The following is a 144,179-nucleotide window of genomic DNA, read 5'->3' as shown; positions in this document are numbered from 1 at the left end:
ACAACATTGTCCAGAAACCAAAAATTTTGGAAAGGGTTGGTTTTAGACTATCTGGTTTTACACATAGCTCATGACTGAGCTGCTTTGATGCAAATTTGTGTTATCTTTGTCAACACAATATGTTTACAGCCTAAACACATTTACCAAACATTTGATTCAGCCGTAAAAGTAAATTTCTGAAAGCACAGTCACAATGCAAGTGGATGCAAAATTGGTGACTTCAAAGGATGTGTGCCTTCCTACAGCAGAGGATTATAGATTGCCCTAGTAGGTCTCATTCTTGTTTATATGAGACCTTTTTACCCTGCTTCAGCAATATATAGGGGCTTTAAGCAGAAATCAGTTATTTTTGCATCCATTGCGAGGCCCATTCACAGTATTTTCTTGGACAAAACAGATAAACCCCAGATATTTTGCATATAAAACCCAGTCCACCTTTTAATCACTATCTGGATCTTTTGCCAAACTGTTTCTGTGGGTTACCTTCTGAAGCTTGAGGGGTTGTAAGTGTGGGAAGGGGGCACAATGGAGATATTTTGGAAGGTCTCCTTGCCACAGCTGTTGAAACTTCAGTGTTAGAACTCAATGACTCAGGTGCTGATTTCTGTTGGCCAGGGCTGCACAGAATTTCATCAGAACTTGCAGACGAAATGCAATGGAAACACAGCAAATGGATTTTGGTTTGTGGTTGAAAGTAAAAAGAACAGATACGTTATTCATTCCAGGCAAACAGATGTAGAATGAGCCATATGAAATCAAAGCCTCTCACAAAACAACACCAAATCAGACCTTGCATCTAAATTCACCAATTTTATTTGCGTGGTAGCAAGAGTGTTTGGCAAAGGCACGGAATTTGTAAGGATGTGCTCACGCCTACCCCCCCGAGACCATTCCCTACCATGAAAAGGGCAGTATTGCAAAGATTTCCAGAAACTTGAAACTATTGCAAAGATTTCCAGCAACTGGAAACTACTGTGGTGGCCTGGCCGGGGGATGGCCCAGTGTTATTCAGTTCATCTCAGTTTGCTCAAGGCAGTTGAACAACTGAAGAATTTATACCACTATTAGGATCACTGATTTACAGGGAAAATCTAGCTCTCTAGAATTCTCTGATGGAAGACAAGGATTTACCTCTCTTTTCAAATGTGACCTTAAAATTATTATTTTTCTTAGTTTACATCTGAATGTCTTTCTCTGAAGCATTTGAGATATCATGAGTGAAGGGCACTTTGGAACATATAAATGACTGTAATACATTATATTTTATGTCCGGTTTACAGGTTTTTCAATGCAAATTTAAAAAAATCCAGTTGCCCTGGCTCACTGTCAACAGCTAGTGTTATATAAGGTGACTTTGTCCTTATACAGGAGACTCTGCAGTTTATGGGGTTTGGGTTTTTTTGGTATTGTTGACGTGTGCAATAGCTCCCCAAAATCTTGCAGTACAGTATCAAAAAAGGAGGGGGGCAAATAAGGCCTGTACAGGATCCATAGGGCTTAGTGGCTTTTCGCTGCTCCCAGTTTGGAAATTCCCTTCCATGTTCCAGGCCACTAGTATTGATGTGTCCTAACCTGAAAAACATTTGGAAAAATCACCCTCCGGCTTTCCACCTGCCACTTTGGCCTTCAGTGTAGTGAGAAAGTAACAGCCGTGTGGCAGCTCTAGTTGCCTACAGCAAAGATGAGAGACAAGTTGTTTTCTCTTATGGTCAAACTCACCATTGTAAAAGATGTATAAACTGATTTTGTTCCAGGTGGAAAACAGTATCTTATTAGATGTTAACATTTTTCACTATACATCCACTGCTCTTTCCGCTTAGACTAAATGAGTGTTTGGCTGCAAGCCCCCTGACCCATTATTTCTCCTTTCTCTTCTGGCATTTTGAGCCAAACCAGCATCAGTATAATTCAGTGTCGCCTGAGGTGATTTCCCTAACTTATTCCTCTTTTGACCCCAAGCTGGAAGTCAAATTTCACAGAAAACCAGAAAATTATTAACCTGTTCCCTCTGCTGTGTTAGCTAGTGATTTGCTAGCGTGTACTGGTTCATGGCTGAGGTGTCCCTAGGGACTGTAAAGGAGTTACAAGAAATAACCATACAAATGACATTTAACTGTAGTAAGCTCCAGGGAAAAAGAAGAGTAGATTTCTCCTCTATTTTTTTACTATTTTTAGAAAGTTTCTACATTAGCATGAAGACATGGTAGAAATAACTATGAAAACCTCTTAGGGCGTTGTAGTTTTGCCTTTCTAAGAATAGCCCAGTGAGTGGTGCATATTTGCCCTCTACTGCAGTCAGCTGAACAATTCATCTGCAGAGAAAAACAGGTGGAGTGGATAGTTGAAAATTATCACTATTCTGCTCAAGCAATGAAAATATATTATTACAGTGGGGAGATATTAACAGGTTAAAAGGTGCCTATCTCATGGCAGAGTAACCTTCTCAATAAAGTCTCTGAAAATAAAATAAATCGTTTCACCCATTAAAAGGAATAATCCAGTCTCAGTTTATTGATACACTGTAGAAAGAAATATCACCCATTTTTAAACAAAGTGACATCGAGATGTGAAAATAATTACAGGAACTAGTATTTTTGCTGTAGGTAAGCACTAAACTTTCATATTGCCTCATTTATTTGAATCAAGTTTCATGTTTATTTGGATTCAATGCAATTTTGCTGTTAACTAGCAAAGTAATCTGCAAGACAAGTTTTGGGAATAATATTTGAGAGAAGAATTTAGCATTACTGCAGGAAAAATCAAAGATTCACCAAAAACTTCAGAAAAAGGTAAAACCGGAATGAAGGGACAAGGAAAAGCTGATATGTATGCTTCTTTGGAGGCACTTTCCAGATTTAATAATTCTGCTTGACACAAAATGTGAATTGAAACTCTCACCAAGGATGGTATAAGGATATGACCATATACTGAATGGAAAAAGGGCTCAGAAAACAAGATGAGAAGGGCACAAAAAGCAAGAAAGCAATCAGCGGTGAGCTGTGCTGCACCATGGTGAGAAGTACTTCTCTGTAGCACATTTGTTCTAAGGAGTCAAGTTTCCCCATAGCTCCTCTATTGAAATCCTGTCATGCCGAAACTATTACTGTGATCCTGTGTAGCATTTTCTATCATGTTACGGAAGTCTCATCGGTCCACAGTGAAAAATGGAGAGGACTCCAGTGTCATCAGTTAAGGTCAAGCAGGGGATCACTTCCATAGGGTTTTAGGTTACCTCATTTTTCTTCTCAGTTACATCTGACATATAAGTTGGTTTGTTCGTTTGTTTTGGTTTGGTTTTTGTTTTTTGGGGTTTTTTTTGGCAAGCATACATGCTACTTAAAGAGCAGAGCAGGCATCCACCACAAAAACTGTCAGAAATATCTCTCTTTTCAAAAGAAATTAACTTCCTCTCTGGTTCTGTGTCACTTGGCATTTTTACTTGACTGACAGGAAAATAAAGGGTTGTCCTTCCTTTCCAGAAGCTTAGTGTGGCATTTGACCTCAGTGCGAGCATTACTCTTGTACCAGGAGAGCATAGCAAGGAAGGGATGTCATGCAGCTATTACAGGAGAGTACTGTCACCTTCAGCAAAAGCAGATTCTCACTGTTCAGTTGGCCTTATTAAAGTTTTTATCTATGTTATATCCAAGGATGAGGGAACAGGTTCAGATAAAATAAGTAATAACTTGTGGGATGATGTCTCAGGACCACAGATAACAATGTATCTCCTCTGGATCTGGCTGTCATCCAGATATTATTTGAGAATATCTGGCCTGTCCTGGCTATGCAAGATATAAAATTACATTGGAGAACTGCCTTCATCTAACCATGATTCTCATCAAATCTCTTACTCTAATTTATAAAATTTGTTTTTATAGGCAAAAAACTATGCTACAGGCAGGTATCAATTTTTATTTAAAATAATTAAAAAAAAAAAAAATAGAAGTTTCCTAGTAAAATTCACATCAGCATTTTACCCTCTGATGTATTTGATTTTCTAGACCGGAATGTTAGAACTGCCACCACAGAGAAGGCATTTGTACTATTGGAACTGTTAAGAAATGATCTCATACATCTCCACATTGTCCCCATATTCTAGAAAAATAAGATCTCATTGCTTTAGGAGTCAGTACCTTCACTTGCTCCCCTGCTGAAGTAAAAAAAAAGACTGGCAAATTTAAGTATGATTAGAATGCTATGACAGCTATTACAGCTGTTTCCCTCAAGAACAAGACAAAAAGTTCTCAAAGTCTCAAAGCTATACAAAACCTTCTCCTGTAGCACAGCCTGCCCATGTACCTTCATGCATACCTAAGTTTATTTGCACTTGTGCAATGAAGAGCAAAGGAATTGAGCAAATGGATACTTTAGATTTTCTCTGAAATAAATAGAACTTAAAAGAAGGAGGTGTTTAAATGTTCAGGTTAGACCTGACCAGTCTTAGAGAAGCAGAAGACTGTGGGTTTTATTACAACCACTTAATTGTAAGCTAAATTGCTTGGATTTGCTGTTGTTAATCAGCCATTTTACATAAAATCAATAGAAAAAATAGCTTTGTGACCTAAACAAGGAAACACTAACCGACCTCCTTTTTTATTGTCTCAGAAGATCAGCAAGAGCCATACTATATAAAGCTATCTTTCTTTTTTTCATACATGCTCTAGTGGCACAGCTACAGCAAGAGAGAGCAGTTCAAGTTTCTGAAGCCAAAAATATAACTGTCTCTCAGATTATCCTAGGAATAGTGGTCTTTTAATTGTTGTAGTTTTTGGGACACTGTCAAGTATTGGCATATTTTGTGTTAAGAGTTTGGACCAATGTGATTTACATTAGTAAATCATAAACAATATCTTTCAACTCCCTGTCCTTATGCACCATTTGAGATTAAGTTCCCAGCATCCTTGTCACAGTATTTTCATAGAATACAAGTTTGGAAGGCACCACAAGGATCCCCCGGTCCAACCTTTCTTGGAAAAATGCACAGCTCAGATGAGGTGGCCCAGGACCCTGTCCAGCTGAATCTGAAAAGTGCCCAGTGTTGGGGATCCACCACTTCCCAGGAGAGATTGTTATACTCTGTTAACACTGGCCTTTTCAGAGCCAGCAAGAAAAATAAAAGAACTCTAATATAAATAAATGCAAAGCAAATTTACCTAAGTCTGAAAAGCTCTTGCAGCATGCTAAATGCACTTCCACACTTCTAAATGTTTTCATGCTGACAATGACGTTTACTCTGACCTGTAGAAAGTTACCATCCCTCTCAATTCCCTTTTAATCTTTGAGCTGTCTAGGAATTTCTCTTTCTATTAAGATTTTGTCATAATAACAAAATGATTAAGAACTCTAAGGAAAATGTTGCCACATTATTTTTATTTTTGAATTGCACAATTCATAATCACTTAGGAGCAGTTAAATGCAAGCAGAGCAGGCTAGCAAGCAAAACTATGGTTCACCAAGCAGCTAAGTCAGGCACCACTTTTATCTTTGGCAACAATGATCACCCTGTATACTTACTGTTGCCCAGAAGTATATTTGTTTAAACATGCATGTCAATTATATCTGCACAATTGGAAAATAAATATGTAAGGATAACAGTAACTTTTGTTGCTGTTTTCAAAGCAGCTTCTTGACAGCATAAGCTCACACACCTTGAGGTGATGACCTGTCTAGTGTGAATGCGCTGGATGGCAATAGTGACCATCTTTGACAAGAGAAGTTTCTGGTTTCATTTGCATCAAGTGCAATGGGATGTAGAGGTTATATTTATACAGAGTCCTCACAGAATTTTACTGGACTTTGGCCAAAGATGATGCTTGTTCTCCTGAAGAATATTTATTAGTGTTCTTCAGTTCTTTAAAATCCTTCCAAAGCAGCCTGCCCATAATGTCAGGCAGTTGCACAGGGGTAAATAATGGTTTCATTACACTGCCTATAAACAAGCATTTGCATTGACTTCAGATGAGTCAGCTTGTACCAGAAAGTATAACCATCTTTGCAGGTCAGTACTTGCAGCTATTGAAGCTAATATTGGCTCCTTTTTTTTTTTTCTTTGTGGCAGCCTCATTGATGGAATATATGTCTTCATTTAAATACAGTTTGTGTTTATTCACGCAACTCTTTCCACATGTCATTTGGGACTAATTGAGACTTGGCTATATATGTGTTTCTGGAATACCTAAATACATTCTGTTACCTAGGGTTACACTTCTCATATGTTCAACTGTTAATTAAAGCTAAAAGCCGAGATTGTTGCTTGTTTATCTTCTCTAAGCTTTAGAAATAAGCAGAAACCAAGCAGTTTTTTTCAGGAAATGTTTCCTGGATAGGGAATAAACAATAGTTCAAAGTAGCCAACACTAATCACAGTTTACCTATTCCTTTTTTCCTATATATCTCAGCAAGAAATATTCATTATAATTGTGTTCCATTTCTATTCTTGTTAACATTCAAGACAGCTTATAAATACATTGATTTCTCATTATTTTAACTGCACCAGCTAGACAAGCTCTGTCAGTTTTGTTGGTAGTAACAGCAAAAGGATTTTCATATTTTCACTCCTACAGGTTATGCTCTAATAAATTTAGTATGCAATCAGCTACTCATGTTTTAAATTAACTCTAAAAATTGCAATAGAACAGCAATCATGTTGGTATAGTGACAGATTTCTTCCTTAGGATTTTTTCTTGATTCCTTCTTCATGCTCTTTTTGAGTACGCCCAATTCACTTTAGCTGTCATCTAAATTCTATCAGAAAGGAATTCTTTTTAACGTAGACATTTTGCTTTCAGAATGTGTCATGCTCAAAAGAGTAAGAACAGGGTATTATCACAAACCTGAAAACATCTGGTAGTACATTTCTGCCCTTTCACTTTAAATGGATAAATGGGAGGCTAATTTTGAAAGAACTGGAATGATGGAGCTCCTGAGAAAGTCAAGCCTTTGTGAAAGCAGATCCTATGTCTTTTGGAAGACACATTTTGTTCTTTGCTACACAAATGTAACTTACGTAACTTTTAGCAATACTACTTTTATTGCCCATGCTAAATTGGGAATGCTTATTACAAATCCAATGTTTTCTCTGTAAACAAATAAGATATCTCAACCTCTCAACTGCTAGGCTCCCTAGACCTACACCATTGTGTTCAAAACAACATACTCTTGGTTTATACAATTTTCCTTTGTTGTAATGCTGCTGTTAATAACAGTGCAGATACTGAGTTTCTTCTGGCTACCTCTTAGCTCTCAAAGCAATTCTAGGACCTTAATATTATTAATTTGCTCTGGTCAATAGTTCTGGTTGTTTGAAATGGATCTCGGCTGGGAATATCTGCCTTATCTTCTGGATGCTTTCAGAGTCAGTGTGTTTTCCTTGGAAATCTGTATCTTTGTCAAAGGTGGGTGGGCTTTCCAAATAACCATTCCCAACACATGTGCTTTAAAAATTAACATCTAATGTCTCTGGAACTGAAATTCTATTCATTTTTACAAATAACAAATGTTATCATTATTTTTCATCTCACAATCACTCCAATTCCCCTGTCATGCATGCAGACTCTTCGATGAACATTCTGATACTGACTTCTGTTGTGCTTAGTCCACTGCCAGCAGAAGATTCAGGGTGAGTGGAAGAGGCTGAGTCTTTTCAAGAAATCAATGTCCTTCCTGTAGTGAGGGGCCCAAAACCAATCACAGTATTCGAGGTGGGGCCTCACAAGTGCTGAGTACAGGGGGATGATCACTTCTCGAGTCCTGCTGGCCAGACTACTTCTGATACAAGCCAGGATGCTGTTGGCCTTTTGGCCACTTGAGCAGTGGCAACACTCGCAATAATTATTTTTTTAATACAGATTTGACGGAATAACCCTCAGCTGCTATTCTGCTCTTGCTTTGGTTTTGTTTTCATGTTTGGATTTGCCCACATAAAATTAAAAAAAAAAAAAATCTTCAAGAATTAATTCCCTTTATACGCTCATTTATGCCTGTTTCTCAGAGTTAAGCCAGAATTTTACAGCCCGGCCCAACTTTTTATTTATTTCCATGCTTGGTGAATGACAGCAGTATTTCTCTCTGGAGATTTTTTAATGTCCTATTAAAAACCAAACCAAACCAAAACAAAACAACACAACAACAACAAGAAAAAAACAAAACAAAAATATCAGAAAGGTGGTCATTGAACATATGGCTATCTGGTTACACAAACATCTGCTCTAAGAGTAAGTAGTAGGACTGCTGCTGATGCTTATTACAAGAGTTCCCTCAGCCCTTTTGATAGTGGAAGTGGATGTTTCCAGGACACAGCCCATCCTAGATCTTACAGAGTGTAAATTTTCTGGTCACAGGGTTATCTTTTTTCCCCATGGATAGTAAATACTCTTTGCAAGAGTTTGCTGCCCAGATACTATGAAGCACAGTTACAGCTTAGGCAGGAAAAGCTGCAAAATCATATGTTCCTGCTATGCACAAATGGATTCATCCTGGATCCCATGCCAGAAATCAGCCATGAATTTTACTTGGCAGAGCCTTCTGGCAAGTGATCCTGGTCCTTGATACGTTTGCAAAGCCAGTTATCAAGACCAGACATGGCAACAGTGGTATGGAAGGTCGCTTTTGTAATATTTTTCTGTCTTCATTTTAGAAATCAAGAAAAAAAGCCTGAAGGTTTTTCAAGTGGAAACTTTGTTTTTCACCTCACTGTTTAACCAGTCTGGTGTCTAACCGATTCCCACAATAATATATTACTCTCATGTAACCATGTTCCCACATTTTAATAACAAGGGTAAACAACTCTTTGTCTCTCTCCCTCCTCCTCCTTTTTCACTAGTAATATGACTGGAAAGGAAATACAGAGAATACAAATCTAAACCACAACATAAATAAAGGATAAAGATGTCATTACAGAAAGAAATTGCAATTTATTAATTACTCTGACAGTAACTGTAAACATACAGCCTGAGTAGAACTTCATACTATTTTGGAAGTCTTGGTTCAAGTCCTTACTAGTACAGAATATTGTTAAAGTTACTAATGCCTGTATAATACAAGTGGAAGCATTCTCCCTCTTACAAAGGATTAATGCCTTGTTTACATATGGTAGGTCATTTTTCCATGAAAAGGCAATGCAAATACATACTCTTACAGTTTTAAAGAAGAACACAAACAGTAGGAGATAAAATGGTTAAGATTAGGGATTGTGAAATAGAATCTCTAAAAAAGCCCTTTTGTGTCTCTAATCCTCAGAGTTTATCCACGCAGCATAATTTGACATGTACAAAAAATATTTCAGATTGGCATTCAGAGTGTCAGACATTTAATGCAGCACCTTTTATTTACCAAGAGTTCAAGGATTAAACCAAAGCAGTAAATTATAGGATGGGAGTGTCACTCTATATATGTTTTTTAGTAGTCAAGTTCTAATATAATTATGTCATTTAGAACTTGAAAAGTAAAATTATTAAATAACTGAAACTTTTAAAAGTTTAGTCTATAAAACACACAACCTGTAAATAAAATAAAATCAAAACCAAAAGAAAACAACTTTCTTTGCTTGCTCTAGTTAGTACGAATTGAGAAGACTGGAGAACCACATTGGGATTACCAAATCCCAGTGTTTAGATGTCAAGTTCCAAAATGAGTTAGAAAATATAACTGTTTAAAACACGGGTCATCAGCATGCTTCCTTTTGCTCTAGTTAAATTCATTAAATTACTTGAATCCTGCATCAACAAGATACTGCGTAAGACACGTAACTTCATTTAGGTTATTTATAGTTCTATATAGATTAAAAAGAAAATGCTTTTATTTGGCTTGAATAACATTTCATTTCTCCTATGTAAATTAACATAATGCTATAGTATGAGACCTTAGATGGTAACCTATGTACTCAGGAAAGAAGTCACATGAGAATCCTACTTACATGATACACGTCAAATGAAGCTAATGGAATGCAGTAGAGATTTTGGTTTGCATGGAACTGATTGCAGAAGAAAGCCCTTCACATTGAATATTTTTGCTTTTTGTACAACAACAGAAGATACTCCAGGCTGCTTTACATATTCACTACAAAATGTGCTGAACTAGACCATGCCACTGCTGCAAAAATGAGTACAGCAGTAGGAGGAAAACTTCCATCAAGACCTTAACACTAGATATGAGGAGAGTAGACTTCAGGCTGCTCAGAGAATTACTTCATAAGATTCCCTGGGAAGAAGCTTTTGAAGGTGTTGGGGTACATCAGTGTTGGTCATTTTTGAAGTATCACCTACTAAGATCACAGGACCAGGCCATTCCAAGATGCCGAAAATCTAGTAAGCAAGGTAAAAAGCCAGCTTGGTTGAGCAGGGATCTTCCTCTTGAAATACAGCAAAAAAAGAAATTACATGGTCAGTGGAAGCAAGGTCAGGCAACATGGGAGGACTACAGAGATGCTGCTCACCACTGCAGGGAGGAAATCCGTGCCGCCAAAGCTCAATTAGAATTGAAGCTGGCCAATACTGTGAAGGACAATAAAAAAGGCTTTTTAAAATATATTAATGGCAAAAGGCAAACTAGAAATAACATTGGCCCATTAATTGATGAGTATGGTCACCTTATTAACAAGGACATAGAAAAAGCCAAGACGTTTAATGCTTTCTTTGCCTCAGTCTTCAACATCGATGAGAGACTGAGAAGCCCCATGCCCCTTAGGCCTCAGAGGAAGGCAGGACAATGGAGGAGTTTGCCTCAGTTGATGAGGACTGGGTTAGGGAGCATTTAAGCAATCTGGACATCCATAAATCCATGGGTCCAGATGGGATGCACCCACGGGTGCTGAGGGAACTGGCTGAAGTCATTGCTGGACCACTCTCCATGATCTTTGCTAAGTCGTGGGAAACGGGAGAGGTGCCTGAGGACTGGAGGAAAGCAAATGTCACTCCAGTCTTCAAAAAGGGCAAGAAGGAGGATCCAGGCAACTATAGACCGGTCAGCCTCACCTCCATCCCTGGGAAGGTGATGGAACACCTTATCCTTGGTGCCATCTTAAGGCATATCAAGGATAAGAGGGTCATTAGGGGCAGTCAACATGGCTTCACCAAGGGGAAGTCGTGCTTGACCAACCTCATAGCCTTTTATGAAGACATAACAAGGTGGATAGATGGTGGCAGAGCAATGGATGTAGCCTACCTTGACTTCAGTAAAGCATTTGACACCGTCCCCCACAGCATCCTCACAGATAAACTGAGGAAGTGTGGACTGGATGATCGGGTAGTGAGGTGGACCGCAAACTGGCTGAAGGAGAGAAGCCAGAGAGTCGTGGTCAATGGGGTGGAGTCTGGTTGGAGGCCTGTATCTAGTGGAGTGCCTCAAGGGTCAGTTCTGGGACCAATACTTTTCAATATATTCATCAACGACTTGGATGAGGGAATTGAGTGTACTATCAGCAAGTTTGCTGATGACACCAAGCTGGGAGGAGTGGCTGACACACCAGAGGGCTGTGCTGTCATCCAGTGAGATCTGGACAGGCTGGAGAGTTGGGCAGGGAAAAATTTAATGAAATATAACAAGGGAAAGTGCAGAGTCTTACATCTGGGCAGAAACAACCCCAGGTTCCAGTATAGGTTGGGGAATGACCTATTAGAGAGCAGTGTAGGGGAAAGGGACCTGGGGGTCCTGCTGGACAGCAGGATGACCATGAGCCAGCACTGTGCCCTTGCAGCCAAGAAGGCCAATGGCATCCTGGGGTGTATTAGAAGGGGGCTGGTTAGCAGGTTGAGAGAGGTTCTCCTTCCCCTCTACTCTGCCCTGGTGAGACCTCATCTGGAATATTGTGTCCAGTTCTGGGCCCCTCAGTTCAAGAAGGACAGGGAACTGCTGGAGAGAGTCCAGCGCAGGGCCACAAAGATGATTAAGGGAGTGGAGCACCTCCCTTATGAGGAAAGGCTGAGGGAGCTGGGTCTCTTTAGCTTGGAGAAGAGGAGACTGAGGGGTGACCTCATTAATGTTTATAAATATGTAAAGAGTGAGCGTCACGAGGATGGAGCCAGGCTCTTCTCAGTGACAACCAACAGTAAGACAAGGGGTAATGGGTCCAAGCTGGAACACAAGAGGTTCTACTTCAATTTGAGAAGAAACTTCTTCTCAGTGAGGGTGGCGGAACACTGGAACAGGCTGCCCAGGGAGGTTGTGGAGTCTCCTTCTCTGGAGACATTCAAAACCCGCCTGGACGCCTTCCTGTGTAACCTCATCTGGGTGTTCCTGCTCTGGCAGGGGGATTGGACTAGATGATCTTTCGAGGTCCCTTCCAATCCCTAACATTCTGTGATTCTGTGATTCTGTGACTTGGGGGCCCCCATAACCCTGGGCTGGAAAACCGTGGCTGTGATAACGATAAACTCTGAATCAATCCAGAACTTGTATGGGATCTGCTACTCCAGCTAGATCCCTACAAGTCGATGAGGCCTGATGGGATTCATCCAAGGGTGTTTAAAGAGCTGGCTGATGTCATAGTGAGACCTCTCTCTGTGATTTTTCAATGGTCTTGGGAATGTGGAGAGGTCTTGGATGACTGGAAGCTGGGAAACATTGTCCCAATCTACAAAAAGGGCAACAGGGATGACCCTGGCAACTACAGGCCTGTCAGCCTCATTTCTGTTCCTGGCAAAATCATGGAGAAAATTGTTCTGGGACAACGCAGTCATTGGTCCCAGCCAGTATGGATTCACGAGGGGAAAGTCTTGCCTGACCAACTTCATTTCATTCTACGACAAGGTTACCCACCTAGTCAACCAAGGGACACCTGTCAATGTGATCTTTTTGGATTTCAGTAAAGCCTTTGATACTGTCTCTCACAGTATCCTCCTGGACAAGATGTCCAGCATAGAGCTGGATAAACACACAATACAGTGGGTGAGCAATTGGCTGACGGGCCGGGCTCAAAGGGTTCTAGTAAATGGGGTTAAGTCAGGCTGGTGACCAGTCACTAGCAGGGTTCCAAAGAGATCCATCTTAGGGCCAGAGCTCTTCAATGTCTTTATAAATGACTTCGACTCAGGACTTGAGAGATTGCATAGTAAGTTTGCTGATAACACAGAATTGGGGAAGTTGTTGACACTCTCAAGGGCAGAGGGGCCCTGCAGAGGGATCTGGACAAATTGGAGAACTGGGCAATTACCAACCGCATGAAGTTCAACAAGAGCAAGTGCCAGATTTTGCACCTGGGACACGACCACCCTGGCTGTACATACAGACTGGGGGACAAGATGCTGGAAAGCAGCTCTGCCAAGAAGGATCTGGGGGTTCTGGTCGACAGCAAGCTGAACATGAGCCAACAGTGTGTCCTGGCAGCCAAGAGGGCAACTGTGTCCTGGGAGCATCAAGCACAGCATCGCCAGCCGAGCAGGGAGGTGATTGTCCCACTCTGCTCTGCACTGGTGCGGCCTCACCTGGAGCACTGTGTGCAGGTCTGGGTGCCACAGGATAAAAAGGATATAAAGCTACTGGAGAGTGTCCAGAAGAGGGATACAAAATTGGTGAAGTGTTTGGAAGGGAAGCCATATGAGGAGTGGCTGAAGTCACTTGGTTTGTTCAGCTTGGAGAAGAGGAGACTGAGGGGAGACCTCATAGTGGTCTACAGCTTCCTCACAAGGGGAGGACGAGGGGCAGGTGCCAAACTCTTCTCTTTAGTGACCAATGACAGAACTAGAGAGAATGACAGGGAAATGTGCCAGGGGAGGTTTAGGTTGGACATTAGGAAAATGTTCTTCCCCCAGAGGGTGGTGGAGCGCTGGAACAGGCTCCCCAGGGAGGTGTCACGGCCCCAAGCCTGACAGTGTTCAAGAAGAGACTGGACAAGGCCCTCAGACACATGGTGTGGACTGTGGGGTTGTCATATGCAGGGACAGGAGCTGGACTCGATGATCTTTGTGGGTCCCTTCCAACTGAGGACATTCTATGATTCTAGGAATTCCCTCCCACAGGATGGTTATTGTTACTGATGATTCTTGTTCTTTGTGCAGGAAATATAACACAGATGTAGGCTCAGCTTCGCCACACTAGCCCTGCCTTCTTACATCAGTCATGGCTTTCTCTGTGACAGAGGAAGAACAAGGTGCATATGAGTCCTGTTCTTCATGGTAATTTCGTTAGGGGCAAAACCCATTTAGGGGTTTCTCATTCCTTTAACCATTTACTCTTTCATACAGAAAGTGACATAACCATAACTGAAGAGGACTGCAAAATGAATAAGTAAAGTGAAGAAGAATGACTAGTAAAGTAAGCAAAGATGATTTTTTTTTAACTGGCATTACCACTTGGAAAATGATAACAATAAACTGGAGCCTGAGCACACGATCCACAAAGGTTAGCACACTGTACATGTACTTTCCTTGTAGGATGAGGAGGGATTTGACTTTTCCCCAGATTTTCAATGTAAAGCTCTGTACAGGAAGAAGACACCTCTTGCTGAGCATTTGAAGGCATGGATCTCTTCACTGAGATAATCACTTCCTCCTTTTTGTCCAAAGCTCAAAAGAAATAGAGATGCCAATCTTTATATCAACAATTCAGCAATTCAAATGTTCACTCACAAGTAGAGAAATCCAACTTTTCTCCTGCATTTGCTAAGACAGCAGCAAACTAAGCCAAAATCTCCTACTTGTCAGAACAGGGCACTAAGCTCTGGGGTAGGGGGGAGTCCTGCTCTGGACCACCCTCAGTTGCTCTTGTTAAAGCTCATCTGTTTACTGCAAATTTCCACTGGGACAAGGATCATGAGTCATGTATACAATTGGCTAGCTATCAGGCTGCAAAATTCTTGGCCTTCTATATATTTGGCTCAATATTTTTGACACATGATACTGCTGTAAAACATAAAAACTGAAGGTCACAACTTCCACAGCTCCATAAGACAGGATCCCATTATTTTGTACAATGCTTACAATTAGTATTACAATCTTAGCAAACAAAAAGAAGAACTAACCAAAGTACTAATTTCCCAACAGCTTCCACCTGACACAAGAAAAACAATGCATCAGTCTTATAGAGCATAGTCCTAAAAGGAATTTTATTCATATCTGTATTTCAGAGTCTGGCCCACAGTGCATCATTTTAAAGCCTTGTATGCTGGAGATGAGACATTTCCTAGAAGATACAGAGAAGTGTATGGTGGCTTATCACGTCTTCTCTTCTCAAGGTCTTCTACACAGGTGCTTGAGACTGTGGGAAATCAAACACAAAGATTCAGATGGCATCCATCAGTGCTATACTCCTGAGGGCTTCACATTTAAAAAAAATATTTTATTGGAATATTTCCACAGCCTGTTGGAATGTGAGAATCACCTTTGCTCAGAAAGGCAGCAAAAAAGTCTGCCAAACTGATGGATTTTATGCTGCTTACCAAAATTTCATTTTGCTGTTTGTTTTTCTGGCTCTGCAAAGAGTTTTTATTAATTGCCCATATTTCAGTGTCATTTACATTGTAAAAAACAAATGAGATGCAGTTGTAAGATTATTGCTCAGAATATAAAAATGCATCCAAACAAGGTTAAAAAAAGGGCACAGACTTTATCATTACATTTCACTGATGGTAGCCTGTTGACTTTAATGATCTTTATAAGCTCTCAGTGTTAGATAAAACATTGCCATAAGACCCATGTCAAATGATAAAATATCCTTATACTTAAAAGGCAGATTTGGGGAAGCGAAAAGAAACATATTTTAGGTTTAATTCACTTCGTTTTCCAGTGCAACAGAAATCTAAAATACAGCAAATATCTATAATAATAGGAATTATTGGCATTGATTATGGAATGCAAAGTAAATTGCATTCTAATGCCCTCTTGATCTTTTCTAGATGTATCAACCGTAATTTGCATACCCTACTCTTTTCCTCTGGTATAGTCCATTTTCTGTGTTTGTTTGGTTGGGTTTTTTTCCGTCTTAATGTGTTCTAGTTACCATTTCCATTACAAAAGACTATGTGTTAGTAGCCGTGCAAAATTACTAGTGGTACATTTTTCTTTAGAAGGGGAGGAAAATGGTGCTTTGTCCACACAAATCATATGCAAGACTTTGCAGAGAAGGTAATTTCTTTGTTGCCATTTGGTTTCAGCATCTTATATAATCTTCCTCCAAGTCCTAACATAATTTAACATCAGCAAACACCATTTCTGCCTGTAAGCGCTTAGTTGTATGCACAGGATTCCCTGACATCCTCCCAGAGCAAAGCTCCTTCTACAACCCTGCTGAAGTCATGGCTCCATGCTAGTGTTCCCTTGCTGAGAATTTTCCCCGGTCATTCCCACATCATGTTCTTATCAGACCGTGTCTAGACAATATCCTTCTGGTACTGGGAAAGTTTACCTCTCTGTCCATCTTTTTTTCACTTTGCTCTTGATAACATATTATGTTAACAAGAGATTTATTTTGCATTCATCTCCAACACCCTGATTCCTAATGAAACAAAAACATCTACTTACTAAGACACAAAAATGCCAGCACTGCTGCTCATACATGGTGCACTAGGACGAAGAGTTAATCCCCATTTATGACACCTATTGTGCTTAAACAACTTTTAGAGCTGTTTTAGTGACAATTAATCTGCCAGGTTTCGGTCAACTTCAGCTTCTGAATAGATTTAAGCTTCTGAGTCTATATATCCTTTGAATCTCACTGCAATTTAAATTCAAGGTGAGAGAAATATGAATAACAGAAGCAATTTGAACAAATGGCTGCAGCTTCCTGACCAGCTAATGTTGAAATGTTATTTCCTGATGACTATACCCACCCGACCACCAACTAAGTGGTGAACCAAAGCCACTTCTATGTGTTTTCACTTAACGTACTGTAATTACAAGTAAAAGTTCCATAGGTTTAGACACAGGAAGGGAGAAAAAAGAGGCATGGCATCCACAGATAACCAGTTTCTAAAGTTCTACATATTGACAACTCTTATTAGCTGCCCTGGAATTCAATTATCATGCATCACAGGTGAGAGTACACATGAGTTATTTTCAGTTTTGTTCAAACTCTTCCTCTCAAAATAACACAAAACTTCAACTGTGAAGTTCTGAATCCACATCCTAAAATTTAGTTTTTATCCAGCTGATAAGGTTTTTGCACCTTTTCTATCCATTTTCTCAAGAGATATACTATAGGATTAATTTAATCATGAATACTTGTTTCTGATCACCAGGAGTAGAAAAGCTTCACAGGGAAACAAATGAGGAATATAGATTATCAGGGTTATAAGAAAACCCTAAGAGCTTTTTGAAGTTCATCTCATATTTTCTGGAGGGTTTTTTTCTATTTTTTTTTCTTTCCTAAATCTCTATATGAAAAAGGGAAAAGGAAACAGCAAAGTTGCCAAAGGAAAGCAGAATCTCAACGAAACTGTTTTTAAAATATAACTTAAATTTTCACATAGACCAGACAATATTTACATAGATCAATAAAAGCACCACTTTCACAGTAGCTCAGTTTCAAAATTCTAGAACCTTTTATCATGAGGTTTCTAGTCCTGTGTATGGATATTCATTGCCTGATAATTGTGTCTTTAATTATTACTGAGCACTGGTGGAAGATTTTAAAGTAAGTTTTGAGCTAATTATTACTATTAGAAAAGTATTAGTTTCCACTTGTCTCAAAGGAGACAGAAGTTTCTGCTGGATCTCATCTCACACGCTGGCATTTGCATACCTGGTAGACTAATTAGAAGTAATGCATAAAGCAGATGAAGCATCAGAAGGAAATGAAATACACACTGGGCCACTTTTTTTTTTTTTTACATGAAAAATAAATGCAAATATGCAGACAGAAGCCATTTGGCTGGTATCAAGAGCTTTTTAATTGCTGTCAAAGAACAAGGATATATCAAGGAAGCTGGAGAATGAATAAAAAAAAATCATGTACACTATTGCCTATATATATCATTCTGACTTTACTGAAGGCAAAACAGGTGAATGTTTGTAAAGTAGAAAAAAAAAGTACACCATTTAGAAATATGCAGAATAACAGGTAAGTATGAATTTCTGAAAAAATAAGGCAATATATTACCAGAGTTCTTTTTGCATTTATTTGAGATCAAGAGGCAAAACAAAGAAAAAATTGAACACATTTGTAAGAAACATTTTTAAGAAGGGTCTACGATTATGACAAGCAAGGTAGGAGAAGAGAGCCATAGATATGTATTGAGAAACAGGTTCAACAAGGGCAACAGAAATCTGGATTAGAGGGAAGGGCTTCAGGGTTCTAGAAAGCCTTACCTTGTCAGCTACATAAGTGATATTTAAGAGGCTATGATTTCTAGACAAGTAAAATGTGCTGAGGGCAACTCACTGTAGCTGAAAATGAAGTAGCACATTTATTTATCAAACATGATAAAAACTGCAGAAATTTACAATTAAGAAGTAGCCATACACCAGCTCATAAAAGATTGAGTTAGTATAAATTGTATTTCCCTGTAAAAACAGTTAGGAAGCTTTTTCTCTTATTGAAGGATATAGTTTCTGAAAATGTTAGTAAGCTTTCATCAAAAGAAAAATGCATGAAGTAAATTCCTGTGGGTACATGTTTGTCACGTGTTGAAATAGACCATCTTTATGCCCACACAGCAGAAAAACTTACTGAATTGACATCACTGAAAGTAATGGATAAAGTTAACACTTTATAATTTCCACTGCCACTACCATTCAGATGTCAAGTTTGAACAGTATCATAAATCGTCTCAGGCTAGAGAGCAGGATCTGACAGAAATGGAATAAATTGACAGAGGTAACTCCAGATAAAACAGAAACTAGGAGCTGAGAGCAGTATAGGAAAAATTCTGAAAGTTTTATTCTTGATCTTTTCTGCTTCTTTTTAGGCAATGGTTTGTAATTACAGAGTAGAGATTCTTGTCTTAAGAGTTTTTCTTATATTTGTAAACAAGATATCCTTAAAATCATTTAAGCTTTTTTAGGCAAGACTAAAAGTTTTCAAACTGCAAGGCATTGTAACCTCTTGTTCTCAAGGGCTACTTTCAGATTATCAGAAAGTTTACAATGACAAACTGATGTGGAGTAGATCAGCGGAAAGGTCACAACATTTGATCAGGAGGAAGATGCTGTTCTAAGGCAATGGAGCCTGTAAATACAAGCCATTGTCAGAATTTCTGCTACTCCAGTGGCTGCCAGTTTGGGAAATGTTATTAAACACTGTTAATCCTTGTTCTAGTAAACCTGTTTCTATAAAAACAAGATTCTTACCAAAATATAATTTCAAATAGATTGATCAATATAGATTAGCCCAGAAATCTTGTGTTGATGTCAAAACTTTATTTATTTTGCTTATTCAGTTCCATGTTATTTCTGAAATGTGAGTTTACAATCCTACAATTCACATGCATTTTAGTCCAGATGGAGCCTGATAACACATAGATAAACCACTTATGAGGCTGAAAAGCCACATACCTTGTAATATAAGAAATATAGTTAGTTAAAGCATATTTTAAGGTATTTTATTCTGATTATCACAAGCTTTCATTTCTTCCTTCCACACTCTTCATAAATATGGGAATGTGTCGAGAGGTAAAAAGGGAAAATTTAATCGACATCAAGTGGGCTGCAGGCAGGTTAATCAATGGCAAAAAATTTTGGAAGGCAATGAAGGCCACTTGTCATGAACACTGAGGAGTGTTTGGCTGTGGGATGTTCTGCTGCTCATTGAAACCTCACAAGATGTTTGTTCCCATATGTGGGGGTGGGGGGAGGAGGAACAACAAAAAAAAAAGATCAGGTTAAAAACGATTCTTCATCCCTTGGTGAACAGGTTTCCATAATGCTGCCCCTGCATCCTTGAATCCAGTTCCAGTTTGCTGCAGAGTCCAACCCAGGACTTCCGAGTGCCTGCTCTGCTGCTGCTGGAGCAATGCTGAGTTTTTCCGGGGAATTCAAGATTGGTTTTGTATATTTTGTGTTATTTTCTCTATTTTATTAGTAGCATTAGTAAAACATTTTTGACTTTTTTCCAACTCTCTCTCTCTTTGTCTCTCTTTGCCCTCCTATCACCTGTACTTAGTGGGGAGGAGGGTTGCTGAGGGAGGCTGGGGGGAAGAGGAGGTTAACGAAGCATCTGCCACGGTTTATTGTCACCCTTCAATCAAACCTTGACAGGCAAACAAGCAACAATACAAACTTTTTAAAGTATCAGAAAGTGTAACAGCAAGAATTCCACCTACACACTTCTGCGGTTATTACCAGTTCCAGTGACAGGCACATAACTCATAAGTTTAATGTATCTTTCCTTAAATAATTGGCCTTGTATGACTGATTTACTGAGTGAGGCCAATGCTATGGATTAACATAGCTGTCTACTGACTCAGAGTGGTAATCTCTGCAATATAACACAACGCTTGCAAAAAAATTCCTACTGTTATCAGCCGAACTGAAGCACAGCTCTAATAGTTCAATAGCTCTAATAGTTCGGAGTAGCTATCCTTAAGGGAGAAAAACTAGTTCAGTAGAGGCAGGTGGAAATTTTGGAGAAATCAACAGCACTGTGGTCTGTAATTACTTTTATTGATCAGTGGGGCTACTCATGCAGTAATGTTCATCGTGTAACGGAACAAAACTGGCTCCAAGTAAATTCAAACTCAACACGGTTAAGGTGTACAATCTGGCTCATTTGTTTTGTAGCTGCAACCCACTGGCTTTCTAAATTTTTATGAAAGTATCGACAGCTGTCCTCTCCACCCAGCTATTCCACCTCAAGCTGGAATGTGCACTAATCCACCAGTAATGAGAACCAACCCCTTTGCAGAATATGAATAAGCAAAGAAAATTGTACTGGAAAAAAACTGGCTATGTAAAAAGATACTTATAGATCAAAAAAAATTAACTCTGTCTTAGAGAAAATAATACACAGATGATTCATACGAACAACCACCCTTGTGAAGAGGGGAAGAAAATAATGTTCTGTTTCTGTGTTTAGTGTTTGAAAACCTTTGCCAAATCTGCGAAGACAGATTCATCCATCCCCCTTGGAGTAGAAAGGTATTAGCACTCACACACACAAAAAAGGCAGCTACTAATATCTGAAACTCATTATTTTCTTCTTATTGTTAGTTGTCAGGGGACTTTACAGATAGTCCAAGACAGAAGGATATTACAAGCGCAATGAAGAATCCTGCACTGCACAACATTTCACAGCAAAGACAGATCTCACAAAAATATCTTTACAGTATTTAGAGGTGTGAGATGAAAGGAAAACTGGCACCTCTGATATTCAGCAGAAAGACTGTTCAAGTCCAGGTTCAGAAAAGTATTCAAGAAGAATTTATTTTTGAAAGAACAAGATTCTTTCAAGTTCAATTTTCAATAGGTGTGCTATTCAGGTAGGAAAAGGGGGCAAAGAGCACCCAAAACCTGCCAGCAACCATTAACAATCACATTGTTTGTTCTTGACAAGACTTCTCTCAAGTCCATTTTTCTCTATGAAATTACATGAGTTAGAACTGAGCTGGGGGCTCTTTAACTGTTCTGCTTCCTTCCACTGAAAATTCCAAAGGTGGCTGCATGAAATGTCATCATCAGCAACAGCACTCAGCTCTGCACTAAGTGTAGCTTCAAAGCCACAAACAAAATTTAATTTAGAAATTAAATTTGAAATATGCAGCATAAATGAGCCTCATTGACTTAGGATTGTGACTGTTACAGAAGCTCAAGTGAGATGTTACCACCGTTTACCATCTATCCCATACCTCTTCTGATGTTTCTGATGCATACCTCTTCTGAGATCCCACCTAGAGCCCTGCGTCCAGCTCTGGAGTCCTCAGTACAGGAAGGACATGGACCTGTTGGAGTGGGTCCAGAGGAGGCTACCAAGATGATCAGAGGGCTGGAACACCTCTGTTGTGAGGCCAGGCTGAGAGAGTTGGGGTTGTTCAGCCTGGAGAAAAGAACACTTCAGGGAGATCTTATTGCGGCCTTTCAGTACTTAAAAGGGGCCTTTAAGAAAGATGGGGACAGACTTTTCAGCAGGGCCTGTTACTACAGGACAAGGGGTAATGGTTTTAAACTAAAAGAGGGGAGATTCAGGCTAGACATGAGGAAGAAAATTTTTACAATGTTGGTGGTTAAAACACTGGCCCGGGTTGCCCAGAGAGGTAGTAGCGCCTCATCCCTGGAGACATTCAAGGCCAGGCTGGACGAGGCTCTGAGCAACCTGATCTAGTTGAAGATGTTCCTGCCCACAGCAGAGGGGTTGGACTAGGTGACCTTTGAAGGGCCCTTCCAACCCAAACTATTCTATGATTCTATGAAACTCTGCCCTGGTCTGTTCATCAAATTACTTAGTCTCCTCTTTATGCTATATTGAAAAGGGTCATTTGCAATACACAAAATCAGACCTAAATTTTAGCTATTAAAATCAGAAATATTACATTAGTCTGTTCCCAGCACGATTTGCTGTCAGTAAAAGTGGGAACTCACAAGATACACAAGAGGATGCCTGAGAGTACCTCAGAAAAAAAAGGATGGTAGCAACAGTCATTTTAAGAACAAGCTATAGCCAAGGTCAAACTGATGCCTCCTGAGATAACTCTGGAATAGGAAGTAGTGCAGAGGCACCCCAGGTCACCACATGGAAGCACTCACAGATGAATATTCTGAATGGCAGGACTAGTCAGCTCACAGCTCACACAATATCAACACAGCTACTCTGGCTTGGATCTGAGTTGTTAAGTCCACATGGTGCTACACTATCTGGATTTCACTGTATGAGTCAGCTCCATATCCAAGCTTTTTACAGCAAGATAACTTTGATTGAGATGTAGCTACCATGATCTCTTTGAATTTTAAGATAGTGCTAGTTTTGCATTTGCAAATAAATTATATTAATAGAGAACCAATTGTCAAAGAAATAAGGTTTAGATTTTGAATTAGTACACTGTTATGAGTTCAAATAGACCTATTGTAGCAACTGTATTTTCACAGAATCACAGAATCACAGAATCACAGAATGTTAGGGATTGGAAGGGACCTCGAAAGATCATCCAGTCCAATCCCCCTGCCAGGGCAGGAACACCTAGGTGAGGTTACACAGGAAGGCGTCCAGGCGGGTTTTGAATGTCTCCAGGGAAGGAGAATCCACAACCTCCCTGGGCAGCCTGTTCCAGTGTTCCGCCACCCTCACTGAGAAGAAGTTTCTTCTCAAATTTAAGTGGAACCTCTTGTGTTCCAGCTTGAACCCATTACCCCTTGTCTTACTGTTGGTTGTCACCGAGAAGAGCCTGGCTCCCTCCTCGTGACACCCACCCTTTATATATTTATAAAGATTAATGAGGTCACCCCTCAGTCTCCCCTTCTCCAAGCTAAAGAGACCCAGCTCCCTCAGCCTTTCCTCATAAGGGAGATGCTCCACTCCCTTCATCATCTTCATTGCCCTGCGCTGGACTCTCTCCAGCAGTTCCCTGTCCTTCTTGAACTGAGGGGCCCAGAACTGGACACAATATTCCAGATGAGGTCTCACAAGGGCAGAGTAGAGGGGAAGGAGAACCTCTCTCAACCTACTAACCACCCCACTTCTAATACACCCCAGGATGCCATTGGCCTTCTTGGCCGCAAGGGCACAGTGCTGGCTCATGGTCATCCTGCTGTCCACCAGGACCCCCAGGTCCCTTTCCCCTACACTGCTCTCTAATAGGTCATTCCCCAACCTATACTGGAACCTGGGGTTGTTCCTGCCCAGGTGCAAGACTCTACATTTTCCTTTGTTATATTTCATTAAATTTTTCCCCGCCCAACTCTCCAGCCTGTCCAGATCTCGATGGATGGCAGCACAGCCCTCTGGCGTGTCAGCCACTCCTCCCAGCTTGGTGTCATCAGCAAACTTGCTGATAGTACACTCAATTCCCTCATCCAAGTCATTGATGAATATATTGAATAGTATTGGTCCCAGAACTGACCCTTGAGGCACTCCACTAGATGCAGGCCTCCAACCAGACTCCGCCCCATTGACCACGACTCTCTGGCTTCTCTCCTTCAGCCAGTTTGCGGTCCACCTCACTACCCGATCATCCAGTCCACACTTCCTCAGTTTTGCCGTGAGGATGCTGTGGGAGACGGTGTCAAATGTTTTGCTGAAGTCAAGGTAGAGCACATCCACTGCTCTGCCATCGTCAGTCCACCTTGTTATGTCTTCATAAAAGGCTATGAGGTTGGTCAAACACGGCTTCCCCTTGGTGAAGCCATGTTGACTGTCCCTGATGACCCTCTTATCCTTGATATGTCTTAAGATGGCACCAAGGATAAGGTGTTCCATCACTTTCCCAGGGATGGAGGTGAGGCTGACCGGTCTATAGTTGCCCGGGTCCTCTTTCTTGCCCTTTTTGAAGACCGGAGTGACATTTGCTTTCCTCCAGTCCTCAGGCACCTCTCCCGTTTCCCAAGACTTGGCAAAGATGATGGAGAGTGGTCCAGCAATGACTTCAGCCAGCTCCCTCAGCACCCGCGGGTGCATCCCATCTGGACCCATGGATTTATGGATGTCCAGATTGCTTAACTGGTCCCTAACCCAGTCCTCATCAACTGAGGCAAACTCCTCCATTGCCCTGCCTTCCTCTGGGGCCTCAGGGGTACGGGGCTCCTCAGGACAGCCTCCGGCAGAGTAGACAGAGACAAAGAAGGCATTCAGTAATTCTGCCTTCTCTGTATCTTCTGTCACCAGGGCACCCACCCCGTTCAGCAGTGGGCCTACGTTGCCTCTGGTGTTAGTTTTATCTGCCATGTATTTGAAGAAGCTCTTCCTGTTGTCCTTGACCCCTCTCGCCAGGTTTAACTCTAAGGAGGCCTTAGCTTTCCTAGTTGCCTCCCTACATCCTCTGACAACAGCCTTATATTCTTCCCAAGTGGCCAGCCCCTCCTTCCATGATTTGTAAACCCTCCTCTTCCACTTGAGCTTACGCAGCAGTTCCCTGTTTAACCACGCAGGTCTCCTGGCTCCCTTCCTTGACTTCCTGCGCGTCGGGATGCACTGATCTTGAGCTTGGTAGAAGCAGTCCCTGAATGTTAACCAGCTATCTTGGGCCCCTTTACCTTCAAGCAGCCTTGCCCACGGGATTTCCTCCAGCAACTGTTTGAAAAGGCCAAAGTCGGCCCTGCTGAAGTCCAGGGTTGCAATTCTGCTCAGTATTCTGCTCCCGCCACAGGAGATCCTGAACTCCACCATCTCATGGTCACTGCAACCAAGGCAGCCCCCCACCTTTACTGCTTCAACCAGACCCTCCTTGTTAGCGAGGACGAGATCCAGCAGCGCACCTCTCCTAGTCGGCTCCTCCACCATTTGGCATCAGAAAGTTATCGTCAATGCACCGGAGGAACCTCCTAGACTGAGGCTGGCTGGCTGAGTAGTCCTTCCAGCAAACATCAGGGTAGTTAAAATCCCCCATAACAACCAGAGCCTGTGACTGTGAGGCCACGCTCAGCTGCCCGTAGAAGGCCTCATCAACATCCTCACTCTGATCTGGTGGCCTGTAATAGACTCCCACAACAGTGTCACCCCTGCCAGCCTGCCCCTTAATTCTCACCCACAATATTTTTCAGTATTGCATTTAATTAAAAACTTGTTATACTCGTAGTTGCATATTTGTTATATTCCTGAAAAAAACCTGTTTTCCAGTGAAAATTGGGTCAAATTGTAGCCAATTTCTGGTTAAAAATGCATTATTGCAATAAAAACTTCCATTTCGATTTGCCATGGCTTCCAAAATCTTGTTACTTGTTACTCACAATTTATATCTGGGATTCTAATGAAAAATATGTAAACTAGCTACTCATTAACTCATCTGTAATCTCCTATAATACATACTGATTCAAGGAATAGAAAAAATCATCACATAATTTATGGTTGTATTACTTACAAAAAGTTTTCAGTTTATATAGAACCCATCTGATAACTGTAGTTAACATTTTTCTGTACACTGTCAGTTGTAACAGCCTTATGCATACTTCCATTATTCCGCAGTAAACACCAGGAATACAGCTAATTCACTTTTGCACCCTTTAGGCTTTAAGATGTATTTCCAACCTGTTTGCAGGCCATGGAATAACAATTGAAGACAACAGAGTGTATATTGGCGGCCTGAATTAAGAGGATATCCTTGCACCAAGTGAGGCAGGTAGGTGTAGATGGTTGTGGAGCTTGTGTAGCATGACTGCTTGATACTGGACGTAAGTTAAAGCTCTCTAGCAAGTGCATCTAGGCTGGGATTCAAGCAATTGTCAGCCTGGTCTCAAAGCTAAACATGTCTCTTGTTCTCCATGAAAGAACCTTTAGTTGATAATTAGAGATAATGAAGGAGAAAATGTGGATCCCTGCTACCAATGCCTGCATGCACATACAGCTGGGGTGGGGGAGAACAGCATTATCCATCTCATCTGCCCTTGCTGTGTTGTTGATGATGGACAGCCATTTAGTCATGTAAGCTTTTCCAGAATTGCCCAATCCTGCAAACTGCCAGAGCAGTGGGATTTATGGCCAGTGCAAGCTAAAGCTGTCTTTGAATAATATAGGGTCATGAGTGCTCAGATACAGGCACCAAAAAATTGGCAGTGCAAGTGCAAAGAGCTACATTAGTAAACATGAAGGCACTAGCCCAACGTATTATCCAGTATAAAAAGATGAACATGCGTGATGGGGTCTAAATGAATGTTGCTAACTCTCCATCATTGTTACCAAAGGGAGTATCCCACATTCAATGGTTAGAAAGATAAAGAGCAGTGGGTAACTAACTGTTCTTTGCTGCACCCAGCTGACACAGGGCAAGATGAAATTAATCCCTCAAGCTAAGCAAATTCATAAGAAAACTATTTCTGACTGCAAGCCATCTGTGGCTGTAACTGTTTTGTGAATAGCTGAAATTACTGAGTACGTTAGCAAAGCTATTTGGCCTTAGGTTTCAACAGAGCATTTTTAGCTGAATCACTGAACTGGTCTGCCAGTTTCCTGACTCCATCCAGCATTTCAGTTCTCAACACATTCATAGGTGAAGAATAGCGAATGCTCAGAGTGAGACAAGCAAAAACAACAATAGGATGAGAACTGGAAATAGCAAACTTAATTAAGAGAAGTAGAGACTTCTTACACACTATATTCCTTGGAAAGGTAGGAGCTTCAAAAGTCCTAAGATACCAACTGTCATCATCTGAGCCATCACTGATGCTCTCAGAACTGCCTTTCTGTGGTCGGCACTGCCAAACTGAGGGAGATGCTCAGGCTGCCTCACAGCTCACTGCCTGTTCTGAATTCTCGTTCTAGAATGGAATGAGTTATAGCTTCTCTTTTCCACACAGCAGAAAGTCCAACATTGAAAAACATGGTTTTGTGCTGATGCAGAGTGAAAAAAAATATCTTCAGCTTTTTCTCTGAAATGAATATCCAAAAAATACTGAGGAAGAAGGGATTAATTATAGAGCTCCAAACATTAATTTTTTATTTTTCTTATTATTTTTCCATTATTTGACAACATACCTTTCTTATGCATATTAAGCACTTAATGCTACTGCACACTTTTTATTTAAGGCTGTTAAAATGGTTAAAATAGTATATGGTTTTGTTATCTAAAAAACCCCACAAAAACAAAACCCCACACCTATTAGAATCTTTAAGATGGCTGCTAGCTAACAGTGATTGAAACATCTCACTTTCTAGATCAAAGTGTCTTTGCGTCGGTATTGAAATAATTTGCACAAGTAGGAAACACTTTAGTAGTAAAAAAACATTGACTAACCCCATTTTTAAGGGACAGATATTGCAACAGAAAAAACAAAAAAATGCATAAGTTCTTTGAAGATCTGAGACCAAATTCTTATGTAATGAATAGCTCAACCAAGAGTAGTTTTTCTTAGCAGTCCAAGCATCCTTTTCATCTTCTGTTTACAAAAGAGAAACAAAGAAAAATATTTGGCTGTAAAAAACTTTCCCTTCTCTGTGACTAGATGCCAAATTAGCAGTTACATGATTTATAACTACCATGAGATAGATTAGTAATGTGGATTAAAGTGAATTGTGTTGCTCCTCCCTTCATTCATTCTGATGTGCTGAATTGACCTGACATATTATAAACTAATGATGGGCATTAGCATTTATTAAGGAGGAACTCTGAAGATATCCTGCATTTCTGTACTTTATGGAAAGAGTAGTAAAAGTAGGAAACACATCAGAAAACAGTACACAGTCACAAACCATAAACCACAGTTACCAAAACCTGGCTCTACAAACCCAACACAACAGGTCAACGTAGAGATCATTAATGGTTACAAAGACACATTTTTAATCATAACAGAAGTTTACTAGGAAAAAAAAAAAGGAAAAAAAAATTCATTCCTTATTTATTTTTTGGAATTTTTGTTTATCTTACTTCGATAATAAGAAAAAAGTTACAGAAGCCTAGAGGCTTGAGGATGAAATAAAGTCTAGACTTAGGTGTCTTTTGACTGTGCTTTCATCACTGCCTGTCTTGGTGATTTTGACCAAGCAACAATTGCATGCACTTGCATATAAATGCTCCAGACTTTCTAATCTCAGTCCAATAGTACCGCTTCCTAGGGCAGCCATGTTACTTTGGTTATTCAATATGTGTAAAGCTTTTTCTAGACAATTGCAACACCTAGCCATGTTTGCCTTTTTTGACTAACAGATACATCATGGGCAACACTGAGTAGCGCAATGAAGCAAGTCATCTGCACAGGATGGGAACACCTTTTTCCACCACACGCTTTGAGAAGAAGATGACAGATGCAAGGTTGTCAGCCTTTCAAGTGTTATTGAGCTGAGAAGGAATCCCTTCAGAAAATATCATTTCCTTCTCAAACAGAAAACTACTATATCCAAGCCAGCCAAGAACAGGGGCCAGAGACTGGAAACTCAATTTTTAGAGTTTTTTACCCTCCCAAGAACTAGGACAATTAGCAATTTCTGCGACAAAGGAACAAATCCCTTCATAGGAAGAGGTTGTAGAATAGGTTAAAACACACCGCATGGACAAGACGTGTGGCTCATGGCTGTGATACAATATTCTTTGATGTGTTTCAACAAGATGTCTGAGTCAGAACTGGGAACTGTGAGGAATAACAATGCAACAGCTAGAAAAGGTCATGAGAAAGGGAAATAAATACATTTCTGGCCCTGGTAAAGTATTAATTCTCTCTCCCACTACAGACAAACTCTACCTGCCTGTTTCTGAGGGTCTTTCACCCCAGCGCAAACCTCTTTAAGTCAACTAGTCAGTTACGTCCTGAGTATCGTTTTCTTCCAATAGCACTGGTATATACTGAGAAGGTGAGGTGAGCTGCTCATAACATCCAAACCTCTGTTTCTTTCTGCAGTAAAGTCAAGTACTGCTGTGGATGGTTTTCCTGGTGTGGCAGCTGCACATCCCCTGATGAGATCCGGAGCCTTCAATGGGGTAGTTGATGGCTCTTTATCACCTTTTGTGCCCCATGGTGCTTGTCCCCACGTACACACCTAGGCTGGTGCTGACAGTCACATCGTCCCCACACTGTGGGCAGGGTGACTTCACCTCCACCCAGCCGGGGGGCAGGAGGGGTGGGAGCCTCAGTGAATTGACAGGGTCCTCAACAAAGGAGGTGCTCAGAGAAGCTGAGAACCTTCTGGACCATGTTGTAATGACCACAGCCAGATCTGACCAGGCTACAAAAGGGGTCCCCGCCAAAGACCTTCTTTGAGTGGTCCTTCTCAGAGCAGTAGGCCTGTGAACTGGAGCCCTCCCCTTAGACTGGGATGCCGTCTAAGGAGACTTCCTGGGTCAGTGCACCTCACCTCCTCGTCTGGTGAGTGGTTATTTTTCTCTCCTGGATATATCCTTGAGTGAGTCCTTGCCTAACCCAGGCAAGTGATTATTTCTTCTGGGTACCCTTCAACGAAAGGCCTGTAGTTTTGCTTCTTGTGAATGAATGCATGCACATTGTGGATCCTCATTATTCTTATGTTGTCGTACCCCAATAATCTCCTCAACTGATATTTGAACCTGTATTTTATGTTGTCACAGTGCTAAATAATTGTATAAACCCTTTTTCTAGTTGGTTTATTGGCTACACTTCTCCGGCTAGAAAAAAGTTTCTTTTGGAACGTGTTGTCCACATAAAAGTGACTTTCGGGGTGCCTCCGTGACACCTGGATATAAATGTTGATGAAGGGTACCTTGCAGCATGAATTACAAAAATAGTCCCATGGACAAGACTCTGTGTTGTCTGCCTCTTGTCTCCAGTGAATTAGTGCAGCAAAACGGGATGGAGAGGAAAAGGAACACAAGAGGGAAGAAATGCTCTCATCTCATTAAAAAAAAAAGAAATAAAGTATGAGACTATTCCTTGGTACGTCAGACAGAGAAAGCAAAGTGGGCTACTTCTTGCAGAGCAGCAGGGAAACGATACCTTCCTTCATTGTGTGCCTGAGGAGATCACAGCAAACAGCACGTTCCAGATTGATGGATTGTCCACATAAGAGTTAAGTGATTGTGTTAACACAGTGCAGCAGAATAACTGGTGTACTATGTGTTCATCAAATTATCACAGGGTTTAAAAAAAAAAAAAAGAAACCAGAGAGGTTGAATGGGAAATCACAGTTTACTCTTTTTAAAAGTGTTATATAAAATATTAAACCTTTTTTGGTTTGTTTTGTTTAAGAAAAAACCAATCTTGCTCAGTTCCACAGTAATATATCTTATCTTTAAACCAGGGCCTTATCAGAGACTGATGGATCAATAAAAATCAGATGTTCTTACAAATCATTTCTGTTTCTGGAGAAAAATCACAGTTATAAGATTTTTCACACCTTTTGAGACAGTATTGCTTCTTTGCAAAAGCAGAATACAAATGCAGACACAGTTTTACATCTTACCAACTTCCTGAGGTCTACTTTCTTCTACCTACAGCTTATTTGTGGAGATGTCGAAGAGTCCAGATAGGGTATTTGCATGAGAAATGCAACAGTTTAGTCCCAGATTATGATGCAGCTCAGAGATGATGCACTTGAATATGCTTTTTCACAAAATCCATTTTGCTTCTTTAGGCAAAATCATTCTGACAAAGTCACCAGTGGTGACTTACTATCCCGTCATCTGGCTCAGCAACTATCACCAGGAACTTGTTAGGGTTATTTATATGCATATCTTCTCCATCAGCTCCAGAAAAGGAATGGAAGAATGGCAGGGTGAGGGAGATGGTTTTGCAAACCTAGACAAACTTATGGAATACCACAGGGACTCCTATTTAAGCTGGCTGAAATTCTAGTCTGATGATATTCAGGCACAACCACCTGCAGCCAAGAAGAATTTCAGGTGTTTTACAGAATCACTGAACAGGTGCTACTAAAACTTCTGTAGCCCATTCACTGAGGTTTCTAGATTATGAACTAGATTTTCTTGCCTGTAGGCAAGCAGAGCCTTTTATCTTCCTCTGCCTCTATCACTCATTCCTGTTCTCCTTGCTCATTTTGGTTAAGCGTTGTTCTACCATTACTTCCTTGTCAGTTCTCATTCCTCTCTCTTCTCCTTCTGTGGCTCGATTAACCTTCCTAGTATTTCCTCAGATGAAACACAGTGTCCCAACAGACCTGGGAGACCCAGGGCCACCTGCTACAATGACACTTAATATTTGGTAGCACATTTGTTAGGGAAACTCATCAATCACCCAACCACAGCAGCCACAAGCAAACCACCTGAGACTTTATCACTAGGGCCAAAGTCCATTTGTGGAGGGTGGACCCAGTGATTCGATGGGCACCTCACGTAGGCTCCTTTCTCACCACACACACACACGTTTCCCTTTAGTTCAGCTCTAGGAGTCTCAAAGCAATGAGTTTGGCATGCTGTTTCTCTAAGCAGCGCTGTTTATTAATTGGTACAGCAATCAATTACAGCTCGAGCTGCGTGCTTCTGGAGATGGACCCTGAAAAAAGAGATCTCTGGGCAATTACACCCTTACAAACTAAGTTCCCCACCCTTTGTGTGCCAATTCGGGCCAATTGCAATATGGTCTGGGATCTCCCCGTTATTCATTGTGTCCCTCCATTGAAAACTGGACATCTCTGGACATGCTGTTCCTCTTCTCACCTCTAAGGATGCAGCTTTTGCTGATGATTGTAGTTCCCTTATCTTGTGACTTGAACTACCTCTGGGGCCCCTCTTTTGCTTCACTAGGTAAAAGTTCAACATATCTAGGTGAAAGTTCACAGCTTGTGGCCTAGGGCTACAACAAATTTAGTTCCTAATGTTAAGACAGTTATGCTAAGCAAGTTCTGTATAAGTTTCTAAGCAAGTTCTGTATAAGCAGTATACCAACTCGCGAAATATTGCTGCCCTACAGTGCTTACACAAGCCTCTTCATTGTACAAGCACAATAGTTGAACAAGATAAGGCCTGCACATAGGCCTAGTCAGTCAATATTTCCTGACACCTTTCATGCTTCACAAACCCAGATTAAGATGCAAATTGTACATGTGCATATACAAATGGGAATGTGTATCTCTATCTATATATGTGGATAAATGATATATAATAATAATGCATGATATGTGGGTTTGGAATACAGGGAATGTGGTAGCAAACTGAAGCATTGCACAGAAATAAGGCAAAATCATGTTACTGCGTCATTTACTATTTGTCAATCACTAGTGTTCAGTATACCTGCCCCAATAAAACTTACACTATAGCTATAAGTGGCCCTAAAACATACTCTGTGCCTGTGATGGTTTTGTCTATATTTGCTGGTCCTCAGGCAGCAAAACCAAATAAGTAAAGCACTACTTTGCTTTCCTTATAGACCTGGGGGAGAAAATGCATCTGCAGAAAGCAAAATACCATTTTCAGAAGCTATAGATTGGGGCTCTCTGGTTTATGACATTGGCAACAAGCAAAAGTGAATAGGAATTCTGATCCTATCAGCGCAAGACTGTGCCCAGTGTGACAAATCATGAGGTAGCACAGCAGATGTTCTTCACTGGATTTGAACGCCACCTTTGATCAAGCAGTGTGGTTATCATCAGAAAGAGAATAAACCTTCCAAGAGGAACAAGTTCATGTGTAACATCAGAGCCAGAAGTTAAAAGAACAATTTTGTTCTTGCCTCCGCTCCAGAGCAAACTTGTTTCTCTTAATGGTTATCACTGTTGTGATGAATCTTAACTACAGGGTAAGCAGATTGTGACATCGCTAAAGGAACACATATGGCTGATTAATTTCTCCATATCAAAGTTAATAGCTTACTCATTGCACAACTTATTTTAGGGTAGCTGAATACATAGATTCAAATATTTCCAGGAGCGAGGGCCAGGCTGCTACCACCCATGGGATGATTTTGATTTGCAATCATTGTGAAAACAGCTATTTGAAGGACAGTTTGTGAATCCTCAGCAACTTCAGACAACCTGCATAAATGCTCTGAACTACAACTAGGTCTCTGCTCTTATGTTCAAACCCCAGGAACTACTGATAGCAGAATATTTGTAGTTTCGCCCTCTGCTTGCAGCTAGAATGGGGACTGCTGCCTTGCCTCTTGCCAGCACTGCCAAGCCTGGGGAGTGAAACGAGACCCCCATTGCAATGCTAAATGAGAGAGGGACAAAGGCACTGAGATACTCATACACATGTGTATCTATCGGTGAACACACACATTGGATTTATTTGCCTCTAAAACAATCTTTAATGACTTAGTATTTCCTAGTTACATACACTTATCCTGGACTTGTGTCACTGAAACTGACTGCTGCCAGAAGGACAGAATCAGGCCAGCATGAAAGCATATTCCTAGTGCCGTTATTCTCATTGACACACACAGTGTCTACTATTGTTCCCATGGCTTGTTGGGACCTGTTTTGTATTAGAGCACAAGTTGCTATGTATGAGCAAAGTGTCTGTGTACTTTGTCATAGCTACAGCACCCTGATCCTGGCTTGGAGCTTAATTGTTTGTACTATGAGTAATGTGTGATAAAATTAGTCACATAACCCAAGAGAACAAATATCACTAGGCAGTTTCTAAACAACCTGGGGGTGGGAATTATTCATACAAATGATTCAGTACAAAATATTTGACAAAAGTAAAAAGTCCTTATGTGTCACTAACTATAGGCAAAGCTGTCTATGCCAAACTTAAACAAAACACTGTTTTGTGTGAAAAGGCTTTATTTCTAATTGCTTGAAACTTTTCTGAATGTTAGCAGTTTTAAATGAAAGTTTTCTATTCTACCTATTAATTGAATTGTACCTCCCGCCCGCCCCAACATTTCTGTCTGAATATTTCAACCATTTTTGAGAATGAGGTCGGGAGAAAAAAAAAACAAACCTGTTGTTTGTTTGCTTTCATATGAAAATATGTCAATACTATTTAGGTTTTTTTCAATTTGAAAGCGAACATCATGCTCTTTACCATGACCAAAAACACAAATCAAAGACAGTTCTACTAAGAAATAGAAATTCTTTGATGAAACCTATGTGCAGCATGAATATTCTTTGAATGTGATTGTTCAAGATATATTATTACTGTTAGAGACTTTAACCAGGGAAAATAAGTCATTTATCTCCTGGTTATTGACAAAAGAAGTACATACACCTTGCTGATTATCAAAAATTAGAAGGATCCAAAGCATGTTGCTAGAGCTGGTATGTTAGTGATGTGCATGTTAGTGACTACAGTGTATGTTAACACAGTTTTGTAATATAAAAAGACTGATCCTTCTTTTTGTCTTTTCCACAGAAGTAATTCCATATTCACAAACTGTTGGAAAATGTGGGAAAATTTGTCTAAAGAAAAAAGTAGTCAAGCTCTATCCTGGTGAAGCTAGCATAATTGCTTACCTAAAAGTATAGTACAATTATGAAAAAAGATCAATATACTCATCTTCAGGTCTCATGTTCAAAATTAAATGCATTTCCATTCTCCAGGAGGGCTTTGCTGTATATTTCCTCAGGAACTAAGAAACTAGCAGCAATTAATGGATTTTACAAATTGCTATTTATGAACCTTGATATTTTGTTTCTTGTAGCTCCTTCCCAATCAAATCTATGATTAAAAGCCATCCTATCTGTCAGCCCCTCATCATATCTGACTCCTCAGTAGCACACAATACTCAGAGGGCTGAATGTAAAGTTTGAGGCCATACCTATACCAGTAAATAAAATAAAGTGCAAGCACACCATGGCTTACATCCAAATGGCTGAATTCTTTTTTCCTTCCCTGTGCTGTTGCTTTCCATGCCTGAGCAGAGAGCTTTTTGTCATGGATATGGACTAAAACTGTTCCTTAGAGCATGCTAATAATTTATGAGAATACACAATTCTGGGTAGTACATAGCCCAAGCATGGTTCATGCTAAGTGTGCTGATAGACAGGTTGTCCCAAAGCCTAAATTCAGTTCCCTTTCCTGTTCTGAGCATGAGCATAGCCCAAACCAGAGATCACGTTGTGCTGGTTTGACTGAAAATGGGTTAATTTTCATTCAAACAGTTAGAAACCTTTATTTTTTGTAGCTAGCATGGTCATTGTTTGGACTTAGTTTGAGAGCAAGAAGATGACACCCTAGAATAGAATTAATGGTTTTAATTGCTCTGGTCTGAGAGCCAAGGCCTCTACCCACAGGTGTGAGACATCAAGGAAGCGGGGCACAGGTGGGGAGACCTTGACTGACATCCAGACTGATCAATAAGAATATTCCATCCCATTAGCATCATGCTTCATATTTAAGGAGAGCTGGGATCTTCTGGTTTGGTTTTCTCAGAGTTGAGATGGAGACCTGTTCAGGAGAGTTCTGTTTGGGACTTTCTTTAGTTTGACCTTTTGCCATCCTGCTGTTTTGCAGGCCTTTCTGCCTTTTTCCTCTTTTCTCTCTCCGGGATCAGCTGTTTGGGACCAGGTGCTGCTTCCTGGGACTGGCTGCTCTGTGTAGATGGAGTTCATAAAGAATTGCATTGAGTGTCTTTTATTTTACATTCTATTTCCATTTTATATATATGATTAGTTGTAGTATATTAGTGTTATTTTGTTATTTTATTAAACTGTGTTTATATCAATCCACGAGTTTCTCCCTTCCATTTCGATTCTCTCCCCTGTTTGGGGTGGGAGGGGGTGGAATGAGTGAGCAGCTCTCTAAACCATGACAACCTCTGGTGAACAGTTTCTGACCTGCACCACATTTCTCTGCAGGGTCGTGTATGACATTTCTTCCACACTACATTTTCAGTGAATTGTGTTGCACCCAAAATTGTAGTTTATTTACAAGTCTCAATCTAGCAAAGATTATTACCTTTATTAGAGTAAGATGTGTCTTCACTCCTAACATTTGTACTATTATGATAAAGTTGTCACAGAAACTGACTTTCTTCCTGAAGACAGCTGAATCTGAAAGTAAGAAGCCTTTATGATTTAGACAGGACTGGCAAAAGAAAGATACTAGGGCAGTATATATACACTACTGCAGTATGTATATATTTATATATCTTTTATTTTTATGCCTTTAGGTTATTTGCAATAAGATTCTAATTGCTTCTGAAAAAAAAAAAAAAGATCCTGATTCTGATCTTACTGAACATGCAGGCTCACGCTTTGCAATGACATAAATACAAAGATTACAATTTCTAAAGTTTCTGTAAGATAATTTCTAGAAATGCTAAGGAAAACGGTAGGTGTAAGAGAATTGTACAACTAAAGTTAGCATTCCAAGAAGAACTGCAGAATATACACAAAGAAAACTGAATTCTGTATTGCATTTTTCACATGAATAAGGAATTATAATAATCAGCAGAGTTCCAGATAATAGGTCTCTAGAAACATTTTTCTTCATGCAAAATGTCAGGAACAATTCAACTTATATCCTCTGTCATTCTGGAGAGATGAAACAGTAGAGTTTTTTTGGTTTTATGTATGCATGTTTGTTGTAAAATTTACTGTTGAAAGTTTGAGAGAGACACATCAAGTCTATTTTCAAGGTACAACAGAGCTGGATCAACATCTAACAGAAGCTTAAAGTCAAACTGCAGCATAGAAGGTCATCAAGGGTTGCATAGCCCCAAAAGGGACTTCAGGTGAAATCTCAGTGCCTCACATCCTCTCTAAATCTAGATCCAGGAACAATTCTATCAATCTTCTACAGTCTGCCTTTTTTATGGGCATGAGTCATCACTTCTCAGTGTTTGGAGGACTCAGTAGAGGTGTCATAATTGAACTAAATGCTAGCAAAAAAGATCTAAAACACAAATGGCACAGAACTGACAGAAAAGTAGTTCTTCAGAGGAGACAGGCCACAGAAAAAACAGAATATACTCTTTATTTCTTAACCTAGTAATTCCTGGTCAACAGGTTGTATCACAGACAACAATTACAAAGGCAGTGAGGCTTCACAGATTTTATTACATTTCCTTCAGTAAAGACAGATTCCTTCCTTTTCTAGTTGCCAAATCACTGTAGACTTTGTAGTTGAAGTATTATCTGGCAAACATTCAGAATACACACATATAGATACATATCTCCATAAAACTAACTTTCTATTTTATATTCTGATATTGGTAGGAAAAAAAAATCAGGCCATTTTCAGAAACTATTATTTCTGGTATGGGGACCAACCACAGAAAAGCTGAGAAACTCAGCAATTATTCCCTCGGATACGGTCTGCTGTTTGCAAGGGTGAGCACTCAAAAAGATAGCTCATGCATGAGCCCAAATTCATTATGTCTTCAGCAAGATTTTATTTTTTTAGGGCTTTTTTGCTGGCTTTTCTTCTACTACTAAGAAGTTCTGAAGAAAAGAAAAAAAAACCTCTGTATGCAACAGATAGGTGTTTGGGTTTAAAAAATACTAGGGAATTTTAAATGTTTTATGCTGTTAATATTAATATTAACTTATAATACTATGAACTTCCCACATAATACTCAGTGCTATGATAGAAAAGATACTGTGTCATTAGAAAGGTCTATTATTATCATAAAAAAGAGCACATGCTATGATATGCAGCAGTTCTGAACACCAAAATTTATTGGCCTTGATTCAGGATAAGACTAAAGCACATACTCACTAGGACAAAGCTTGAATGCTTTGCTGATTGACATTTCATTAAAGTTGTGGAAAAGCGTTGCCTGCTCTTTTTTAAAAAAAAAATTCAAGAACTGTGCTGTGAAAATTATTTTATTTTCCTTTAGCTGAAGGGAGAAAAAAACAGGTAGAAGCTTGGATTTTCCTAGCTCATATAAACCATACATAAAAATATAAGCGTAATTTACACCACATAATGTACCCTAAAACATACAAAGAAAAACATCTATGAGCATGTTCTCCCTTGTTTTCCTCTCCCTTTTGCTTCCAAACACTAAGATTCAGTTAGAAGTTTTTTAAAAAATACCAGAAGAAATCCTTTAGAGCTGGTGGTGGTTTGGCAATGTCCTTAGTTCCCCATCTGGTGCAACCTTTTTTTCCTATCTCAGAGCAGAATCACTAAGGTAATTTTCAATGCCAGACCAAGGCTCCCTGACACTCTGACAGTGCATATGTGACTAAATGATACATCTTGCACTGCAAATTTCAAACTGTGAGAACTAAAGGTATTTAATAGAATTTATCGCCTATTTAGAGTCCTCCTCTTCTGTTTGTTCCCTCTCTCTAACTTTCCTTTCAATCCATAAACCTATGCAGAATTGATGGATTGCACAATTTTGCTCAGGAGTACATCCATTGTTTTAGGAAAGGGTTATTTTTCAAAGCACTTGTCCACAAACTCGGCTGAGAGAGGCCTGATCACAATGCTACTCTACTTCCCTTAGGACACTTCCCTTTTGTTCTAGAAAAGACACTGGAAAATATTTAATTAAAACAAACAAACAAAAAACCCCACCACTAACAAAAAACCCCACCTACATATGGCAAAGAAAAACAAATAGGCATCAGAATATTTTGCTTTTGTGAATAATTATGTTCCAGAATTGCGTACAACAAGTGTGCTGAAGAGAGCAATTGGATGCTTGACTAGCTCTGGATGTCCTGAATTAATGTCTTATTTCCATTCAGGAGTGTAGTTCTGAGATTAATTTTCTGATCGTCACCACTCACTAGTTAGATTCACACACGGAGGAGGCTCTAAATGCTCAGCCTCAATTCCTTTCAGATGAAATCAAACCAGAAGAGGTGCTCCCAAAGCATGCCCCCCGCAGCCCCTAAAATATTTAGTCCACAACCTGTAAAGCTGTAAAGTTCCCCTAAAATGCGTGTGATATGAGTGTCAGATCCTTAGCACACATTCATGTGCTCTCCAAATGCTTCTGTAGTGCAGTACTTAACTGCCACCATGAACCTTGCCTCTGTGGCCACATTGGGATACGATTTGTGCACACAGTCATGAAATCTATTTGTGCAAGTAAGAAAGACGTTTGCCTACAACTTTTCTGGGAAACCAGGTTCAGTCAGCGCTCTTTCTCTGAAACGATTACTCTCCAAATGCTGCAGGTCAGAAATTCCAAGCATGCGACAGACAGACTATAGCTGAGAGCAATAAAGACAGAAACTTTAGGATTTTTTAATCTCTTAAAATGAAAAATTTAATACCTTTTTTATTATTTGTATATGAGGATAAGTCTAACAGAAATTACTGTGCTGAGATTTTCAAAAGATGTCATCTTTGTCACAATTTTCATTATTGTTGTTATACTGGCATGAGTAGCTGCACACTTATAACTACGCTTGCAAACTGATGAACTAACGACCCATTTGATTAAAAAGAATATTTGCAGAGCCACGTTCACAGTGCTTCCAGATGCCTATAAGGGGAAAATCACAGTAAATTGCTGCAAAACCTCATCTAAATCTCCAGAAGAAGTCAAATTCTTGTTTGTGGCTGATGTGTGAACGCAGACATGAGGTACCTCAAGAACAGCATTCAGGACAAGTATATGTTTATGAACACATGAGAATGATCGCAGAAAGCTGAATGGATTACTCTGTGAAAGCAGCAGGTCTTGTTATTTTAAGAAAGCAGAGTTTCGTGTAAAAAAGCGTTTCTGTGTATAAAACAAATGGAAGATGTATGTGGGAGTTGTTTCAAAAGTTGAGGTCATGATAGTTGCATGTTATATTCCAGATATTTTTGTGAATGTGAAAGTATAGTCATGCTGGTTTTAAAAATAACAAAAGAAGTAGGTAAAAAATGGAGTCCACATTTTCACTGTCTTTAGGAACAACACTGGTAAGAGCTAAAAATAGTTACTAATGAGAAAAGTTGTGTAAAAAGACTATTGTGTAAAAAGACTAAAAAGACTAGAAGAGATAGAAGACAGAACAGTATGACAGCACAGCAACGTGTGCAGCTAATTAGGAAGAAATTTTAAGTCAGGAAAATGTCCTAAGAGTGGGAGGAAAAAGTGTTGCTCTGCTGCAGAATTTCTCAAAGATCTAAAGCCCTAAATTTTTATGCAACAAATTATCGAGAAAGCAGTTAGTATACCGTAGAAATGAACTTGCCTTTATAGGTTGATGAACAAGAAATAATTTACTGGTCTTTTTCAATCCATATATGGTGGACTTTTCCTTGCAGAAATTCATTTTGCAAAACAGGTCTATAAATAGGTCTCTGCCATGATAGAACAGTGAAGTGCTGATCACTGTTCGAGAGCCAGAGCTGCAAAACTGAACAAAGAGTATGGTGTTGACTATAACCAGGGGGCTACTTTACAACAGGAGAAATATGGCTTAATATGACTGGCTTCTCAGCTCTTTTCCAGAAGCATATGTTGAAATTATTTCAGACAACCTATAAAAAATTAAGAAAGATCAGAACTGTGAAGTATACTGTTAAGGATTCTTTAATTATTTTGCTTCAGACATTTCAAACTCTTGACAAAGACTACTCTGAGAAAAGTCCTACATTAATATATTGTTCTGACAAGCACTGTAGGCTGAAGTGAGAGATTAAGTTAAATTAACCTATGTTAGTGTCTTTGGAATATTGTTGTCTTTGTCCCCAGTGACACCACTGTATAGAAGCTGATCAAAGTAAAGGATAAACACAGGATGAATACTCAAACGCTTGTGATTTCAGTGTCAGATTGGAACACAGTTTCACTGGCAGACACAATATAAGAAACACTGATATATACAATTATTTTATCAAGATAGAGAAGATTCCAAAGACTCCAAAGGAGTCCTCAAAGTTCTTCAAATAAGAAAAAAAAAAATCATATCTTCAGACATATCATCGTATGTTCAGATTTGTCTTTTTGATTACACCGTAAGGTTCATTTGTTGTAGGTAGGTCCTATATTTAGCCCAGTAGTCTGTAAAATCAATTATACAAGAATCCTGTCAGACCCTTAGGCATCAGAAAGCAGATCAAGTCTGTTCTCTTAGCCTTGGTTGGTGCCTTTGTCCTTCATCCTCTCAATTTATTTTGGCTTTATTTACATGGAAGTCTGTGATAGGGAGCATGGCATTTTATTGAAATGGTATGTAATGATTAAAATTACTAAATGGCATTTTGGTGAAGAAGGCTCCAACTGGAATTCATATTTGGTGAATGATCAGGATCAGGGTTTGGGAACAGAACTGGTGAAATGACACCATTAAAACTGCTCCAAGGTGATGGGAATTATTAATTAAGGACTCACATTAAATTCAGATTTCCCTGATACTGAAAGGCATCAATCTTTACAGAGCTTTTTTTTTGTTTAGTGGGCTTGCAGCTTTTTTCTTGCAACAATGTTTCGGTTTTAGATTAAATACTTGCACTACAAAATCTTAGGTTTATAATGGCATTCTAGAAGGAGAGCTGACAGAAAAGCTAGGGCCACTAGTTGGTTCAATGACATTTCCTGTTGAAAAGTCTTTTAGGAGTCTGTGGAAAACAATATCACTTGTACCTGTTCTGCTAAGACCACAACTGTCTGTGTCCCGCAATATGGTGCTTGGTCCTTCAAGGTTCCAGCATGGTAAGTCCTGGTGATGCATTTCCTCTTAAAACATGGCAATAGTCCAACAGTGGAGAAAAAAACCACCACTTTTTCAAAGTCATACTTAGAGATAACTAGGATTTTTCAGAAATGCTGCGGAAGACCTAAGTATTAAATCAAGTTAATGATAATACTACACATTACTGATTAGCAAGTAAAAAAAAAAAAAAAAAAAAAGAAAAAAAATCTTTGTTTGCTTCAAAGAAAAAGTATAGACTACTTCAATGTTTTGGCAATGCTTGCTTAGTACCATGTTTCACTGTGTGATGTTTTACATCAACAAAACATTTATCACAGGTCTGCCAGTATTGATTCCATATTGGTGATATATGCTTTTACATGAGACTAAGTGTTGCCATCTCACTTTTCATAAATACATGTAGATTTAACACTTCATGAGATAATTTTTCAGGTGATGTTCCAATTGGCCATGCAATTATACTATTGCCATAATGTCTTTGCAAAGGCAGTCATTCTAAACGCTCCCTTCTGGAATGTCACTCTGACCAGGGTCCACAGTTTGGATTATTTAGTTCAAGTAAAAAAAAAAAAAAAATAAATAAAAAAGAAAAAAATCATCACTTTGTATTTGTTCCATGTAGACCAATTTTTGCTCATGAGGTCAGAGCAGAAGGACAACTGTGGTGGATCACAGGAGGACGGCTCTGTGCACTGTGATACAGCAGCCTTGCTGATGGATGCAGAGGCAGGGTGGACACCCCTGCTAAAATGGTGCACAGCTGAAGAACCAGCATCAGAGGCTTTGCAGATGGAGTATTAGAGATTGTGACATTGGCCACAGGAGTACTGCAGGAGGTGATTGCAAAGCAGCTCCTCTACAGTGACCTCCACAAGGCTATTTTATCCTACTTGGGGGGAAAAAAAATCGCTCTTAGTTTATATTGAATAAGATGGAGCCTTTTCATTTCTGATTTTCCAGATTTTCTATGTTCATTGTTTAAAATTGGTCACACAGCACCAGCATATTTATAAAAAGTGATTAATCACAGCAATCTAGCAGTTGGCTTGTTTATGAGGTTTGTTTGTGATTTACAAGACAGGAAATTAAACTTGGCATAGTGAGTAAAATTTCATTGTAACTATTCCAATCATTAATTGTACTTCACTTGTAATTTTCATACTGTCAACAATATATTCCAGTTTGTAATTAGTTTAATGGCTTTTATTTATTCCATCATATCAAGTTTCCTCTTAATTTTAAATAATGTTAAGGTTTCCTAATCTGAAGACTATAATTTCATGATAGAATTATGATTACAATGATAATAATTCTTTCCAAGAAAGTGTTTAATTATATGGGGTGGATTGAACTAAGTGTTCTGGAAGAAAAACTGAGGACAGAGAATACAGTATCACTTACTTGTTATTTTGGCATCAATCTGGACTTCAGTTACTTATTCTGACCTGTATTCTCAAAGTCATACAGATGCAAAACATGCCTGATCACATACAGCCTGGATATTCCATATGCAGAAAGAGGAATTTAAATGTATAACCAGTTCCACACACAAGTACACTTCCTATGTACATCTGCAGTTACTTATCTACTTAGAAAATTACTTACCTTCTTATATTGCCTGCACAAGCACAGGAAAATGAAACTATAAATGTACCTTACCCCAGTAATCTGGACACAAGAGATGCACTTCTTGTCTATTTTTCCATATTTTTTTCCACCTCAATTTGAAGTACAACTCTGTTATTATACTTTAAGGGACAATATATTTTTCATACAAATACAATGCAAAAGCAAAATATTGAGGATATTTTACAAAGTCCCATCTTTAAAATGCAAGTGAAATTGGACACATTACCAAAAAAAAGTGAAATTACTGAAAAACATTTCAGTCTGTACAATATTAAAATTAATGCAGTGTAGCAGAATAAATTAGGATAATTTTGGGCCTCTCAGCTTGGGTCTGTTTAGCTATAGCTCACTCAACTCACGAGCAAAATGTATTTCCTGCAGCACAAAACAGCCATAAGGACTAGTTAATGTTTTTTTACACAGTGCTTGAGATATTGAGAAGCAGGGAAAAGCTATTTAGGTAGTTGCTATTGCTCATTGTATGTAAACACCTAGAAACTTGGCACAAGGTATTAAATAAAACTTTTGAAGTTATCATCTGAAACTGTTAGCAAACACTTAATTTTACAGAAAAGAAATATTACAGAGAGGAGAAAATGTAACCATTACTGACATTTTAGCAGCTATTCCTTGTTTTGCTGTGACTGCACAAAGTGGCTAATTGCAGCCATCAAAGCAAAATTGCTGAAAGCGTTATACTTTATAAACGTTATATGATAGGCTTGTTCAAAGTCTCAATAAGAGCTGAGCATTGTAACTGAATTGAGATAGGGCATCACAGAATGCATTTGTACAAGTAATTTAAAACAACTGGATGTTTATACCTGCCCATCCCAGGCTGTAGCTACTGAAGAAACACTGGACAAACTCTCCAAAGCCTTTGAAGCCCTACTTTTGTTACTGACTTTACATACAATGTTGGTCAAGTTTTCTCTGCTTTGCATCCTCCCTCTGCAAAGCAGAGCTAATCATACCCGTAACACACTGTAAAGCATGCAAGCGAATGATGGAACTGCTCACATGCTTCATGCCAGATGTGGACAAACTGGCTTTCCTGAGGAGACAAATGCTACAGAGATGCAACCTGGAATTCTAGGGGTCGGCACGTGGTAAGTCACTTCCATGCCTTCAGCTTGCAAAAGAACACTTTCCTAAGCCCAAATGGCATAATTGCCTTAAAGTTTCATGCAAATATGTGGACTTACTCTTTTTGTGTAATATATTAGTCAAAAAGCATCATGTTAAAGATGTCCTTCACTTCTGTGCTAGACTTGGTGCATTGGAGTTCTGGTCTGGTTTTCCGACGAAGGCTTAAATCACATCAGTGTTCTTGGTGGTTGCAGGGATTGTTTGTGTATCTTGCTAGTTTAGGTCGGTACATAGTTGTTCGCTAATGAAGCAGAATGAACACAAGAGCCTGAAGAGGTAGTCTCTTCTGGTCCTGTCAGCACATGAGGAAAAATACGTAATTCCTATATGAAAGTTAAATCTGTCTTCCTAAACTGAGAGCTACAAAATGTTTCTATAGATCTTAAGGCTGACTTGGAGGAAAAAAAAATAAGGCATTTCAAAAGCTAATCAGAACATCAGAAAATTCTAAAATACTTCTAACATCCACAGAATTAATGTTACCATCAATTAACTTTTGCTGTATACAGTGATAAATTATTCAGTCACGTAATGGCATTTAAATTTAAGTGCAATTGTATAGGTCCCTAGATTGTAGTTCGAGCTGTTTTAGAATGCAGGGTCTGAAATGCACTCAAGTGGAGTACTGAATGGCAACAAAACTGAAAGGCTAAAACCATGCAAGGTGACCTGTGGGTAGGCTGGGAGCATGTGAGTAAAACAATGCTCTGCTTCCATACTTCCAGGCAAGATGCTAGCTCTTTACAGAATGGCTTCCCAGCTCCTTTCAACTCTAGGAAGAGTAATGAACTCTTCTACAAACAGAATTCATGCCCAAGAGTAGACACAGAGCTATATAAGGACTATACTATTTTGGCTACCTCCAAAAAACTAGTGCTTCAACAGCACAAAGAAAAGAAGTGGTGTGACCTGAAGATAAAAAACATACTATATATATGCATAGTGTAAAAATGTGTTGAAATAATTGAATTCACCTGAGTGAACACACTGCCTTGGAATTCAGTGTCCTGATCACGCCTTCTCTCACACCTTGGCAGTGTAGGGGCACAACATAACAGAGTGGAGCTCAATCAACCTTTTGCCTGTGTATTTTCTCTGATATAAACACTCTACAAATTAAAGTCACTATTTGCATTGCAGTTTAATGCTAGAATAGCAGATCCCAACTGAGACTCCTATATTTATATACTATAATTTTATTTGATTCAGCCACTTTTGTCTGTTTTACAAATAACCTGTAAAATCTAATGTTAGTCATGCTACTCAAAATTGAATAGTTCAGATACATAATTTGGCAAACTAAGCTATGACACTTGTGAATGGAAAGCTAGTCTCTTACGAATGTGGTGTTTGTCATTTGGCTAAATGAGACCCAGACAATGCAGGTTTCACCAGCTGGCAAGTATTACTATAATAAATATATATATATATATATATATATATATATTTATATATATATATAAAGAACTCCAGAGAAATATATTTGAGTATGTACTGGCCTATATCACAACTAAAATACTCAAATGAAACCTGTGGAACTTAATATCCATATAGGGTCAACCTGAAATTTGCAAGAGCATGGAGAAGCCTTCGCTGAAGGAGCTCAGTTTCTTTTGAAAGACAGCACGGAAAACTCCAGCCAAGTTTATAATGGCTGGGTGAAACAGTCACAGTAATTGAATCTTTCTCCAGCATAAAAACTAGATGGCTTGTAATCCAGTATTACTGCATCAGGCCACATGTGCTGGACCATTAAAGGCAGTTAAATTAAACTGATAAGCAGGAAATCCAGACTGGCTTTAGAAATCTAAAGTGCAATCAGCTAATTCCACAAAGATCATGTAAGTGGCCCAGAGCTCAGCAATCTGAACTATAAAAAACATTTATGCATTTTACTCATAAATTGTCCTTCACAGAATGCTCGGGACATGGGAATAAAATGTTTTGCTTGTAGGTTTGTGACTTTGGGAGAACAAATATTCTTACTCCATAATAAAGATATATTTTCAAGTCTGTTCTTTGAAAAGCTAAATACATTAACAAAGAAATAGAGGCCATTACTGAAACAAATAGGGCAGTATGGACATGCAACACTAAAAACAATGGCAAAAGTATTGACTGGGTGAGGTGAAAACTGAACTCTCGCTTGTATGCATCTAAAATTCTTGTAAGGAGATTATGCAAAGAGAGTGGTCTGCAGCTTGAACCTGCTACAGCTGGGAAGAGCCAGAGTTTCCACAGCAGAGGAAGAAGGTCTTCTCCACGTCTGGGTCCTCAGGCAGTCAGGAGCTCTCTAAGGCATCAAATGCTGATCCTGCAAAGCTTCCTTAGAAGAGCTGATGCACAGAACAGCCTCTACAGGATGATCAACCTGAAAAGCTGAAGTTAGATCTTGGTGAAAAAGTGAAAAGTTTACCGAAAAAAACCAATTGTTTGTATCAACTTAAAATTTTGAAGCTACTTCTTGGTGGAACAAACTCCCCTCAACTTCGTCATGCCTCATTCTCTTTCTCCATACAACTCTGGAAGGAATTTCTTGCTTTTTTACTCTGCAACCACCAAAAAAATCCTCTGAACCTGTAATACCATTCTTATTTTGGGTCATATCTGCAGTGACAGCCCATAAAAAATATTTTACCAAATGGCTAAGCAGAGACTTTTATTACAGCATAGGGTATTCTTGGAAAACAAGAAATATCAGTACTCTATTTTTCAGTTATATTTTTTAAGGATATTAATGAAAGAAAAATATTTTTCCTATTATTACCTAATTTAAGGTACCTTCAGCCATCTAACATATCGAGGTGATAGTTGTCCCGAATGCACAGTCTCATTCAAATGAATATGGTCTGCTGGAAGCAGAACAAAACCTCTAAATATGAGCCAAAAATACACATTCCGAGGAAGAAACAGAAACCAAGCTGATTATTTAAAAGGCAGATGTTATATGTTGGTATTTTTAACTGTTATTTATTTTGCCTGGAAGCAAGCCTGCCATTTTCATGCAGGTTGTGGGGTTTTTAACAGTTTTGTGCCACCGGGTAGTATCTACTGATGAATTGCAGTCAGAAGAGCTGTTTGTGTAATTGCACTTTCAGCGAAGCAGTTAAATCCTCTCCTTCAGCACTCGCTTGCTCTCACACCCACATACTCTTATTCATATGCAGTGTCTTATCTCTTGCTGTCTGGCCTGTGAATTATGTGTCTGCTTTTACATTTTCTGCCAGTGTTTGCTCATCACTGGTTGGTCATTTTTCACCTCCTGAGATACAGTCATCACAGTTACCAGTTGTACTTCTACGGCAGAAAATAAAAAGCATGTCCCTTCAGTTCAATATTTAACCCTGTTTGTGCTAAAGGAGGCTGAGGACTACTCTGGTCACAACGTGCTTTTTTATTCTAGCTGAGATCTGAACCTGGAAATTTAGGTAATGTTTCTGTCATATTTTTTATGAGAGTCAGCAGCAGTCTTGGCCTCTGTCCATGAAACTCTGGGTCGTAACAGGCCACTGTGGGGTTGAGTCTGCTCTCCATATCATGGTGTAATACATAGCTGGCTGAGTGGGGGAGATACAAATTAAAGGAGATGCACACAAGTGTGTGTGAATCAGAGAACACTGCAGGGCAGCAAATGGTTTCCCAAAATGAGCAAGAGGCACTTAATCAGAGGACCATGTGAGCAGCAGGAATTACTTGCTCCCTAAGCCGCGAGATGCTGGAGTGTCTGGCTCCAGCACTGTCATTAAGCCACCATAACTCCCTCTGCATGCAGTGCAAAGAATCAGACACTGGTGGAGTCACTATCTTCCTGGTATTGCTGCCCAAAATATCCCAAGGGCATGTGTGAAAGGAGGAAAAACGCCAACAGGTGCTTTTCAGACTGAATTACTGGCACAAAGATGTGCATTTTAATGCAAATTCTGTTCACAGAACAGAGTGTTCAAGAAATTCAAATGCCTATGAGATTTTCAATATCCTATCTTAAGGGGATTTCTCTATTTTATTGTGACTTTTATTAAGAAATTTATTGCTGACAAATTTATCACACATCTTGTGCACAGATCTTCAATCATCTTTGGCTCTGTGCTTCTTTACAGTGCTTTGTTCTTGACAATATCAGAAAAGTCTCTAGGGGTGCCAATAATAGTAACGCTTATGCAAATTGCTTGGCCCCAACTAGATGTCAACAGAAGAAAGACAAGTTAACACTTTGCTAGTAAAATGCCCGTATTACTCACAAAGGAAAAAACAGACTTAAATAATTATTCATTTATGAAATGCTGAATCATGACCACGGATATGCCAGAAACCTTGCCAGAGTATGCTTCCCACCCTGTTTGGGTTTTTTCAGCAGGCTTTAAGGGATTGATAGAAATGAGTACTTTCTCCAAATCACTGGGTCTTTGGCAGCAGTAATTAGGAAAAAGATTTATCACACAGTAACAAACCCATCTCCACTTAGGAAATTACAGTTTGCCAGCCCTCTCCCCGCAGCAAACCCCTATCCCTCTGCGGTCTAACACAGGTAGGACTTCAGCTTCAGAAGCACGAGGAGGTCTGACCTGCACTGTGTCCAGCCCAAAATGAGAGGGGTGGGTATCTGAGTGGAGAGGGGGTGCTCACCAACACCAACAGTACTGGTCATGGCCTCACCACAATACCGGTAATGCTGCAACCCAGCCAGACCCCAGGGGCAGCAACCCCGGCAGGAGGTAGCTCTGGGGAAAGACTCCTCTTTGCCCAGCCAGGGCACGAGCAGCCCGCTAGCACAGGCAAAGCTGAGCTGATCAGAGGCACTATTACGTGGTCGAGTACCACGATGAAGCTGCCCACTCCTCAGAGAGCTACAGGTTTTAGTAGGGCACATCCTGGACATCGTCGCTCCTTGTTCCCAGCAGACGCTCAAGGAAGAACGGCACCTACAGCAAAGATGGGGGAATGCCGGACAGGACACCACTTCTGGAACGCCTCCAGTTAAAGTTTACTTTTATGGCACAAAAGGAAAGAAGTAAAAAGTTGCTTTTCTGCTAAATCACAAATAACTAGGCAGTTCTTTTCCCAGGAGGGCTCCGGGAACAATCAGTGCATTTGCTGCTGAAAAGTATACAAGGCAACATTTCCCAGCTACGGTTACAGTGCCTGAAATGACTGCGCTGCCAGCGGTGGTCTATGACCTCTGTATATTCAGCGTTTAAAGTGCCCTTTCTTTCATGAGAGCCAGAATTAGCGTGAGAATGTTAAGGCAAAGGCTGTCTGGTATGAACTAAAGCCATATTCAAACAACATTGTACAAAAGAATATGCAAAAATTCATGTTCTTGTCTTCTGCAGGGTGCAGCAGTTTAAGTGTACTTCTCTGACGTATAAGCCTGACATTGTACTGGAAGCTCAATTGAGCAAAACAGCTGTTGTAGAGCATGTGACAGTATCTTGTACCACTTCAAAACATAGTTGTGTAGCTAAACAGTGCTGCCAGTGACAGCCTGTTTTATTAGAACCAGAACAAAAGTCTGGGAGCAACCTCTGGACAAGACACCTCAGGTTTTGCCCAGCTGACCTCTGCTGCCAACACTCTTCTGGCCAGAGACTAATTTTTAACTGTACAGAGAGAAGAACGTGCTAAACGAGGCATGCTCACAGCAAGCAGACCTACCTTAAAACCTAGCAATCTTGGGGCCTACAAAGCAAAAGTCTAGAAAAAGCTGGGAATTTTAATATGGTTTGAAAATTTCAGAGGGGACACATATATGCTTTCTCTACTATTCAGGACTTAAGAGCATCTCCCATAGTCACAGCAAAAGGCCTTATTTTTTTCACCTTATAGCTTTTCGGAATACAGACAGGCTAGTTTTTTAAACAATTCATATTTCTATTTTGTGATGTTCTGATAAAACAATACGTTCCATTCTGGTCATCTTTCTCAAATACTTGAGAACAGCATCCTAAAATTTGAAAAGATCTCCTCATATGACACATGACAGGGCTGAAAGATTTTTAGAATGTCTTTTAAATGAGTACTCCATAGCCAACTATTGTCTTCTGCCATGTGCAAATTTGGAGGGTAGGATTGAGCTCCAGTGACCTTGAAGAAAGGAAAAGGGAAAAGGGAAAAGGGAAAGGGAAAGGGAAAGGGAAAGGGAAAGGGAAAGGAAGACAAACAAAAAAACCCCAAACCAAAACAAAACACACATGAAAAACAAAAATAAAACCAAAACAAACAAACAAACCCCCAACCAAACCAAATCAAACCAACCAACCTGGTTTTTCTCTAGCTCCGGAGACTAAAACCACTGAAATTACATGATTCTCTAATGCAAGAGCCAATTCCTATAATGAACATCTGGAAAAAGAAAAAATAAAAAAAAAGCAAACAAACAAGCAAAACCCCACCTTTCATCACTTTGAATATATTCTAGAATAAGCAAACCTGGCTTATTTCATACTAGTTATTTTGACTTCATAAACATCATGAGTTCAAAAAGTGGAGCAGCTGGGTAAACAACAAAAAAAGAAATAACAAAAAGAAAAAAAGAAACCACAGAAAACCAGCTTGGGAGGCAGCAGGGCTGCTTTGGCCAGGGTAAAGTCCCCATCTCCTCCCCAGGGATCCCTCTCCCAGCTGGAACCCCTCTGCAGGGTCCCACTGTGCCACCACGTCAGTTCCCACTGCTGCTGGAAGAATCTCCAATGCTTTGCTGGGGTATCACCTCCAGGAGGTGAGCAAGGGGCAGAAGCTATTCCACCTGAATAAGGCACAATTTCAGGTAAATCTCTCTCTGTGCTGCTGAGTAAACAGTCTGGCTTAGGCTGTGCAATTGCTTCCTATGTCCCTGCATGATTGGGGCTGTGACAGTCCACTCAGAGAGTGACCCGAGGACTTTTCCAGTGCACAACGGATAAAACAAACAAGAAACTGAAAGAGATTACATTTCCTTTCCTAGCTGCTGCCAGAAATCGTGGTCCAATGTAAAAGACTATGTGTGTATGCATAGATATGCACATACATACAGTCCAAGCTATATGGAGCAGTCAATGTCTAGTGTCACCAGTAATCACCATTTCTGCTGCCTTTCAGGACAAAAGCACCAGAAAGGAGAAGGCACTGAAGCATAATATTGGTCTGAGGGATGTAATTACATGCTTCCACATTTTATTTTCAAGTCAGTAGCTTTCTAACAAGTTGTAGAAGTGCTGTAAGTTACGTCAAATCAGCAGTATGCAGTTGTGCACACACGTCTCTGAAAAGGGGGAAACCTTATTCCTGATCTGCTTGATGTGACAAAAATACAAAACATAATTCTGAAAAAGGAATTGTGCAAACTGTGCTAAACCAGACTCGTTGCTATAGAGAACCTTTAAATGGTCTATTACTTTTCATTACCCCAAATTATAAGGTTAAACCACAGATTTAATAGGTTGTTTTTCAGTAATTAGGCAAGTCCTTTCTCAGGCAGCCACAGAAATTTTTGAAGAACTTATGATTGCAAATACTGTGTGCATGCTGTTCTGCATTTTTATTTCAATCTTTTTCATATAAATTGACTTTTATAATTTCCTTTTCTTAAAAAAGTACATTGGGAGTCATGAATACTCTGAAATAACATGAAACTATCTTCCATTTTTCAATTTTCATCTTTCAACTACTCTTAAAAAGGAGAAAAAAATCTCTTGTACAACATTTGATTAAAATATGACATTAATATTTAAAAACACAAACAGGAAAATACCCATATCAGATGAAAATCCCACAGGCTATTGTAACATTCTTGGATTCAACAGATATAAAATAGTGTAGTATAAAATTAACTTCATACTGCCAGATAAATCAGCATGTGTCATGCTCACACGTTACTACACATACTACAGTTAAGCAAATGTTCACTTGCAACAAAGTATATGCTACATTAAAAAATATGTATGTACAAATGCATGTACATATATTATGACGGCATTAGTCATAGGTCTATTATTAAAACTGAGATGAATTTTGCATGAAAAGCAGGAATTCACTTAACATTCGACAGTCTACAAAAGTAACTTCAGCATGCAAACATCAGGCCCCCAATCAAGAACTCACAGGAGAATTTTATATCAAGAATTCAGTTGGCTCATCATTTATTTTCACCCTTTTAGAATATTTTTCTTAATTTACAGTAAGCCTCCAAAACAAAGAGAGATCTATTTTTACACAAACAGATGAAATAATTTTATGTCTTCACCAGTTATCTCCTTTTGCATTGGTAAAGATCATTTCCTAGCTTAAGATTGTTTTCACTAATCATTAACAAATGTCATCCTACCTAAGATGTTATTCACTAAATATGTGCTTTGGAGTTTTCTAGGGAATGTTTTTTGGCTAATTTATTTAAAACCATGCTTTTCAATGACAGTTATGAATGTGTAAATCAATGGATTCCAGACTAACAAAAATATTCACCTTCAGTTTTCATGATCTTTTTAAACTTTTGCCTATTAGCCCTCTTTTATTCCTGAATATATGAAAGCAATCTACTTAGTCATTGTTTATACATCCCAGAATAGCTTGTATTCCCTTATCACCTTTTGGATAAAAGCTTGTTTTCCTTACCCTTTTCATATTCAGTAGTTTGTGTTTTATTTATTTTGTTTGGTTGGTTTTTTGGTGGTTTGGGTTTTTAATTATTTAATTACTCATTTCAAGTGTACAGATGAGCTGTATTCAGTTTTATTGCCTGTATTCAGTTTTCATATACTTTTATGCCATGCAGTCAAACCCCAATAATTTTAGAAAGTTTCTGATTATAGCAACACCATTGGCAGGTATTGAAGTCCCATTCATTATCACAATGATCATTAGGAGTTTGTACTATTCCTGTGAAAATTCCTGGAAGGATCCTGGTTTCTTTTGTTCCCACTCGCAGGGAAAAGAGAAGGACTTTTCTGCTGTAGATCAAGGGTAGCTTTTGAAGGGTTCACCAGACAAGAAATCTCTTCAGCTCCCCTTCAGCCTTACTTTCTGTGGTTCTGTGAGTTAGCATCTTAATTTATGTATGTATAAACACTTTCATAAATAATATATACAGACATTTCTTGGTATTTAGTTATTACTGTCATATAAAGAAGACAGATTATTTTACTTCATGCCTTAAATTTCTCTTATTTCGTATAGCCATACATCTCTGTACTGCAATGAAACTGTTAGTAGGTTTGTTTCCCTGGAAGGTATACTGAGATAAATACTTTGTAATTAATCTATTTTTATGCAGTAACGATGTTTTCTCTGCCAAATAATTTGCTTGTGGTAAACCAACCATATGGGGTCTGCACAGTCAGTTCCTACAATCTAATTGCTAAAAGGCATTGAATTTACACCTTTCTCAGATTCCATCATGAAATCTGTTTGCAATAGCATATATTTATTTTCTTTAGGAAATACATACTTTCAGGTAAGTATGCTCTTTGCAAGTCTGTATCACTACAGGATTATGTACAGGATTATGGTGGCTATGACACAAGGCTCCATACATTAATATAATTAAGAGTTTGCTTAAAATTTACATTGTGGTTACACTGGACTTCCACTAGATGCCATTATATTACAGCAGATATTATAAGAAATGTCAAATCATACCAATTCAAGAATAAGGAGGATAATATATACATTTTCATATACAGTATAACAATTTTTGTATATATGCGTGGTCTGATCTGGATTAAAACTTGTACAGTTAACACTCTATCAGATTTGTATTAGCTGCCAGTCCTTACCATGGCATTAGCTGGAACAAATTATGTCCAAGTGTAATTAGAAAGATTCTCTAAATTAAGTCTAGTTCTGTTAATTTAGGAGATACCTAAGCAGATAATGCTCCAGAGCCTTCTGAAATTGGGTCTGTTCAGCCTGGAGAAGGCTGAGTGTGGATCTCATCAATGTTTATAAATATCTCCAGGGTGGATGCCAAGAGGATGGGACCAGATTCCTTTCAGTGTCGGCCAATAACAGGATGAGAGGCAATGGGCACAGACTGAAGCATAGGAAGATCCATCTGAATATGAGGAGAAACTACTTTGAGGGTGCCAGAGCACTGGAACAGGCTGCTCAGAGAGGTTGTGGAGTCTGCCTCTCTGGAGACATTCAAAACCCGCCTGGACACATTCCAGTGCAATCTATTCTAGGTGTATCTGCTTTAGCAGGTGGGTTGGACTAGATGGTCTCCAGAGGTCCCTTCCAACCCCAGCCATTCTGTGATTCTGTGATATCTACCGGCTTGCTCAGTGAGCCTGGGCAGAGCTGGCACAGGCAATCATGTTTCCATCCAGCCCCACCTTTAAGTACCCTTTGATCTGGTATGATCACCAGCGTGCTAAGCAAATCACAATCATGGAATCATAGAATATCTCAAGCTGGAACAGACCCATAAGGATCATGGAGCCCAACTCTCTGCTCCTTGCAGGACTACTACAACAGGGGTGATGAACTGTATCCATAATGATAACCAGCAAATCGATGTTTGCCCAACACTACTGACATGTACCACCTGGGAACTGAAGACACTTGATGCTCAACATGACCTATATTTTGGCAGTGATTACAGGGCTTTGGTTCTAAAATATCTTGTTGTATTGGGAAATATAAATTTAAGAACACCTCATAACCTATGCTGAGGACCCTACACACATAAAGACAGACAATACCCCTTAGTAACTTGAAGCTTCCCATATATTTTACAAGACTATGGAGTTATCCCTTAGTATTTCTTCATTCTACAAAATGGATTTTATTTCTGCTACATGGCTGGTGATAATCAGGTTGGGAACTAAGCTTTTGTTACAGACCAACCTTTGAAAACTATGATGCAAGGTTTACATAAGTACACTTTTAGCCTTAGAGAAGCAACAGCCTTGAGGTCGCATTTCACTAACTGGGATAAGAGATGACTTAAACATCTTTCTTCAGTACCCTGAACTGTTGCGTAGGATAGCTTCCTGCCTGGCATTAAAAAAAAAAAAGAAAAAAACAAACCACAACTTATTTGCCCCATGGATCTGTTCTTTCATAAAGGTCAACACAGCCTCTGCTTTGCCTTTGTCACTTAAAACAAAAAAGTCACTAACCATACTGCTATATTTCTAACCCTTGACTTCCTAGGGGATTTTTGCCCTTCTTTTTTAAAGACTTATGCTGAATATATTGCTTTTTTTTGTTAAGAACAAATGAGAAAAAGATATTTCTCATTTAAAATGTTTGCTTTATGATTTCATAATATTTATGTAAAAGTAACCTTCAAAAACCCCTATATTGGTATTTGGCAAGTATTTCTTCCCTTGCCAGACAGAAAATTATTTTTACTTAACAATTAAGGCACTTGCTAAGATGCTTCCTCAAAGATACTTCTTCCCACACAACTATTCTGTGATACGACTGCTAACATTGAAAACAGGATAATTGTACTGCACCGACTCTTTAAGTTATGTTTTCAATAAAACAATCTTCCTGAAGAAAAATCGAGTACAGTTTCAGTTGTTGGGCACTAGATATTTTAAATGCATTTTGGCGCTATACAGTGTTCTAGTTGTTTGCATGAGCTGTTAATATTAGCCTTGATTTTAAGTTTTAGCCACACATTATTTCTGAGCTCACTGGTGATGCACTTCGTATTTTTAAGAATCAGTCACAATTTATACAGTATGCAAAGCTAACAAAGAAGCCTGAATTATAACCTTGTCCAGTGTAATATGAAGTGACACTGTGAGCCACATGCAAACGTCAATATTATTCTCTATATGCAAATATTGCCTTTGTTTGCATAATCCTCAAGAGTATCATGTTTCACTATTTGGCTACTCCTAGCAGACCAAAGAGCAAAGTGGTAGAGCAACCAGCAGTAACATGTATTGCAAGAAGCCTTTGAACAAAAAAACCTTTTTGGCCTTGGTAAAACCCAAATTACCAAATTTAGTCTCTGGTTACAGGTAGGTCAGTTGTAGATATGTCAAGTGAAGTTTTCAGGAGCTGAACAAATGAAATACTGCCTAGTGCTTCACCTTCCTCCCACAGTCCCTATTGTTCTCAGCACAAGTAAGAGAAAGACACACCATCAATTCCACCCTAGAGCGTGGTACAGCAAGCGTTTGTACATCCATACACATCCATACACCCCTTCCCAAATAAATAAAAATAATAATTTACAATCCAGAACATATCCCCTGCCTTAAGTCAACTTTTTTCATTCATTCTTTTAACCAGCCTTTAGTGCCCCTCAGTGCTGGCCACTGTCCATAAAACATCAGGCTCAGGCTGAGGAAATGACTTCACACATAGGCAAACCCATCGCAGATCCTACTGGCAAGGCAGCTTTCTTCACACAATAGTCTAAGTAGCCTCTGCCCAGTTATTACCACCTTCAGTAATTCAGGTGTTTTGCCTCTTGAGTGAACTGTAAGTGTTTTAATTTCTCTCACTCTTTCACATGCACATAAAGCCTAATCCTGAAATCCTTCTACCTCATGCCTGCAGAAGAGTGGTTTTTGGTTTGTAACATCCAATGATGCAATAAACAATAGTTTTCACTGCAAAAATGAGACTGTTCTTGCTTAATACTGTTCACTTGAAAACAAAGGTATTTCTATACTTTGCCCATTTAAAAGTTTTCCATAATTTCTCATTTTCTCCATGTACCTACAGGTTTTCATGCATGCAGACCTCTGCCTTTGATGTCGGACACTTCTCTGACCCAGGAATCTCCCTGGAAAGGCTTATTCACAGGCCTGTCTCAGCACACACCCTTGCTCAGTTAGATCCATACTTCATGTGTTCAACCAGCATTTCAAGCTGACCTTCTTAAGGGACATTTACTTGCCAGAGGAATTTTTTTTAGTGGTAGCATTTTTTAGTATCCCTGACTCTTCTTTCAGACCAGCTATTCTCTATTAAAGTCAATTTCAAAACTCTGAGTCATTCTGAAATCCATTATCACCCGCTAACTGATTTTATGTCTGTTTTTTCCCCATGTAGCACATGTATTCCTAGAAGGTGGTTCCAATTAGTGGCTTTGTTGTTTTGTTTGTGTTTAAGTCATAAGGAAATGCAGTTTTACACATACAGCTCAATGATCCAAAAACTCTTCTTACTTTTTTATTGCAATGAGGCACTGCATATTTTATTTCCACTTTCACCCCCCTACTTTGCTTCCTGCAGTTATTGCCTCAGACATGCAGCACAATAAACTACGCTTGCAGATAAGGAACAGCATTTTTTGCTAGTTACCCCAACATGACTAATAGCAGCGAGACACTTGCAGTTTTGCACTGTCACAGCAGAGTTTCTTTGCACTGCTAGTCATTCCTTGGCACAGTACACATCAGATACATAGAAAAACCAGGAGTAGGCGGCGGCGATTGCAGTTGGGTTCCCAGCTGCTGCGCTGTGCCCAGCCCAGGGACGCTCGGATGCCCGGTACAGGACCAGCTCGTTGCGTGCGGTGTTTGAGCCAAAACATGGGCTTTGGCAGAAGATAACGTAAGCACTTCAGGTCGAGTTTAGGCGGTGTTGTTTTTCAGGCTTTATTGCTAACATTTTAAGGACAGTTCTAGCTCCCTCTCGTGGAGGATTAGCCGCAAGCAACGTTTCTCCAATGAACAGGACATACTGGTCGCACATTTATAGATATTAGTATATAAATTTTAGGGCCAGGAATAAGATAACCTCCTTTATTAAACAGATTAAAATGATCTCACACTCTAATTTCAAAAAAAAAAAAAAAGTTACTTTATCTGCACTATGTTCCTGCACTAAACCACCCCGTTCATCAGCACAATACCCCATTTCTTCATCAGACTTCAGCAAAGCTTCAGCAAAGTCTCGTTTCTCTCCTCAGCGCTTCCCCGGCTCTGTCTGTGTGATACCCACCTCTAGCTGCCGCTTGATCCTCACCTGGAGATACAAGATGCTCTTCTTGCCAGAGCTCTCCCTTGGCACTCAGCATCACACCAAATAACAACTACCTCTAGGATAAACTGAACCAACTGAGCTCTTTTTGAAGACAATATTCACACTTCTTGTAGTTCTGTAGTTGTTTTCTTCTTTTTTTCTTGTTCTTGTAGTTCTTTTCTTGTTCTTGTAGTTGTTTTCTGAGCTGTTTCAATTTTTTTTTAATGGTATTTCTTTCATAGCAGTGATATAAAAAGTGACACTGCAAGCCAGTGGGAGAATAGCTGATGCCACATAGAGAAGATAATTTCCCCTGTTCTTCCTTCATGTCTCCATTCAGCTCTCCATGCATAAAATACGAAGATGACATCATCTTTCTAAGTGCTCATGTTTATTTGATGGTCCTTCATGATCTGAAGTCCCTTCAGAAGAAAAAGCAAAGTGAAACAGGAACCAGGGGAAAAAACCTGCATCATCTACACTTAATCCTTACAAGATACTCCGACATTGTGTCTGACTGGTGAGAAAGTACCTTGCTGTTTCATTTTTACATGAAGTTTTCTATGTGCTATTTATATAAGGTAATAACTGATATGGCATATCAAAATAAGCAATCTTTTGTTAAGGTCAGAATTCCACCACGTGTCATGTTCATCACTGCGCTTAAAGTACACATCACATGCAAGAAGCCAATTTTTTAAATGAAAACTATTAAAAAAAAAGAGTCGTACAGCCTTATAAATACAAAAAGACAAGTTATTGCATAACAGTAGTGTTCTGTAGCACTTAAAATGCCATCCACTACTCCTGATGTTTATTAATGAACTAAACCAAGTAATTTTTATATGATGTGTTTTATTTTTGTCTATATCGTGATAATAGATATTGCAACTGATAAGTTAAAAAAAAAAAATCACCCACAAGACTGTCATAAGAGAGATGGATGATTTTACACAGAAGTATCCCTTAGAAAAGTGTTACCAGCATTTTTCCCAGCCTCCACTGAAGCAGTGAAACGGTTCCAGCACAGTGAAATATTGAGTTTCACCTCCATGGCTGCAAATAGAACAAATACAACAACTGCTTCCTAGGAAAGTGCAGCCAAAAAAGGTAATATGGATACTCCTGGAATAACAGTGGACACATCCTTCACCTGCCACACATACTCCAGGCTTGAAAATGTCTATGTAGTTCCAATCCAGCCCACAGCGGCTACTTGACTATCCCAGGTTGAACTGTTTGAGTAGCCTAATCTTTGTTACTGTGTGAACACTCATGTTAGCAATTAAGTATACAGTAATAATGTTGAGTACAATCTCACTTGCGAGAATTTAATAATCTTGATTTGAAACTTTTGCACTACTGAAATCTGAAAGAAACAATAAATATATTTTGAAAATTCATCCTCCTCATAAATTGAGGATGATACGGTAGTAAAGTATCTTCTCTTACATTTGTTAGGTGTCTTATTTTCATTTTAATTTTCACAAAAACAATTACTCTTTGTGAAGAATCTAATTTGTAATAACATGAATCCACAGAAGCACAAATAAAGCTTAGTAAATAAGGACAACACACTTTCATTACGGTTCTTGTGACTGGTCTTTGCAGTGTCTTATTTCAGTATTTTGAGGCAACACACAATCAGCGAATTCACATCTACTGGGAATTTACCCTCCTACTCAGATGAACTGGAAGAAATAAGTGGGAAACACTGATTCTGCCAGTGTCAGTAGTGCTCAGCCAGCCAGAGCTCCCAGCAAAAAAGACGTACACAGCATTTTTTTTTTCCTGGCAAAAATTTATTTTTAAATACGATAATACAGGATAAAAACAAACAAAACCCACATGTGCCTCCTTATTCTGCCCTTCAACATAAAGACAAAGTACATCATGCAAATCGTTCTACATATTAACTGAAATTTGCTCAAGGCTTACAGGAATGCCAAAAACAATGTAAATATCTTGTTAAAACTTCCAAAACGCCGATAAAATTGTAACTTTAGGCTTATTACCACCATTAGAGGCCAAGACAGTATTTTACCTGTACACAAGTAATCAAATTATATCTTAATTGCTTTTAACTAGGCAACCATTGATTTTAGGATGAGTGATCAATTCTTTGGGACAAATAATAAGCTAAACATAACCCAGAGTTAGCAGTTAACCCATTAAATAATCATTAAACCAGATAATGAATCTTTTCTCTCTGCAGAAAATTACTCTTTTTAACTCACAGCTTCAAAGAATAACAGTATGGACTTTTGTGTGGTTTTGCTAAATCAGTCCCTGCTTTTAATTATGTAGGGTATATAAGAATGTTTCCATTAGAAAAGAAAATGAAAGTGAATCTGAGACAGACTTGAGCATACTGTAAATCTTTTCTAAAGCTCATGACTGGAAGGCATTATTGGGCCATTTTACTGTGTTCTCCTGCAACCTCCTAGCAAGAGTATTTTCATACTGTTACTATACTTTGTTCTGTTTTGGTTTGGTTTTTTTCTCTTTTTACTCCTGCCACAACATACCCTAAATGCTTCTTCTAGTGGAAACTGCTCCATAAATGTGTTTTCTCCCTTAGTTCACATTCATCTTCCAGTTTCTAGCCTGAAGTTATTTGTAACTTATTTACATGCATTTGTTCTGCCATCAATCCCCCATTAGTTTATGCAGCTCTTTCCCATTTTTCTCAGTCTCTAGATTTACCTGTGAGTAATAATCCCTTTCTCTGTCTTTGGTAGCCAAAAGAGATCAGCATGTTAGCTTCCTTTTGCACTACAGGATTTCTGGTCCCTTCATATCAAGCATCTGCATCAGTTCTTGTCAACTTTATTTTTTTCCTTGAAGATGCTCCCGCACCTTCTTCCAAATCTGTATTTCAACAGTGCTTTACCTCTCTTTTCCTCTCTTCATGGGAAATGTCTTTCCTGATGACCTGCCAAGTATATCTTCCAAGAAATGAGAGAGAAATCTGGCATGATTATTACTTAAAATAAGTCATCCAAGGTGGCCAGGAAACAAAACCAAACAGTCCTTCTACAGAACACTTCAGACATCTGTACCAATGAAAGAAATGTAGGAAACTGAACAGAAGACGCTGAACATGCTAAATATTAAGTGTGATTACCCATGCCAGTTAGCATAACTAAGAATGGATGGTGTAATTGGTACAGGCTGGATGTGCAGCAGAATAAGCCTGAGGACAGCTGGGGTTGGGGAGAGACATGCTGCTCCCTTGTGCCGAGGAGCAGCCCCTTGGCACATGGGTAGTGGCAGATGTTCCGCTGGAAGTGAGCAGGTAAAGGTGAGGAGACCCAGCACTCTGTCAGAAGAGTGACTGTGTGGTTGTCCAAATATCTGCCTCCTAGTGCTGGGAAAGAAAAGCAAATTCTACTAATGACTTTGGGGGCTGTGGGGGGTGGGGGGCGGTGGGCAGTTTAACAGACAAGGTGAAGAAAGGACTGACAGAAGTAGGCTTCCAAAGGTCAGCAGCACTTCTAGGAGAATCAGCTGTGCATACCTAGGCAGGCCAAGTAGCAGAATCACCTCATGCCAGTTTAGCATTTCTAGGAAAAAAAAAGAGCAAGAACATTGGACACCAAGATAGAAGACACCCATTTCAAGGAACTGATTATATTTCACTGGCAGAAAAGCAGTACACTTCTTCAGAGAAAAATTAAATAAATTGCACCATCTAAAAATAAGAATGAGGAAACTTCAAAAGAAATCAGCTTGACAGAGTTGTGGGTCCCCAATAATCTGAACTCAGGAAGAAAGTATAAAACAGGAAATGATTGAGGAGCAAAAAAGTTTTTGAAGGATGAAGGATAAAATGAGGCTGTCCAAGGCACAAAGGCAGATCCTATCAAAGAAGGAAATCATACTGGCTCGACACAACTTGTTGATTATAATTCAACTCATATTGATCTTTCAAGTACTTACATGTATTTGGAATTTTTATTCGAGAATTTATCTGGAAATTGGAGTTCGTTGACTGGTCTACAACCACCCACCCAGCCCTTCTCTTCCTCCTTCCCTTCTCCATCTTTCCTACTAAAAATAAGTACCACATCTGTTTTCTCAGTACTTTGCCTGTCTTCCAAGTTTGCAGACAGTACAAGCAGCTCTGATTTTCAGACTATTTCAAACAATTTTAATTTGGGGGTGCCTAAAATTTTGGCTAATGCAACATCCTGTCTCTTCATTGCTGACATGAATTCTATTACTGGAGAAGGACAATAGCTCTTAACAGTATAAATTACAGACACAACTCCCTACAAAGATTATTTCCAAATGACTCAGAATCAGAGGCAGAATCAGAGGCAGACAAACACCACCCTATTGAAATTAAGATTGTTGGTATAAAGTCTAGAAGTTCGCAGTTCACATACATGTTAAAATAATCAGCAAAAATTCTGATTATCTTTTATGTAAGGGTGTATCAGATACCCTAGTTTACAATGTAGAAAGAAGACTGAGAACAGAAGGTGCAAAAGATTAATATATTACAATATTATGTTTATGCTAATGAAGGTCATTGAAAAAGACATTAATACTATATAATTTATTTCATAGCATACGTTTGTTTTCTCTCCTCGTTTCTGAATGAAATTAATTGAATAGGCAGATACTTCTAATCACTACATTCCCAAAAGGAGACCACGGAGTAGCCTGAGAAAGGAGTCTTGTCTGAAATTGCAGACAAGAAAGAAATCCATATTTCATAACAGATGTCTAGTCTTTGATATTTTAAATATTCTTTCTTCATGCTTGCTGATTCATTCGTCAACTTTCTCTTTCCTGGAAGACTTAGCTACTCAGTGTCACACCATCATTTGAATATCTTTTGAACAAGAACATAATTTTGACCCACGGCTGACAGCTTGTCATCCTTCTCTCAAGAATTCATACAGAGAGATGTTGATCTTGTGGTATATCCAAGATTGAAATAATCTGCTTTTGTTTGTTTCTTAATAAGCTAAAATCTATAAACAACTCTGGTACGTGAGGTTGCACTGAAGTAATGAAATCTTTTTTTGTTTATACCTCTTCTCACTGCAGTTCTCTATTTTTTAATCCTTCATTTAGAGGAAGCTTGTCAGAGAAATCCTCTTCTGTTTGAGAACAAATTGGAGAATTAGAGCTCAGGATCAGAAGGACAAGGACTCATCCTCACCCAGCCCAAGCATCCCTACTTGGAGCCCTGTTTTGCAAAGCAGGTGCAATACACAGATGTCAAACAGGGTTACACTGCTTCTTCTAATTACTCGTAACAGCAGTGTTTGACCTCCTCTCAGGAGAAAGTCCCCTGGAATAATTTTGCTGTTCTCCTTTCCTCATTCTTTCTTCAGTGACAGGTTCAGAAATAAAGGGCTAGCCTACATAAACTCTTGGTTTATATTGTCACCAGTTTTCAAGACTGAAAAGTTGTTAAAAAATTCTACACCATTCAGACATGGCTGTACCCAAAATCACGACCACAGAGGGAAAGACTCAGCATCTTGGAGTTTTACTCATATAAAATAATCCTCACTAATTAGGCTGCGGAGGAATCTATTTAAAATATATATCATATATTAGACCACCATGATGCCATGTCATACTTCTGAAGAAGATGAATTCAACCAAATAAAAAAAAATATTAAGATTAGAGTGGATATGCAAGATAGCAAATAAAATCATATAAAATTAATGGTTTGTTCAAGTTTGTTTAGTTGTTTTTTTCATTGAGAAGAAGGCCTTGGGTGGCTATAATTTTATTGCAGGAGGTTTTACTTTTATCTAATATTAGAATGGAAGTTCTGAAATGCTTTTTTCACAGCACTGTATCTCAAGAGACATAGCTCACCGCTGCCATTTGCAGTCACACAAGATCCATATCTACCCTGCAGAACCACATGAGATACCATCCTGTAAGCACTCAGTGCCTGGAGCAGCGGCTGCTCAACATGATCAGCCAGCTGTCTTAAGGCCACCAACAAGTGTTCTGCAGAGCAACAATTCCAAAACCCTTAAATGAACAAATATTTAGAGCATCCACATCTGCAAAAATATTTTCTTACTAAATTTTTCAAACCCACAGAACAACTTACAGAGAAACATAAAGGCGGGAAAAGGGCTCCAGAAAACACCATTTCAACAGCAGTACTCCTTTTAAGCTCTGCAAAACTCATACATGCATGCTCATACAAACTCATACATGTTCATAAATGTGATCTATCATAATCTCAGGGCAACACAAACCTGGGGACAAAACTAGGAACAAACTATAGTGTCATTCACTTTTGACCTTTTGTGTTCAGAAAAGCACACACAATTTCTGGTTCTGCTCCATTAGGAAAAACCATCAAGAAGAATCATACAGCTGTTAAGACACTTCAGACGTATCCCTGAGCCCTGCTCCTGCACAGAGGTGTGGTAGTACAAAGCCATGTACAGAAAAAACCCACCCACAAACGCACAGGGACCAAACCGCGTTTGTTTTTCTCTAGCTTTGCCCATCAGGTTGTCTGCAAGCTGCAAGGTTTCATAATTCTCTCTCCCACTTTGATTATCTGATGTACAAAGTGCGATTTTATACTAAAGCCACTCCTTCAGTCAAGGCATTGGGTTTCTTCCACCCAGCTGCCAGTTTTCACAGAACTTGGAGGAATTGCTTATCTTCATGATTACTGACTTGCTGCTCACATCAACCAATGAAACCAGCATTTTGGGATAAGAAGATACGAATCCAGTAAGAGCACTGCTGAAAAGGCAGCGTTAGGCTGAGAAGAGGACGCTGCAGTGATGATATAGTGGTAGGGAAGGATTCCTTGCACAATGTATTTGCTTACAAGCCAAGTACTAACAGCCTCTAAATAAGCTCTCTTTTGTAAAGTACTGACAACAATTAAACATTTCCAAAATTGGCTTAACGTTTTGAAATCTTGGTTCTAACAAGTTTATTCTATTGAGCCTTTGAATTTTTTTCTCCTGACCACAAGAACTAATATCTCATTTATATTTGGCAGAGAAAAGGGTTGACAATGGGCTTGTCTAATTCTTATATAATTCTCTTACTAAAGAGGAAGAAGCTCTAAGCAAAGAAGTAAAGAAACTCTGAAAGAAGTTTACCAGACCTATGTCCAACTACTGCATTATAGTATGACCTACTGCGATAAAGAAGTCAATTATTTAATAAATGTTTGAATCACTGAAGTTTATAAAAGAGGATTTTACGTTCTTCCCTGTCAGCACTTCACACCCTCATATATCAAAATATCTTAAAAAAAATATCGTTAGGGCACCACTTCTCGGTGTCATAGCCTGAATAGATTTGTAGACCTGAACTTTAAGATTAATTAGGAAGACAATAGGTCTTCCAGAAACTGAGCCATTTCTGTACAGGTTATTTTATTTTTTCTAATTGCATCCTTTCCAAGAATGCACAATCTAGATCCAGGAGACACCTGTAAAATATACCACATTAGGAAATTTCGGTGTATTCAGAAGCAACTAGTAGAAGTTAAACTACCATGAAAATCACCTAATCCATTTGTGAAGAACATACAATTTCAGATAACTACATGCAACAGGAGGTCAGAGTGTTATAATCTCAAATAAATCAGCAGCTATAGGAACACTTACTAAAACTTCTGGAACTACACAGCATGTCTTACCTTATTAAACTGGCATCCGTTAAGGGTATGGCCTAAGCCAGCAATGAGCTATGGGGAAAGTGTAAAACATCAGCCGCGTAAATTTGCAAACTGATGAGACTACAGGTCTTGTTACCAAAGCACAGTATTTGATGTAACCCCCAAAACAAGTTTTGTTGCTAACAAAAAGGTAGACATGTCTGTGCAGAATTTAACTTCGCAGCCTACCTAGACTGCCAAGTTTCAGCCAGTATGTGTTGGCCAAAATCTATTAGACTAAACAAGCATTGAGTAACATGTCTCTCCCAACCTCTGAGCTGGGATCCACTCATCTAAATTAGGAGACAGACGACAAGGACTCAGAATGACTGTCGGGCATTTGTGGCTTTGGAGATGAGATTGAAGGTATATTATTTTCATAAATTGTTGAATTTAGGCAACTTTCTTTGTTAAAGACCTCAGAATTCTCAAATGTGATTTCAGGTATGATCAAAACTGCATTCATCTCTACCACAGTATGGAGGGTAGTTAAAACCAAAAAGTCTATTTGTTGAATAAATCTTTTTTATTCTGAGCTCATACAGTTTTTGTTCTCCAAAAGCATCTGAAATAGCATGGCATCTTGAGATGTATGATTATTAACTTGGATTAAAAAATATCAGGTGCTTTATAACCATCAGCATTACTCAATACCTAAGTAGCAGAGTTCAGAAGTTTTTGGCTTACTGACCTGTTTGACTTGAATCTCCACCAGAGATAATATATACATATCATAAATAATTCTTCTGGTTTCTAGCAGGTCTTCATATCCCATAATTATCTTCTACTTTGTGACACTGTAGAGCATTACTTCTAACTAATGAGTCGTTTTCTTCAGGGCAAGAGGCAAATGACCTATTAGATTAAAATAATTATATCTGCATGCTTCTTTTCCTGTGTCAAAGGAAAGATCAGGAGGACATTTAGCAGTGCTAGTTCTGAGTTTGTAGCCACCACTATAATTATTGATAACAGTACTGGGTGACGGTGGCACTTAGCTGAAGCAGTTAACTGTGTAATAATCACTGTGGTCTATGCCATTGGATTCAGCTAGCACTACACTTATCAGTTTGTCACTCTATAAATCAAATAAACCATCTTCTAGTCTTGGACTTCCAGTGATACTACTTTTTTTTGCGTATCTTATTCAGAAGTATGTATCTCTGAAATCAATTGGTATTCATGCCCTTCCAAGGGCAAAAAATTGATTGTCTCATAGATGGCACAGAAAGGGGAAAGCAAACAAAATCTTCATTGGTTATTGAAAAGGAGGAAGGGAAATCAGATTGCTTTTTGATAAAGAACAAAGCAAATAATAAATTACATCAGAAATAGCATGCAAATGTTTCCACTGTATGCAACACCTTTTATTTTGGCCCTGCCTACGCGGAGCAACGAAGTGGCTTCCATGAGCCTTTGCCATGTGCTTTCCACGCTGCTCTGGAGCAGAGGTCCTTCTTTCCCATCCTACTGCAAGCACCCTCAAACAGCGAGGGAAAGGAACCCTTTAACATTTGCACACGCAGGCAAAGCCAGCAAACACTGACAGATATGTGAAATAGCCAGCGCAAACATTTGCTACAGCTGACAGATCATATCAAGTTTTAACTGGAACATTAAAAATGCTTTGTGTGAGCCATGCCAAATTTTCTCCTGCTTGTGGGCAGCTAGAGGGAACAAGTTACATGCATCTTAACCATTATTTTTCTTCAGCACTTGTCCTCCTTTCAAAAGTCAACCAGCCAGTTTTTACTTAATTTTTCCTAAAGTAATCTATCAATAATATTGTTAGGCTGGGAACATACATGCCTTTGTTCAGTTTAAAAGTAAAGGGACACAAGAAGAAAGTAGCAGCCAAGAAGCTGTTTGATCATTAGTTTTACATATTTAAAACTAAGCATTACAGTCATCCTGGGGGCTTTTTCCAGCTTAAAAACTCTAACCCAGCCCACCTCCTCCTCTCCAAGTAGCCTTAGAAGGGAAACAAAGACCTTCAACCTTTTTTGGTGAAGATATTTTAAATAAAGAATGATTCGCAAGATATCCTGGTAATAATAGAAGTTAGAGATGCCTTAGTGAAGCACGCTTTATTCACTTTTCCCATAACTATATTGTGCAAATTTGTTTAATCTCCTAACTCTTCAGCACTTATTACAGAAAAATAAAAGCTATATGTGAATCCCAGTCCTCACTTCCAGTAGTACTTCTGAATTGTAAGAAACGGACAATTTAATTTTAAAAAGCATGAACACTGCAGGGAGTACCAGCAGCCAGATCTCCCCTAGTGAGCAAAGCATCATACAAGCAATTTCATTCTCTTGGGGCCAAAGCATCCTGTATTCCTGATCGCACCTTTAGCTCTTCCAGACTGTCTAGCTTATAGCGTTGTGCCAGAAATTTCCACGTGGTCCATAAAATAGTGCGGCACAAGCTGCACCTTCTCATGTCATACATGCTCACAACTCCTTACCAGACCACCCCTTTTTAAGGTGCATCTCACCATCTCACACCCGACATACCTACTGGATCGACATGCAGCACGTGGCAGTCATTTCACATGTAGCACAACCAGAGCCTGTCTCACCTCCAGAGCAACATGCAGAGAGCTGCCTGGGTGAAAGATGAGGGTAATTTCCAGCCTACCCATTTTTTCTCCTCCTCCTCCCATGTGCCTGATGGCCATGTTCAAACAGGACCAGTCAAACGTGGTGATGTCATTTAACAAGCAAAAACCTCCGTGGGAGCTGGCTGTGGCTGACACCCATGGTGCCAGCTAGCACTGCATGTAAATGCATAGTCTTGTCATTTTATTCTTAAACAACCACTTTCCTTGTTTACCCTGAGTGCAGTGATGCCAATACACCATAAGAGGTCAAGGTGCTGAGCAGCGGCTGAGTCCCTGACAGACACACGTAGCCCAGGAGGTGGGCAGAGCTTCATCCCAGCTGCTACTCCTGGGGTTGTCAGCACAGGTGAGTCATGAACTGACCCCACCTCTGCCCCACCCCGCCACATCCCATCTCCTGCCACGATAGCCAGGCTCTCACCTGTGCCACAAGCTACCTCTGCAGAAGGAGTTTATCACCAGGCTGATTTCGTTCTGGCAGGCTTCCTAGGGACAGCTAGGGAAAAAGCAGCAGGCTAGCCCTTGAGTTTATTCCAAGAGGATCTCCAACATTTTCATAATTAGCGTTGCAATGGGAAAATCACGCCGACTTCACCTTCTTGCTATTTGTTGGTTTGTTTGCGGGTTTTTTTTTAAACACTATTTTAAAAGAAATGTCAGTCTGCCATATTTATGGTCTTCAATTCCTGTCCGTGGTGGGGCAAGATAACCAAAAAGTATTCTCACAAAGTGCTTCTGGAAGAAAAAGCAAATTGCCATAGCCTTCTACTCCTCTGTGCCTCCCTATAGATGATGCAGATGCCCTGGGAAGAGAAGGTTGTCACACCCCAGCTCCCTGGGAACACCAGCCACCTTATCATTCATACGGAGCCAGCTTCTTCTCAGGTTGGCACGCCAGGGCTGCATTGCCAGTGCACACCCTGGGTGCAGGGCTGAAAAGGGAGGGAAGGAATCCCTGAGTAATTAATGTTTGTTTGCCAGCTGGTCAGGCCCTGTCGTGCCTTTGCATGCTCATTCTGGCTCTTCCTAAGGCACTCATCCAAGCTGTGCTCAATAGCAGTGACTTTGACCTTAACAATATTGACCATTTCTTTACTTTTCTGGACCTGGAAGCTTTTTGAAATGCTTTTAGAAAAGAAAGAATAATAGATTTAATTGGCACCAGAAGAACCTGGGAGGTGAGTATCCCACTGAATTCAAAGAGGCAACGGCTGGAAGCAGGCATCCCATTTGATTCTCTACAGATGTGCCTCAAGGAAAATGACTTGATCACTTTCTGAAGCTTATGTTCGAAACACTTCCTGGGCCGGGAGCAGAAGGATGTCCTCCTGTTCCCCCTCCCTAATGAGGCTGCCCTGTCTTGTTCTGACCACAGCAATTTCTTGACTGCCTGGGTAGATCTCCGTCTTGGATTTAGACAAGCTTCAAAGGTCACTGTAGGATGTAAGTTTCCTTGGTGGGCTCCTAGGTAATTTGCCTACCAAAAGTTACTGACCATGGAGGCCTTCTTTGCAAGGCAATGGGTAAGAAGATATCTTTTGACAGAGTCTGAGAGGCAGGTTTCCAGCAAGCTTAAGCCTGATTTCAGCACCTAGTTAACAGTTATTCCACGACCCTTCCTCAGGTGGCATTTAGATGAACAGAGGACACATGTTAGAAGGGGAACACTGCCTGGTGCGGTACATGGACTCCAACCAGTGTGAACAGGAAGGACAGAATAGGAGGAGGCTGGTAACCTTTCAAGGAGCAAAAGTGGAAAAGCTGATAACTGCTAGCACTTCCTATACACTAGACACCTGTTGGTAACCTATATGCACACTAATATCCACAGGCTGAATTGCACTGCCCAAGAAAGATTGGTCCTTGGGAGATGGCGTCTAAGTTTTGGTGATAACGATGATGCCCAAGCACCATTATATCTTCAGATTGTTCTTTATGTAATCCAGTTTCAATGGAAAATACTCCTGGTATTTCAGCCCAAACTCTTTTTATAATGTTAGCTTTGCACTGCTGTATCAACTAAAATACTGCTTGTGAGACAGACTTGGCTTTTAAAAATGTTGCGACCTGCTCACATAGCACAGGCTTGTTTCTGTATTTTACTCAGCTATGGTGAGACCGCAGGAGAGGCTGCTGCTGTTGAGGGGTCCATAGTCACTGGCTGCCATGGAGCTGAGTTCTCCATACTGCACTGAGACCTTGAGTCCAACTTTTTATGAGTACATTCTCTGTTTACCATCTCCAAGTGCTAAGAACCAAGGTACCTTGGTTTATACAACAGTAAAGATTTTTTTTCCTTTTACTAGAACGTTTAATACTAGAGACTCACTTCCTAGAACCTCTTTTCCTAAAAACACACAAACCCAGGAAGTTCCCAAGTCTTCTGCTTGCCAAACTAAGGATAACAGTGAGCTTTGATTATAGCCTAGAGGCTGTTTCTGGTGAGGAGGAGAGCTTTACATGCCAGAGAAATGGAAGGGACAGCAGTTTTAACTCATGCCTCAGGATCTGCAGCTAAAAGATCCTGTCCAACTCCAAACCCATGTAGGCAAATGCTTGAGGTTTTGATCTGCTAGTATATAGACCAATAAGCACTGGGGAAGGCTTTTTGCCCAGATTCACAAGCTGTGTTATGAGCACGACTGGGTAATGTTTGCATTCAAACAAGACCCTTATAAGCAGAGGAGACAAGGAATATTGAATTGGGGCAAGCAGGATAAGCCCAAGAAGGATGCCACACGGATTTGAGACTGGTATTTTGCCCAGGGGTACCCCAAGTATGGGTGCCTCAGCAGTACCAGAAGTGCCCTAAGGGATCATAAGAGAAATGTGAGGACACCATGGCACAGGCATCACTTTCTAGGGTGCCCCTCAGAAGCAAATGAAGACAACGTATATGATGCCTTGATGTCTGTAAGAGTCTGCCTCCACGGAAGAAGTTGTGGCAGTTCTACCACCTTATAAAACCACTCCTAATTTACGGATCCAGGTTGCCAGTAATGGACTAGCACTCTCAAAGAGCCCCATGTCCCCCTACTGCAACCCCCATTCAGGTCCTTAAATGTTCCAGTCACACAGTCTTACCTAGAAACATCTTCAGCTGCCTTGCTCACAGCTGTGCCCTAATCTTAACCATACACAGAAAAAAGGCACTAAATTGTATCATCTGGGTCAGAAAAGATAACAGACAACATTGGGTGTGACACACACTGAAAATGCCACAGCTTCTCAGTACCCATATAAAAACACATCAAATAAAACAGGTGGAAAAATGGAACTCTGGCTGTGAAACGGCCTGTGAATTGCTAACAAGTTAATTTTCTTTCCATACCTGGATGGCCCAGAAATCACGCAAATAAGCCAGGGATAAGAAATAAGAGATGTACAGTACATTTCTTCAATACTTCTTGAGAGGAAGCGGCTACGAACTGCTGAGTCAGGAAAGTTTTTCTGTTGATTTACTAACCTTCATTAGCTGCATCTGCTATTGCTGTTGATCCTTCAAAATTGTATGTCTTTTTAATAGGAAACTACCTTCAAAGAGACTCAGATCTTCCATGCAAAGTGGAGTATTCTAGAATAAGTTTCTGAAATCACAACAGCTTATTAAAGACTGATTAATGAGCCAGTAGTAATTATGGTGCAAGGAAAAGAGAGTCTGAACAACTATGTTTATCTTTGGTCCTTCACCATCATTTTGAAAAACGTGACTTGAATATTTTGAGAACTATTTCTGAATGTAATTTAAAACAATAAAAAAGTTACTATTGACCACTCATTCATTTCTTCCTTTTAGTTTTAGAGTTTACATCATTATTTGATCTATTTTTGTAGGTTGGAAAAATTTAAAAGTCTTCGCATATTATTGTTTCAGGTCACTTGCCATCTTCGAGAGCCGGTGTTGTTACCTCTGCTGAAGGAGGCAACACAAATCAAAGACACCGAAAGGCTCAAACACCACAGAACAAGCACACATACCCATTAATTGCTTCAAAGTCAGCCCTTTAAAATGGTTACAATAAAACAACACACACAGTGCCTGCACACACTTCCTACAAAACACATTCGCTACGTCTTAATGTAATAATTAAGCATACTTTCTCTGTAAAAAAGGAACTTAAAATCTCATCATGCATCAACTGTTTTAATTTGCCAAGTGATGTTTATTGGGTAAACTGCATCAGCACACTGTATTTTAATGGTAATTTTGCTTTCTTCTAAACCCTCACTCCTCCCCTGACCATAACCATGCACAGATCTCACACTCACTGCAAACAAGGGAGAAAGGCACATTTATCATGGGGATCTTTAAAGACAGAGACGTGTTTGAAATTATTTTAGTGTAACTCCAGACAGCAGCAAAATAAATATCAGAAATAATGCAAAGCCTCAAGGTGGAGATGCTTTATTTTCAGCAGAGCTTCAAATCTGCTAACTAATCTTTTGCTTAAAAATAAGCCTGTATGTTAGGAGTGCTGAAATCAGGGCTAATCAGGCACATGCTTGCAGGATTAGGCCCACAAAGTCCACATTTACAAGACATGATCTCTGTTTTAAACTATTTCTTTGTATCAATTGATTTTTTTAAAAATCAGTTTTAAGAACAGTCTTCCTCTTCAAGATAGTTTGCTACCATGTGATAAATGCACCTCCTTGGTAGTTCAGAGTGCATTTCATAAGATTCATAAGATTTCATGAGATTTTTTAAAGTGCATAGATTTAGACACATTGCTGGATCAAACAAGTCAAGTAAAAGTTGTCAAGACTGGGAAGGCATGGTTAACAAAATTTAAAAACCCTGAAGTTCACAGAATTCATCACATTCAATTTTGTTTTCACACTTGGAGAAATTAGCCAACTTTTTTATGCATGAAAGACACAGAATATCCTTTCCTAAAACAAGGATTTATTCAGAGAAGGGATTTTACCAACAAAAAAAACCCCAAACCTTTCAGATTAAAAAAAAAGTCTTTCAATTAATTTAGTTACACACCTCAACCTTTCATCCACCAAAGTTGCTGTCACTTTCCAGGGTGAACCTCTGCCTGCTTTTAAAACCAGGAGGAAGACTCCTAGTTCTCTTACAATAAATAAGTGAATAAATAAAAATTAAATTAAAAGATAAAATAGAAAAAAGAAAACAAAGAAGTGGAGTAATATTTCAGGGTCAATTTGCCGTGCTTGTTATTCACCAGCCACATTTTCTGAAGATAAATAATGGGCAATGAAGGAGAGTAGAGAAAATTAAAAAGAAAAGTTCAACAAACGCCTTTTTGTACTTGTATTTGTAACTTTGTAAAAAAAAGAGCCACCACTAAAAGACACATAGGTTCACACCAGTCATAAAATGTAATTGATTATAATTTTGGAAAAACACTCTTAAAAGCACAAGACCAGAATCAAATGACCCTCCAAGACCCTGAAATGCAATGAAATTTTCATAATTTCGATATGGGTGAATATCTGCAAACACTATTGCTACTACCAAACCTCCCCCTGCTCCCTGAAATGGCACTTTTTAAAATAGGAAAAGCAAAAATAAATTCACTGACAGAAACGCCCCCTAAGCCCTTCTTTTTTCTGTGGCTCACTAAAGCAGATGCAGGATTTTCATAATTTCTCCCGGATTAAATATTCATGTCTCCCACACACGAGAGCCTCATCCAAGGCACCAAATCAGACAACAACTGGCTCAAAAGCCCCTGCTGAAGCCTCTCATTGCCGGCGAGCTGAGGCAAGCAGCTCGTGTGACCCTTGGGCACAGTAAGGGCTGGGTTGCGGGCACATCCCAGCCACCAACAAATGGAAACAGGAATAGTTCTCATACCCCATGGCCTTTCTGCAGGCATCTGCCCAATGCCTGGCCTGCAGCATCGCTGGGAGGAAGAGGAGGAAAGCGAGGAGGAGGAGGGCTGCATCCTGTGCTCGATGCCCAGCAATCCCCGTGCCTGCCTGCTGTCTGTCGCACCACTGGGTGAGCAGGGACCAAAGCTCTTGGAGAAATTGTGGAGGCTGCTCTGCTTCATTTAAAGATACATGTACATTTCTGAAATCGAGCCTTTTCCTCTGTGAGCTGAACTAGCACCCCGCTTCCTATCTGCAATCAACCCTCAAATACAACAATTCAACATCAAGAAGAAAAGCTTTAACAGGAGAGGCAGTGAGAGCCCAGAAGGTGTTGGCAGGGGGATGTTTCTTGCTCCTTGGGTTGAGCATCATAACCCGCAGGCTGGAAGCCCGTAGAGGTACCAGCCTCCTCATACTGCCAGACCAGCATGGGCAAAGCCGGACTTACAGACCAAGCTCTGGGATGGATGGACGGCTGGGAACGTGGGCAGTGCTCCTGGCAGCCAGGAGTGAGGATCCTGATTCCCACTACTACTGCCTTACACCATCTCCTCAACAGGGGTAGTGCTGCTCTTAGGAAACTCTCCCTTCCCAGGGGTGGTTTATCAAAATCCCTTTATGGGACATGTTATCTTGATAAAATCTTTATTGGTATCTTCCTGTACTACAAGACAGGAAGGTAAAATAATTACCACTTTCTATTGAAGGAATAAGCTTTTCCACAGCTTGACAACAAAAATTTCCAGTGAGCTTCCCACGCTTCCACAGTTCTTATCTTAATAGTTTTCCAGAACTGTCTTTTTTCTTTCCGAACCTCAGCTGGGAAAATTACCTTGAATTCTCACACACACACACAAACACACACACAAAAAAAAAGAAAAAATAAAGGAGATATATACATAACATTTGAGTGAATGTAAGATATAATTCTGTAATTCTGCATTAAAAACCAGTGTATCAGTCAGTTAATGTTTTTTTCAGCACACACCCCAATGACAGGGCAAATGATGTGTGCAGAAAAAGTAGCAGCAGTAATTCAACAAAACGGGTGTTCTGGTGCAATGACAAAATCAGGTCTTTTGGTCCTGCTTAAATATGACAGAAGATTAGAACTTCCCAGATCTGAGTATCGAGGTTTGGGTGCACAATAAACTTAACTCCAAATCCCAGTTAAACAGGGATCCTCTTATGGTTTTGGATTTTTTTGGAGGGTGGGTAGGAGGGAATATGTTTCTCCTTCTCCCCATCCTCCATAGTTAGATGAGAGTAATTTAAGTACTCAACACCTTTATTCTTAAAAATAAGAACATTAATAACAGTGGCCACACTTTCCTGAGTTCCATCAGTTTGTGATGACTGCAACACATACATTTTACTTCAAAAATAAAATAAAAAATTTATAACTTTTCAACTAATTTTATCCAATAATACGATCATTCACTACTGGAACTGTATATTTGCAAGCAGCCGACAGTAAAATCTAAAGTCATGAGCAAAAGGTCTTTTCAAGCTGACAAGTAACAGCTGCAGAAAGACAGCGACATTCCCAGAAGTACTTAGTCTTTCGAGAACTGAATCTTAACAAGAAATCATGTGCTTTGCAATCAAGTAGCTACCCAGGAATACTGGTATCCTGGTAGAGGTTAACGCGTAATGCCAAAACAGCTACTTTTCTAAGAATAAATTTGATGAAGTCAGGAGACAATGGATCTTTAAATTTAAACTCATTTAGATAAACTGTCCTTGGAAAATGTACTGAACGGGATCACTGAATAAGTCCATCCACAAACAGATAAAATTACTGGTGCCTTTCAGCTATTAGCTATGCAATTTGCAATACCTTCTTTTACGGTTTTAAAAGTTATTTTTGAAAGCAGTGTGGAAGAGAAAACTGCATATATTTGCACTAATGCCCAGCATTAGACTACATCCTTCCAGAAGCTGCTTGTTTTTAATTTTACTTAGTCAAATTATTTACATAGCAAAGCTAACATATCTCTTGTTAAAACAGACAGCCCTATAAATTGTCAAGGTATTAAAAAGAAGTGGGACACTTAACACCCGAGAAATTCTACAGAAATGTTTCAGTTTTGTTCTCTCCCTGAAGCTTTTACCCACAGCCACAGTCAAACCACAGCTTAATTCAACTCCAGAGGGAGAGCTCGCTATTTACAGCTTGGCACCAACTGCATTTCTCAAAATGGGCAAACCTGTATCGGTCCTTTAGATTAGCTATGTCTCGGACTAAACGTTTATACCTTCAAAACTCCTTTCATCGGTTCTTGATTAAAATGGGCTATTAAGGTGATATTCAAATAATCAGTCTTAAATTATTTATTTTAAATTTTCAACTGGTTGGTTTCTGTTCTTTCTTTAAAAAATAGGCAATTGTGTCTGCTGAACATAGTCCTCTGAAGACTTGCACTTGATCTTTCTGCAGGTAATCTTTTCAGAAAAAAATCATTATTAAATCACTAAAGGACATACTTCAAAACCAAAGTGCATCTAATGATTCAAAATATTTTAAAAAGCACATAAAAGTTACTGTCAAACCTTGCATATCTAAACATCCTCCACACACGAATACATTAAATAACATCTATATTGTACGTGTATGCCATGGTCCAAGGTTAGGTCACATAACAGGGATGGATTGAGATCTAAATACATGGTTAGGGCCAAAGTACGGATCACAGCATCTATTTGTCGCTTTGACTAAAGAAAAAGTTCCACATACATTCAACAGACAGACTCTTCCCCTTTTTAAAGGGGGAACACGCATCACCTTTCAGAATCACATTCCCATTAATGAGTAAAGCTACTACCCTGACTTCTGCCATGAATCCCACTGTTTTTTAAAACTGCAATTGAAATGATAATCTGTCTTTATGATGGTTCAGACAGACAGAAAACTACCATAATCGAAGCAGCTAAAGGCATTATGCCTTATACTTTACACCCTGACAATTTACTAGCATCTCTATAAAATACCTAATTTTGTGAGCACACATGTATTATCACAAGAAATCAGAATCAGTACTTGCCTAGAAGGAAAATTGATCTTGTGGATATGTTTTTGCATGACTGGCAATTTATAATGCAGCTTTTTCTAAACCTTCGAGTTTTGAAAGTGCTAGTCTCTAAGTGCCAGACGCTAGAAACAGCTGGTCATAAATTTGCTTGCATTATGCCAGGTACTCTTCCCCTAAAAAAGAAGAGTCCCATGGCATTCTCTGACCTGCACACACCAGAAAATTCAAATGTTCACAGAGGGATGTTTTCAGACAATGTTTGGAGGAAGAGTGAAGAGAAGGCAACGAATGAAAAAAAGAGTGACAACTTAAGAAACATTTAAGAACCAGATGATGTAGATACTAGTAAGGCAAAATCCTTGTCCAAATTCAGGATCTGAGCCATCCCTCACATCCAGCCTGGCACACATTAAGGGAACAAGCAAAGGCAGGTGCCTGCTCTTTGTATAAAGCTGTGCGGATATCGATCACTGTCCCTTGCCCAAACAGTATAATAGTGATGTGAGATTGTTACTAAAGTCAACCTCCTCAAAGCTGAAGGGGCAGAAAACACTCTCACTCTTGGATCTTATCAAATTACTTCTGAAGAAGATTGATTCAACTTTTTTCCAAAGAAAAACTCATGAGAAATATATACCCAATCCAAAGCACAGTGTAGTCCAGAGACAAGTAAAGTGGGCTAAGTACCTCCTCCGGTGTGAATGAAGTGGCACAATTCCAGTATGAGAGAACAGGAGGAAACCACCCTGAGCAGTTTACACCTTTGCCAAGTCTGTATATTTGCTCCTTGATATTCACACCCCAGTATCCATCCCTTACAAGAAGGGAGAGGGGCTAAGCGATCAGCTCTCTGTGCTGCTTCAGAGCAGAAAAAGTGATGTAGAACTCATAATTCAAAAAGTACTTTGGGCAGGAGGGGATGTCAAGGGGCTGCTTCAAAGACATTTCATACCTTATTTTATTCCAAGCCTTTTCACCAAAGCATAAACTTTTGCATTCTCAATTTACCTACCTGCCAAAAAAAAAATATCTGGCTACAGTTATGTCTTTTAGAACTTGAACTTCCTCTACACTTAAACACCTTCCTGAGCCATTCATCTTCTCTTGTTAACCCTCTCAGATTTCTCAAGATGAGCTACTGGGGGGAGGGGCGGATGGGCGAGATCTGCAGTAAACTATCCACCTTGCTCTTTTGACCTGGTGCCAGCATCCTGGGGTAACCCTCGACCAGAAACGGAGCCCTCTTGGCAGTCCCGCCTCCTGCGACGCACTCAGGGACAACTGAGCGAGCGATAGGGCACTGCGGAGCAGCTCACAAACCATGTGTCTTTCCTCCCAAAGAGCGACTCCAGAACACGTGTGTTGTTGTTTTTTGGGTTTTTTTGTTTTTTTTCAATTCCACCCTTTTAAAATTTTTTTAAGGATTTCGTCCCCGCGGATGAGCGGCTCTTTCCACGCGGGCTGCCAAGGTCCATCCTTCCCTCCCTGGCCGCGCACACGGTACTGGGCGTGTAGCCGGAGCTCTATGTAACCCCCGCCGGCACAGCACGGCCCCGCCACAGCCGCTCCGGGCCGCCCGCGGGGATCCCGACGGCGCCCGCCGCTGTCGCCCTCCTCCGGGTGCGCCCCGGTCCCAGCCGCTGCCCACCGCCGGTCTTCTCCGCCCGGCCCGGGACTCCTGCCGACCTCCCCCGCGGCGGAGCGGGGATGCCTCCTCCCCTGGCGCCCGGCCGGCCGCCCGCGCTCGCTTTGCCCCGCTAAGGCCGCGGAGCCCGGCGCCGCTGCGGGGAGCACCGCGGCCGTCGGCGGAGCAGAAAGTGAAACTACCTGCCGGCGGCGGAAGCCCCATGGGAAAAGCCAAGCCCGGCCGTCCCGCAGCCGCCTCTGACAGCGCCGCGACCCCCCAGGGCAGGCGGGCGGCGGGGAGCTGCTGAACCCCGCCCGGCCGCCGCAGCTCCTCTCGCCCCCCCTGCACGGCGCTCCGCGGGCTGCGGACACCATGGGCGAGAGGGCGCCGCCACCATGACCGCGGAGCCGCCGGCGCAGCTCCCTGCCAACCCCCCCGCGGACCATGTTCCATGGTAAGGAGCACGCACTGCGCACCGCGCCGCTCCGCAGGGGCGGCGGGCAGAGCCGCGCGGGACGCCCCGCTACACCTGCGCCCGGGCTGGGCTGGGCTGGGCTCCGCTGCGACGCTCCGCACACCCGGCCGCGCTGGTTCCTCACCGGCTCCGCTGTCTCCGCGCTCCCGGCCCCGCCGCCCCTCCTGCTGTGGCGGCGCGGTGCCGCCCGGTGCCCTTTTAAACCCCGCGGTGACGGTCGGGGAAATTCCCAGTTTTGCTTTTTTTTTCCTTTTGCCCTTAGAATGAAAGCAAAAGCGCCCGATTCCCATCCCGCTCGCTGCCGGGAACCAGGGCCCGGGAGTGGCGGGGGCAGCGGGGCGGTGCGAGGCGGGGGAGCTGCGGGGAAGCATTGCTCTGCATTGCTCCGCGCTGCTCCGCGTTGCACCGCGGGCACCTGCCGCCCCGCAGGGCGCGCCCGGAGCAGGTACCGCTCGACAGCTCCGGGGATGCTTCGCCCTCGGGCCGGCGCAGCCCCGTCTCCTCGCCCGGCGGGCAGCAGGAGTGACCCGCGCAGCGCCTGGCCGCACCTTTGCAGAGCGGGGAAATCCTGCTGTTAACCGCTCCCCTCGGGGATTGCGGGCTGCGGAGAGGGGCAGAGGGTGCCGTCCGCGGAGATGCAGTGATTTTTGGGGGGCGGGGGGTCCCGCAGGCAGCCGGCTGCTGCAGGGAACCCGCGGGGTCCGCCCGGGAACAGGCAGGGACGCACAAGAGGGGTTTTTCAATTAGAAAAACAAGAGAGGCTTCTTTGTATTTGGAAATAGTGGAATACTAACTCTTCCTGGCTTTTCTGGGAGAATTTTTTGGGGCTTTCCAGATATGACTTAGGGGTTTTTTTGGAATTTACTGAAAGGATGGGGTATTACCAGTAATACATGCTCCCTTGCTTTTGAAGCGCTGGTCATATTTAGCATTGTCAATTCCACTTCTTTTGAAGTTACCCAACTTTAAGAAAATTCCTTTCAATTTTCAGTGAAAAGCTCCACGAACTCTTTTTGTGACACTCGTCTAATGCGTTCCAAAGGACTCATTTAGGAACATCTGAACAGGTTTCATCATGATCCTCTGATGGGTCATAAGTCTGCAACATCTCTTTCAGAATTATCTGCTTTGCTTCTGTAATTTCCTCATTTAAAAAAATATTAGTAATCTGTGTAATACAGAGAACATAAAAATAAAAGAAGTGACTTTGCAGTTTTTACTGCACTTGTTGTATCTCCACTTGTTGCTGGACAAGCCAAGTTTTAAGCGATGGAATCTGTCAGATTGTTTTGAATGTAGCAGATCATTATTTGTGTCTTTTGAAGCATAATTTTGAAGCAGCATATACAAGGCACTTGTATCACTGTTACTTGGAAAGAAGCATTGCAGTTATTTTTCTTTTTTTTTTTCTTTCTTTCCCCCCCGCCCCCCGCACTGGAACCAAGAGGTGCAATGGTATATTAGAAAAATGTGTTGTAATTGAGTTCTTGCATTTTTTGTACACTTCTTTTAAAATATTAAATCTCAGTCCTACAATTTGATAATTCACTTGGCATAGATATAGTTAGCATAGAGGCCTACAAAGGTAAAGCTCTGTGGAGTTCAGGTATCCATTTGGAGCTTGAAAATCAATATATATTTGCCTTAGCTAGTTTTTATATTTATTACATGTAGGACCCATTTAGGATCCATGTAGCTCTCCAGGCTAGATTTTTTGACATGTGAATAGACCTCTGTTGATCAGTATATGAAAAGGTTAGAAAATTTGGTTTTGGGGCCATCAGATTTCCCATTATAATTTATCAGGCAGCTTGCCACAGGGAGAATTTTGGAATTCAGCTTGTACGGGTTAAAAAAATCCAGTCCTGTTTCTAGGACAGAGGTGTACATAACAGTGTGTTCACAAGTAATCTATCAGAAAGAAAGGCTTTAATAGTCAGGAAAAGTGGTTTGAATTCTGCTTTGAAGCAGCAGTGTGTGGTGGGAGCCAGCTGGGATGAGCTGTGAGAGACAGTGTTTCTATGAAGGGCAGACGAGCACATGGTTTGACAGCAATTCTTGCATCATGGAGGTTGGGTGGCTTAGTAAAGATTATGGTCAAGTTCCACGGCTTTCTTCTTAGTTATTCAAGATTTCTCTCTGTGGCTGGGATTTACTAGTGATGCCCAAGTCCAGAGACACCCATGTCCAAGTGTTGGACCGGCTGTAGCCAATGCTCTCATCCTCAATGGAGAAGATGGAAAACAGCAGCTGGGGTCAGGACATCCCTTCTGCCCTTCCTGCTGCAACTGCAGTTACTCTGTATGCAGTCGTTGTTCTTAATGAGTTACAGGGATGGGTAGAAACAGCTCATACTAGTCTGGGAACCTGCCGTGGTCTTTGTTAATCTTCCAAACTAAATTTCTAGTTCTGTTTTTGTCGTTGTTGTTTTCTAAAACCTTCCATTTAAGCATCATCCTATCCAGTCTAGTTGTAGGCCAGAGTCCAGTTATGAGCTTCCTAATCCCGATATCATTCTGTACCCAGTCTCCCTTGTTCCCAGTATGAGGCCAGTCACCTGCAGCCTCTAGCTATCCTGTCAGTCCCTTCAGGCTCTTCTGATATTTTGGTCTTTTCTCTCTGTCCATCCTCACAGAACTCATATTTTCCTGGAAGTCATGCAAGGACAGCAGATCAGGGGGCTGAGCAAAGCAAGATGGTCCACTAAAGGGAAAAATAAAGTGAGAAGCAGTGAGATTTCCTCCAAAAGACTGCAGAAATCTTGCAGAGAGGGTGTATTGCCGCCTTAACTCATGTTATGGCCACTGGTATGGATTTGTCCATTTGGTCAGCCCAAAAATGTGTTTAAACACACTTCTGATGTAAAGATGTGTTCATGGACATTTGTAGATTTTATCATATGAAAAATTGATAATTAGGATGGGATTCAGCTGCAGATTAAGACACTCGAATGTCTACAGATACCTAAGACACTTAATTGTCTACATGTCTACTAGGTGGTTATGAACCAATTATGCTCAATGGAGAGACCTTGTCAGTGCTTGCAGTGAAGCCTGGAGATGAATTCAGCCCAACTAGACACCAAGTGCCTGGTCAGCTCAATAGCTGTAGGCTCTTAACCACGCTGGCTAAATCATCCTTGAGTATGAAGGAGTTTAGACACCCAAATAGTGTCTTAATCTGGATCTGAATCCTTCCCTCAAGGCACAAATCATTTGGTTGTATAAAGATCCATTTTAAAGTATGTAAACACATTACAGAATATATTGGTTAAGACAGCATACACCCTATGGCATCTAATATGTACTTAACTGCTCTTGTCGTAATCTAGCTTTTTTTAGATCTATCTTTTGGGTTGTGCCACTGCTCCTTGTTCTGTCTCCGGTGAATTCATCTAGTTGTGCAATGGGAAATAAAACAACTGAAATCCGTGTGAAGTATGAGAATATACTAAGCTACGACATCAATGAACTGGTAGGTAATAGCTCTTGGGCTTTCAAAAAATGTTGATTATTTCTAGATGATAGCAAATAGTAATAAAAAAAAAACCTCTAATGTTAACACACAATGAAAGACCAGTTTAAAATCAGACATTATCCTGGAATGGTGGCTTTATTTGAGGGCTTGCAACAATTCAGTCTCTTTAAAATCTCTGAAATCTGTGGATGCTGCCTATTTGCATGTACAAATACAGTGATACAGATATTTTTGCCTGCACACCATGTAGTTAGACACATGAACCATTAGGGCCTAAATAGTATAATATTACATTAAAGAGTACTCTTTCCTGAAGTAATTTAATGACTACTTCCATTACATCTTCTTATCAAGAGAAGAAAGCATTATACAACCTGTAATTTTTTCTACTGATTGTAAACTTCTTGACCAAAGTTTTGTGTTGTCCATTGAATATAAATGCAGAGGCACAAAATTTGTACAATAAAAGCGTTTTTGTGTTTTACTTGTTAATATATCTTGTTTAGCCCACACAGAATCAACTTTTCTAGGTGTCAGCAGAGAAAAACCGAACTTTCACAGTTGTAAATCTCCTCCATTATGGCTTTATCAGCCAGATTTATTACAGCTTTGCAAAAAAGTATCTTAAGAGTTTACCAATCCATGCTCAAAACCTACCTTCCAACTCTTCATCATGAATTACTAAGAATTAAACTCATCTGTCAAGAACACTTACATGGCAGAAAGCGCTTCCTACAGTTGGGTTAGCAGAGGCATTTCTACGAAAATGGGATTTTTCTGACCATTTGTCACTAAACAAGAACTCACCATTCTGTTGCAGCCTTAAATCAAGACCTGTTTGCATGAAATGTGAGTGATATACAGTGCTTTTCCAAAGGTGAAATCAGGAGCCATTGTATTTCTTCACACTTACAATCCACCACCATCCTTCAGAGCATTATGCCAGTGGTTTACAACTTTTCCCTACCAAGACACGTCAGCCCTCATCTGGAAACGAAATACTTTATGGTCAGGGAATGATCATTTGATCTTCAAAAACATTCTGATCATGTTGTGTTTGTTGAGATTATGAAGTGAGAAAGGCACTTCTCCATAGATAAATGACCTTATTCTGAACAAGGCACCCAAGCTGGGGAAAATATTCGTGGCCATATTAGAATGGAGAAGCGGCCTCTTTAGTTTGTCATCTTATTTCTGACAAAGACAAATGTTTCCTAGAGAACAAAACAAAACAAAAAAACCCCTGTTGGTGAACAGGTATTATAAGATAGCTGACCTACAAGAGAAAACAGTATGAATCATAGAATAGTTTGAATTGGAAGGGACCTTCAGAGGTCATCTAGTCCAACCCCTCTGCAATGACCACGGACATCTTCAACTAGATCAGGTTGCTCAGAGCCCCATCCAGCCTGGCCTTGAATGTCTCCAGGGATGGGGCATCTACCACCTCTGAGCAACCTGGTCCAGAATTTCACCACCTGCAATTACAGGAGTAACTGCCTCTGGGCAGCAGATCCTGCCATCTTCCTGTGGTGGGGAGCCACGAGGCACATCCCAGCTCTGCTGGAGCTGCAGGGCCAGGGAAGCCTGATGGATGTTCTGGGCTGGAGGTGGCAATGCCTCTCCTCTCCCTGACTGCAGGCTGCAGCTTGGTGCTCTTGGTGCCCCAGGGTGCCATCAAGGATTTCAGCAGAGCAATGCCAATTATCCAGATGAATTTGAAAAGTCTTTATCTTTTTTATTGTAGTAAATACTATCACTGATAGAGTCTTTTAGGAGACTGTATGAGAACTAAAACTATTACCTAAATAAATAAAGAAATAAGCAAACCTTAATCAACTAATCTTTGTGAAAGTAATGGGAATCTACTGAACTCTGAAGCTGTTCCTTCATAGAATAGGTATGCACAAGCAACTGCTCTGCAATTTTCTTCATTTTCCTGTCTTTATTTTCCCCAGTTTCAGAGAGATTATTTTATCCTCTATGCAAAAATAGTGTATATTCTTGTCACTATAACTTAACAGCAAATACTATGGACAATGCCATTTGGATGATATCAGCTGTCCGCTAGGAACTTTCCTCCACTTGCAGAGCCAAAGTAAATAACTTTCAGTTCTTCATCCTGATGTTTGGAAGCAGTTACGGAGATGACTAGTGGGTTATGTACTAGACCTCCATAAGTTAATTTGATTTTCACTAATGACTTTTCTGAAGCTGGGATTTCCCGTAGTCACAGCTAATAAACTGTCTTCAGAAATCATTACTGTATGTTATACTAACGATGATTTGAGGAAGTCAGTGAGAATGGGTAAATCCCTTAGGAGTTAACAAATTAAGCCACAGATATATAGGTTTTAGAGTGACTATTTATTTATTTATTTATTTATAAGTCTTGGTGCTGTGTGGCTGCAGCAAAACTTTATTCCGTCATGGTACATGCAGAAAAACTTTAAGAATTACGTTGTCTGACGTGTTCATATACATCTCTAAGTGAGGAGAGCTAATATAGTATTGTCAAGAGCTGCCTTTTTTAAAGCCTTTATGGTTGTATCAGGTTATCTGGATACAGACTGAAGAAGAAAGGGAAGGAATTTTGTTGAGTTGGGTTCAGTTGTCATCTTAATGATAAGCATGAAAGTAGAAGAGAAAAAAAGAGAATAAACAATTGGTAAAAGATTATGGTCACATGAAGGGAGCAAGATGTATTGCTTAGGACATCTTCTGTTAGTGCATACGAAAAGTGAGAGCTACAATCTGTTTAGATGCCTGGGGCATGCATTTATTGAGATAAATGTTGGCAAATATTGTATTTGATGTCTATGTAAGATTTAAATATTCTTCTATGTTTTAAAATGTCAAAGAACCAAGTAATTTGATAGAATATGAAGATTTAAAATGAAAAGATTCATGTCCAGTTCTGGGCTCCCCAGTACAAGAGAGTTATGAAGCTACTGGAGAGAGTCCAACAAAGGGCTACAAAGATGATAAAGGCCCTGGAGCATCCATCTGAAAAAGAAAGACTGAGAGAGCTGGGACTGTTCAGCCTGAAGAAGAAAAGGCTCAGGGGAATCTCATCAATGTCTATAAATACCTGAAGGGAGGGTACAAAGAGGGCAGAGCCAGGATCTCCTCAGCGGTGCCCAGTGACAGGACCGGAGGCAATGGGCACAAACTGGAACACAAGAGGTTCCCTCTGAACATCAGGAAACCATTTCTCACTGTGAGGGTGACTGAGCACTGGCACAGGTTGCCCAGGGATGTTGTGGAGTGTCCATCCTTGGAGATATTTAAAAGCCATGGTCCTGAGCAGCTGGCTCTAGCTGGCCCTGCTTGATTGAACATCTGGTTTAGACCAGATGACCTCCAGAGGTCCCTTTCAACCTCAACCGTTCTGTGATTCTGTGTGATCCTGTGAATACCTTTAGAAATCATATCTGGACATTGAGGTGCTGCAGTGTGTCCAAAGAAGAGCAACAAAGCTGGTGAAGGGTCTGGAGCACAAGTCTTATGAGAAGCCACTGAGGGAACTGGGGCTGTTGAACCTAGAGGAGAGGAGGCTGCAGGGAGACCATGTTGCTCTTTACAACTACCTGAAAGGAGGTTGTAGCATGGAGAGTGTTGGTCTCTTCTCCCGAGTAACAAGTGATAGAATGAGAGGAAATGGCCTCAAGTTGTCCCAGGGGAGGTTTAGATTGGATATTGGGAAAAACATCTCCACAGAAAGGGTTGTCAAGCATTGGAACAGGCTGCCCAGGGAAGTGGTGGAGTCACCATCCCTGGAGGTGTTTAAAAGATGTGTAGACATGGTGCTTAGGGACATAGTTTAGTGGTGGACTTGGCAGTGTTGGGCTCAATGATCTTAAATGGCCTTTCCAACCAAAATGATTTTATGATTCTATGAAAAGCTCAGAATTGTAAGCTGACCCTGCTACACCTCAGGAGATCCTACAGAACAATTCATTGTTGACGTCACCAGCTGTTAGTGAGAAACTTGGCTCACTTGATTAAAAGTACTTCCATGATTAAACTTATTATATTTTACAGGTAAATATGTCTGCAGAGTATCGTGACAGGTGCTGCAAGAATAAAAAACAGGAAAATAGCAAAGTGTTTTTCTGCAATGATACTCAGGTAAAATCTAACTTCTCAATATTTACTTTAGAGAAAACAAACTCAAATGGGTTCTTCGTACAGTCCAGTCTATTGTGATAGAGAATAATATTGTCTTTTAATAGTCAAATCATGATATTCAGGTTGTTCCTATTTTGAATTTGGAATCATACAATTTGTCAAATAAATTGATATTTTAAAAATTAAAATATTAAGCAATTCCATCTCTAAGAAGTGCTTAAGTGCTTTATTTTTCCCTACTATAAAGATTATTTTATATTCTTACCCAAAATAGTACAGAAAACTTATTTGATTGTGCCAGTGGAAGTAAACTTAAGTATTTCCCAACATCTGTTTTAATTTTTCAACAGAAAATCATATTAGCTAAGCTTTTCACTTCAGAACTGAAAGCTTTAGAAGTAATAGTTTGGGCAGATCTCAAATGATGGAAAGCACAATTTTCAGCTGCTGCTGCAAATTTTATTATGACTTGATAAAAGGACCCACTCCAAAAATCATTCACTGCTCTCCTAACTACATCAGGTGATGTCATTTCGGCTACGATTTCTCCTTAACATCCCTACGTTATTTTTATTACTACTACAAACTGATACTTTAAACATTTTGAATAGATGGCAGGTAGGTCAGATTAGTCGTGTTTTAGTGGAAAAGACTGATGCTATGAAAGCGAAATAAACTAATAGTAACTGATGGAGCTTTTTCTTAAAAACAAACCAACATTATAAAGAATTAATGGTACATAGACTTTTCAGGACATATTTTTCCTGCTCTCTTTACAGGAAATAGAATCACTACAGAGTATGGCATGCAACATGCTCAGATTCTTTCATAAGCAAAAAATCAGCAAAGACTTTAGATGGAAAGCAGCATTAGTCTCATGTGGGACATTACAGGTTCTACAGTGCAAATGTGAAAGACATAAAAAAGAAAAGGTGAGTAGCAGTGATGGTGTACAGTTTATTGGAAGTACGTGGCTTATTCCTTAGGGCCCTTCAGTGCAGACTTTTATATCTACTTCTCAAAGGTGCAACTATCATGCACACATTAAATGCATGACGAATTTTGCTCTGCATAGTATTTGTCTTGTAATAGACTTTAAGCCCATTGCAAAGACTAAGTCAACGATTTTGAAGTCTATAGTGAAAATATACACTCTGGTTCAATACCGAGAGACTTTAATTCATTCTCCAGTGAGAGACAAAGACCACACTTGTGCAAAGAAGGCCTTGAACTTCTCTAGTTTATAAAACCATATCTTTTACTTCTCACTGGGATTCTACCCTAGCATCAATGTTTAAATTTGTTTCAACAAAAAATTAGTAGTTCCCCTTTTTTCCATAAGCCCTTTGATCCTTGATCTTTATTTTAACTACAATATCTCAAACTCAACAAGAACAGTTAAATATGAAAATATTTGCATTTGTAGTCATTGGCAAAATCTGCTCTTTGATATGTCACTCAAATCTAGTGCAATGATCTAGAGACTACCACAGCAAAGGAAGAACATTCTTTTAAGTGTGGCTCACAGTTACCTATTGAACACAAACGTATTGACCAACATCAAAAAGCCTCCCCACAGGCACCACAGGATATAATTCTTTATGATTGGCTTACATAGTTGGATTGAAGGCTGCATTTAACTCATTCTTTTTTTCCTTGAAATGGAGAAACTCTTATAATTTAGGACCAGATCTTCAAAGTAACGTTGGTGTCTGTATTTTGCTTAGCCACCTGTGGTGAATCCAACGTTTGCCTTACCATGAGCAGTGTCCCAGTTAAGTCATAGAAGTCAAAGTTGAAACGCCTAACCTCCTGGATGCCTGGTTATATTTAAAGACAAATTCAAGTCATTTGGTAAAAACTATGAACAGTCGTTGAATATGGACAAGAACCACAGTCGTCTTGTCTCTGAGTGGGATCCTGAACACCAGGCCACAGCACCAACCTCTGGGAACAGGTCTGTCTTGTTCCACCAGCCTCAAGGTACCACGCATGTAGTCATATCTTTTGAGGTTTGGCTCACGATTTAATTTGCTTTACTTTTCCAGTCCTTCAAATAACGGAGGATAAAATTTAAGCCACTGACAGAGGAGGTACATGTTCTCAGTTGCACACGCTGGTTTCGGCTGCCCACATTTGCTCTGTGTTAAAGCCACACTCTCCCAGTCCCGCAGGCAGGGGCCAGCAGGGCTGTATTTAGAGTGAGGACATCAGAATGACACAGGCTTTGTTCCACCACGGCATGTTTCATGAGTAGCCCAGCTTTCTGGCTTCATTACCATCTAAGATATCTCTATTATTTATTGAGATGTAATGAAATCAGTTTGTTTTAAAAGATGTCTATATGACAAGAATAAGCACTTCTCAACTAACAATACAAACTCTTTCTTTTTCAGGTTTGCACACAGCTAAATACACATAATAAAGAAGATACAGGAACAGGCGAACAGTCCAAAAAGAAATGTAACCAAGAATTTTGTGAACTGAAAGAAAATACATCTAGCCTTCGATCCTGCTGGAATAAATTTGAAAAAATAATTTCCAGGTGATTCCAGGTGAATCCTGCTCTTTTTTTTTCCAAAGTGGCATTACTTGGTATCTTTGCATTTTACGTGCGTTCTTTGAGTAACTCTGCTCGCTTATATTGAACACTTTATGCCAGAATTCTGATGGAAAGCTACCGTGTCTTGTTCCTGGAGATGGAATAAGCAGAAACGGCTAAACCAAGCTGCTGAAATCCAAGAAGTGGAAATAAAGGACCAGCGTCTCTGCAGAAGGCTGTGTTCCACCTTCATGCTCTGGAAACGACTTTGAATTTTCTGATCTTTTGAGTAACTACATTATAACGTCATACAAAAGCAATCTATTTACACACCTACTGCAACTTATAAAACCTCCTTAAAAGCTGCAGGTGAAGAAAACAGTATGGAAAAGTAGCCGGTTTCCTTATGTCTATATAAAACGCATCAAGGACCAAAAGGAACAATTTACCAAACAAGCAGCTGACCTTGGTCTGTTCTGCTGATGCAATAATGTTATCAGTATGGGTATCTAATGGGTCTGCAAACTGATTAATGTTTGGAAAAACAGGGAAAAGGTTAACTTTTTGAAAAACTTAAGAAGGGTACTGACTTTCGAGAGATGTAGCACACGTCTACTGGCAAGGCAGTGAGACCTACGGAAAGCAAAAAAGGAGATGCCTGAATGCAAGTTTGTTCAGTTGACTGGAAGCAGCACCAGCCTTGTGGGTTTGGTTATCCCGGAGTTCGCTGTAGGAGGAGCTAGAATTTCTTGCCTTCAGATTGTGATTTCTTATATGCAATTATTTTATATAATGTGTTTAACATGTTAGACAAACATGACATAAAGTGTGAATATTTTCAGAGAATAATATATTGGCATTTAACTAATAAAGTGTTCATATTTAATTTTGGATAAATAGAAGTATTTTTGTAGTTGTTTATAACTCTTTTACAGTTTCTTACTTTGATATTATAACTCCTTTGGTAATAAAATATTTATCTCCTATGGAATTGGGCTGCTGACTTTTTGGTTGTCATTACTCCTTTTTTAGCCTTTTTTCATACTTAGCAATTAAAAGCACAGCTGGTAATGTAACCTCCAGCTGCTTGGGACTTCCCATTATAAAATACCCATTTCTTAGTTGCTCATAACCTCGCCAATTTGGGTATTTCCATACCAGGAATCTGCCTTGGACTAAATACTTCAGGAAATTTTTAGTTAAGTCAGCCTGTTGTTTCCTGGGTCAGGCTAAGGCAACATACATTGTTTTAACTGTGCTAAATTTTCTGTGGAACTACTCTGAAAAATTTTTGGTATTCAGAGCAAAGACCTGAAAAAATGGTTGGACATGCTTCAAAGAACTGCATAGATCTCCTTTGACTGGAGAAACCCGGCGTGCCGTACTGCTAATGGTGAGGGAAGAGGTTAAAAGCAAAGCAAACATAGTGTTAGCTTTCCTGGAATACACTCCCTTCAACACCCCATCTATTTATGGTGAAGAAACTTCTTGAGGTAGGAGTAGTATCTTTGTAAAACTGTGACTGAGACTCTCACATATTGTTTTTAGCTCTTGATGCAAGAGATTGCAACTTTAACTCCAAACACTGAAACCAAACCAAAACAACAACAACAAAGCAAACAAAAAAACCCCAAAACCACAACAAACCCAAACCCAACCCATAACTCTTTTACATAATAGGAAACAGATTTCCCAATATCATACTGCAGATAAGAGAATGTAACCACTATTGTAAGGACTTCTCTGGAAATCCCTTCTACTGAAAAAGTCCCAGGAGACTGAGGAATTGTCTCAGAGACTGAAGAACAGTTGCTTGTGTTTGGAAACTCAGGAACAGTTTAAAGCCAAGATTTATTTCCTAATAACCACTTATCAAGAAAAGATCAGTGGGAATTAAAAGAAAAGCACACAACAAATGCAATATTAGCTAGTAGAAAACTGGAAGTTCAGTCAGCATAAATGACTTAAGCAGCAGCCCATTACTTAAATCTTGAGGCAAATCAAGGAGTTTCAGGCCTGTCCTGGTAAAAAGACCAAGGTTAGATCCAGACAAGAAATTTAAATCAAGTGGTTATGAAACTGTATTTCCCCTCCCCCCCAATTGCTTCTCTTAATAAAAATCCTGCCTCATTTGTGTTGCCAGATTTCCTGAGTCACCACATGCATGCAAAGACCAACTGCTAAATGCAGTGACTTGTGTTCTGTGATTTGTTCCTTCCATTTGGGAACCTTCTTTGGTCTCTCCTGAAATCAGAAATGTGACAGCAATAAACTGCTCTGAGGAATGGGCAAAGAGATGAAAACCTTGCAGGGTATCACCACCATGCCTACCTCCCTGCCACGTCGATTTCTGTATGTATTTATTTGGCCACAGCAAAGAAGGAACACGAGGAGGTCAAAACCATGATTTAGAAATAAAAGGAATTTAGGAGAAGGTGTGGAGGGAAAACAATTTAGGTATTTAAAGTATTAAAATTAACTTTAGTACTGTTGCTACAAGGGATTATGAGAAAGCAGAAAGGAGTGACTGTGAGCAAGACAATGTGCATTTCTAACAGCAAAAATTAGTTAGGTGCTCTGTGGTTGATAGCGAGAAGGAAGAATTTCTGGTGTTTAGGAAGCCAGATTAAGGAAGGCCACTGGAAGAAAATACTCAGATCCTACTTTACACCACCAAACAGATGTTTAGAGCTGTAGTTCTTCAGATGAAGATGCAGGAGTAAACCTCTCCTGGCTGGTTATGTGTTTCCTTCCAGTTCTCTCTCTTCAGCTTTGTGCTGAGAAAGAGATGTTGGCTTTATGACAGGTTTCATTCAGCAGCTGTTGAGGTTTTTGTTGGGTTGTTTTTGCTGTTTTTTTGTTTTCTCTCCTGCTATCTGATTGGAATGGTTCATGGTGAACTAGAAGAACAAGGATGCCAGCATGAGGAATCTCATGGAATCTCAGCGGCGACAACAGATTGCGCAGACCATTGGCACATAAATGAATTTCATCCAGAATGAAGGGGAAACCTATCTGCCTTCCTCTGGAGAGGGTGTGGTGAAGTAAACAAAAGAGCCCAGTAGGAGGACCTTTCCCCTAAAAAGCCGAAAGAAAAGAGGAATTGGTCTCCGCTCATATGTATTTAGCAAAAAAAAATCAGGAACCCAAATCCTTATTACAATTTCTGCTCACGTAAGTGAAAAATATAGCGTTTTTCTTTTTTTCCCTGCTTAAGCATTTCATCAACACAAGTGCTCTAACCTCATGAAGGAGAACAAGCCCAGATCAAGCTTAGATTATATATTATACCTTACGGCCTTATTAAAAAGAAAAAAACTCCAATAATTTACTACAGGTATAACAGTGATAGGCTCTGTATAAACTAAAGTCACTATATAGTTGGGAAAAAGAAGAGACAGAGTTAACTTTATATAAGCAGATCACATTAATTTAAATATCTGGTATAGAGTAGTTTTCAAGGTGACTGAGGAGTCCAAATGTCATCTCACAAATCAATCAAAAAGGCCTGTCCTTTGAAAGGAATAACCAAGTGGTTCTCTCTCAACCACTAGGAGAGGGCAGTGGATGATCCTCACATCAGGGCTGGTGTACCTGAGACCAAAGACATCACAATATTCATACAGTTGAAATTATGTTATCTATCCCTATGCTATTTTATTTAAGACAATTTCACACTTGACTCCAAAAATGTGTGCATCACGAAGTTTTATTGGCATATTTGCTTTATTGTTAACGAGTGGCAAATTAGCATTGGGTCGTGATTTACATTTATTAAAACAGAACTGACAGTTTAAAATAAACATATTATACCGAATTAGACGCAAACAAACCCAGGAATTCTGCAAAAAAATACTGGATGGTCACAAACACAAATATTCAATGTTCTGAGGGGCAAGGCAAACATAATAAACACAGTGCTACCAAAATTAATCACCTCAAACATATGAATAAACGCTTCATTTAAAAACATGGAACATCAATAAATATACTTAGTATGTATCTTCATAAGTTTATCATCTGAAGGATGAAAACCAGGAGTTAGAGCAATCATATAAAGTAGGTATTGTAACAGTCATAGAACACTCAGCACTTTACAGATCAGACCCAAATCCATTCCTGCTTCTGCCAGAAGTCAAAATCCAAACACAGAACTATGGTAAACCATGCACTAGTATTTGGAACTTAAGTTCAATATTCAGCTATATCAGACTGAATATTTGATTTGCTAACTCAAAAGCTAGTGTTCACATTGCAGAAATATGATTTCCCTATTGATTATTTTTGTAAAGAAGAAACACTAATTTAGAGGAAATCTGAATAAGCTCTTTTCTGGCAACATGAAATGGAATGAGGCTAAGTAGGATCCTCCAGAAATGTGTATTCTAGAATGACATATCAAACCAAAACAATCCACTGAACTAGTATGCAAGAATAATCTCTTATATCGTGAATATCGGGAAGAAAATATCCACCAAGTAACCGCTGAATACAGCTAGAGAATCTTTTTTCTGTCATTTCTTCCAACAACACAATTAGGTAACTCAAATCTTACTTAGCAAGGTGAAAAAAAAAATAAAGACATCAGCAACAAAACCATCACGAGTTGGAATGAGTTTTATGTGAAAGGCAATAAAACTGTTTTCATCAATCACCAAAACCACTTTCACCAAAAATGAAAATTCTACTGTCATACAATCCATGTAATTATTCATAGCTTAGTCAAACTGAAAAGAATTAAAAATACCAAAAGTGCTCTTACAAAACACACATTTGTCATCCAAGATTAAAAAACCTCTTGTAACAAGTTTGTTCTTTGCACATTTACAAAGTCTATGTGATGGAAACTAGCACTTCTTGAGAACTTCGCAATACATAGACAATACCATTTCATTTTATGCTCAGAGTATTTACATGGCCTACGCCAGTGTGCACTGCTACAGACCTTGTTTATTAGCATTTAAACTACTGCAGCCGTACCTCCTTCCACTGATTGCATAACCAGGCATCACAAAACCGTTCTCTTTGCACACGGCGTTTCAGGCGCTGTCTCTCAGTTGCAATGGTGAATTAAGACCTAGCCTCAGATGACAGAGAACTCCCAGGACGCTTGAGGACTGAGTCATGTCTTACAATACATTTTGGAGTTACCACCTTGTGGAGGAGCCTGAGCAGGCGCTCCAGGGGGTTTGGTGCCTGGAGCACCACGGGGAGCTCCCCCCGTGCCACCTTCCCTGCCCCAGCCCTGCGGGGTGAGCCCCTCACACCCACTCCTGGAGTCTCTTTGGCAAATTTGTTCATTTCATAAGTACAAGCTGAAAGGATGGTAAAGCACCTCCCCACACCCACTCCGCTAGAGCGGTGTGTAAGACTGAGGGTATAACTATCCCTGTAGCATTATACCGAAGTTGCTGTATATTTAGAGATTTCAGATGTGAAACTATCTAGGGTATCATGCATAAATACAAACCTGTGTATGACACATCGTATAAAGATCAAGCCTTATGCTATGTTGTTTCTACTAGTGAAACTGGTATTTTTCATAACTCCATTGCACTTGTATCAGTAGAGTTCCAATGATCCTTTGCTCCTTTCTGGCACAGAGATGTCCCTTGTATAATAGATATTCACAAAAGCAGAATGGAAATGCAAATATCCTCAGGCCAGACCTCAAAACCAGCCTTTTCCTTGTTTCTTTATATGGAATTTTACCTTTTACTTTTTTTTTTTTTTTTTTTCTCCAATTGAATGGGAGAACCTAAGTAAGCACATTAGGAAGATGTAGTGGCAGACAGTAAAAGTCTGTCATAGGGCCAGACATTGGTACAGGAATCATTAAAAGAATCACATCAATAAAGTTCACTTTAAATGGACAGTAACTACATTAGTCTGCTGTCTGAGGTTTCACAATCCCCCAGCAGCATCCAGTCCTGTTTTGTATCAACTTCGCTTTACCAAAACAACTTTTTACATTTGTATAACTTACGAGTTCTCCCAAAATACAGGTGTGCTCATGCACACACCCTATATATATACACATACACACACACACAGAGAAGTGGAAAGACAGACGCTAAATGGAGTAATCACATCATCCTAATTTTACACAAGAACTCTCAGGAATTTAGGCTTTTAAGTTAAATATCTGTCAACAAGGCATCCAGAGCACAACACTAGGTAAGTTCAGACTCACCAGTGGTGCATAGATCATCTAGCAGTTTTATCTTCACAATTATAATATTTTGATTCTTGAGAATACTTTTTGGAATACTCTTAGTGTATGTATCCACATACAGGATACAGGGGGGAGGGCTAGGGCAAGAGGGATTGGATCTAGGTTGTTATAAATTAAATTCGGGAACTTCCTGACACATGTAATGTACCTAAAGATTCAAAATTCAAAGTCCATCTCCCATAGCAGTTTATTTTTTCTTTAAATATAACACATTTGTTTCCCATACTCAGTTCTGCAGGGGCATTATGAAAACAAATCTACTATTTCCTAACAAACACGCAAGTGAGATGCAATCACAGTGATCTGTGCTGATAACCTGTGTAATACAGTCTATGGTCTGTAACACCAGAGGCTCCAGTCACTCAGTAACAAAACCAGCTGATGAAATGGAAACATGTTAGGCCTCTGACAGTCTCACTCTACAGTGGTAAACTGCACAGCCAATTATATTTCCATTGTCTGCTTATATTTATTGTAGATGTAAACACACATTACCCAATGTTACTATCAACAATCATTTATGTTTCACTAGACCTCCTTTTAAGGGCAAATTGAAAGTTCAGGAAATTTTTTTAAAACTCTTTAGTTCAGGTTAATCCCTTGTCTAGTCCTTGCTATAAATCAAAGAATTTACTAAGTGTTGCACTGGAAGCAAAGAGTTACGTAAACAGCTCGAAAAGCAGAAACTAAGGTAACTGCATGTGGATTGATTTAAAACTAGGAAACCTGCCACCTACAATTCAAAGGAGAAACGGTCACTGTTTTTTATACAGTTATAGTAATCCTCGAAATCCTGGAAGGCATTTATTTCCTTACTAAACTTTCTCTTTGTAGAAAGCATTTTCACTAAATGGTAAACTGCATTTTTCCGGCAGAAACAAGAACTGGAAATTCATCAAATCAGACAAAGGAATTGATTCCTCACTAACTCAAACCTATTCTGGACTTGGATCTCTGCTGATGAACATGCAGCTTGCAATAATTCAGTCTGCAGACCTCCATGGCCCAAGCCCAGGGCAAATTTTCTAAAGCAGGCTTATCTATGCAAAGGACACAGGATTCCAGCTTTTCCAAGTACAGATAGGAATGAGCCAAAATATGGATCCTAGAACCTAAACTACCCAGAAGATAATTTGGCTAAGATTTGTTAGTTCTAACTATTGTTACCAGTCATCCATCCTACCATGCTCAGTAGCCACCTTACACAAATCATAATAAAACAAGACTATGCTGAATGAAGGATAATCTCTAAAAATCTCTTTGTATAAAAAGTGTCAGACAATTTAACATCATTGAACTAATTCTAAAACATCAATAGCTTGTGGCCTGCAACATGACTAGATCAAGTCTCTTAAATCTCTCCACCCTCCAAGACTGGTACCTGCTTTGAAGATGCTTTTCTTCAACCACACTTTCTTCAAAATTGGCCCCCATTGATGGTGATCACAGGTTTTGAAAATGCAAACAATGATCATACTACTATCATGGAACACCACATTATTTTTTGTATAAGCTAGAAAGAAATTCTATAAATTGATACTAATGGTGTTCGTGACCTGAAAGTAACTATTTCTGACAAAACGAGTGTATTTATTGTGGGAAAGGCACAATTAAGTTCTTTCAGATTGTTCTTTCACGCATAAGATGGTGCCAGCACTTCAAAGCAAAACTTCACAAAACAAATTACTACATTCAGATAAACGTGATTTGGCTTGTGAATTGTTTTAATATCCTGTGTAATTTATAAAAAAAAAACCACAACAACTTCTTTCAGGGCCTGACACTTCTTTCCAACAAATTAATACAAAGTCTCTCACTAACTTTAGAGACTGCTATTCAGAGCCCAAGAATGGACAAGATTGCAAAAAAAAAAAAAAGTAAGGTATTAACACATAAACCTGTGGAGCACAGTTACTCCATTATGCACTCTAGTATGAGCTGTGCTATTTGCACAGGAATAAGAATAAAAGTCACTATGTACATCAAGTTCTACTGTCCTAATAACATACATTTTTATGGATCTCTCTTTTTTTTGTATTGGATACATCAAGAAGGCTGTTTCCAAAACAAGAGTTCAACATTTAGGTAGGATAAGCAGAGACTTTGTCTCTCCTTCAGGAAATGAGGGAGGAGAAAAAAGGAGCAGGACCTTTGGAAACCTTTGAAGACAAAAAGCATAAAACTTGTAGATGCTAATCATAGTGGAGCACAGGAGGAAGACGACAAGTATTTCTGAACAAAAGGGACTCAATAAAATGACAATACCATATTTGTCCTTATAAATACGTACAAATATTAACATTCTCTTTGGAAAACAGAACATGGAAAGCCACAAACAAGATTATTGTGTTTCATCTTACATGTGAATAAAACTCTCAGGTAGTTTTTCCACTTCAATTCTTTAAATAAAATCCTAGGATGTTACTAGAAAGTCCAATTGGGATATCACTGTTAAAGAGTTTAAAGGAATCCAGACTTTTTGCACTTTTAACTAGGAATTTATAAGGAGTTGCTCATGTTGTTTTCACTTAGAACACAGCATCTATTTTACTGTCACATATGAAGGAAATGCTTTCACAGAGAAACTTTTGAAGCTCAAGTTCTTCATGGTAAGTTCCACATGGGTAAGTATTATCCTACATAGGTGATTTAAATAATCCTTTACCTAGTAGGATTTCCAGGAAAAATTACATTGAACCACTTCTGCTACCTAAGTTACTTAATACATTTTGACATTAATTTTATATATTTCTAAGAGGGATTAAAGAGTATTTCCTTGAATGGCACAGTTTTAGGTACTTGCTATTTTTATATACAGTATATATATATTTGTTTATAAATAACTGTGTAACCAGAAGATTGCACTCAGAAAATTACAATATGATGTTTCAACGTATTTGCAGCATGAAGTCTAACTGGACGGAGTGCTCTAGCTTTCCATGCAGCAGTACATAGCAGATGCTTCTGATTTCTCTTTTTCTTTTTGCTTTTAAGAATGTGTTCACACAACCATTCTTCGAATTCCACACTCACAGCAAAATTTCGCCCATTCCACTGGATACCTTGTTCCACATTCATGGCAGAACTTGGATAAATGTACAGCTGAATTTCCTTCACTGCTTTTTGAACTTCCTCCATTGATTGGGTGGTCTCCACTGTCATATCCCATTTTACCATCAGACCTGGAAATCCCCAGATAAAGAACATTCTCTGTAATTCAGCTCAGCATAACTTGATGCAAAATTATTCTAATCCTTGAAGTGAATGACTGCTATTGTTACTGTAATTTTCATCCTTACACCTCCTATTTATTTACTTATTATATACCTTATATCTCTACCCAGACTTCCCTACTTATCTCCAGATATCCCTCTTCCCTTCAAGAAAGCAAAAAAATGCCAAAATTTTAGGAGAAGCATCAAATATTTGATTCACTAGTTAGATTAACTGGAGTGTTTGAAAACATAAAACTTAGCTTGTTAAAGCAAGAAAGACTAAAACAGCAATACAATTTTTATCCTACCCTTTTAAAGGGCAGACACCAGAAAATTTGTGTGCTTGGCATGCAAATTTCATGCAATATCAACTGAACCACTCGCTTTCCATTTGGAAGACCATTTCCTCATTTTTTCAACAGCTCCTGAGAGGTTTTTGATATTTCTAAGAGCCTTTTGTGCACATCTGAGACAGCTGATGACAAAGGTGTTCCATTAGATGCTAAATATGCAAAATATATTAAGTATCTTAAACACGCCAAATAAGATTGATCGTGAATTATCTATTAACTGCAGAGAACAATATTTTCCTCAATTTCTTTAGTAATAAGTACTCTCCTTTAATAAAAATTTTATTGCTGATAAAATACACAAAGTTAAACGCTACCTTGAGTAACTGTCTGAATTGCTAGTTTTTCTTTTGTTTGTTAGAGCACCTGTGCTCATGGCTCTTGCCACACTAGGAGGGGTTGATGTCCGTGTTTTTGTTGTGCCTCTAAAACAGAATAAACACCTGATGAATTACATACACACAAAAATAACATGCATTTACAAAAGATACAAAAAAATAGTTCGTCAATCGACACATCAATTAATTGTACGAAAAATATCACTTAACTCCTACCCAGAGCAGACAGAAAAGCTTTGCCATGAGTTTGCATTTGGACTATGACTTCAGTCTTGCAATGACAAGCTAAACAGAACAGCAAGTCCCTTCCTGTTCATGTGTTTCACTTGCTGTCACACCAAAATACAGGTAGATTCTGCACTACTGGTTATTTAGTATGTTCTAATGTCTACTTTGATAGACTATAAGTCACTTCTTAGGACTAGCAGAACTTTCAGAGAAACAGAGAGCAGCTGACTGCAGCTCTTAGTAGTTAAAAAAATGTAGAAAGGATACCATATTCTCAATACTGTGTAACAAATATGAAGTGAGCCACAAGACTTTTTTTTTTTTCTTCATAGCCATAGACTTCATCTAGGATGCATAGTTCTCAGATAATCCTGTAGATCCTCTTTCTTCAAAGCATAAATTTTGTATTGGCAAATATAAATAGAAGGAGTAACAAGAATCCATCCAGCTGAGCATTAGGGCCTCATTTTTTTCTAGTCTGTAACTGTGTTCTTAAAGTTGGCTTTCGCTGTTTGAGCACAAAGCTGTGAAAGCTGCTTTCCTCAAGACTCATGGGTTTTACAAGAAGCCAGTATGCAATGCATAGCACATCCTAAACATACAGAACACCTCACTGCTTGCTTTGGTAAGTAGAGAAATATCAGATGCCCCTGAAAAATCTGAGTAGTACTAAGAAAAAGAGTTAGGAAGGGGCATCCTTTTGTCATCAGTGAACAAGGACAGAATTTTTTGTCATTGCTCAAAACAACTACCATTCACTGGGACTTCTTTGGCAAGATTGCAGTGACTATGACATCTTGTATATGACCCACCAAGTTTTTCTGTTCTCATTTTTGAAGATCAGTGCATAAATGGGACTGGCTCATGGACATTATAAAAAAAAAAAATCAAACCAAAACACTGAAACAAGACTTCATTTAAATAATTAGTCACCAAGAGCACAATCAGGAAAAGTTCAAAAGTGATTTATTTTTTTTCTTCCCTTCAAATGAACCTAACTGCTCTTTTCAGAATTATAAACAATTTGGTCTTGGTCTGGTTTTCAAAGTATATATAAAGAAATGCATTTATTTCCACTAACTTCAAATGCAACACTGACACAACTGAGGAACAATGTAACGACATCCACATTTTAAACACGTTGCATAAAATATTCCTTCAGGTTATGAGTGTTGGCCAAAAATGACTTTCCAGCTCCTTCCATCACTTAAACACTTCAGTGGAAAAGGGATCAAATTATGAAGCACAAAAGTGGAAGTCAGGAACTAAATTTAATATTAAATCAAGTGTGGTCTATCTTGATTTCAGTAAAGCATTTGACACAGTCTCTCACAGCATCCTTGCTGCTAAATTGAGGAAGTCTGGACTGGATGATTGGGTAGTGAGGTGGACTGCGAACTGGCTGAAGGAAAGAAGCCAGAGAGTCATGGTCAATGGGACGGAGTCTGGTTGGAGGCCTGTATCTAGTGGAGTCCCTCAAGAGTCAGTACTGGGGCCAGTGCTATTCAATATATTCATCAGCGACTTGGATGAGGGAATTGAGTGTACTGTCAGCAAGTTTGCTGATGACACCAAGCTGGGAGGAGTGGCTGACACGCCAGAGGGCTGTGCTGCCATCCAGCGAGATCTGGATAGGCTAGAGAGCTGGGCGGGGAAAAATTTAATGAAATATAACAAGGGAAAATGTAGAGTCTTACATCTGGGCAGGAACAACCCCAGGTTCCAGTACAGGTTGGGGAATGACCTATCAGAGAGCAGTGTAGGGGAAAGGGACCTGGGGGTCCTGGTAGACAGCAGGATGACCATGAGCCAGCACTGTGTCCTTGCGGCCAAGAAGGCCAATGGCATCCTGGGGTGTATTAGAAGTGGGGTGGTTAGTAGGTTGAGAGAGAGGTTCTCCTCCCCCTCTACTCTGCCCTGGTGAGACTGCATCTGGAATATTGTGTCCGGTTCTGGGCCCCTCAGTTCAAGAAGGATAGGGAACTGCTGGAGAGAGTCCAGCGCAGGGCAACGAAGATGATTAAGGGAGTGGAGCATCTCCTGTATGAGGAAAGGCTGAGGGAGCTGGGTCTCTTTAGCTTGGAGGAGACTGAGTGGCAACCTCATTAATGTTTATAAATACATAAAGGGTGAGTGTCAGGAGGATGGAGCCAGGCTCTTCTCGGTGTCAACCAATGATAAGACAAGGGGCAATGGGTATAAACTGGAACACAGGAGGTTCCATTTAAATTTGAAAAGAAACTTCTTCTCGGTGAGGGTGACAGACACTGGAACAGGCTGCCCAGGGAGGTTGTGGATTCTCCTTCTCTGGAGACATTCAAAACCCACCTGGACACCTTCCTGTGTAACCTCATCTAGGTGCTCCTCCTCCAGCAGGGGGATTGGACTGGATGATCTTTCGAGGTCCCTTCCAATCCCTAACATTCTGTGACTGTGTGAAATCATATCTAACTAAAGTATTCAAGTTTAACGCGAATGACTTCTACATGCAACAGGTAGAGTGGAACCACCAAAGATTCTGGCTCACTGACCAGAACATCAGCCGGTATTTAGCAAGGAGAGTCTAAAGATGGTTTTATTAATTAAAGAAAAAAAAAAGTAGTAAGTTCTATCAGAATTGAAGCCTATTAAAAGTTATTTTAGTCTTTCAGAAGTTACAGAGGGCCAGGATAAAAGTTCGAAGTGTAACCTAAATTACATTGCTACAAGTATGCACAACAGTACAGATGCTAAATACTCTGTGTTGTTTCCCTTATCTCATTTTACATGGAAGAGAAACCTTTCTTTATAATTGAGTAAAATTCACTAGATCTCAATAGTAGAAAGAACATACTCAACTGTTACTTGTTATGAAAGCACATAAAGAAAAATTCAGCTTTAGACACAGAAATGGTATTGATCATCATGGATCAGGGATGATCAGACAATGCAGCAAAGAATGATTGTGCTTCAAATTCCTGTTCAGACGTTAAAAAATTTTCAAAAGTATTACTGACTCAATTGTCTCTGGATTTTCAACTTGGGACCAACATATTACTTTTTCAAAACTAACAGCATTAATTTCTTAAAGTGAAGTCTCTTCAAGGTGTACATTGAATCAGTATTTTTTTTTAACATAATGCTAGGAATCCTAGATATTTGAAAGAAATTAATATGAAAAATTGTCCACTATTCTTTCCTGTATTTCAACTGTTCTGTTCTCTAGAATATGTATAATATACCCTCATCCCACTAGGTAGTCTGAAAATTCACTTGATACTCTAATACTAGGTGTATAGTAGAGAAGTTTCCCAGAAAACAGTGTCCTAAAAACATGATTTGTAAGAGGAGGGAGAGGAAGGCAGAATATTGAAAAGCCACACTGAAAGTGCACTGTCCACACTGTCTACTGAGGGATGTAGAGTCCCATGAACAGATAAAACATAATTCAAAGGTTTAATGGGACATCTTAATTCTGAAATGCTTAAACATAGTATTTTGCATCATTTCTATATATTTTATTTTCCGAATTCATTTTCTAAATTTACAGAAAATACCCCAAATCTATTTTCAGACTAGAAACTTTAATATGAGTCTTATCATTAACTGCAATGATTTCTGCCATTTTGATGAGTAAATCAACAGAAGTAGCAGGCTGCCACTGTCTACAACTTCATTCATCCCAGATCTAGACACATAATTAGCATCAGGTTTCGTGATGAGAAACCTTGAAATTGCATCCTTAAGTTGCAATCTGATCTCTAGATACAGATGTCTTCCAACAAACTCAGACATTCCTGATTATCTCCGTTTTTGTCACCACAGCTTTGTCTCTTCCAATCTGCCCAGCCTCCGCCACTTCTATCTACTTGTCCAGTTCTGTTGTTTTATCTGTTTGGTTGGATTTTTTGTTATGTTTTTGCAAAGGTATCTAAATCCCTATTCTAAGTTGTATCACATGAAGAATTCATGGAGCCTGATGGCAGATGAGGCTGTGTACCCAAGCCACCTTGAACTCTTAAAATCTGGACATACCTTTAAAGATGTTTATTATCCATTCTCCGCTTCAAAAGAAAGAAGGGGACCTCCCTTCCTAACGCAGCTCATGTTGTATGTCTAGTTGAATTACCACTGCTTGCAAAATTAAAAACTGAATGAAATTTGTAAAAGCAGCTTGCCTTTTTTTTATTTATGGATTCACAATGTGGCTGGATTTTGCTATGAAATACTGAAATATCAAGCTTGCTTCCTACACAGGGCGTTTTCAGATATTCTTGACAGCTATCACTGTCACCAACAACAGCTCATAGTTCTGTGCAAAATCATAAATAAGTTCCTTATGACTAACAGCATGCATGCCAAAGTCCAAAATCCTTTGCTGTGAACTGTAACCATCCACGCTACTGCACTGAATTTAACAATGGCTAGTAGCTATTCACATCTGTCCAGTGCTGTCGGCATGTAACATATTGAACAACCTCCTGCAAAGAAGGCAGATTTATTCAAATGTCCACCGGGTTTGCAAATTAAGAACAATAATGATGTTATGAAGAGCAGAATAAGTGTCTATACTCTTAAGTTCTGTCAAGAAGAAAAATCAAATCACTGCTCTAGAGATAGGGGCTATTGTAAGCAAGTTTAGTAACTTACAAAGACAAATTTTCAACAGCTTAGTAACGCATTATAAAATGAAAAATTGACCTAATTTTTGACAGTTCACAGGATTTATAGCTCTAACCAAGAATATAAAGGAACAACAGCAACATTTCTGTTTGTCTAAGAAGAGCTTCCCCCCGTTCCCCTTCATTCTTTTTGCTTCTTCAAATAGAAACCTAAGTTCAAATATTCTGGCCCTGTCTCAAAGGTACTTCAGTTTTGGTTACAACACTAAAACAACATTAAGAGATTTAGACACTTTTCTACTATTTAAAGCATTACATTCCATGTATGTGACACATAATTCATTACTAATTTCTCTTTTGCAGTATTCTTTAAGGTATTGTTTACAAAGGATCAGCCCATTTGAATTTGGCATCTTCCAAATTATATCAAAGGCTTAAAAACAATATAGTATCTGTTCCCTTTTTAAAAGATTGGAATAGCCTTTCTTCTCAATTTAGATCTTAAACTTAGTGAACATTCAGAAGTCCTTCTATGAGATAAGTTGGACTTAATGCAAGAGTTTACCTCTCCTCACAAAGCCTGTCTTATACTCTTGGACCACCCGGGCTATCTTAAAGAAGTAATAGATAGATAACTATTTGACTTTAAGAGAACGAAATGTCATAAAACATTTGCCTGTAAGGCAGATATTTGTGCAGCTATCAGGCTTAAATGCTTACTTCAGCTTTATAGCATGCAAATTCAGTTTTATCTCAGGTTATAGAAGTTCATTGCTCAGTCTATTATCAGTCAGTGACAGAAGAAATCAAGTCTGAGAAAAGTCTGCACCTTTTCTGTCCTCCTATGAAGTTGTTTACCTAGTATGAAACAGATACTTATACTAATTACATTATACACTTTGAAGACATACTGGGCAGTAGATGTCTGTCAAGGTCACGCTTTTACTATTCCAATGCTTTAGAGTAACATTTCTGCAAAAAAAGATAAACCAAGCCGATTTGTAATACTTACTTCTTAATAGGCAACAACTCATTTGGTCTTTTGATGGTACTGCCTGTTTTTGTGTCAGTATCATAAAACCTTTGCACATCTCTTCCAGTTCGCAGTGGTGGGCCTAACTTGTCCATCTTACTACTAAAATATATAAAGGGGTACTCATAAGGAGATTGCTAGATTGCTATTTAAGTTATTGCAAAAAAAAAAAATTAAATACTTATATTCTCAAATAACAACCATTAACTTAAAAAAATGTGCAAATTAGACTTCAATAGTCCAGGAAACAAAACAGTTCTTTAAAGAAGAGAGGATTTCATAGTCTTATATTTGGATTAGGTTTCCAGTTGTTTGGGTTTTTTTTAAAATTCTTTTTTAAACAAAACAAAAAGCTAATGCCAGTTATCCTCATGATCTGCTCAGAGTTGCATTTGGCTTTTTTCTTTTAGGAATAGCTTCCATAAGGTTAAGCTTATCACAACTAGAAAAGGGGGCTCATAATTACAAGTCGTTTTCTAATATCTTAATAAAGTTACTATAACAGAGATGCAAATATGAGCCCCCTTAACTTTAGAACTAGCAAGAGGAAATTTTTTCCCTTTTAACTTCTGTTTGTTTGTAAAGGCTGAACATTGTGCCCAAAGAGAATAACATGCCTTCCATTCTCTTTTCTTTTATGGAGATGAGAAAAGAACAGAGGAAAGCCTGAAAGAAAAACAACTTTGTTTTCATATTAAAAAGCCCCTCTCAGATAGAACTATACATACAGGCAATAATTCAATATTTTTTTACCATTATGGATAACATTTACAAACAAAAAAGAATAAACTACAAATAAAATTTTAAAAACATTAATTAAATAAAAAAACATCAAAATAAAACAAACCACCATCCCTCCCACACATCATCATAAGAATAACTTTAGCTTTTGAGAAACTACAACTTACATTAGAAAAATTAGGTCTTCAAGAAAAGTTCTGTATTTTTATAATCTAAAACTATACCGTAAAACCTGCAAAAAAGCCCATTATATCTCCAGTCCTACATTAAGAATGTAACAGAAATTTCTTCTTATTCTCAAAAAAGCCTAGTAAGTTAAGCCTTAACTGGGTAATGATGACACAGTATTCTTATTGATGTTTCTGAAATTAAAAACTATAAAGAAACAAACCAAGCAAGATTGATTGAAATGGCTGGGTAAGCGAAGCTTAGCTTTTCTGTAAGTTATGACATCCCTATGTCATAAGGTAAAACAAACAAGCAAAACCAACAAAACACACCCTCACACAGAGAGAAATAATTTCTTAAAACTACTGTGCAGTTTTCTGATTCCTGTCATATAGCCTTAATAAACTACAATGCAAGAAAAATTACTAAACAGCTAATTGCTGTCAAGGAAAAGTGTTATTTTAAATATAGCTTTTAATACATCAAAAAAAAGGGCTCTTGTATATCTCCAACACTCGTATCATACAAATTTTCATACTCCTTCTCCAATAAATCCATATTAAAAGGCACAGAACCCATATGTTTGCAACATAATTTGTTTTTTGGGAAGCTTCTGGTGTGAACCTTGCAATCCACATTACAGCTGTGAAGCATCAAAGGAAATCTCTCCATAAGGAAGAAAAATTCAACAATACTAAGCGATATTCATTCATTATAAAGTCAGCAGGGAACACAGAGATTTTAGTCTTGACAACTTAGTCCCAAATAATGCAGGGTGTAATATATGTTCCCCTAGAGCTGTTCTTCCCACTCCACCTCCCAAACAGATGTTATAATTCAAACTAATTAACTCAGGAAATGCTTAATCAACTCTGGTTTGACCAAATACATACTCTTTAAATATTTCCCAAGGACTGCGAGGTAAGACTGATGTCTTTCATGCTGCAAGCCATATACTACAACCTATCATGATTTTCTTATCTCTTTTCTAAACCTTTAACAATTTGTCAACATAATCTGTGAACTCCAGGCACCTGCAGCATAGAATACAGATGACAATAACCTAGAAACAGTCACAATACTGCCAAATAAAGAACTACAGTATTCCTCCACACTTAAATACAAATAAACAAGTAAACAAAAAAACCCACACACAAACAAAACACAAAACCAAAACCCAAAGCTGACAGCACTTTCATGTACTAATGAAAAAAGCACAATCATAAGAATCTTCTGAAATGAAAAGACCACCAAGACAACTTATTTACCTTGATTTCATTCAACAAAGCTATGTAAGTTACAGTCTTAATGAAAGAAACAAGCCATTTAAAAAATATAAAGTCTTTAAAGCCTACACATACTTTATGGCAAATATATAAGTGTAACCTAAAATTTACTGATACTGGTTAGATGTGCAATTCACATTTCACTTCAGCTGTAAGACAGTATTGGATGTGTCACTAACAGACATGACTCCCTGAAGGCATAACTTTGATCAGCTTAACATTAAATAGTATGTTTTATCCCCAGAATAAAATAAAAATGACAAAGTAATTTCTAAGGGTTCATTTTCCATACTGAAAACCACATAATTATCCAAGTCCCTGTAAACAAAAAACCAACCAAACAAAACAAACCACCAGCAAACAAAAAACAACCACCATACTGTTCATGAATGAGACGTACATAGACAATTTGTACATGCAGAAGATCTCTGGCTGGCCACAAACAGCAGTGTCAAGTTCTGCTATGCAAAACAGTTTGCATGCAAGGGTGGAGTTTGCCCATTTGTGTAGCCTTAGGATAGGAAGAACCCACCCCTTTTTTCTCCTGAAGATCTGATTACTTCTGACAGCATACTAGAACTGCCCTACCCCTCAAGAAATGTAAGATAGTGCTGTACTCTTATGAAATATGTATCAAACTTAGGATCTTAACATGATTCACTATCAAAATACAAGACTAACTACAATCTCTGCAGAATTAGTTTTGCTTTTCCCAATTCTTCAACATCAAAAAGATGAAATCCTATTTTCATGCAAGTGAATGAAGTTTTTCCTACTGACTACAGTACAGAGTCACACTCTACTCTTGCCCACTTGCTTCTCTAGAACTCAGAAATGATGCCCTTATGCTACACTTCCATTAATACTTATAACTGGCTGTGCTCTTACTCTGTCCAGGCAGAAGAAGAAAACTCTCACAGCAGAGCTCAGCTGACACATCTTGATCTACATGTACGATGTAAGCCTCACTAACATTGACCCAGCTTATGTCAATGATGCTGTTGTGTGCTCTCTCAGTAGTCCTTTACTTGGGGAGCAGAAAAGGAGAATTCAGATTAAAAAAGAAATAGTATAGCAAAAATGAATTAAAATAAGGGAGTTCATAAAATTTGTTTGCATTTCTGATCATACGAAATAAACATTTTTACTGCAATATTGAAGTTGCACTTCATATGAAATGAAGTTCTAGAATCTTCCCTTTACAGAACTGAACACCTTAGAGACCCAGTTCATTTGTAGCCTTCATGTTTAACACAAGCACATGAAACAGCTTCATGTGCCTCGCAGAATTTTCACGCAGCAGTTCAACAGTGCCACCTAAAGACCAAGAGGGAAACTGCACGCTTGTATATTTTAATCACTGGCTGTTACATTAGCCAGCAGATGGTGGTTTCTTGCCACTTTGCATATTTGTCACAGAGAACAGGTAGCATGATTCTACAGAAAGTAGCAGTGTCTGATTCAATTTCTTCCTTCCAATATCGATGTAATTCATCCTTGATATTGCACAATATAATTGTAATCCTACTATTAAGCCTCACTACCTTCTCTACCAAATCTGGAGTTAAAAAAATCTAGGCAAAAATATGTAAAAAAACCACAACCGACCAAACAAAAAACCACAGTTTGCCTTAGGGCAAACTGCAAGAGCTTGTTTCTTACAGCAAGAACTGGAACTTAACCTGGTCACAAAAGTGTGTATGCTCTTAAATATTTGCCAAGGCGGGGGGGGGGGGAAATCATGTGATCTCTTAGCATTCCATTTGAAAGACTGGCCTTTTAAAACAACACATGCGCAACACTGTGCTTGGTAAATCAGTTCACTAACAACTCAGAAGGAAGAACATGACATCATCAGCTCTGCCTGACTTCGGTACAACAGAATCCCAGATCTCATGCTATGGTTTGTCATTTTACTGGTTAAATTGTAAATGTAGCAAGAGAAATACCTCATTTCATCCTAATGAAGGGGTTTTTTATAAAACTTTTAAATCACTTTCATTTTATAAAATAATTCTAGCTGCAATTCACTATAGCCTAAACTATAAGACGTTTTAATGTTTAAAATCTTTGTTGTCACTACAATATTAACTATTCTCACTCCTTGACTTAGAATGTTGACTGTTAGTGTCTCAGTTCCTGCTCTGATGTAATTTTGTAAGTATTTCAATAGAACCCTAAGTATTTTCCCCTCATAACCCAATACTAAGGCTGAGATTTCTAAGGTCAAAATTGTCACAAGTGACCAATATGGGGCATTTAACATTTCCATGTTGTAACAGCTCCTACACCTCTTTGCTTCAACCCCACTCCTGACTAGCTTGGCCTCCGAAGTGAATGCAACATAGTCAAAAGCAAAAGAAAGAATTGCTCAGTCTCGGGTAGAATGCATAGGAAAGAGACACATTTAACAGACACTTGTGAGAAGACTGGTTAGTAATGGCCAGTAAGAAATCATAAGGATTGGTTGGCAAAGACAAGAAGAGAACACAAGCTTTTCAGAACAGAGAACTGAGAAGGACTGCAGGCAGAAACACATTCATACACTGGAAATCATGTAGGCAATTAAGTGATGTTGTAAGCCAAGCTAACATTCACAGCCTCTCAGCAGAGATCATTATCTGAGAGCTATGCCAACTAGAAGTCATCTATTTGCGGTTAATAGCATGTGTGAACAGAGAGAACCTGTGCAAACATCTCTCCACATATTAATTGCTGTTTGGCTTGGTCACGTCGCAATTCTTCCTCCAAGCTTCAGAAGAGGAAATGAAGGACTACAGAATACAAAGTAGTAAGTTCAACAAGCAACTGACCAGTAAAATTAAATATAGCTTCCTTGTTAGGAAGTGAAGATCAAATCTGTGCCCCCCCACAAATCAATACGGACTGCAATTAGAAACCCTATCAACAGGAAAGAGCCTTTCCCAGGCAGCTGGGATTCACCACTGGGGTCAGAAACATGCCTTCAAATTATCTCAGCTTTTTTTACTATGGTTTGCAGACCTACTTGTTTGCCACTCATCAGTAGGTGTCAATTCAACTTCTGAAAATGGAAAAATGGGATATAAACATCAGTAAGTAACAGAGGCTGGGATTTTATGACAGTCAAAGCATAGACGCCTATGAATAGTAGGGAAGCTGAACTGTAGACCAAAGACACTGGAGGGCGGAGGGGAGGGAAATACTAAAAAAAAAAAAAAAAAAAAAAAAAAAAAGAATTCTGACAACCTTACAGACTCTACCTCCAGTAAGTGTCTGAAACACTTATAGGAATGGGTAGAACAAGGAGGCATAGAACTGCATCCTTATGCTACATGGTGTTATGAGGGAGGTGTGACAGAGCTTGTGCATAACTTTTAAGACTTGAGATAAACTAAAAATCACTAGTTATGGGTAATTAATAAAGCTATTCATCCCCATTAGTTCTTTCAGAATGTCCCCTTCCTTCCTCAGAAGGTTAAGCTGTTGTTTTTCTCCACCTTATGCAACTTTCAACAATCTGATACACATTTTTATAGGAATAAGTCTTCCTCAATCACCCATGTTAAAACTGCAGTCACGTTGTTGTATTTTTTGCTTTTTCCCAGTGCTCCTTGGTGCTCCTCAGCCTTCTGTAAAGTTGTGCTTCTTTTCTTGAATCCTTTCCATGCATTTCTTCAAGACAGTGTGTACTGACTACCCCTCCCAGCGAAATATCACTAACAGCCTTGATCATGCCAGCACTTTCACTGAACTCCAGTAAACTACATCTACCACTTCTTATTGCTGTTGTAGAGTACTGGTTTCCATTGCCTTATTTGTGCTCATTCATTTCTTGCCTCTTGAGTATTCTAAGACAGGAAAGGGAAGAGGGAAAGTATCCAACCTTTTGCGCTAATAGAGAAGATCCTGTCAAAACTGGCTTGTGGTCTGTGGCAGAGATCTCTTTATTTAATTTCCACAAATTGAAAGAAATGATGCCTCATGTTTCCTCCTTTTTTAAATTTCTTCAATTTTACAAAGAAAAAAATTACAGCTCCAACCACTTCTGTGTATTCTATAACTTTTTCATCTACTTTATATCTGTTTTTATCACTTGCTCTCCTTTGCTGTTCTTTTAAGATTAGAAAATAAATCTTTGCCTACTTAAATGTTCCTTAAACATTAATTGTGTTTATAAAGAAAGGATAAATTCAAAAACACTGCACTTCTGAAGCTCTCAGGAAAAAAAAAATGCAAGTGAAACAGACCACAGAGACTTCTAGAACTAGCACAACTAAAACATGAAATAAAGCATAAGTGACAATACTAAATGGAAACTTACCCTGCTTGTGGGCTCACTGTTCCCAATGAGTTTTTGTGAGCTGGTGATAATGTCTGAATTTTGCTCCCACTGGATCCAGATGAAGACAGTGCTTTATTCGAAGAGGCACCTTGCAGTTGAAAGCAAGCATGGAAATAAAAGAAAATGTAAGATTTTGCTGCTGGAAAGATACAATTATTATTCACTTTTAAATTGTAAATTCAAAACAAGAGTTTTAGAAATACCAAGATATGAACAAGTTTCAAGATACTAGGAAAAAGCAAAGATGTTTCTGGAAAGATAGATATCCAGAAGATATCCAATTGAAACATAATGTTCTATTCTATTCCAATAAAAAACATTGGGTCTCAATTACTTTCCTCAAAAAGCAAAAGGAAAGAAGTCTCCAATGTCCAAGTATGTACAAACAGAACATGTTTGATATCTAATGATATCTGAAATCAGAATAGACCAGTGTTTACATAGTTATAACATACATGGCTTGACTATGTATTTTCACCAATTCATGATCATATTCAGCATACAAATTAGTTACACAACTAAGCAACAGAAAAAAGTCTGTCGAGAGAAGAGTATTAGATACAATTATGCAGTACTACACACCATGATTTTGCATGTTCAATTCAGAAGAAACCTAATTTGACCCAATATATAAAACAGAAAAGAATCCTATATGCTCAAGAGTCTTGTTGGATAGATGGCAATCTGTGCCCCTTCCAACTTTAAATGAATTTTTACAAACTACTATATCAATTTCAACAATAAAGTATATAGCCATTATATATTTAAGTTAAAAAAATAACAGGTCACAAAGACATTGATTAAAAAATTGTATTATGAAAAATAGACACCATCTTATCCACTTGTGTAACACTGAACTCCTATGAATTTTTTTTACTTCAACAGTTTAAATCACTGGGTAATGCTGTAGAAATCCTTCCAGCTATTAAAATTATACTGCTTTTACTACATAATTTGAGAACTGATATTTAGAAACGAAATGGAGAATTAATAACATTCATTTCATACCTACAACTGTTTTGCTAACACCACTTGGCTGTGGTAAGCGTGATGATGATGGTGGTGTTGATCCTACAGAAGGCATCTTCTTAACTGCAGCAGGTTTGTACTGTAACGAAATACAACCTAGAAATTTAAGCAATTAAATCAAACTATCTATATAACAAGACAGGTAGTTGTCTCAGGTACTATGAGAAAACAACTGTGATTACCTACTTAGGTAAACTGTTTCTGGTACAGGATCATGCAAATGGTTTCTGCTAGTCTGCTTTCTTATACATACGGATGATACTAGGAGGACAGATTATTTAACTTTGCTCAGTGGTTTTTTTCACTTAACTGTATAATTTTGTTTATTTTCCCCTTCTCTACAGCTTTTCTCATCGTTTTCCATAGCTGTCTCACAGGATTAACATTATGACCTCATTACCAGTTAATTTTAAAAAGAATATTCAAGGACAGGATCATTTTTGTCTTTCAGATCCTCTCACCTGTGTGCTCTGAATCAGTCCCAGCACTGATTTGGAATATAGTGCAAGAACCACTAAGTAACTGCTTCTGTCTATTTGACTCTTCACAGCTTCCAGAAAAAAGAGCATTACGACTAAATGAAAAAACACATATGCTTTAATCCTTCATTTGTTTTCGTCATAGCTACTGTACCTCTTACCTCTTAATAGGCCTGAATTCCTCTAAGCCTGTAATTAGCCAAAATATTCCTGACAGCTGTTCTGTAGTTATCTACCTTTGTTTGTCCACTTAAGCAACAGTCTTGAATCAGATTCAGAACACTTGCACAAAAGACGTTCAACTTTCTTTAAAAACACTGCATCTCTACTTCCTGCTGCTACTCCTATGTGCCATTTTCACAAATCTCTGAATTACACTTATGACTGATTTTGGCTTTGCATCTGCTGCCATCTGATTTATGGATCTCTGCAACTCATAAGAAAGCAAAAGCCTCTTCCATGCTTGTTGTCTAATTTTAGTTTAGCACAAGTAATAAAAGTACAGAACAAAATAGCTAATTCCATTTAAGAGCAACATACTATTTAACAAGCTTGATTTGCAAGTTACAAGAAAAATATTGTAGTTCACCTGTGTTCGAGTAGGAAGCTTCCCTTTGGTATCAGCTGCCAATTTTCCCTTATTAGTAATACGTGCTGCTTGTTCCTTACAGAAATTGATGTGTCTGTCAGCTGCATTTTCATTAAACCTCCTCTGACAATATGGACACTGAATGTAATCTTAAAAACATAAAAATCTAACATTAATGACATGCTTTAAAAAATAAAGTGTTTTAAAGTCCTCTAAGATCAACCTCACCCCCAGAGAAAAGGCCTCTTAAATCTAAAAACAAAATACAGATTACTGGGGAACAGAATATTGTCCACATGTAGCACAAAAGATGTTTCTTGTTTGATGGATAAGAATAAGAAGAGAAAAAGGAAAGAAAGTTGAGGAAGAAAAAAAAACTAAGAAAAATCAGAAACACTTTGAGAGATGCTGTTCAGCAGAGAAGGTCGCCAAAGAGGTATATGGACATAGCAGGGATATCAGCTGGAAGGAAGTTGAGAACAGAAGAGGCTGAAAAAAAAAAAAAAAAAAAAAATTCTAAAACATACTTCAGTTTGTTCAGGATATGAAAAAGCATTAAAACATTTCCCATACAAATAGCAAAAGACAACAAAATCTGTTTCCTCTGGCAATTTGAAAGAAATGAGAAATACTAACTACAATACTGGAAACAATCATTAAAAAAAAAAAAAATCTGGAATTTAACAAAAAAAGAATCACAGGAAATCCAGCCAAAAATAGGAGATATCTATAGAGACATGCAAAACAGGGTAATTGATGGCTGTATGATTTTTCAAGATTAATTTAGTCACATTACAAACAGTACTACTTGCGGGAAATATTATTACTAACACTGGGGGGAAAAAAAACCAAAAAAATCCCAAAAAACAGAGAGGCTATGTAAATGTTTAAAACACTAAAAGATCCCTCATCTGCATGCTGGAAATATACTCCTTAAAATACACTGCCCTTGGAAAGTAAAATGTTTGGACTGCAATTTCAGATAGACATCTTAGTGTCTAGAGATATCGATGTTGAATTCCCCAGATTACAGCATTCAAAACCATGCAAACATCGACTTCAGAAGAGCTGGAGACTGGCGAAGTAGGTTAAATTAGTATGATCCTACATGGTTTTAGACATATATTGAAGAAACCAATGAGAGATTCAACAGTCACTGCCTCCAAGATTACAGTTAAATACTATACAATTTAAAATAAGATTTGTATTACATGTTACTACTCCAAATGCAGCAGATCTGGCTTAAGGAGTTATCCCTTTAAATTAACAAACTGTTTTGAGGAAGTCAGATGATGTAGTGGCCACCAAGCCATGAACTGTGACCCAAGAAGTGTGAGCAAAGGACACAGGAAGAACACAGAAATCCTTCCGAGAAGGGACAGCCTGGGAATCTCATGTGATAACAACAAATTTTTATTTATTTATTTTATATAAACTCCACCACTGTCAGAATACTCGAACACAAACTATACCTTAAGAGACAGACTTAAAAGAACCATAATATCTATATGGTCAAACCAAGACAGGCCCAAAGTTTTATTGAAAAAAATAAAAATAAACTAAGCTAAACAGATCAATAAAGCAGCTACAGAAACCCCTAGATAATAAGACAAGACATTACTAGCTGGGGCACAGCTCAGTTCCCACAGAAGACTTTGAAAGCCCCCTAAAATAAATGGATCAGACTGTAGAGGATTAGTGTATACTCTTAAGAAGCAGGGATTGTATCTTCATTCTTTTGTAAAATGCTTAGCACCAGCCAGCCACCTGGCCATCTGGAAGTACTGTTTGTACTCTCCAGAAGAGCTGTTAAGATTCAGTGTAAGCTTTATAAAATACAAACTAACCAAAATAAGTGGGCAGCACATATATGCAGTCAAGTTCAATTCAAATGGGGTGCCTTAAGGTCCTTCTTAATACCAGGAGGCTAGTCAGCACTTCTAAGGAAAAGGTGCAACAAGAGATCATGGAATCCGCAATACTGCTTGCTTGCAAACGCAAAGCATGCAATTAAGTAGGAAATACTAATACAGAACTCTTTCCTTTAAAAGGAAAAAGACTAGCAGCTAGTTAGAGATAGGCACACCAAAATGGTTGAGCTCTTATGACAAGAGGAAGAAATATATTCCCCAAAGTACTATCACATCTAGTATCTATTATTATCTATTTTATTCTCACATCAGACTGCTTAAATGCTTTACCCGGCCACAGTTCTGAAGGCACCCAAGGACTGTCACTCCCATGTTAATACAAATCCCACACATCTCATCCAAAACACAAGTACCCCCACCACAAGAGGAAGGATCACATGCACACTAGAGCAGACACTACATACATTAAACTAAATGTGAACTCAGGAAGAAATGGGAGAGACTACATTTGAAGAACATACTCAACCTGCATTCCCACAATATGAACAGGCTGCGGGTGTCCAGTACTGGTAGCTAATTAAAAAGGTATCCCACCCTTTCTGAGCAGTTACACTGTTGTGGAAAGAAGCCAGGTGTTGAAACAATTCGTCCAGTCTATGGTTTATAACACAGTAATAACCTGCAAGCTGACCACAACCACCTTTGAATGAATTGAAAACAAAAGGAATGAGCTTTGAAAGCTGCTATGCAGGAAGCTAGTCAGCCAGACCCACAGACACAAACCAGCATCTGCATAGGGATAATCAGATAGTCATCTCGAAGAACTTGTGAATAATGTATTCCCACAAATTCCTTTCCAATTCAATTTTTCACAAATTAAGTTAAAAAAAAAATCCATAAAGAACTCGATTGTTTTACATACCAGGGTCATATGATGGTGGAGGTGGTGGCGGGAGTTTTCCACCGTCTTTAAGATTAAGTCCTTTGGCTGCTCGTATAGTTGCTATAAATTCCTCATGCTTTCGTCTCCAATTGGAAGGTTTTTTGGGTGGTTCTGGCTAAGAAGCCAAAAAAGAAGGAGCTTTATATGTTTGAAGCTCTTACTTCAAGCTAAGTATGTGCCTTATTTTAGTACACAATATTATAGTTAGATTTCTTCCAGATCCTAGTTGATCTAATTATCACAAACTGCCAGCAGAAATAAGCATTCTTATAATGCATACATAGTTTTCCTAAAATGTTCATATGCAGAGCAAATTATAACATACCCGTGGCTTAAGAGGTTTTACTGTGGGAATGTCAGTTCCTTCTGCTCTCTGTCGGCTGGAATCAAATGTTTTCCTTTTCTTGGCAGAAGTTTTTTGGCAAATAGGTCCATGCTTTTTCTACAAGTAGAAGAAAAACAAAAGGAGAACACAGAATCAATCAGCAAACAAAGCCCAACTCTTGATGAATAAGATCAGATTGCTTTCAGTCAAACATATATGCCAGCCAGTACTTTTAGAACAGAACTACAGAAGTCACAAATGCATACACATGGTCACAAAAAATTGAGAGATGAAGAAGAAAACTAAGAGGCATCTGTATTTTCTCCTTGCAAATAAAAAAACTGATGGCAGGTAGGCAGCATTTGCACTGAGTGTCAAGACAAATCAGAGGTGTCTGAAATCCTTATTCATGCTTAAGGACAGCAATTTCTATTAAGACTGTAGACCACAGCATTTTGAAGATATTTAACAAAACACTTAATTTACTAGCTGAGACTACATTACACTAGGGCTTACATCTGCAGAGGCAAGGAATGATTCTGTGACCATAGAGAAGACGCTTTCAGAAGCAGGTATTTTCAGAAAGTGATGGGACGCCGAAATAAAATTAACCTCCTTCTAAGCTTCAAAACTGAGATAATTAGAACTGGTAATTCTTTGGGAGAAAACAAACAAACAAAAAACCCCACACTAACACCAAAACCAAGCACCCAGATGTGTTTTATTTAGCTATAGTGACCATGGCTTAACTCTCATATCAACTTATCAGATCTAAGAGCCAAGAGTGCTCATACCACTTACCAGTGCCGCTGGAAAGAAAGTCCTTCCACAAATCTTACAGGGCAACAGATCTCCAGTTTCCACTATAACCTCACCTTAAAAAACAAAACACACATACTTCTGTAAGAAAATTTGTTTAATTCATGATCAAAATTTCTTCCTGGATTGCTAACTTCATATACTTAGCAATAACAGTGATTGCTGCCAAAAACATGCATTCTTTGAACTGTGCAGAGACTATGCAGATCAGAAAGGAAAAGATGACACACAAGTCCTTGATACATTTCTGGAAGCAGCTAGGCCTGGTAAGTTGTCAGCATAAATTCTGATAATTGACAATATGAAACCCTGCACCTTTAAAGAGATGCCTGTATGTCAACATGCAAATGACAGATTCACTGTAAGTCACAATGACAGCCAAAACACACACCAATAATAATGATATTTAGTGGATATTTCTGTCTTTGGAAGAGAATCATGTGTTATAGTATCAAATATAAGTCATGTCCCATCACTTATTTTTCCTCTACTAAGTTAAACTATTGCACTTTCTCTTGTAAAGGAAAAATATTTAATGCCATTTTTACTATATATTTTATTCAGATTTTTACTGGCAGTTTACGAAAGCATTTCTGATGTTACTATTCAAGCATTGGTAAGAAAAATGTAAATGGTATGCTTGACATACAACAAATTCACAGAATCAGATAAAAGACTAACAAATCAAAGTATCCAAGCCTAAGCAAGCAAATAGATTCGTATAGTACACGTTATGCAATGGAGTCACGGCAGAGATGAAAAACTCCACAGGGTTTCCCAATAGCAGGCATCTATTCTATTTAGCACTGTACTAGAGATACAGGGTTATTTTTATACCACATACACATCAATAAAGAGGCAGTAAGTTTGGATTAAGTTTGAGTGACCAGGTGTTTTCTCTGTACTCAGTCTGGCTATTGCAGACAATACAGCTCCCTCTATTTATACAAAGTTAAAACAAAAACACTTTGAATTGACTTGTATTTCAGGGAAACTGGTGGCTTAAATTAATGAAGTTATGAACATAGTAACGTTTGATGATTTGATAACTTTTTGTTCCCAGTTCTCCAGTGGAAAACAATTTTCCATCTAAACATACACACTTGTCAATTGACTGTAGGACCAGTCCTAAAGATAATGGATAATTTAACGAAATGTTTCATGGCAAACAAATGTAGATTCAGGCAGCCATGGATCCCACTGAAAACCTTTTCCTCCAAATGTAAAGATTAAAATTGAGTGAGATTTCTAGCACCAATATGTAACTATTAGGTCTATTTCTGCCTTTTTCAATTACTTCAATGAAATTCATCATCAGTACATAACAACATACAATGTATTAATTGTATTACTATACTGCAGTGCACAATCCATCTTAAGAGACATAAATTGTACGAAAAGTGTTATTCCCTAACACTTTTGCTAAAAAGTTCAACTTCCTCTCTCACTTGTTTCAAAGCTGAGGATTGTTTTAGAATAATGTGATAAAAGGAATTTTATAGAAATACAATATGACATATGACAGTTTGTGTACTTAAGAAATTAGCTGAAATAAATCAGAATTTGTGATCTTGAAATCAGGTGTATAGTATAAGATTAAGGATTTGACCAAGAGAAGAATTCTTTCAACTATCTGCCGTAGTAAAAGAAAAAAAAGCTACATTTTCCACCATTTTCTTCTGTTCACTGAACTCTGGAATTCAAGGTTGTGTTTAAACTCACCATTAAAAGAAGTAGACTTGATAGATGCTCACCTGATGGAGCAGTGTTTACATAGGACATATCAGTGCACAACGAATGCCAATTAGAACTCACTGCAGCTACAGTTACAGAGCTGGATTTCCTTACAGCATTTCCACCCTCCCCTGCCGCTAGCAGGTACTCAGACACGCTTGCCAAGAGCCACTTCTACTGCCAACACCTCCTCCTCCATAATACAAATCAGTGAGCCAAAGCACAAAAGGAAGTTATTTTAAAAAATTAAAGTTCCTTAAGTTTTGTTAAAAGTGGGAAGCCTACAGTCCTTTATATTTGCACACTTAGCCTTTAATCATTCCTCTGTGATTTTCCTCACATTTAAAGTGGAAAAAAACCTTGTGCTGGTTTGACTGAAAATGAGTTAATTTTCTTCATGCAGTTAGAAACTTTTCTTTTTCATAGCTAGCATGGTCATTATTTGGACTTAGTTTGAGAACAAGAGAGAACATCCCAGCACAGAGTTAATGTTTTTAATTGCTCTGGCCTGAGAGCCAAGGACATTCTAAGCACTCTGCCCACAGGTGTGAGGCATAGAGGAAGGGGGGCATGGATGGTGCAGAGCTTGACTGACATCCAGACTGATCAATAAGACTATTCCATCCCATTAGCATCAGGATTCATATTTAAAGAGAGTCAGGATCTTCTCGTCTCTCTCTCTCTCTCACGTGTTCTTCTTTGCTCTTTTTGTCAAAGCTGGGAGAGTTCTGTTTGGAACGTTTAGTTTGGCCTTTCGCCCTTTGGGCCTTACTGCCTTTTTTCCCCCCCTTTTTTTCCTCTCTTCAAGATCAGCTGTTTGGGACCAGGTGCTGCCTCCTAGAACTGGCTGCTTGGTATGGACTGAGTTCGTGAGGAATTGCATTGAGTATCTATCTATTTCTACTATATATATATTTACTAGTAGTGTATTACTATTTCGTTATTTTATTAAACTGTGTTTATCTCAATCTAAGTTTCTCCCTTCCCTTTACATTCTCTCCCCTATTTGGTGGAGGGGGCGCGGGGGGTAAGGGAAAGTGGAGAGTGAGCAGCTATTGTGGTTATATTGCTAGCTTGGATTAAATCATGACAAAAACGAAAACCAACAATCAAACAATCCCCCCAACCAAAAAAATGAAACAAAACACCAACAAAAAACCCCACAACACACCACACACAAAATAAACACCTCCCCCCAAAACAAACAAACAAACAAACCCCCACCAACCCACCATAAGCACAACGAAACCATGAAAGTTAACATTTCTCTCTAGGAGTCCATGAGCCTTCCCTTACAGAAGGGCTAGCAATGTCACCAACATGTAATCTGATAATTTAAAAATAAAACATGGGAATAAAATTGTAAAAGTTGGAAAAGAATTTTGTTTTGTGGGTCTTTGTTTTGTTTTGGTTTTGATTGTTTTGTTGTTTGTTTGTTTTTAAATGCATCAGAAATGGTTGTTCAACTGGGATGTACTGGGGAATGGGGGGAAGAGGTTAAGAGTGAACCCTCAAATCAAGAAACAGAAGAAGGATTTGCCTGGTATATGAGTCTGAGAATAGAGACTGGTAGTAAGAGGGTGTCATAGCAATTTTCTTCAGACTTCTTTAAGTCTAGCAACAACACAGGGATTACCCTCATTTTGGTTATACAACCACAGACCACCCAAGATTCAGCGGCTACACTTATTTTTCCTTTTATCGTCTTTAATACCACTAATCAGCAGCAGTTTACACGCTTGTATTAAACATGAATGAATATAGTTAACTTGGAAAAGGACAGATCTAATTATTACTGTTTATCTAATCTAAACACACTTCAGGGAAAAAAGAAATATGTTCAAAATAGTTATGTGAATACCAAAGGAAGAAGTAGTACTTCAGTTGAAGTGATGCCAGAACTATGATAAACAGCTTTCCGCCCTATTCTTCTACTGTTTGCCTGAGGCCAGGTCTCAAATAAAAACAGAGTTCAACCTAGTAAGATGCTGGGTATCTGAATTAAACAACTAGATTGGAAATTTTAATAGCACTACAATAATCTGATCACCTGTGTTTCTAAACTGTCCCTGTCAGAGTTCTTCCTCTTCCAGCTACTTTCAGAGTATGATCACCTTCAAAATTATTTTTTCCTACCTACATATAAGTTATTGCACACATTCCTCTTGAATATGGTCACAGCTTAGTTACCCATACTTTCTGTTCTTGAAGTTGGCGTTTCACTGTAAAGTTTGAGTGGACCTCAAAGCCTGGCAGCATAGCTGTACGTTCAGTTTCTAGATGTAGCACAGTGCTTTCAATATTCTTATAGGTGAGTTTAGATTTCCTTGAAACCTAGATTTCTGGGGAACAACTTTCTATCTCTACTCTCATGTATAAATACAGCAAGTGATTTACAGCAGAAAGTGCTAGCTGCCTGTTCTCCTATTTATATTTCTCAGTACAACGTGTGGACCCATCAATGCACACAAGGTCAATCTGACATAGTCACAGACATAATGTTAGCTCTTGCCATCATGTTTACAAATTAAGCAGTTGTGTAAATAGATTCCATACCTAGAGGGAGCAGAAGTCTTCAGTATTGCTGAAGAGCAATTGATTGAAGTTTTATTACAGTTTTCTCTTTTGGAGAGCTTTGTATACCCAATTACGTGTCTGCACTTTTATATACAAAGTAGAGAATGCTTCAAAGAAACAAGATTGCATTTAGTAACGGTATTTTGTCATGTAAAATCTGACTGACCACCCTTCAAAACATTTATCTGCAGCAGTGACAGTACTAAGTAACTTGGGCCTGACAACTGTGCTAATCAGAACCATCAAGCCTCACTGAATTCAAACTTGCAGAAACACTCTGGTACGAATTCCAGCCTTGAGACTAGGTACCTATTTGAAATAGTTATTATTTGAAGAGTGCTTGCCAAATTCTTCTCCTGCAAAAACCTATTTATTGCTTTTACCATAACTCTCATCTCCAAAAGTGAAGTATTTTCCACTTAAGAGTTCCACATACTTCAGGTATGAAAAAAATATATTGCATTCCCCACATTAATTGGAATCTATATCATCAAGCCACAACATCTTGTTCTTTGGGGACCGTCAATCTCCAATGTACATCCACTAATCAGTACTGATTGGGTTATACTTTTTAATCAACACGTTAACTAACAACAGTCTGAAAAGACTAATGACAAATACCATAAACAGCAGTCACCTAAAAATGGTACCAATGCAGTGACACAGGTAGGAAACACTTCTTTGAACAACCAAATACAAATTAGAGCACTAATTTTTAAAGAGCACTAAATAAAATAATGAAAATATGAATGTACAAAATGTATAAAAGTAGAAAAAAGTATGCCAATAACAACTGAAAATCAGGGTGTAAGTTTTGCAACTTTTCTTTATTTTGCCAAAACGACTTCTGAAATGCAAATGAAAGTCAGACATATATGCCATACTGCTTAACAGCAGGCAATACTTGCCATACTTTGCTAAAGTTTGCTTGATAACTGACCATGTGCATGATGTACCCCATCAAGCAAATTCCTTCTCATCTATATGCTATTTAGCAGTTTGCAGGAAGTGTTTTTGAGTTTTTAATGCAACTACATTATTCACAATCATGTAACAAATAGCAGACAAATCTGCTTTTACCTATATGCCCCTAATTTTTGAGGAAAACCTCATGAATTCTTTTCTACTTCTTGTATTGACAGTGCTGTCTAGTATTGAGTAAACCCGTCACTTCTGCTTCCAAAAGGTAACAAAAAGCAGTATAACTTCTATTCCTTCAAGCTGAAAAGCTCAAGTAAGACTTTCATAGTATCTCTGCATGTCTTTATATCAGCTCTTCAGCCTGACAATGCTAGTGCATTGTATTTGTCAAATTACTGCATTGAACATGAGTCTGGTGATGGTTGGTTTGATATTACTTCCTTGAAAATAACTTATCAAGGAGGGTCCCAATGCCTCAAAGTGACAATCTGAAGGAGGATTCTGTGAATAAGGGTTTTTTTTGCGACTGAGAAATGAATTGCCTGCAGTTAAGAATGGTTGTAAAAGCAACAGATGCACAAATTGCGTCATGGTGTACTCCCCTCTTCTACAACCATCTGTCCTTCTTTCCTCCCTTCCTTATATGAAGCTTAACTTTTAATGTGAAAACATGCCAAAGCCACGCTATACATCCTTAAAAATAAGCAGCTCTCCTGGACTGCTCTCAAGGGCTGCATCTCATGGTACTCTTTCAAGCAGATCCCTAAACAAGCCAAAGTCTGCTCTCCTGAAGTTCAGAGTTGGGATCCTGCTACTTGCCCAGCCCCCTCCTCTCAAAATCCTGAATTCAATCATCCCTTGGTCACTGCAGGTAAAGCTGCCCCTGACCTTCACATCTTGCATGTTTGTAGGTGTGAAGTCCAGCAGGAGTGCCTCCCCTTGTCAGCTCCTCCACTATCTGGGCCAGGAATTTGTCAACAATGCATACCAGAAGCCTCCTAAACACCCACAGCAACAATTCCTGCATTGGTCTGCCTTCTAACCCAATCCATAAGGTCCCAAGAGGCTCCAGAGTGAAGCTCCATGCATTCCCACTGCTCTCCCACATAAAGGGCAACTTCCATCCTTGCCATCTGGCTGGTTCTTCCTGAAGAACCTGTATTCATCCACCACAACACCACAGTCCTGTGAGCTGTCCTATCAGCTACGTGTGATCCCAATATGACTGTAGCCCTGCAACTACATGGACCTTCAGTTCCTCCCATTTTTCCCCATACTGTGAGTGTTAATATTAGTACAGGCACTTCAGAGAGGCACTCAGTCATGATGATTATCCAGAAAAATCTATGAGAGCTTCCCCTGCAATGTGTATGAAACACAACAAAACCAAAGGCAAATAAGCAAAGCTATTTGATCAATTTGACTTCCCAATACATTATTTGGTCTTCTATTAATGAGCTTTAAGATCAACTAAGGCTACCAGAAAGCATGTGACCTGCAAAATTTATGTACGTTACACAATTCTGTTTCGGAATCATAAACTCACTATTCTCCTGTATTAGGCTACAAGCACTATGATGACTGTAAGCAGGCAGTCAAGTGAAGATGAGCCTTCTCAAACTAGCCTTAAACCAAGACTACCTTGCACCATTGACCCTCGAAGTAACTCCTGGACATAACATACTCTACTACCCAAATGTAATCGGACAGAGGAATCCCAATCTAAGTCTGCCTGCTTATAAGAATATTACTTGGCTAACAATAAAATCATATGCTAAAAATAATTTTGATAATAAACTTCATTTATAATATATTGATTCCTAGCTTGCTCCTCTACCCCAGAATTTCTTGAAAAAGTAAGTAAAACCCTCCCCCCTCTAGTCAACTGTTTAACAGAAGCCTGGAAGCAGATTTTACTGAAATGCAACAACTGTTTTTGATAATAACTGTATCGAGTGTGTGTGCAGGTAAGACACATTAATCTTCCCACTATATTCAACCAATTGAATTCAATTACAAGATCAGTCTAGCTTCTGCAAGTCAAGTTAAAAATGCAAGAATTCTACAAATGGTATAGAAAAGAGGGTAAAATCTGTTAGTCCTAAAATGCTGAAGAAACTAATCTGACACACTCAATTTCCTGTCCACACATATTAATTCCTTTCCTTTAAAGGTGAAACATATTCTAATAGTGCACTTCCTATCAACCTAAACTTAGTTTTCAGAATTTTTCCTTAAGTAAAACTTTTCATTTTAAATTCTTCCCCAAAACATAAATATTAACCAAAAATAAAAACATAATAGCCTTAGAAAAAGTAAATATGTTGACCACAATTATCCAGTGTACAAGATGTCAAAATTAGATCACTTAACAGAGGTACAATTGTGCCTAGTCAAACATAGCAGTTCAATGCAAAGTCATTATTTATCATTGTGTTTAAATGACAATGAGAAACAAATTCTTAAAAAGAATATATATTAGTTTTGCATTTCAATCTTTAACAGTTTCCAACTTGTTGATTTAAGAACAGTACCATAAAATTAATTCTTCCTTCTGTTGGACACAGAGATATTTAAGAAAAAAGAAAAAAAAAAGCTGGTGCAGTCCAAAAAGGCAGGAGCCTGTCTCAAACGGTGCTTAAGAAAATGGCTGCCAAAGTAAGGAAGCTGCTGCATGCATCCAGTGAGACAAGACAAAGATGAACACAGAAAGGAAAGGAAGACTCACACTAATATTATTTTTTTGTTTTTAAAAAATAAATAAATTCCTACACTAATGGGGGAAAAATAAAAAAAAGACCGAGCATTAGCTTATTCAGAAATTCTGCCAAAGCAAGCATAAGCACTTGCTTTCAACAGCCACATTACTAATATAAAACTCTGAACTATAATGCTTGCACTGTTTGGGGTGGAGTGGGGCGTCTCAAACATTATCAGTGCCAGCGAAGGGTCCAGAGACAAATGCTATTACAGCACAGATGTCAGCTCTCAGCAGAAGATGCTGTACAGCGACCCTTATTCTTATGAGACCTCGAGGGCACACCCAGACTGCTCAGAGCCTGAATGCTTAATCACAGTAGTCCCTACTTGGCATCTGCAAGGGAAATCTCTGGGTTTGAGACTGCAGGCTATTTCCTGAGCAAGCAGCCACCCAGTCCCTTCCAACCACAACCAGCCTTCTCTGGCTGCTGAAGGAGAATGCTGGGGCTGGGGCAGCACTGCCATTACCTACCACAGAGAGCTGGACTTTTGCCCTCAGACACAGCTGCCCCTCTGCCCTTTACTCCTCAGGCAGTAGCAGTCCCGACCTGCTGGGATGGGCTGTGAACAAGTGTGGGAAGCGGCATTTAGTCGGCTCAAGCAGCTGTTCCCGGCATCCTTCCAGAAAAAACAACAGACTGTAGAGAAGCCGATCAAATGCCACCATTGGACTGCTCTGGCTTAAATGAAGTCAGTAATTCAGTGCTTGGATCCCCTCCTCCATCTCCTTCAAGCAAAACAGAGAGCAAACATGCCAATGTGACAGGTTTTTTTCTTGCCATCCAGAAGTGAGATGAACAAGCCCGTTAACCCATCGAAAATGGTTCCGAGATTCAGCACATGGTTGACTATTCAGAAAAGTATTTTTAACCTCTCCTAAGAGACCACTACATTTTAAAACACAGTCTATTGCTCTAAGTATTTTCACCAATAAATTAAATGAAAATTGAATAAGAGCCAAACAGCACACAGGCTGCAAAGTAATAAGTGCTGAGCTAGCAACTTTAGATTTAACTTTCAAAGTATGCATCAGTCACTTGTAATGATGTGTGTGCCCTGATTCCTCTTAGAAAACCTGAAAGTTATAAATTTGACTCACAGTAACAATCTAGTAATATAACAATACTGATATACAAATAAAATAATAAAGCAACAGACTTAACGAAAACAACAAAAGTAAATTTTAGAAGAAACATTTAAGTCACACAGAAACCTACTTTGCCATTTCACTGAACATTTAAACTTGTGCATAGTACAACACTGGAAATATTATTTAGCTTTTTAAATGTCACTAATGCAGCTCCACAAGCCAACTAATACACATTCAACTCCCTGCATTATGGAAAGAATCCTTATAAACTGAATAGAGTTATTCCTTGTTAATAGCATGCTTAAATAAACAGAAATAAAACAGATCTTTCACCTACAATGCTGAGCTTCAGAAACGCAAAGCACGAGCTCCCGAGGCTGAAAAGTCCAGGCCAAGCACCCTGAGCCCAAGGGGGTCTTCCACAGTCATAAGAACACACCAGCAGAGTGTTGCCAAATGTCAAAGTCTTGTCCTCCACCATAATCGCATCCCTCACATACAGAACTGCCAGGACCCGCTGCACAAATCAGCTCTGGGAATTGATTTTGCTAAGCACTAACATAGAGAGAGAGGAGGCTGAGCCAGATTTCAGAAGCAGCCTATATTTCCATATCAGACGGATATGACTGTGCAGGTGTGCTTCTAAACACAAATTTAATCTAAAATGGCAACCAGCAACGTTCTTCTGAGTTGCCAGTGGAGCAATGACTGGGAAAAAAGCATGAAATCCTACGAAATAATTTACTGTTGTTATTGGTTTTGCCTACACTTTTTCTGTCTCGAGGATATCTTTCTACAGAAACTTTATTGGAGCCTAACCTAATGTGCATTAAGACAGGCAGCGTAAACTGATAAACTGTAAGTAAAAGGAAAACCACTTGCTTCAAATGTTTTGAAGAAAAAAAAATGAAGTATTTTATGTTGCGGGAATTTGTTTAGAGAAAGAAAAACATAGCACAAAGTGACCCACAAAAATGCAAAATATTATATTCTTCACTTTCGAGAACTCTGACATTCAAAGATGCTGGGTAACAGCATGGGATATGAGTGTTTACAATGCAAGGACACCTGAAGTTTTAGAAATGCCTTATTATCTGTGTTATTCTCAAATTAATCTTGAGTGTTCAGAAGGAACATTTCACATCATGGAAAAATGATGCGATAAGCTCTAGCTTTTGAAAGTACTTTCAAGAAAAGGTTTCCTGAGTAAACATGAGATTTCACCTATGACTTAGCAGTTCTTCCTCCCATCACTCTCAGTACCTACTGAAATACAAACAAAATGTAAACCATTTCCAGAAGATTTGTAAAATCAGCGAAGTCAAAACAGACAAATTGTACTCCAATAATGACATGTTTTTTCAGGCTTCTGCTGTTATCTATGGATCTGCTTCCTTCTCACCCTCTGTTCTGAAGGTGCTACTGCTTATACAACACAGTTGGCATAGCTGGGCCTTGCTAAGTTAGCTCACAGACAAATCAATTGATGGATGGATGGGCTGCAGATGATATGCAGTCCCAGCTGCAGTGAAATACATAGCTGACTCAAAATTAAAGCAAGTTTTCCACTTCTGGACACGCAACTTACGGTTGTCACAGGACTGTCATGAGAATTGGAATGCTTGATAAATGATTATTCGATAAACAGTGGATGCTACCTTAAAAATTTAAAAGGCATTAATAGTCAGCAAAGTATAATGAGTAAATCAAATAAAAGAGAACCTCTTGTCATTTTACTACCATGTCATTTTGTAAAAATTGATGAAGTCACTAGGCATAAGAACAGAATCTGATAACTGTAAAATCTAGTAGAGACAGAAGACAGGTATTCAGTAAGAATTACTTCTGTTCTCCAACTGTGCTAGAAGGGATAAAGAACAAAGGCTAGCTTGTGCTCACTCCTGTTTAAGCACTCAGTTACACCTAGTGAAGCACAGCATGGAAGGCTTAATGACTGTTTCGTGATAGTTAGAACAGGTCTGTATTTTTACTTAAGAAATACAGTTAAAGCAGCTTGCCAAACGCAGTGAGGACAGGCCTACCAAAACGCTCAGAGAGCAAGCTGTAGCTTCACAAATTCCACACTGATATCTACGTTATGCTGGATCCTCTGGAGGGTGATGATATCTTCCTTAACGCAGCTGGCACAGGATAAAGTTGCTAATACTCTATCAGCAAGTACATACCTAGTCTTCACTGCACTGAACACACTTCCCTAACATTATAAGCGTATCCTAACACGTACCGTAGCCATCTGTTTGCCGTGAAAGGACGCCTGGCAAAGATGCGCGCACGACTCGATGCCGTGCCCCCCCGCGTCCAGGGCACCCGCCGCCTGGGGCAGCACACCGAGCGGGCTCACCGCGCCCCGAGCTCGGCCAGGCAGGAGGGGCCGGCGGGGAACGGCCCCAACCCCGCGGCTCGGCTGAGAGACCCGAGCAGCGCCCGAGACAAAGCGCAGCGCGGCCCTGCCCGCCGGCCCGCGGGGCTCCGGGCAGGGAGCCGCTGCCTCCCGCCTGCTCCCCGCCCCAAAAGCACTCTGCCCCGTTCCGCGGCACTCCCCCGCCTCAGCCCCATAGCCCCCAGCACTCCCAGCTGCGGAGCGGGGCGAGGCCGCCGCGCCGCCTCAGGGGGCTCCGAGAACAGGAGAGGCAGCGCCCGGGCCGCAGCTCCCGCCGCCGCCCGAGCACGCCCCGCCGCCGCCCGAGCACGCCCCGCCGCAGCACAGAGGCGCAGCCCGGCCCAGGTGCCCGACCGCGGCCTCCGGCGAAGGGAGGAAACCCCCCACCGCTGCCCCTCACCTTCCAGCCCCTCCATGGCGCTGCCCAACCGCCCGCTCCGGCCCCGCCGCTGCTGTGGAAACGCCGCCACCTCCCGGCCCGCTAACAACCGCCGCTCCCATTGGCCGGGCCGCGCGGGCGGGCGGGCCCGGGCGGTGGCTCCTCACGGCCACAGCCCCGGGGCGGGCGGGGCGAGCCAGCCAGCCGGTCTCTCCGCCTGCCCGCGGGCAGCGCCTGATGCTGCCGAGCCCTCCTGCCTGCCCCCTATGCCTCAGCGCTCTGCCGCCAGCCCGCCCCACTCCCCCTGGCCGGCCCGGGCCCCTGCTGTCCTCCGGCAGCCGCCCGTCGCGGGGAGCCCCGAGCCCCCTCCGCCCCTCAGGCCCAGGTGGTGCCACCCGCCCTCCGGCTGCGCCTCGCTCGGTCGGTCACCCCGAGGGAGCGGGGCAGCAGGTCTGAGCGCCTTCCTGCAAAAGCCGGGCCTAGCCCAGCTCTGGTGTGATCTGTCATGTCCGTACGTTGTGGTGATGCTGTGACCAGGGTGTTCCAAGGGTAGCGCTGCATGCGAAAACCGAAGTAAAGCAAGTGGGAAGAAATAATTGTGCGACTGAAAAAGCAGCAGAGCCCCACCGCCCTCAGCACCCGCAGCCCGACCGGAGGGTGCAGGGGTGCAGCGCAGCGTGGGGCCACCACAGGTGCCCCTTTGTTTGGGGCAGTCACAACAAAACCACAAAAAAATGGTTTTCAACTTCGTGTCCTGAAAATAATTGCAGGCAACGGATTCCGCCCCCCCTTTTTTTCCTCCTGTCGTTTTCTTAACTGAAAGAGCTGCTGATACGAAATTAATACCTGAGGGTATTTCCTGCTACAGAATAACATTTGAGTAAAGGATGTTTTTGGAAAATGGTGCTACTAAATTGCTATTGACTAATGAGTATGAATAATGCTCAACACACACTGAAACTCTTCTGTTCCTTTTACAAGAACCCTCCACATTTTTGGCAACAAAAACACTTCAAGATTTTTTTCTCCAAGAAATTATTTTAGAATTAATTCTTAAGATCTTTTATTTTGCTTGTGGCAATATGCCATGAGCAACAAATAAAGTTTTTCTATGTAAACTACAATAAATCTTAAAGAACTTACTACTATCTTTACAGGCACATGTAAATAATTTCTCTTGTTATTCTAGACGAGCTGGTTGATACGGATTGACTTGTCCATAGAATCACAGTTACTCTCCCAATCACGGTGTATCTGGGAACGCAACACAAAGGAAGCAAAAGAAATACATAAAGCCTAAATTAAATCAGAGATTATTATCATATTGTCTTCTCTGTATCCCCTTAGCATGGGACAAATAGATCCAGATGCTGCATACCAAACGGCTAGCATGTAAACCAGGATTCATATATGATTAAAATAATTCTTTGAAACCAAAAGCTTGAATATATATGGTAATTCTAGCTGCAGTTTTTTTAGGTAGTTTAGAACCATACTAAAAACACATTTCAGATTTGCCTTTGATCTAGAGTTTATGCTTATGAAATTACAGACCATGCCAGAAAGAACTAGTTTGTCACCATGTCGCAAAGTCCTAAACTTTGCAAATTACCCGTGAAATCTTTAACATAAAACTTAAAAGAGCCTGTAGCTGGCAAGCATTTTCTGTTTACCTAACCATTAGGGTAGCATATTAGGCATGCCCTGCCTTGCATGGTATTTCTGTACTTGGACTGCAAATTCAAAACCAAAGGCCTAGGATAATTTAATCTCTTAGCAGGCAAATCTTTTATAACAAAAATATAAACACTATTTTTATCTTATGTTCTCAATTTAATAAAGGGTTCCAGAGGAGCGTTTTGTTTGTTGTTCCTCTTTGAAATTTGTGGTTATTTTTGTTAAAAACTAGAGCAGGAGATAACTTGGACTTGGCAGTGTTAGGTTTATGGTTGGACTCAATAATCTTAAAGGTCTTTTCCAACCTAAACAGTTCTATGAACTCCAGCTCACCTGTCTTTAGGTGTCTACAAGGTGGTGCTCACATCTGAGCTACCTTTCAAGTTCACCAATATAGTCTATAGAGATTAGTCTCTGTAGTTAATACAGTCTATGGGATTGAGGGTACAACTCACCTGGCCAAATGTAAAGCCTGCTTCAGGATAAGAGGCAGGTAGATAGTCAACACCTCCATTAGAGTAGTCAAATCCTACCCTAGATTTCTTCAGGCTGAATCCTGTACTGAAAACAGACATACTGCTGAGTTTCACTCTGCAAATATGATTGCAGATCATTGATTGGCTTTGTCATCTCATTACTCATCTAAGAAGTGAAAGAAATAGGAGCTCACTTATAAAATGAATGGGCAAGTGGCCATCTGCTGCAGAGCTACAAGGCTTTCCTGGCTCTTGTGGCTGGTGTGTGAACATCCGTTGCATAACTATGCATCTGGACAGCATACCTTAAAAGACTCCTGATGCTGAAAAGTAGCTGTCTTTTACTTGTGATGTCCATGTAGGGAACAGGGGATGAGTCCTCTGTTATAGCCACTGTGCTACAGGAATGCGTTCATGAATTTACCTTAGCTCCATGCTAGGAAAAAAAAAAAAGCCTGTGTTATTCTGCTGTAGACCTACTACTCCAAATGCAAGTCTGTTCTGAAATGACATTACTGTAACATTTAGAATTTTTTTTCAAATTCTATACTGAATTTATTATTTGCTAGTTTGCAACATGTATATTTGTGCCAACACTGATTTCTGGCTTATTTTTTTTCCATATTGTTTATCTCTTTGATGTATTTATAGGCCATAAGCATGCATTCTGTTTCGGTATTTGGCTTGTTAGCCTAAACGAAATATATCTCTACTGCACTGTCCTCAGAAACTATGCTTTCCATTTCCATATTCATCCCAGTACCCTTTATTTGCACCTATCCCATCGTAGATCATATTTCATACATGATCAGAATTTTAAACCGTCCCTGAAAGGTGATCTTACTGCATCACTTGGAGGTCTTGATCTCTGCTGAGAGTATTTCTACTAATGCATCTTAGGTTACATTTGCTATGTTACGGTAAGCTTGTAGGCAGCAGTATATATTTAGCTCATTTTCCATATCAGTTGTTTTGCAGAGGCAGCAATGATGATAGGAATTTTTGCCTCTAGAGAGTAACGGAGTCTGAACACCTTCTGTTCAGATTCTTCAGTATCTCTGAGAAGGACCAAGAAAGTATGGCCTTAAATGCAAAAGTCACATCTTCCTTGCTCACATTTGTTTTAAAGAATTGAAACAAACCCACTAACATAGACATGATTTCTGATGACCAAATTCCAGAAGGAATTCCAAGAAAAGAGGTAAAACATAATCTGCAGTAAACTCAGAAATTAAGCAGGAGTATAGAGGTGCCACCTAAGAGTCAGGGTAAGCCCCGGTATCAATACAGGCTGGGGATGAAGGATTGGGAGCAGCCCTGAGGAGAAGCACTTGAGGGTACTGGTGCATGAAAAGCTGGACATGAGCCAGCAATGTACGCTTGCAGCCCAGAAGGCAAATCGTATCTTGGGCTGCATCCAAAGGAGCGTGGCCAGCAGGTTGAGGGAAGTGATTCTGCCCCTCTGCTCCGCTCTGGTGAGACCCCACCTGGAGTCCTGCGTCCAGCTCTGGAGCGCTCCGCACAGGAAAGACGTGGACCTGTTGGAGAGGAGCCAGGAGTGGCCACCAAGACAATCACAGGGCTGGAACACCTCTCCTATGAGGACGGGCTGAGGGAGTTGGGGTTGTTCAGCCTGGAGAAAAGAAGGCTCCAGAGAGACTTTATTGCAGCTTTTCAGTACTTAAAAGGGGCCTTTAAGAAAGATAGGGACAGACTTTTTAGCAGAGTCTGTTCCAACAGGACAAGGGTAATGGTTTTAAACTAAAGGAGTCGGGGAGATTCAGGCTAGACATGAGGAAGAAAATTATTATAATAAGGGTGGTGAAGCACTGGAACAGTGTGCTGTTTTGACTGAAAATGAGTTAATGTTCTTCACGCAGTTAGAAACCACACCTGTGGGCAGAGCACTCAGAATGTCCCCGGCTCTCAGACCAGAGCAATTAAAACATTAACTCTGTGATGGGGTATTATCTCTTGTTCTCAAACTAAGTCCAAATAATGACCGTGCTAGCTAGGAAAAAGAAAGGTTTCTAACTGCGTGAAGAAAATTAACTAATTTTGAGTCAAACCAGCACACCCACAGAGGTGGTAGATGCCCCATCCCTGGAGACATTCAAGGCCAGGCTGGACGGGGCTCTGAGCAACCTGATCAAGTTGAAGATGTCCCTGCTCATTGCAGGAGGGTTGGACTAGGTGAGCTTTGAAGGTCCCTTCCAACCCGAACCATTCTATGATTCGATGATTCAGACACAGTTTCCAAAAAGAGTCAGGTCTCTTTCTGCTGGCTGGTAAAGAGGTGTTTTTTTCAGTTTTAGTTGGTAAAAAAAGAGGAGTCTGCCCACAGGGATAAGTTCTGAATGATAAGTTATAAGTTTGTGATAAATTACTAAGACCCATTTTCCCTACATTTTGTGGGCATAGATAAAAGTTACAGCTTACTCTGGATCTTTGGTTGCATAAATCAGCATTTTCAAAAGTGCCTAGAGATGTGGAATCACAGCCTAAGGTTTGAAAGGGTCCTGAATTTCAGAAACCAGGGAAGCAGTGATACCAGATCTTTGTGCCAGAATCTGTCAAGGCCTCTTGCAGAAGAACTGGAGGACTATACTCACAGGTCTCAGGTGTATGACTGATACATCAGGTTGTCTTTTTCCCTGGGCATGATGCTCGTGACTGGCAGAACCTGACTGGTCACACAATAAACAAGAGCCATCTCCTATGTGTCAGCCCCATTTGTCATGCAGCTCCTCATCTGATAGAGATAGCTGGATTTTTATCATCTGAAAGGCACATATTGATCACAGGATATATTTAGTAAAATGCAATGGAGAGAGAATTCTGGTATTTAGAAATATTCATATGGCCAACAGTCTCCCCAGGTCAGGGGGCTTGCTGTGTGTGATGGGCTGTGAGTCTTATAGACAGTTCAGACAGGCCAATAGATACTATGGGATAAATGTGGCTTACTGTGTATATCAGTACAGAAAAATCCCGAAACTAAACCAGCCAAATCTGTAGTCACTGTAGAAAGTGACTCTGGGATCCAGAGTCTGACAATACATTGTCCTGGATCTTTGCAAAGCTGTGCAAATACTTCGTTTGAGGCAGAAGTGTCATAAAAGGACTAAGTCCTGTAAAATGATCAGAATTTCATTAACATTTCAAATGTTTTTCTTCATCATTTGAATCTTTGTCATGATGACTAAAATCTTTATAGAAAATCAAAACCTGTTCACTGCCTTTCATGTTAATAATAAACATTGGATAAAGAAGTATTTCCCAAAATGGCATTTTAATTAATACACTTTGCACTACAACTAGCTTCCAGGAATTCAGATACGTTTGCACATGTGGACTTTAAAATTTAAATATTCCTAATAAGCTTTTTCTTACAATTAACACTAATCGAGGACTACAGACAAGAATGATTAATCTCCTACTAAAATAATTCTGCAATTAAATTACTACAAGAGTGCCTTTTGTCCTTTGGTGGGTTATAGTCCCAATTTATATTCAGGATTGCAGTATTGTGATTTTACTATCAATCTTTTTACCAACCCAGGTTTTTTTCAATACACTTTTATAGTTTTGTTTGCTGCAGGACTCCCAAATTAGATAGAACAAGACCAGAGGACAAAATGAAAATTCATAAGCTGTGCCGGAGTGAACAGTTTTTGCTCTCTCCAAAAGTGAGTTGCTCAATTTATAAAGCTGAGTCTAAGATGGAAATATTAGGGCAAATGAGATGTAATAATGCCCAAAACTCAAATAAAACAATAGTTTAAATTCTAGGATGCCATGCTGTTAGGTATATTTTCTCAGGTGAAGTAGCCAGTAATAGGAGGAGTTCAGGGACTGTGACTTCACCCGAGGCTGTAACTCTTCAGTTGGATAGCAAACAACAGAAGAAAACTATTTTATTCCACCAGACACTCTGCTGCTGGAGCAATGCCATACCTTCATTATCAGTAAACAATCATTGCCACCAAAACCAGTTGTCCTTCTCCAATGACCTTGGTTTCTCAGCTCTATATTCTGACCTCCTCCTCCTTGTGCTGGCCCAGATGCTCATGGGCTCAAGTGGTTTGGGGACTTACCCCACTCCAACACCCCTCTATCAGATTTGTGCATCTTGCTGGCTGCATGAGTAGCTGTGCCAGGGCGGGGAAGGCTCTCTGAGTCAAAATTAGAATTAGTACCCAGTCTTTGGATAAGAAAGAACTGACACTTCCGTTGCTAGTTTATGTTTAAAGAGCAGATAAAATCAAGAGTCACTTCAGCTCAGCCTTTTGGACAAAATGTGGAGGTTTTTCTCCAGCAATAAACCCAAGGATTTGCAAAAAGACTGTAAGTTTCTGATCTCTCAACTCTGATGTTAAATATCCTTCCTGATCTCTGTTTTTTGTTTTGTTCTTTTCTTTTTTTTTTTTAATATCCGATGCCAATTAAAATGCCTCATCTTTTTCTGATCCAGAAGCACGAAAACCTCAACACGTAAAATACAGCCCTTTGTGTAGGATTGGATTGTTCTGCCTCTAAGATTCTATATGAAACCTTAATGGGTCCATTATACAAGTCTCACAGGAGTGAATTTTTTTATTACTTAAATGGGCTCAAATCCTTTCATGGCTTTGTAGCAGCCATTTGAAAAATAGAAGAGACAAAATGAGGAAAGTAGGCATTCCTGTTCTGGCTGAAATATGAACTGTTGCGTGTTACCCTTTCTTATTCCTTGTGTTTTCAAGAAATCCTGACATTTTGTTCCCTCAGGGGAATATTTAGAGAATGGATCAAATAGCAGCTATGGAAAATGTTAAACTGTTAGAACAGTAGGAACTTGTGGAGAAATTGGTTTCCCAAATTGTTTGTTCTTCTGCCAGACATATTCTCCCATCACCCTCTTTCTAGTCCTTGAACTACCTCATACTGCCCAGAGCAGAGGGGAGGAACCAGAGCTCCAGAGGACAGCGAGACCAACTCATTCTTGTCCAATGTATGGTGTCAGTCTCCTCTGGTTAGGATAACAAGTTTCTTCTGCAGACTACGGTATGCTTGTGGCATCTATAAAGCCAATACTGCTAAGCTGAAGTTTCAAGACTGAAGAAACAGGAGGATTATTGCGTTCTTTGCTTACATATTCCTTTTGTTTTACAGGTTTTGCTCATATTTTCTCTTTTAAAACAAGATTGCGTTTGTATCACCATCTCACTGCCTCACCTGCTCTTCTCTATCTGAAGGAGCTTTATTTACTTTGCAATAACCAGGGCTCAAAAAAATCAGTAATTCCAAATTTATGCTTTAAGCATAAAATTCTGGTCTTTCATGACTCTATATTTTTATGCTGAACTTGCAAATTACACAATACATGCAGTTTTTGTATATTATCCTCTTTCAAGTCCTGATTAGAGACATAGTTAAAGTTTCACATCATGTAGTACCTCTGCTGTTTTCTTTTTATATATATATTGGCATTTGCAACCTATATAACAGTTTTCGAATGGTGGGGTGTTAGTTTTCACAGTTCTACTAGCAGAATACTTCTTAAAAAATGAGTGGCAAAATCAGACTACAGAATATGCAAACCAAACAGATTGACTTTTAGTAAATCCCCTGCACTGTTTATGTTTCATTTCCAACACACTTCCACACGATCTTGTTTTCTAAGGCAAAGCACAAACCAGAGCTCAGAGATTACTGAGAAACAAAGCACTGCTACAAAGCTGATTTTACAAAGCCATTTTATATGAGGGAGTTCCACAAAGCACTTTACGTATCTCTGTTCCCTAACTGTTTGATTAGAAGATGGACTTTGCTTGCTAGGCATGTAAAAGTTGGTTGCTTTTATACATTGGAAAAACAACTGACCACACAGATGGTGAAATATTCTGCTCTTCTCCAAATGCATTGTATGGCAATGAAAATTAAAATTACACATGTATACCATGGTAATGTGGATGGCATGAGGTGGTTTGACTCTTCTAGGAAATTTTCTTTAATTGAGAAATTAAAAAGGCATTACAATTTAATATATATTTATAATCACTTGTGATTTTATTGTGTATCTTCACCATTCAGAGGAAAAGGGCATATTAAATCATAGTGAGAGTAGAATTTATTGACTGAAGTTAGTTTTCATTTCAAAATAAAATATTTACATATATTGGTTTCCTTTTTTATTCACCACTTAATATAGTCGACTTCTTGCCATCTTCTATCCCAGAATGTGATCTCATAATTCTCCTATTCTTAGACAAAAACCTAGACAGATTACGCAGTGCATATCATCCCTTATCACCTTGCGAGATGTGACTAAATTCACACCGTTGCAGTTCTTCTCTTTGGGAATATGTAGCCATGGACATGATGGTACAAATCCTTCTTAAAACAAAGCATTTTTGCATAGTACTTTAGCAAAGAAGGAAACCATTAAAGCTTCATCTAGTTTTAGATGAATAATTAGTTTCATCTAATCCAAGTATGTTTAAATTGAATGTTATTTCCTTAAGTTAAACAAAAAGAGCCCAATCAATGAATTCTCCAGGCCTGTTCTAGTTGTAGCTGGCTTCCCAGTGATGGCCTTATAGTATTTGTCCTTCCAGAGCCACAACCTCACTCCAGATATCTTTGCCCTTTCTCCCTCTATCACATCTTACTAGTAGCATTTGGTATCTAACCATGGTGAGAATTCCCTGTGTCTCATAATGATTTGTGATTTTTTTTCCCAAATGCCGGATATCTGCATGTCCCATGTTGTTTTCCAGTATTAAGAAATATCAGTGACTACATCTGCTTATGGTATGTGGTGAAAATTGACTCTTCAGCTTCTCTATCACCCAACTCAAACAAGTATTGCAATAAATGGCTTTTTAGGTGTAGATCAATGTACTGAAAGTTATCAAATAACTGAAAGTTATTGTGGTAAAGGTAGTGGCTCTCAGTCAGAGCTACTCTGAGGTGGCTTCCTCTGTACAAGTTGGCTTTGCTATGTAGTTAGATGTTTGGATAAAAGATTAATTTGACCATATGATACAACTCCACTGATACTTCCAGATTCATGTGAATATGTACTGAAGAATCTTGACATATTTGGCACAGACTAGATTGTAAAACATTATTAATGATGATGAATAGTTGCTCATGAGCGACTTTGATAATTAACGTAAGTTCTATTAAAAAGAACTCATACAATATTCCACTTTAATGTGGATTTATTATCTGGCATGAAGCTTTCCACTTCTTTATAAAAAGTTACCCAATATACATGGAATCCAACAAGAAACACAGAAATATTAATCAATGCTTTCATTTTCTGCAATGGGCCCATCATACTGAACTAATTCAACAACTGGGTGGTGGCATACTTCCATTTTAATCACAGAAAACAGAAATAGAAGGGACACATACTAGCACAGAATTGTTTTCACAATATATTGTTAAATACTTTGTGTTATTTGATCAAACTGTAGAATTCAGAAGTGCAAAAATCTTTGATTATTTGATTCACTGGGGAGTATTTGATTAGACATAGCTTAATGTTTCCATCTCTTCTCTGGTTATCTGTGGAATTTCATATTGATTTAAAAGATTTGCATGCATTGGTCTCAAAACTGGAACTGAGTGAAGGTTTCCATTTTTATTCAATACTATGAGACACACCAGGAACTCAGAGCCTGAATTAAGCTGATCTTTGCTCTAAGATACTCAGTCTAAAAAAACCTATTTGGATATAGAAGCTATACTTATCAAAATAATGGCCAGCAACTAAGGAAATCTTTTGATCTTAAACTGTTGCTGACACTGGCAGTGTAAGACATGGAAAGGGGAAGTGAAATCACACAAAAAACCAATCACAAGTAGAACGAAGAGCTGAAACTGTGTCCCCTGACTCTTATTCACAATCATCTTTCTTTTGCATGAAGAAAGCTAAATACTTGCAAAATAAAAAAAACAAGTATGTGAATTTGGCTTTTATTTCATACTGAGTGCCAAAGGACATTTTAAGAAGACAGTATTCCACATGGATTAAAACACATTTATGACTGCAGTATTGTGGTGCTGGTGGATATTTTCCTTATACCACTGCTATGTTATCCTTGAGGAGTTTGTTGATTTTAAAAAAGATTCTATTTTATTTTCTCAACAGATAATATATAAAATAACGTTAAGATAAAACAGCCAGGGCAAAATTCCTCAAATAAATATTTTTTATTTTGTGTGAGTGTACATCCACATCTCATATGTGACTCTTCTTAGCCTTTCACCCATGAACATGTTTTAAGTTCCTAAAATTCTGACTTGACTGTACAGTTCTTGGAAGGTGCTTCAGCCTGGGATGTCTGGCTGCTTCACACCTACCAAGGGGCTGCAACAGAAAGCCAAAAGCCTGTGTGCTCTTGGAGAGGTCCAGTCCCAGCTGGAGCAGAAAGATAACACATTCTGTGACCAGCAGGACTGGGGATAAAGCTCAGCATTTTTAGAACCAGAGTTGCTAATGACACCCTTCAAAAAGAAGAACCAGACTGGGGAAGTTTGAGGAAAGGTATTCACAGAAGCAGTTAATATGACATGTCCTTGCAGAAGAAATCTGACTGTCCTACTCTACTCTTAAAAACACTGCTCTAAACTAGAAATTGAACCAGAAGCTTGGTGTGCATCAGGTTTTCAAAATTTCTCTGCACATTGTCTAGCTGTCTGCTATGTTCTCTGATCTTGTAAATGTTTTAATCTTAAACATCCTCTGTCATCTCTGAAAGCATTCAAACCATGAAGAATTCCTCCAACAGATTTCACGTGTATTACTACAATTATGTTTAATTGCATGGTGTGTGGTGTTGACAAAGTTACCTTCTTCTTTACATACTTTGAAAGAAGAAAAAATGTTGTACAATCTGTACCAGACATATCTTAGAAAGGATCTGGTCTGTAGGGTCTAGCAAGCATGAGATGATCCCTCCTAGAATACAGCACTGACCATCTAAATTGGAGGACCCAGGCTTGTGCCCTTGTGGCCCTCAGCCCCATGGGGAAGTAAAAATTTTGTGTGCATCAACTCACAGTTCCCACTCACGGTAATGGTTTTCATTAGAAGGAAATTCTTTCTGCTGGCCTAAAAATCCGCTATTTTGGACAATGCGAAAGTCAGATGTACTAAAGACAACACTCAACCTCAGCAAATACAGTTAATAAGTCCCAAAAAGCACCATGTCTGAGGTAAAGAGGATTTATTAATAGCATATGAGACCCTCCTCTTTTCCCGTCTCGCTAAAAAAGGTAAGGGTGAAGTAGAGAGGTGGCATCACCCAGTTTCATTGGTACGTCAGTCCCCAGGATGGATACGTCCTAAGGATAAAACTTTGAGGCATGTAGGAGATGTCTGTTGCTGATACATGCCATACATTAAATTAATTACTTGCCATGAATTAAATATATGCATGCAGTGATTTTATTTTTTAACATTATATGGATGACGTCATGTTTCTATTTGGGTGACTGTTTTGTGAGAAAGTCTTGCAGAGTCAAGCTATGATGAAAAACAACAACTCAGTATTTTACTTTTATACCTCCATGTTACTATTGTTGTTGTTATTATTATTAACTATTATTAATAACAGCAACAACAACAATAATAATCCCTCCTCATGACTCCTCAAATAAAGTTTCAATGCTAAATGGCAAATAAATATGGGGGGGATAAAAATAATCAAGGTTTTGTCTGAAGGGCTGGATTTTTGTGTGTGTTTCCAATGTCTTGTTTGGTCTTGTGAAGTATCAAAACAATATGCTAATCTCAGATGCTGCCATACAGCTCTAATGCTGTAAGCAGTAACAATATTGTGTTCATATGCTCAGAGAGAGAACTGAGGTCTGAAATATCTTTGCTGGATTCCGTTAAGGATAATTTTTTAGGATAAAGACATTTTGCATAACAGGAAATCCAGACCGATGTTGGACCACTCCTCCCAGTGGGCCTGAAGTAGCAATTATGCAGCCAACACGCCCCAGGAATAAATACATCTATACAGAGATTTAAATCCTGCTAAATTATGAAGCTGATCTACAGCAGGAGCCTGATGCAGAAATTACAGGGTACAGTTCATTACTGTTCTCAAAGCCTATAAATAAGTGTGATGTTCAATTCATCACTATTACTTTAGATTTACATCATAGGAACTAAATTTGCCCCTGCAGCCTCACATCTACTCACAGACAATGTATTATAGAGAGATGGAGTAAAGGGAAAACTCCCACTTGTAATTTTCTTTTTGCAGATGACCACTCAATTTCAGTGTCAGACTTAATTAATATCTCTATTAATAGTCATAAATGTATGGTATGCATTTCTGTCATATATATTCTTATTTCTAAGCATACCAGATACATATTTTTGTTAAACACAGCTGTATAAGATCTATTGCTTTATTATTATTATTATTATTATTATTATTATTATTATTATTATTATTTTAATTTATTTTTTATTTGTTTGAAGTATATTTTTTCAGTGAAAAATAGCTCTTTATTTATAATGAATCTTGTCAAAATATTTTTTTCAGAATACTGTAAAAGCAACTCTCCCGGTCAGGAAAGAACTAACTCCAGTGACTTTGTAGATTTTTTTTCTACACCTCCTCCCCACCTCAGTTGTATTCATCCAGTTGTATGTTTCTCTTGATAAATGGTATTTTGGGATTTTTTATGAAATAGCAACATCACACACGAAAAAGGCAGTTTGTATTATAAAGGCAAAGACTAGGATGGGGAAGCAGTGGTTAACTGACAGCTTCAAAAGCAACTGTTTGTCACAAGCCTTTCCCAAAATTAGCCTGGAATATTAATGCCAGAATGAAATCTGCTCCTAGATGTCACTGATTGGTTGAATAGTTATAATTTAAGGAGGTTTTATTATTCTTGTTGTTGGAGGGAAAATGCTGGTTTTATCTGGATTTCAGATCAGTCGTGGTTAGTGATCTCTCCTGTGAGAGCTGAAGACAGTTAAGAAAAGTGGGACTGTGTTGAGGAGGATGCAACTGTTGCAGTTCTCTGTCCTTTGAGGTACCCAGACTGACTTTAGGTTATGGGTATAGAAATGGGATTTAGGGAAGTCATGTGTCTGTGCATAAGCGTATAAAGAACAGCACAAGGTGGTGTTTAAGACCTGCTTGTCAAGGATGTAAATCTCTCCCTTTGGGCTTGTGGGTGCCTTTCTCTTTTTTGACTTGACTGCTCTTATTAAGCATGTAAATCCCTTTGAGTAGTTTCCTTTGAAGATGAGTTTATCAATCCTACTCTTTTTCCTTAATGAAAACAATCGGTGTAGCTTTGGACTCATTGTCAGGTAGTCAAATGGCTGAGGCATTCACGTGGGAGAAGGTAAGGCCTTTAATTTCTTTTTACACAGTTGGAAATGCTTTAAAAAGAAGGCTTGAAAGTCTCAGCACCAGGATACTTTCTTGCCTAGAAGGTAGATGATGGAGATTCTAAGCCTCAGACAAAGGATGGAATTTATTCTGAACCTTTGATGTCATGGATCAAAGCTTTAATCTTCA

General features: G+C 39.3%; 2 protein-coding genes across 3 annotated transcripts; one reads left to right on the top strand and one right to left on the bottom strand.

Annotated features, from left to right (window-relative positions):
• The first annotated feature begins 79,788 nt into the window (after positions 1–79,788).
• IL7 (interleukin 7) lies at positions 79,789–90,051 on the top strand. Its single transcript, XM_065629956.1, has 5 exons — positions 79,789–79,873; positions 83,226–83,368; positions 87,416–87,502; positions 88,282–88,434; positions 89,899–90,051. Exons 1-5 carry the CDS (start codon positions 79,864–79,866, stop codon positions 90,049–90,051), a joined length of 546 nt encoding a protein of 181 aa, XP_065486028.1. The 5' UTR covers positions 79,789–79,863.
• Positions 90,052–93,747: 3,696 nt separating this feature from the next.
• Positions 93,748–130,571, bottom strand: ZC2HC1A (zinc finger C2HC-type containing 1A). Of its 2 annotated transcripts, XM_065628419.1 has the most exons (10): positions 130,502–130,571; positions 118,601–118,674; positions 117,800–117,916; positions 117,454–117,589; positions 114,661–114,809; positions 113,572–113,671; positions 112,543–112,651; positions 106,024–106,146; positions 100,162–100,269; positions 93,748–99,461 (listed from the first exon to the last, which is right to left on the bottom strand). In XM_065628419.1, exons 1-10 carry the CDS (start codon positions 130,515–130,517, stop codon positions 99,281–99,283), a joined length of 1,113 nt encoding a protein of 370 aa, XP_065484491.1. In that variant the 5' UTR covers positions 130,518–130,571; the 3' UTR covers positions 93,748–99,280. The 2 variants fall into 2 exon arrangements, with proteins under 2 accessions (XP_065484491.1, XP_065484492.1); XM_065628420.1 differs by lacking the exon at positions 106,024–106,146.
• Between the last annotated feature and the right edge of the window lie 13,608 nt (positions 130,572–144,179).

The sequence above is a fragment of the Caloenas nicobarica genome, chromosome 2, assembly GCF_036013445.1.
Source record: "Caloenas nicobarica isolate bCalNic1 chromosome 2, bCalNic1.hap1, whole genome shotgun sequence".
Taxonomy (NCBI): domain Eukaryota; kingdom Metazoa; phylum Chordata; class Aves; order Columbiformes; family Columbidae; genus Caloenas; species Caloenas nicobarica.
This window is presented reverse-complemented; position numbering and strand designations above follow the sequence as displayed.

Bases quoted from the DNA above. Each gene is read 5' to 3' on its own strand.
- IL7 (XM_065629956.1), top strand. The intron at 87,503-88,281 runs GTAAAATCTAAC...CTCTCTTTACAG, and splicing joins TTTTCTGCAATGATACTCAG to GAAATAGAATCACTACAGAG. The intron at 88,435-89,898 runs GTGAGTAGCAGT...TTTCTTTTTCAG, and splicing joins AAAGACATAAAAAAGAAAAG to GTTTGCACACAGCTAAATAC.
- ZC2HC1A (XM_065628419.1), bottom strand. The intron at 113,672-114,660 runs GTGAACTACAAT...ATTTCGTTACAG, and splicing joins AGCTTCCTACTCGAACACAG to TACAAACCTGCTGCAGTTAA. The intron at 99,462-100,161 runs GTAGCGTTTAAC...GGGGATTTCCAG, and splicing joins AATTCAGACAGTTACTCAAG to GTCTGATGGTAAAATGGGAT.